This window comes from Toxorhynchites rutilus, chromosome 3 (assembly GCF_029784135.1).
Source record: "Toxorhynchites rutilus septentrionalis strain SRP chromosome 3, ASM2978413v1, whole genome shotgun sequence".
Lineage (NCBI taxonomy): Eukaryota > Metazoa > Arthropoda > Insecta > Diptera > Culicidae > Toxorhynchites > Toxorhynchites rutilus.
In genome coordinates this window covers 148673275-148817453 of record NC_073746.1, presented here as the reverse complement: position 1 = coordinate 148817453, position 144179 = coordinate 148673275, and the positions used below count along the sequence as shown (strand labels likewise).

The 144179-nt window shown below is 37.9% G+C and overlaps 5 protein-coding genes and 1 pseudogene across 6 annotated transcripts in view; 1 reads left to right on the top strand and 5 right to left on the bottom strand.

The window, feature by feature from the left end:
• Positions 1 to 3263, bottom strand: part of LOC129778459 (endothelin-converting enzyme homolog) — a 22924-nt gene extending 19661 nt beyond the window's left edge. The window contains exon 1 of the mRNA XM_055785356.1: positions 2922 to 3263. Coding sequence (XP_055641331.1) covers positions 2922 to 2990 — 69 coding nt within the window. The 5' untranslated portion in view covers positions 2991 to 3263. The remainder of the gene's footprint in view (positions 1 to 2921) is intronic.
• A 53973-nt stretch (positions 3264 to 57236) lies between these two features.
• LOC129773572 (uncharacterized protein K02A2.6-like) lies at positions 57237 to 58583 on the bottom strand. The gene has a single exon (XM_055777185.1). The coding sequence runs from the start codon at positions 58581 to 58583 to the stop codon at positions 57237 to 57239; it is 1347 nt and encodes a 448-aa protein (XP_055633160.1).
• A 35-nt stretch (positions 58584 to 58618) lies between these two features.
• LOC129773571 (uncharacterized) lies at positions 58619 to 60592 on the bottom strand. Its single transcript, XM_055777184.1, has one exon. It carries the CDS (start codon positions 60590 to 60592, stop codon positions 58619 to 58621), a length of 1974 nt encoding a protein of 657 aa, XP_055633159.1.
• Positions 60593 to 67119: 6527 nt separating this feature from the next.
• On the top strand, positions 67120 to 77228 carry LOC129775515 (wee1-like protein kinase). The gene is made up of 4 exons (XM_055780350.1): positions 67120 to 67501; positions 67563 to 69092; positions 69157 to 69299; positions 75713 to 77228. The coding sequence occupies exons 2-4, from the start codon at positions 67567 to 67569 to the stop codon at positions 75856 to 75858; spliced, it is 1815 nt and encodes a 604-aa protein (XP_055636325.1). The 5' UTR covers positions 67120 to 67501; positions 67563 to 67566; the 3' UTR covers positions 75859 to 77228.
• On the bottom strand, positions 76141 to 138290 carry LOC129775514 (cilia- and flagella-associated protein 251-like). 2 transcript variants are annotated; one of them, XM_055780348.1, is made up of 14 exons: positions 138220 to 138290; positions 98045 to 98177; positions 97834 to 97989; positions 97504 to 97771; positions 96887 to 97435; positions 96619 to 96820; positions 90959 to 91098; positions 90749 to 90900; positions 90555 to 90689; positions 90265 to 90501; positions 90001 to 90206; positions 89787 to 89946; positions 77634 to 77708; positions 76141 to 77574 (listed from the first exon to the last, which is right to left on the bottom strand). In XM_055780348.1, exons 2-14 carry the CDS (start codon positions 98114 to 98116, stop codon positions 77245 to 77247), a joined length of 2682 nt encoding a protein of 893 aa, XP_055636323.1. In that variant the 5' UTR covers positions 98117 to 98177; positions 138220 to 138290; the 3' UTR covers positions 76141 to 77244. The 2 variants fall into 2 exon arrangements, with proteins under 2 accessions (XP_055636323.1, XP_055636324.1); XM_055780349.1 differs by lacking the exon at positions 138220 to 138290 and having other exon boundaries at positions 98041 to 98152.
• LOC129780896 (U4 spliceosomal RNA) lies at positions 104140 to 104316 on the bottom strand (annotated as a pseudogene).
• Positions 138291 to 144179: the final 5889 nt, after the last annotated feature.

The window sequence follows — 144179 nt, the reverse complement described above, 5'->3', positions numbered from 1 at the left end:
AGCTCCTCAATTGACCGATACATAGTTCTTTGCTTTCAAAATAAAGTCCATAATTGTGGGTGCCAACCGATTTTTGTTTAGAACGAACTTTGTTTAGTTGGCATTGTAAAGCAAAAATATTAGCTTAATACTGGCTGACGAATGTTATCAAAAAGTATCTTACAAGCGACCCTTTGACATCCAATAGCTGAGGCCAAGTTATATGTGAGTCACTCAATGTTTGCCCCATAGTCCCAAAGAGTAGCCTGAATTCGTTATCCAAGCCTTGTCTATTACCTGCTCCAACAAATTGAGAAAATTAGAGCATCAAATCATGAGGGTTAGGAACAGCATAATCGGTTTCCTTGTAGGATCATTTAACACGTTCGTCGCCCAACGCGATATTTTTGATTTTCTTGCGGGACCCAATTTTCGGATAAATTATTAAATAAAGATCAAACTTAATTTGTAGACACCTTTTACATTATCTAGCAATATTTGTTATAATTTGAAGACGAATTGACACAATAACACATGCCAAAGCCATATTATATGGGTTTCGCAAAAAGCTGCAGTACAAACCATTCGTACTATAAATTAGTGAAAAGCATAGTATAAACATTATAATATTATGGTTTTGATTTCATTATTTTTCTACATATCCTATAGTTACATTGAGGTGCCTATTCTGTCAAATTCCATTTAAAAATCCTATCCAATTTGAACGAGTAAGGTGTCACCCAGATCTGGGTGACGGGGCAACGAAAGTGTTAAATGAGTCAATGTACGATTAGCGGATCGACTATTAGCTTTCGAAAAGCGAAAAGAATACCGTTTTGTCTCATACTCCGAATAGTCTCAAATTCCGAAAATATCATTTTTAAATGTAAATTTATTAAAATTTTATGTTATAAATAATTAAATAATGAAAACACAGACATTCTTTGATGTATAGGCTTCATTTCAACATCATTTACAAGCATCGATACAGCGTATAATTTATAATATTAGACATTTACGAAAAACTAACAGTCAAAAACAAAGATAAAATTTTTTCGTTAGCAAATTCCGTAAAAAATTAGCATCGTTCATTTTTCACTTTTTGTAGTTGTTGCAACTATTTTGTTTGCTGTTTTCATGTTAAGTGCTAGATAATGTAAGAACCTGCAATAACTGATTGAAAAAAAAAATATTTTACGCAGAAATCTTCATTAAAATTAATATTGATGTGGTGTTCGGAATATGAATCAAGTTTCTACGCATGATTCAAATTCCGAACACTTAATTTTCAAATGTAAATTTACTGAACTTTAATGTTATAAATAATTGAATGATCAAACCCTGATATTCTTTGGGTTATAGCCTTCATTTTAACATCATTTACAGGTATCGATACAGCAAATAATTTATAATATCAAGCATTAGCAAAAAAGTGCTATTCAACACAAATGATAAATTGTTTGCGTTAGCAAATTCTGTAAAAAACAAGCATCGTTAATTTTTCAGTTATTATAGTTTTTTTCATATGTTGTTTTCATGTTAAGTGCCATAAATGATAAGAATCTACAATAAATGGATGAAAAAAATTATATTTTATGCAGAAATCTTCATTAAAGTTAGTGTTCGGAATATGAATCAAATTTCTACGCATGATTCAAATTGCGAACAGTTCAATTTTAATAATCAAAACCCTGAATTCTTTGGGCTATATACTTCATTTTAACATCATTTACAGGTATCGATACCGATATAGCACCCTTTGTCCCGAAACCATTTAAACCATAAAAAACAAATACAATTTTTTGGGAGTATAGCATTTTTCCAAAACAGACTAGCTAATTGACTTTGATTTGATATATCGATCATATGAATCGGTCAATTAGTTCAAAAGTTATGATTTTTTTTTAAATTGCATTTTTGCTGTCCGGAAATGGTGTTCGGAATTTGAGACAAAAGTGATTAAACATATTTTTAGTTTTTCACCATGAATATGTATTTGTAAATCAATTTAAAAAGAAGGCTCTATTGTATCCAGAAATCAATTTAATTTCGCGAAAGAGTACCATTTTGAGTGATGAGACCCTGTTTAATGGCCATCAAAGCCATCAAGGCCATCAAAGGAGTTTAAACTCTTCAAATCGTTGAAGATTTCACTTAACATCTGCCTCCAACGAAAATCATCTCGTTGCGTTGCGTTCAACATTTTTATGAATTAAGGTATCTATAAGAAATTCAATATTTGAAATTGAATTAAAATGTGAATATTTGTTCATTATCAACATAATCAATTGTTATTGTGATACCAGCATCAATACAATATTAAAACTTTTCATTACACCGATGCGGCTAGTGCACTTTTTCGTGACATTACTATGATCAGAGACAGTTTTGATACTGACTATAAACATCACTGAAAATTTGAGTGAAGTCGTCTCAATCATTCTCGTTGTCGGCTGATTTCTAACACGAAACTTCAACGATTTGCTTGTGAGATCTCCATTAATTGAAAAACTGTTGAAAACACGGTATTGGTTGATTTAATTTCCGATTTCCTGTAAAAATCCTTTTTGGTGCAAAACTTTCGATGTGACTTTCCTGAACTAAGAAAGAGCAATGCATTCTCAATGCACAAGGAAAGAGATGCTTATCAATATATTATCAGCTTGCATTAAACAGATACTTTCACATTTTCAACATAAACGTACCACAAATTTAATGGTAAATTTACTTTTTTGTTACTTTTCTCATGTTATATATTATTCTTTTTTAGTTTTCGTTTGACTACCAACTACGAAATTTATTGGAAATATTAATCACATTAACCATATGTATAGGTATTTGAATGCTTTTAAACTCCAAATCTCATCAAATATTACCGAATTGTGCTCAACGATCGAAGGCCATATTCTACCTTTAATGATAATAATCATGTCAGTCTTTACCTGAACTGACATCATGAGCTGTCCGTTATTGGTCTCAGCTATTACTGGGTTCCTATCAACCAGTATCATACACAAAATTGTTTATCCTATGGAAAATCGATAACTTCACAGATCAACAACATACACTCTTCCCTCTTTTTTCTGCTATTCGTTCCACTCTTATCACCACTTATTCCTAGGAAAAATACATTACGCTACCATAACACTAGTTAACTTAACTAATTGAAACTATTTATTTCCGAATCAAATCAATCGGATTATTTCCGATATTTATTCACACAGTTTCGAGCACCAAAAATGTTGTTGCTTCTCTACACTTCCCATATGTGCATTATGATAAAAACACGGCCACCGCGGACATGCGCCGAACGCCACGATGCGGCGGCTGCGCACCTTTCATCTGTCACGATTGCCGGGAAACGCAGCATCTCGACAGCCGTTGTTTACTAACCACGTGTCCTTGCCGAAAGCACTGTTTTACGATAATTCATGTGTACTCTTCAAATAGATTCGAAACCGTTTAAAATATTAGGTACAGTGATACAAACTCGAATTCGTACACAACCATGCAGATCACCTTTCGCTCCTCTTGAAAGTCGAAAACAAGCTTTCGAAAAAATCTCACATGTCACATGAAAGTGAAACGGTGTGTTATCTGTTTTTTTAGGTTTTTATTTCTCGAAAAATGGCCATAGATTAGCGAGATGTCAATTCGATTTCGAGAGTGTGTTTAATTTCAACAAATTTTTATAAGGGGGTACCCAGAATCATTGATATTTTTTGCAAAAAATCATAACTCGAAATCCCGATGTCCAATTTAAAAACAATGCGCAGAAAAGTTGCTATGAAATGAATTAATTATTCAGGTTAAAAACAACATATTAAATACACTGTTGTTTTTTTTTTAATTTATTAAACCTAAATACTATGCGCTCCAAAAAGCTGGTAGATAGCAAACATTAAATCGCATAACTTGGCATATTCTAAGTCGCATATAAAGTGAGATCGAATTAGAATCATATATAATGCATACATTGTGAACATCTAAAATCGTATAAAATGTGAAAACCTCGATTTTATTTATCACCACAAATTAAGTCTCAATTCGGTGTAACAAGCATCAGTTTTATGAAATCGTACAATCGATCTTACGAAATCATATATGCATACCAGGCTGATGCAGTTTGTGAATCGCATGAACATATAAATTGAATCAATGTTGTAAAATACAAATAGACGACCAGGAATGATACAATAGACGAACAAGAATGACGTATCCGATTACATCTTATCCGTAATATATGTACAAGTTTTAACTGCTCTAGAATTATATTCCAGATAGCCGTGCGAGATAGCTGTTGCTTATCATCCAATCAACCGAGGTCTGAATCCCATCGGAGCAAATTATCTCAACCAACATCACCACTTATTTTAAACTAGCTGACCCGGAAAACTTCGTCCCGCCCACAATTGCTTTTCTGATTCAGATAATTTCGAGCACTCACATTCCCCAAAAATTATTTTTCTGTACGCGATCCATATTAGCGGCTTCTTTTTTGACATATACACTTGACGCAGACTGAGACACATCAATCCTGATACTGACTGTTCAAATCCGTTGCTCCGTACTTGAGTTAAATCGTGAGGAACGGACACCAAATCATTTTTATTTATATAGATATGCAAAATTTGCCGAAAAAATGACTTTCCAATTTTTCCAATTTCCGAATGGTTTTCATAATTTTTTTAGCATATAAACTTCTGCTTCTTTTTTGACATATACACTTGACGCAGACTGAGACACATCAATCCTGATACTGACTGTTCAAATCCGGTGCTCCGTACTTGAGTTAAATCGTGAAGAACGGACACCAAATCATTTTTATTTATATAGATATGCAAAATTTGCCGAAAAAATGACTTTCCAATTTTTCCAATTTCCGAATGGTTTTCATAATTTTTTTTAGCATATAAACCTGACGCAGACTGAGGCACTTCAATCCTGATACTGACTTTTCAAATCCGTTACTCCGTTATTGATTTAAATCATGAAGAACGGACACCAAATCAGCCATTCCATGCCAAACCCATATAATGGTTCTCAGATTTTCGTCAAAAGTGGTAGTTTTGTTCTTCATCGCAAATTATTAAACCCGTATTTTTTTTATTTTTTTTTTTTGGTTAGGGTGACCATTTCTATTCTAGAGTGATCCGAAAAATCCATTTTTTCGCACTTTTGCCAACAATAACTTTTTTCAACAATTCATAACTTTCGAACCACTGGGCCAATTTAGATGTTCGACATATCAAATTGAGGCCAATTAGCTGGTCTTTCTAGGAAAAATACTACAGTTACAGAAAATTTGAATTATGTTTTCGGTATTATTGATTGTATTTGTTTTTTATAGTTTTCATGGTCTCGGGACCAAAGGTGCTATATTTTTTAATATTTTTTCTGGAAAGCTGAGAATTTTTCACATAACATATGTCGAAACCAGCTAGACGTTTTTTTTCGTTTTTGAATTATGATCTTTCAAAGTTAACCGATGGCCCGAAAAATCACCCTAGAATAGAAATGGTTACCCTAACAAAAACATAAAAAAAAATACGGGTTTAATAATTTGCGATGAAGAACAAAACTATAACCACTACATCGGTTTGGCATGGAATGGCTGTATAGATATGCAAAATTTGCCGAAAAAATGACATTCCAATTTTCCAGCTTTCCGAATGGTTTTCATAATTTTTTTGGCATATAAACCTGACGCAGACTGAGACACATCAATCCTAATACTGACTATTCGAATCCGTTGCTCCGTTCTTGAATTAATCATTTTTATTTATATAGATAATCATATTCAAAGTCAATTTAATAATTCCTATTTCTATAAACATAAATGTTAAAATTATAAAAATAACCTCACAAACATTTTCCGCCATTCGTTTTTTTTTTCGTTTGCCTGTAGTAAATTGTACATACGTATCACAACAGTCGTACTAGATGCATGTGTAAGTCGTATATTCATCCAAATTAATTCGCGTGCAATTGTCATGTGTTTATATCACCTTGCATGTATATGCCAGTTAGGCGCATCATCTATCACCCAAAATATGGAATACATGAGGCTGTATATACGCTAGTTATACGATTTAATATTTGCTAGGAAGGCAGCTGCAATGAACAAGGGTACTTAACGTTAAATCCTGAAATTGATTAACACTTTCGGAATCAGATTGACATTTTTAACACTGTACGAATATAAGTTTACGCGAATTTTCATACAATCGCTAGTCTCTAATCATTTTTCGAGAAATAAAAACATTCTTTCTGAAAACAGATAGGATGAAATGGTAATGCGCATGAAAAATTAAAACAGAAATATTCATACAAATGTTAACACACGTTCCCTCTTCACCGATCGATAGTGTATTAAACTAAACATCAATTGAAAAACATACCTACAAATGTTTGTACAGTAATACTATCATCGGCACCTACTATACCTACTTATCCTACTTATAAATGAATATTTTCGATTCGAAAACCGTTCGTCGGATACTTAACGCGTAATTTAGTGCAGCGCTAAACAGTGTGATCAACGGCTGTGTAGAGCAGAATGAGAATGTATAGCAATAAGATCTCAAACCACATTCATATTCTGACCCAATTTTAATGCCAAACAAAAGCTTGAAAGCTTTTCTATGTCGCCACTTCCTGTGTGATTCTTGAAACCCAATTATAGACCGCGATTCATGCATATATTGAAATTAAACTGTTTTTGTTGGATATTGTGGAATGACAGGTGTTCGATTGCAGGAGTGGAATTTTAGCGATGTTTTTGTTTTTTAAATCCCTTTCAATGTTCCATGACGACATGGATAACAATATGTTTGCATCGTTTGAAATCTTATTATCATCGAGTTTCATTCGCATAGCAATACAAAAAGGTTTTCAGTTTTGATTATAAAAAGACGGATGGGTAATGTCGAGTATTTTCATTTGTTATGTGATTTGCGCATATTTTTTTATCTCTATGAAAATTAAGGTGGTTTTGTATAGAACATCATTTATCATTAGCGTTAGTACTGTTGGATCATAACTTTGGTGCTGTCGATGGTGTTTCGGTTTAATAACCTTTGCGCTGGTGTTAGTGCAGCTGTATTCGATTTTTCGATGGGTTCTAATGATTTTTTTTATTTGTACACAAATTTGCAATTACTGCTCAGTTCCTTTCGATTCATTTCGTTCTCCTTCTTCTTCTTTATTTCCTGTTTCTTTTTCTTCTTGATTTGAGTCTCAGTACTTTAAGGAAATTCTGATATTTCTTATTATGCACTGCTTTTCATAATGATAACCACCCATATCTTTGAAGATTCATGGATAGGCTGTCTTAATAGTTCAGGAATAAAAACGGGGTACGAAAGCCCAAAAAAATTGGGCTTGAGTCGTGACATCTCCGTTTTCCTGATACAGGGGAACTTTGGACGAATTTCATGTTAACTCGTCTTAGGATTTGGCAGCACCAGCTCAGATTGCAGTTAAACGTTGTAGTTGTAAATAACGTTGTGGTGATGAATAACGGGAAAGGTGATAATCAAAAGACGAACTACAAAGATTGAACACACGACACATACTGGTTACGGGTTCATTGTAGCCGTAATTTGTTCGAGATGGTGGAAGGTACAAGTAGTTACGGGTACGCTAATTGCGACGACTAATGTTAAAATTAATTAAGTATAGCAATTCGGGGAAATCGATATTTGATAAAATAATATCAGATACAAAAAGCGCTTTGGTAACATTCCTTCGAGAGCCCAATGAAACCACCTTTACCTTTAAAACCAAGACGTTGAAGCTTAGCTACAGCGATGTTGTGGTTGATTTTGTCGAATGCTGCGGAGAAATCGGTATATACCGCATCGATTTGCTGTCGCAGCTCAAGTGAACGAGCGATGTATGATGTGTACAGAAGAAGATTCGTGGAAGTCGACCGTTTAGACACGAAACCATGTTGTTCCTCGACGATGTAATTGTTGCAAGCATGGGTGATAAAATCCAATACGATGATTTCGAATAGCGAGGATTCATATTCAGATTACCTACGCTCCGATTCTATTCCGCCGATATTTTCGGCAGAATATTCTTTACTGACGGTTCATACACAAACGGGTCCACTGGCTTCGGCATCTTCGATGAAAATTCCAGTGCCTCTTCCAAACTCAGAAACCTTGTTCCGTGTATGTCGCTGAAATGGGTGCGATATACTATGCACTAGGGATCATTGAAACACTGCCCATCGACCATTATTTTATTTTTTCAGACAGTCTCAGCTCAATAGAGGCAATCCGCTCAATGAAAGTTGATAAACGCTCATCTTATTTCCTAACAAGAATAAGACATCTATTGAGTGTTTTGGTCGAAAAATTATTCAAGATTACCTTAGCATGGGTTCCCTCTCAGCGGACTCGCTAGCTAAGGTGGGCGCTTCAGAAGGCATACTTTTTGAAAGGCAAATTGCTTATAATGAATTTTTCCACATTTCTCGTCAGTACACGCTTGTAAGTTGGCAGCGCATGGTTCAAGGGATTGAATGTAGGTCGTGATTTCATTCGCGTGATCTCTCGGCTTATGTCCATTCACTACAACCTAAACGCGCATCTTTATCGCATTGGCCTCGCAGCAAGCAATCTATGTGATTGTGGCGATGGCTACCACGGCATCGAGCATATCGTCTGGTCGTGTATCCGGTTCCATGTTGCCCGCTTTCAGCTCTCCAGAGCATTGAGGGCACAGGGCAGACAATCGGATATCCCCGTCCGGGATATCTTAAGTAGCCGTGATCTTGATCTTCTGCTCCATCTATGCCTGTTCCTTAGAAACGCCGATGTCAACGTTTAATGGTGTTTCCTTCGTTGTGTTCCTGTTTCATATCCCTCCTATCCGATCTATAAACTTTTACTTAGTCGCGGCAATACATACACACACTCTTTACAGATACACGGGCCGAAGGTTGTGCGGTCCACTGATGATTCAACAAGAGCCAAAGGTTGTACCGCTCATGACAACTCTACACGAACTGATGATTGCGCCGGCTAGTGATCATTCTATCCTGGATTCCTCGAGTCGAGAAAGACGCACCACGCTAGATATGGGGTGCAGATTAGGGGACGTTGCTGAGTAACGGTCAGCTGCATCTCAATATGAAGTATCCCGTGTCGCACACGTAGACAGCATTGAAGACTGCCACATCCCAATTATGAGAACACTTGTAATACTAATCTCGAGCCAACCGCGAGTAATCGGTTACATATTACTAACATAGTTGTAAGCAAACATTGTCAAAATATTGAACTCCCGGCCCCGTTAGGCTGACGCCATATGAGCCTTAATAAGAATATATATTTTGGATAAAAAAAAAGAATACACTGAAAAAAAATTATTCTCGTACAGAATTTTGAAATATGTTTTTTTGAGGAAAACGAATAAATTTAAAAAATAAAAATATTGTCCATTTTTTTGATAAAACCTTGAATAATTTCCTATATTTCATTGTCTAATCAAAATTCTGTAGTTCTTATAGTTTTTTGAGTTGGAAATTTTTTGAAATTTAAAGTTTTTAAATCTGTTTTCGAAAAAAAAAACTTGAAAACTTTAAAATCTACAAAATGTTAGTTAGAGAATGAAATATAGGAAATAAAAATATCTTTCATTAAAAAATAAGTAAAAATTACAATGAAAAATAAATTATTTTAAAAAAATTGAAATCATTCAAAAAAAAATATTTTTTTTAATTCAAAACGAAACTTATATGAATAGTCCATACAACTATCAACAAGTCTTCCGTCCATCGGAGAAGGGGCACTATTACAGGGAAAAAGTTTTTAACGAGCAAGTGGTCATTTTATCTATTAACCCTCGATCAACAGTATGAAGGGAAACATCATAAGAAAGGTTGATTTCACCTTCTAGTTGGATTTTTTTTTTCATCATTATCTACTAACTCTACCCAAACAGCATCATAATAAAGTAGTGAAGATTGTGAAGAGAGGAGATATTGTAAACTAACTCCGTCCTTTTATGGGATATTGAAACAGTAGTCTCTCTTAATCCTAATACATTTCGCGACTGACTTGTCACGATCATTTAATTCTCGAGTTAATTCAATTTAATAAAGATGGAATTTTAAATCAGAACGAAGCAACAACATATTTGCGCACAGACCGTATCGGTGACTACTCAATTGAAGCTCTTACTGATCCCACTTTTTCGTGTATTCTTCAACTCATTATGTTGTACAATTGAGCTTCCTGAGGCGATCACATGAATTAACCACGATAGAATTACTTTAAGCATAGGGTACCGATTCTGTGCGGGGAATGTCAAAATGTCTACTGAAGCCTCTTCGTTTCGCAATCACTGAACAAATGCTTCCATAAAAGGTGCGGATGAGGAAGCCCCGGTGTTCACTCGACCAAATTGTTATAGTGATCGAAAATGGAATCTCAAAATGTCAATAGTGTTACAGTTAGTGGAAAAAATTAAGACATTTCCAGGGATAATTCATCGCATTTGACACTTTGCACCTCAATAGCCAAAAATACTTCTTTCCTTTCATGTTGAAGAATTCTAATTAAATCATCAATATTATCAACTTCAGTGACAAATATATCTTCTCCTTCAAAAATTCGAATAATTGTTTGAAAGGTCACCAATAAATATCTTGTCAGAGACACCCATAGTTTAAGGTATGGTTTCTCAAATAAATCGTAGTAAAATAGAACATAATTGTACAGATTTTTCCTTTGTACTTAAAATACGGTACAAATTGTTAAAAAGACGGGTCAATCAAAAGTACTGTCCCTTTTAAAACGGTACTTTTGGTACTATAATTTTCAGATTTTTTCTTCAATGGTATAAGTGTATAACAAATACAATCAATAATTACGCAAACAAAATTAAAATTTTTTTGCGAGTGTAATATTTTCCCAAAGAAGCTAGCTAATTGGTTTTAACCCATTAGTGCTCAGCGTATGAAATTTAATACGCAAAAATGCCCGTTTTTGAAAAACTGTTTTTGATGAAACTAGTTTTAAATGATACCACATGAAAATTTAAGAGTGTTTTTTTGTGTCAGTATCATTTTATCTGTCATTAGCTGACCCAGAAAACTTCGTCTAGCTCAAAAACTGTTAATTGATTGATCTTCTAATCTACCCTTTAAAATTATTTTTTACTATAAAATTTCAGTACTTCTACCAAAACTCGACATTATAATATCAGATTATTTTCAGACACAATTCTCGTGCAAGAATTTTCATCCACTTGCAAATAACATGTTTCTCCGTTGCATGGAATAAATGTTTGATACAGAAAATATGATATAATGAAGACAGCCCTAAATCGGACAATTCTTTTTTCGAGTTTTGCTCTTATCAACAAATTCGGCGATCGATTTTTATTTATATAAATAGAAGACGATATAGGAGTGCGTTTTATCACATTAAAATCCATTTCCACTTTCGAACGAAGATCATTTCGTTACCGAAAACATCAAACAGCCTCCTCTTAGATAGGGGGGTAGAGTGTCTAACCACCGTAAAAACATTTATTGCACCCTAAAACATCGACATGCCGAATTTGGTTTCATTTGCTTGATTAATTCTCGAGTTATGCAGAAATTTGTGTTTCATTCGTATGGCAACCCCCCTTAGAGTGGGGGGGTGGAGTGTTTAACCACCATATAATCATTTATTGCACCCTAAAGCCTTCACCTGCCAAATTTGGTTTCATTTGCTTGAATAATTCTCAAGAAATGCAAAAATTTGTGTATCATTTGTATGGAAGCCCCCCTTAGAGAAAGGGTGGAGTGTCTAACCACCGTAAAACATTTATTGCACCATAAAACCTCCACATGCCAAATTTCGTTTCATTTGCTTGAATAATTCTCCAGTAATGCAGAAATTTGTGTTTCATTTCTATGGCAGCCCTCCCTCCTTAGAGAGCGGGGAGGGGTCTCAAACTATCAAAAGAACCTTCCCCGACCCCATAAACCTCTACATACCAATTTTCATGTCGATCGGTTCAGTAGTTTCCGAGTCCATAAGAATCACACAGACAGACAGACAAACAGATAGAAATCCATTTTAATAGATATAGATTTTTGTTAATTTGTTGTGTATTGAAGCTTGCAAAGTTCGAGTTTAATGGAGTCGCAAAAGTAAACATAAATTTATCAAAGTTTTACCTCTTAAAGGATTCTAAATTGCTCAAATCTGTGACACAACACTACTAGACGAGTGTAAAAAATGATATCTAGCAAAAAAATCGAAGAAAATTATGAAACCGCAAAAAAATCTATGTTTAGTTTTGAGCGTGTGAAATTTTCATACGCTGTGCAACTACGGTAGGGGTAGTGGGGGCAAATTGGTCACCTGCTTGTTTGGTAGTATAACTTTTGACTGTAGATGCCGTGTTGATAGTCACCTTATGTTTGAAGAATTTAATGACTTTTGAGTCACCCTGTACTTCAGTAGAGCTGTTGCATGTCAAAATATAAATGAAAACAGAAATTACTCTCTCGATAGCCATTCGGCCATAGTTTTGTGCGCATGGTATCTAAGAAATTTCTCGTGAAATTTAGTTCACTCAATCTGATATGTTGGACAAATCATCAGTTTGGATGACTGTTCACATATTCTAGGAGAGGTGAACAGATATTTTGTTTAATCTCAGCGATTAATTAGCATAGATATTATTTTCATGTTTAGGGGCAAAGTGGTCATAGGTGAATAACAATTTACAATGTTATGTTTACTAAAGCTGATATACCTCATCACATTCTGCTCTTGAAGAAGATCCTTTTGTGCCTATGACCCTGGATAAATATGCCACTCCAACTAAACCAAGCCTCATTATGCGGAACGTTATGTGTTTCTTACTACGCTTTTGTATGCAAGAGAAAATTTAAATTGAGACTCTAGGTGAATAGGCCAAGCTTATTTCATGCATATACTTATTATAACAAATATGATTTGAACAAATTTGGACGAAAAAAACGCATAAATGTATCCCATTTAGTTTGATATGGGCGGGTGACCACTTCGCTCCCACTAGGTGACTACTTCGCCCCCACTAGGTGACCACTTTACCTCCAAGCAAAAAAAAAGTTCGATTTTTCATTTTTCATTTCAAAGCCGTTTGCTATCTTGAAGAACAATGAGTTGAACTATAATCTTCTTCGAGAAACGGGAATTAAATCGGTATGTGGGCGCTGGAAATGGGCATATTCCTTAGGGTGACCAATATGCCCCCCCCTTCCCCTATATTTTTGACATAGGACTACGTCTTTCATTTCTGTACCGGGTGTAAGTTCAAAGTTTCAAAAACAAGAGAGTGAGGCCGGACTGCAAGGTTTTGAACGTTAGTACCTCTTTACCGACTGAATGGAGTGGTTTAATAATCACTTCATCCGAAAGATAAAATGTCAACGAATTATAAGATTGTCACTCATTGGTTCAAAAAATCGTTTCAATAGCTTAAAAAATTGCTTTTGAAATCATAACAATCTAGCTCATTGATGTTGATTAGTTATCGCAATGTGTTCCCGAACACGGACGCAAAATCTAGGCACCTGGAGAAACCGTCATAGCGAATACATGGAAGCTGTGATTTGTTTTGTTCGCTTGCATTAGTGTTTGGGAAAACATAGCGGACACTCGCAAGGCGTGCGTACTTTCACTCGCATCAGTTTCTGTTCTGCTTTTTGTTTTCATGAAAAATTGTTTGCGTGTGAATGCGTCAGAGTGAAGGAATATTCGCACCAATTTATGCATTTGGCTTGGTGTTCCCGTGATGCACAATAGCATCAGTTTCAATTTATCATGACTGTTCCATGCTTTCGCATGGAACAGTCATGATAAATTGCCGCATCACGATAAAAACGAAATGAATTTTATGCAACGTTATATATACTTTATTTCGTTTTCACCGTGAAATGGCGCCCTCTGTTTCTATTCTGCGTACGGAGTGATCGTGAAAAATCTCGTGTTATTCTCACGAAAACAAAAATGAATCATGTATCAAGCATCTTCAGTTGCTTTTACAAGGCCATTCAAATTCCATCGGTTCGTTTCGGGACCACCAACAAGTTCGAAAGAGTTGAATTTTATGTTAATAACAATTCCATACTTATACTCAACACACACTAACAAGAAAATCTTTCACCAATATTTCAAAATATTCATTCATTCATGTATTAAGAATTGATTCAGATGCAATTTCAAATGAATGATTATCGAGTCAACGGTAGTCCTACGTCTACCTCGCGGTTATATCACAGATATAACCCACTTCTTGTTTTTTCTCAATAGGATATATCAGCCTCCCGATAATCCGGAGGAGCTATGCAATTATCTGATAGATTTGGACGAAGACGCTTTCGAAAATCTAGTGTCAACAAATGATATTGACTTAGTCATCGTGCCCCCAAGCGGTGGAGATAGCGATGTGGATACTGTGAGTGACTCGGAGGACGACCCTTCCGGTTTTGGCAAACAAGTGAATGTCGAGAGCAACATTGAACGAGGCCAATCACAAGAATGCTCCTCGGGCAGCAGCAAGAAGCGGAGAGACAGACACTGGGAAAAATTACCTTAAGTTCGGATGAGTGACATAAATCCAGCAAGGATCGAGTTCATGCAGATGAAGCCTAAACACTCGAAGTCATCGGAAGTTAGGTTTGACGGAATAATTCATTTCATTAATACGAATCCAACTGGTACCCAACGAAGGTGTGCGTATTGCGACCGATGTACGACGTATATTTGCTTGAAGTGTGATGTGGGTTTGCACCCTTCGGAGTGCTTTTTCCGGTACCATACTCAGTGATACTAAATCCGATACACTGCCGTTCTACGCATAACTGTACTATGTTCTATGCAATCCCTATGAACCGTGGGATAATTATGCGTAGAACGGCAGTACACGAAAGTGCTAATAAACCATGAAAATGGTTGTTGAAGTTGAATTTTCTGAAATAAAACCGTTTTTTTTCGATATTCAAATGATTTCCATTTGTTACTGTATCGGCTCAGCGTATGAAATTCCATACGTCAGATATCTCAACTTCCAAAGAACTCCAAACCAAAATATTGCGTTTCCCCCCCGTTTCGGGACAAACCTAGATGGACTAGAAAGTTTCACGCCATTTGGATCGAGTTCTTGTACACCTGGGCGGTAATGGGTAAATTTGATATATCGATCATTTGAATCGGTCAAGTAGTTCAAAAGTTATGAATTTTTGAAGAAAGTCCGTTTTGGAAACTAAAATAAACTAAACTTGACCAGTGAAAATGAAAAATGGCATCACGTACAGAAATTTTCGACAATTGGAATTTGCACCATTCCAATCGTGATGACTGCAAACACAAATTTGAATTTTATTGAAAAGTCTATCGATGTCCTAAGCAGATTGAATTTTTGGCCGGAAAGCAGTTCGGAAAAATAACGCATACGCTAATAACATGATCATCATACATAATGTGAAACTTCAAAATTTGTTTTAGTACGAAAAACTATTAAATCGGCACAGCTGATTATAGGCTACGTTAAATCTAGCAATTTTTTCCACCTCCATAACCCCCAATCATTGAACATATAATGAATGGCGCTGGAACCAAGCCTCTGCTTCGCATTGATGACCGGTTATGCGCGCAAAATGCTACGTAACATATCGAAGTTAATTTTTCAAGGCATTCGCATTCGTTTTGGTGATGCATCACGCATTCAACTACCGGTTCGAATGGCCATAATCCACACGGTTAAGCCCAAATCAGCCTTCGCAGCTACACTGGAATAAATCCGTTCTCATGAACAGCACCACTCCTTCAAATAATATATATGATGTATAATTATGCGACACTTGCTCACTACACGGACATGAATAATTTAATTTTAAAACCAAACCCAATAAACAACAATAATCCACATCCATCGTCAATTTTTCTGCGGAATCGAAGCGAGAACGGTCTGATTTTATCCAGTGCAATCGAAACGGGCATGGGAATTGTTTAATTGTGCTGTTATTTATTGTTTATACATATAATTTCCACCATGCACATTAGTTTCCGTAAATTAAATTATAAAGAGTAGGTTTGCAAATTAAAGGCTCTCATTGATTTCTCCTCCTCCCGTTTTTTTCGGGGTTTGCGGGTGCGCCTCGCATATGGCATATACGCTCTCACTCGCCGAAACAAAATAAACGCAGCATAAAATAATCCTCCGTTGGAATCCAAACGAGTGGGTTGAGTCGGGTTCATATTCCGCTAGCATGGCTGGGAAAATATAGCAGCGTGAAGATTTATGACGCACCGTAATGGGCTTTGATCTTATGAGGCTGCTAGAGGCAGGAGATTAAAAGGGATAATTCAATTTATACCATGAGGAATCGTGCAAATCACAGCCGTTTCACTAAGTTGCGGCCTGCGTTTTCATGAGATGATGTGCGAGTGCTCATTAGATGCCAGCGGAAGAATTCTAGGGGTTCTTCTGTTGTTGATAATACCGTAAATCGTAGTATATGCTAGCTTCGAATAGTGACCTAACGATGACTACAAATAACATCCTAAACTAGACACTAAACTAGTAATTTTCTGTTGTTTTTCTTGCTTTCGTATCCATAAGTCACGCTCCATAAAAGGGTTAGAGACAGTCCATTTGAATATGTTTCATTTTTTGTCGCAATATTAAATTTTGTGAATGCATTATCAATTCCATTTTTTTTAAATTTTTGTGCACGTACATATCCAAGCTGCAGCATCTCAGAGTTTTCCAATTTTCAAACAAAAACAAATGAAAAAAAAATATAGGGGGTTGTGTTCAAGACACGACCGCATTGTTGACGTAGAACTACGCTGTAGTTTAATTCAAGTCGATTATTTATAATTGCGGATATTATTTTATAATGTTACGAAAATTTTGAAATAACCATTCTATCAGTTTGGGGCCCTGAAATGTTTTTTTTTTTTGTTATAGATTCATCTGACCATAATTGTTTGATGATTCATTCTCGTGATCGAGATAAGCGCAGCTGTCATCCTTTATTTCCTTAGTGGAGGAGTTTTGCTACTGGCAAGCGAAACCATATCACATACAAAATTCCAGAACGACCGTTACTTTCTTGGTGACTAAATAAACGAAATAAACTCATTCTGTTAGTCTCAACAACCTCGAAATGAGTAGCACTGCTTTATTATGATCAAGATAAGCGCAAATGCAATCCTAGTTGAAAGCACTTTTGCGACAGGCACGCGAGTCCAAATAGATTAATATTAGGCTGTCAAAAAAGTCCTGCAGGGGGTCTTCGTAGCCACTTGGTTACGCGTTCGCTTACCAAGCGATCGATCGTGAGTTCAACTCAGGGCCCTCAATTGTGACCATCTTTGTGTTGTTATAGAATAGCTACGTCCACGTAACCATCATCAGCGATGGAAATCGATCCACGGTGGAACAAAGATCGATTCATCCATACAACTGCTCTGCTCTGCAAGAAACATCGGGCTGCTGTTCTATAAATAGCCCAACAATGATCAATATCAACTGTCTCCGCTGTCCGGTCTGCTGAACAATGGATGAACAGAAAGAATAACCTTACGCCTAAATGGCTACTACTGTGTAATTTATCATTATGTAATGGAACAGAAAACTTAACGCCTACATGGTTACTACTAATTACTGTGTAATTCACAATTTATAGAAACAATAACATATGTACATGTACACGATTAAACCCGGCTCTGTTACAGCTAAATGCTAATGAGCCTAATAAATAAATGGGATAAAAAAAAGTCCTGCAGTATTTTTTTTGAATTTTCATTTGTTCATAAAATTAGTTACAATCATCTGATTTAAGTCAAATATGCGCCGTTGTGTTCGATGACTTGTTCCCAACGAGATGCCAACTTCATAATACCCCTGTTATAGAAGCTCGCTTCCTTATTGGCAAAAAACTCGGATAGCCAATTTTCACAGGCCTCTTTTGTGGCTAACTTCTGACTACCTAGCTCGTTCGCCATGGACAAAACAAGGTGGTAGTCACTTGGTGCAAGGTCCGGACTATACGGCGGATGCAAAAGAACCTCCCATCCGAGCTCCCGGAGCTTCTGGCGCGTCACCAAAGAAGTGTGTGGCCTGGCGTTGTCCTGATGGAAGACAATGCGGTCTCTGTTTATCAAAGATGGCCTCTTCTTCATGAGTGCTACCTTCAAGCGGTCCAGTTGTTGGCAGTACAGGTCCGAATTGAGCGTTTGGCCATAGGGAAGCAGCTCATAATAGATTATTCCTTGACAATCCCACCAAACACACAGCAGAACCTTCCTGGCCGTTAATGAGGGCTTGGCCACCGTCTGAGCCGCTTGAGCGGGCTTCGACCACGACCGTTTGCGCTTCACGTTGTCATAAGTGACCCACTTTTCATCGCCAGTCACCATCAGCTTCAGAAACGGGTCGATTTTGTTGCGATTCAGCAGCGATTCACATGCGTCGATACGGTCAAAGATGTTTTTTTGCGTCAACGTGTGAGCTTCTTTGTGAATCCAAGCTTCTTCAAATGGTTAATAACGGTTTGATGACTTATCCCCAGCTCTTGGCCGATGCTACGGCTGCTACTATGCCGGTCTTTCTCGGCTAATTCAGCGATTTTGTCGCAATTTTCGACGACAGGCCTTCCGGAGCGTGGCGCATCTTCGACGACCTCTACACCAGAACAAAAACGTTGAAACCATCGTTGTGCGGTGGAAATGGAAACTGTATCGGGTCCATAAACTGCACAAATTTTATTGGCAGCTTGAGATGCATTTCTGCCTTTGTCATAGTAGTACTGTAAAATATGTCGGATTTTCTCTTTATTTTGCTCCATATTTGCGACACTATAACTCACGAACGACTTAACCAAACAAAACACTGCCAAGGACTATATTATAGCGCGCAAAAATACCTTTCCAACAAGCTATAGTATGACTCGATACAATGAATACAACTAGAACTACGCGCTTACGACACCTCGCGGAAATACCGCAGGACTTTTTTGACAGCCTAATATAACTTATTGAATAACTTGGTATTCCCCAAATAATGTTTTGATGCACAACATTGACACCTGGTTCACCATAGTGTCAGTTCAATGCATTGATGACAGAAAACAAACAATGTTAACAGTTTGGAAAAAGGCTGAATATTTGCCTCAGCAGAGATTCATTATCAATACCCTAGCATAAATATTTCCCTCCCGCTATCTTTCCTCCTTGTTTATATTTATCATTACGACTGCATAATTTGCAACACCAAACAATCATCAATTATAGTAGAAAAAAATAGGCGATTGTTACATCGTTACAGGGCCAATGCACACGCGAGCAGATACAAATGGGATTTCAGCGTAGCGAAGATGCATTATTTTTACATACGGGTTATGAAGCACGGAAGTATGTATACAAATATCCATATATCGATGGCTTTTTTTTTATCCCATTTATTTATTTATTAGGCTCATTAGCATTTTAGCTGTAACAGAGCCGGGTTTTAATCGTGTACATGTACATATGTTTATGTTTCTATAAACTGTAAATTACACAGTAGTTAGTAGTAGCCATTTAGGCGTTAAGTTTTCTGTTCCATTACATTATGGTAAATTACACAGTAGTAGCCATTTCGGCGTAAGGGAATTCTTTCTGTTCTTCCATTGTTCAGCAGACCGGACAGCGGAGACAGTTGATAGTGATCATTGTTGGGTTATTTATAGAACAGCAGCCCGATGTTTCTTGCAGAGCAGAGCAGTTGTATGGATGAATCGATCTATTTCCGACCGTGGATCGATCTCCATCGCTGATGATGTTTGCGTGGACGTAATTATTCTATAACAACACAAAGATGGTCAATTGAGGGTCCTGAGTTTGAACTCACGACCGATCGCTTAGTAAGCGAACGCGTAACCAAGTGGCTACGAAGACCCCCATATCGATGGCTTGAAGCAACTAAATATACACACACTTATCTCCGTTTTGCGCTCTTCTCAACAGAAGCGCTTTCTGTTGATATTGCCAGTCTAGATTAGCTTAGCTGTCATCCTTTGTGGAGAGAGTTTTCCTATCGTCATGCGAAACCAAATCACTGACAAAATTCCAGAACATTTATTTTCTTGGTGAGCTGACGACAGCCTAGCTTGATGATACCCCACACAATTGTGTAGCTCAAAACCTTAATGCAATGGCGTCAGTTTGATGCAATGATTGCAATGCCAGAGACATCAGCGAGTGAGTAATTTGGTCGTGTCCACAGCTAAATCCAAACGAAGACATGTGATGACGCAAAACAAGGAAGAACAAGCGATATTCATTGCTTTCAATACAGAACGATACTGAAAGTTTGCCTTCCTTCAAGCAAGGATAAAGGCTTGAGAAAGGCATTCGATCCCTCGCCGTCCAGCTCGCGCAGCAACGATGTTGTTCAGTCGATTTCCTCACGAAGAATAAAAGTTTGCCTCAGCGAGATCCACTGTTTATACTCTAGGCAAATATTACCCTTCGTTCTTCTTCTTTTCCTTTATTCACGGAGACTTTAGATCTTACGATTTCCCCTTCGTTTCTCGTCGATAAGTTGCTCGTTATGGACAGCTCTGTTCGGGAAAGCACACAAACGGACAGAACAAATGTATGAGGAAATGGGAATGCTTCCAATTTTCATTAATTTAAACCACATGCAGACTATGGGATTATAATGTATAGCAAATCTTAGGGAATTTCCGATTCGTTCGGTATGTAAATCACCAAAATCCGTTCGCGGCAAAAATAGTTATTTTTATTTCATAAAAACGTGACATATTTTCTGATATGACACCTTAATGAAAGACGTAGTTCTACGTCAAAAAAATTGCTAAATGAAATTGTTTTGGATGACTCTTACCGTCGTGTGCTCGTGATTTCATTGCTCTCAATTGTTTGTTCTGAAGCGATATAGAATTCGTACAATGGGCATAATCTAGGAAAAAACATTCGCTTAGAATAAATGACTTTGGAATGTCGATTAATTCATTCTCGATGTTCAGCACAAGTCCGACCGTCATGAGATTAGGATGTTGGTTCTCAAGAGGATCGGATACGCTGGAAGTCGCCAAAAAAAGTGACGGACCAGCTGGAAGTGTTGAAAGTCACTATAACACAGAAAACAAGCGTCAGTGCTCAGGGCACATACTATGAAGAGACAAAATTATTTTTAAGAAATCATGAAAAAATATCGACACCAAAAGTAATAAGAGGTCTAGTTTATTATATATTGAGACTCCTTTTTTGTAACCACACATCTTGTCCCGTATCAAATCGAAGCGCTTTGAGACATAATAAGCATAGACATTTTATGTTTTCGACTATCAGTGGTTGCTGATTTTTGAAAAAAAAATAAAATAATGTCACAAATATTAATATTTGAACACAAAAACATCCGTATACACAGAAAATTTTGTCGTTTATTTTTTCATTTGTGTTTTTTTTTCAAAATTTCGTTATTCCGTTTCGTTGTATAGAATCATAGTATCAATTTTGATTGCAACAAACGAACGCAAGTTAAATTTAATTTTGGTGATGATTTCTCACTAACAGCACACTATCAATAACACTAATAGAGTTATTCGTTGTTTCCGTTCCCGTTTGTTTGAATTAACAGGGTATTCTAGTTTTCATTTATTCAGCATTTTATACTTTTTTTTTCATGTTTCTGCAGTTGAGATCATCAATAATAAATTCTAGAAACGGCTTTTCGAAAATCATATTGTTTACCAAGTTATAGCCGTTTTTGTGATGGAGTATCTAATCTATAATGGCCTCGACACAAAATTTCAAACGCGTTTTCTCAAAACTAGTTTTCTCAAGCTGACGTACACGATATCTTAAGTTCTGTACAACTTTTTTTTAACGCCCTGACTTTACCAGCTTGTAACTATTCTAATTTTGAATATTTTGACGTAGAATTACGTCTTTCGGGAACATATTGGGGTACAAATTGAAAATCGAAAACCGAGCACATGTTGAAAATTGTCCAATTTCAAACGCGTATTGCTCAGTCGTTTCATGATGGATTGATGAAATTTTTGCGTCAATCGATTTCGGCAACCCTTAACAATTTTTTATATTGAATGAAATAATATATGTCATGAAACAAACTATCGAACAATTGAAAAATCACAACCCCTATCCTAACGGAGTACCCACATCTGATTGGTCGAAATTGACGACACATGCGGCGGTCCTCTAACAGACATGAAAACCAAACTACCTGGGGGAAATCGGCATTGCAAATACATAAAAGTAGAGGGAGCTTTTGTTCTCACCGAAATTGGTTTCTATTCTAAACCAAGATGCCTGGGGGAAATCAGCATTACAAATACATGAATATATGGGTAGCTTTTGTTATTTGCGAATACGTCGAAAGTTCATAAATAACTCTTTAGTAAAAAGTTCCGGGGACCCTGAAAAGGTTTAATGGATTGCGTGGTTTTGTAGAATCATTTCTAGAAGCAACGATTCGTTATTGCCTTTGCGAGAACAATACACTAAGCACTGAATATTTAATGAGAGGCATCTTCCGTGCATCGCCATTCAACAAGCATCAAACATGCGTCTAACAGATGCACACAGTTGCAGCGATAAACTTCAAGTGAAATAATCGTTAGCGTCTTGCATCTCAGAGGAGATAAGTATTGATACGTTAGCGACAGCTCACTTACTTCGCAAATATTCTCTTCTCGCTATCTCCCTTCGTTGTTTCTATTCTTCTTCTTCTTCTTCTTTTCCGTTATGTACGGAGACTTTAAATCCAACGATTCATTCGTCTCCGACTGTTTCTATTCTAGCGGCTGCATAAGTTGCTCGTTATTGACAGCTCTGTTCGGGAAAACACACAAATGGACAGAACAAATGTATGGGGAAATGGGAATGCTTCCATTTCTCATCAATTTAAACCATATACAGACTATGGGACTATAATGTATAGCATATCAAACAAATCTTAGAAAATTTCCGATTCGATTGGTATGCAAATCGTTAAAATACGTCCGCAGCAAAAATAGTTATTAACATTAACTTTATTCCATAAAAACGTGACCTGTTTTCTGATTTGGCACCCTTAATGTAAGACGTAGTCCTACGTCAAAAAAATTAACATATCATTCAAACTATCATAACAAGTACCTGAATTTTGAATTTAATTCAAGCAAATCTTTTATAGCATGCGATCAAGTCCCCCGAGTAGACCCCTTTCGAAGCTAGAAATAGTTATAGACGATTTAAGAGCAGGTGATAAGCGTTTCCAATATATAACACCTCTCACTAGCATTGAATGCCCACAGTAAACAGATAATTGCTGAGGAATTAAAAAACTCATGGTTCTCGTGTTTCTCATAAACAGAAGTTGTTCGAATAGATACTGTAGCATGCAACTTTTAACAATTTTGAAAAAGTTTATGCATGTAAAATACACATAAAATATGATGAAACTACATCCTAATAAAGTGCTATGTAAGTGTGAAACACTGGAATATCTCAATCAATAGTAGACATATCTTACACATAAATTCAAAGCAACTCTTAGTGTGTAGTGCGGCCGCAGAAGCATTAGTGTAAATGAAATCTCCGTACAAAAAATGAGGACGAATCAACGACGTAGGTCTTACCACAATGAGAATTGATGAAAACATCCCATGACAAATTAGATGTAAATATAACACCCAGATTATTGAGTTTATCGACATATTCGACAACTTGTCCATAAAAAATTATTGGAGGTAATGTAGGTGTAGTTTTTCAAACAAAACGGCCCTTTTCAGGGCCACCAAATCATTATCGAAGAGTTTAACTTTTCAAACATATCCAAAATGAACAGATAGCCTAACGGAATCCTATGTCAACTATGCGGTCGTGTCCCAGACACAACCCCTCTGTGACTTTTTTTGTTTAACTCTTGTTCTATTATTAAAAGTTAAAAAAAATACCACATCGGCAGAATAATATGTATTTATGCAGATTATTTAGAAATGTTAAAACTAAGAATCTGTAGATATAAATTACAGATTTTTGGGATTCCATACACTTTTGTTTTTAATATGGTTCCAATTTTATATAATAATTATTTTTATTCAATCAATTCCAATAATTGTTTTTTCCACCTCATTTATACCATGGAAAAAATCTCTTTTTTTACATTCATTAGAAGCGTAATGTATAATGAATTAAATAAAAAAATATAAAATTAAAATAATAATAAAGCACAGTGAATATGGAAATTTTATATAAATAAAGAGTGTGTCACATCAAATTGCATCACGGAAAAAATGCTGTAGAAATTCGCCCAGTAGACCGATCCTATTGAAAATTTTAGGCAGTAAAATAAAAACTATTAAACAACTTTTGGCATTTTCTTTTTATTCATACTTCGAGCCCAAGCCCGTATGCTCGCACCTTCCTCTTTACCCCATCCATAAGGTTCTGTACAACGTCAGGTTGTAGTTTTTTTTTTGAACATCCATTTTCTCTTGAAGTCCGCCTCCGATTTGACAACTTTTGGGTTCTTCCGGAGGGCCTGCTTCATGATCGCCCAATATTTCTCTATTGGGCGAAGCTCCGGCGCGTTGGGCGGGTTCATTTCCTTTGGCACGAAGGTGACCCCGTTGGCTTCGTACCACTCCAACACGTCCTTTGAATAGTGGCACGAAGCTAGATCCGGCCAGAAGATGGTCGGGCCCTCGTGCTGCTTCAATAGTGGTAGTAAGCGCTTCTGTAGGCACTCCTTAAGGTAAACCTGCCCGTTTACCGTGCCGGTCATCACGAAGGGGGCGCTCCGCTTTCCGCAAGAGCAGATCGCTTGCCACACCATGTACTTCTTGGCAAACTTGAATAGTTTCTGCTAGCGAATTTCCTCCGGAACGCTGAATTTGTCCTCTGCGGAGAAGAACAACAGGCCCGGCAGCTGACGAAAGTCCGCTTTGACGTAGGTTTCGTCGTCCATTACCAGGCAATGCGGCTTCGTCAGCATTTCGGTGTACAGCTTCCGGGCTCGCGTCTTCCCCACCATGTTTTGCCTTTCGTCGCGGTTAGGAGCCTTCTGAACCTTGTATGTACGCAGGCCCTCCCGCTACTTGGCCCGCTGGACGAATGAACTTGACAAATTCAGCTTATTGGCGACATCCCGGACCGAACTTCTCGGTCCGTCTAAACTGCTTAACTACGCGCTTGTGATCTTTTTCACTGACGGAGCATCCATTTTTGCCGTTCTTCACCTTCCGGTCGATGGCTAGGTTCTCGAAGTATCGTTTTAGTACTCTGCTGACCGTGGATTGGACGATTCCCAGCATCTTACCGATGTCCCGATGTGACAACTCCGGATTCTCGAAATGAGTGCACAGGATTAATTCACGACGCTCTTTTTCGTTCGACGACATTTTTCCAAATTTACGAAAAATTGACTGTGAAGCATGGCCAACGTGATCTATACACTCTTATCTGATTATAAGCGAAAGCTGAAGATATAAAAATTAAATTTCTACAGCGTTTTTTCCGTGATGCAATTTGATGTGACACACCCTTTATGCGCTCATGCACATACACACAAAATACTTACGATGCGATTGTTTGTGATATATACGTTTTCATTTGTTGGCAGTTATTCAGTATGCTACCATTACAAGCCTTACATTTTTTGTGTGCTTAGAAATATGTTATAGTAAGGGTATAATAATAAGGCAATACGAACAAGCATAAAAAATGCAAACGTTTATACTTTGAAGTGTTTTGTCTTGTGTTTTTACTACAATGTATATTATACTAGCGCTACGTGGATACCTTAAACATCGTTTCAAAACAATGCCAAACAATGATAATAAAGCCTAAGTTATGGCTAAAAATTAGACTTATAAATGAAATACAGATAGCCATACAGATTTTCTGGAAAAGAACTAAGATAAAAAGATTTTTTTAGGTCGAAAACACTGATTTTATTACGGCAACTCCGGAGGGGACGCGAGCCATAAAGTAAGTATAGTAGGAAAACGCAAGAGATAACAGCGTTCAAATATAACCTGACTACACTTCCCTGAGTATTTGCTAGCTGTTCGTATACCTAGTGTTACACTTGCTGACAACTATGGATCGAGTTCAGTTGTGGTAACAGAGTATGCATCATTTGTCTCGCGTAGTCCGTATGATTCTGCTGAGGAGGAGTTCGATATGCAGTAAATGATAGACAAAGAAGAATATAAACTTACAGTACCGAAAGCGATCATGACGTTTTGGTTAGCACGGTTGTGCTAACCGAAGCAGAGTTCTCGTTCTCGTTTGTGTCAAGATTCGTAGCAAGATCTTATTTGAACAAACGAAAGTGAGTTATTCAGTGAATCGTTCAATCGGCAAACACTGCGTCTGTCCGTCGACAGGAAACACAGAAGTGACAAAAAAGCAAAGGCCGCTGACCCAAAACTCATTCGTAAGTAGTAACTCTTTCCGGACGCAACCCGAAGTTTTCATCAAGAGACGCGGTGAAAATGGCAATGAATGGCGAGGAATCATACATTCTGTCAATTGTATACCAGGAATTTGTGTTCTTAAAGTTATTTATCATCTAAATTTATAGCATCACCTTCAAAAAAGGTCCCTTATGAAGCAATACACTTTTTCCATCGAACAATCCAGTCATCAAAACACTTTTTATAACTGACCCTTCAGTTCACGCAGCGAATTCGTTTTAATGTTTTCAATGTTGTCAAAACGGGTCCCACGAAGCGGTAATTTGAGTTTCGGAAATAGTAAAAAGTGACACCCATTTTCTCGTCGCCAGTAATTATGCGTTGGATGAACGTGGGATCAGAATTTGATCGTTCAAGCATGTCTTCAGCCACTTGATTGCAATGTAATTTTTGAAGAAAATCTCGGCAGTAGCGGCTCATGCCCAAAACATCGACCAAAATATGACTAATGGTCTCGTGAAAGATATTTAACTCACGGGCTAAATCTTTCAAATTTAAATGACGATTTCCTAGCAACATTCCTTCTATTTTGTCGATGCTTTCATCAGTTGAGTGAACAACCAGTCTACTAAGCGTCTTCTACAGTGTACACTTTGTACTTTGGCTCAGTCTATTCGACCGCTATTGCTTGTGAAGCCCGTAGCAGACTATTTTACGCCCGACAGTTAGATCGGCCGACTTAATCAGTATGGAGAGATATGCATATGCCCTCTTCACACCGATTCAGTTGGGTTGGTTTTTGCACAAACAGGCCAACTCGATCAAATTTTCCGCCAATAAAAAGTATTCAGTCTGCGGGGGATCTTAAACATACCAAAAATCGCCAAGCAAAAAAGGTAACTTATTCTTAATAACGCTGTAAACAAACTAAATTGCAGATCGCGCTCAAAATTGCCCACTAAAAGTAGTACCAACATTAAAAAAATTGAAAAATGTTCAGGGGGATTATTTCAAATTATAAAATATTGGTATATATTTTACGTTATATTTGACAAAATGTATTTTCACAATAACACTTAGGTTTAATAATGTTGGTTTGTCCGATTTAGGGTGTTTCCACGCAACTAGTAAATGCAAGTCGATTTTTCTTCAAGTAATCAATACGAGTTTAGGTCTGTTGAAAACCTGTCAAATTATCCAAATTTAATGTTTTTAACGATATCCAAAAAATGGTCATGGTTTGTTCGGTTTTAGAAAACACCATTTTTTACTGGAGAAATTCGAATCTTCAAGTAGATTCATTGCTTCATTGCTTGAGTTTACTGTCATCATATAAATCCATTCATAATTTAGGCCTTTCTATTGCCTTTTCTTGGTCATTTTAAAGGCGAGCAGCACTCAACACAGAGAAACTTTATTTCTGCTATGCGCGAAGGACAACAAAAACAAACTTCAGCACGCCAAGCGGCTGTCACAGTAATCACGTAGACAACCTAACATCAGTGCATCGTGCATCGAACAAAGCATGACTTGTAACTTTGTAAACCTTTTGAACATGTGAATCTGTAAGAATCTATATATACATATATATATATATATATATATATATATATATATATATATATATATATATATATATATATATATATATATATATATATATATATATATATATATATATATATATATATATATATATATATATATATATATCTATATATATAAAAATGGAGTGATGTCTGTCTGTCTGTCTGATTCTTATAGACTCGGAAACTACTGAACCGATCGACATGAAAATTGGTATGTAGGGGTTTTTGGGGCCGGGAAAGGTTCTCGTGATATTTTAAGACCCCTCCCCCTCTCTAAAGGGGGGCTGCCATACAAATGAAACACAAATTTCTGCATTACTCGGAAATTAACCAAGCAAACGAAACCAAAGTTGGCATGTTAAAGTTTTAGGGTGCGATAAATGTTTCTATGATGGTTAGACAGTCCTTCTCCCACTCAAAGGGGGGGGCTGCCATACAAATGAAACACAAATTTCTGCATTACTCGAGAATTAATCAAGCAAATGAAATCAAATTTGGCATGTGGAGGTTTTAGGATGCAATAAATGTTTCTATGGTGTTAAGATACTCCTTCCCTCTCTCTTAGAGGGGGCTGCCGTACAAATGAAACACAAATTTTTGCATTACCCGAGAATTAATCAAGCAAATTAAACCAAATTAGGCATATGGAAACTTTAGGGTGCAATGAATGTTTCTATGGTGGTTAGATACCCCTCCCCCCTCTCTTAGGGGTGGCTGCCATACAAATAAAACACTAATTTCTGCATTACTCGAGAATTAATCAAGTAAATGGGCGGGATGAAGTTTGCCGGGTTAGCTAGTATATATATAAATGGAGTGATGTCTGTCTGTCTGATTCTTATGGATTCGGAAACTACTGAACCGATCGACATGAAAATTGGTATGTAGGGGTTTTTGGGGTCGGGGAAGGTTCTTATGATGGTTTGAGAACCCTCCCCCCTCTCTAAGGTGGGTCTGTCATACAAATGAAACACAAATTTCTGCATTACTCGAGAATTAATCAAGCAAATGAAACCAAATTATGCATATGAAGGTTTTAAGGTGCAATAAATGTTTCTATGGTGGTTAGACACTCCACCCCCTCTCTAAAAGGGGGCTGCCATACAAATGAAACACAAATTTCTGCATTACTCGGAAATTAATCAAGAAAATAAATCCAAATTTGGCATGTGGAGGTTTTCGGGTGCAATAAATGTTTTCACGGAGGTTAAACACTCCACCCCCTCTTTAGGGGGAGCTGCCATACAAACGAAACATAAATTTCTGCATTACTCGAGAATTGATCAAGCAAATGGAACCAAATTTGGCATATGGAGATTTTAGGGAGCAATAAATGTTTTTATGATAGTTAGACACTCCTTTCTCCTCTCTAAAGAGGAAGAGGGGAGGGTGCTGAACAACTCGAGAACTAATCAAACAAATGGAATTGAACTTAGCATATACAGGTTTTGGGGATCGATAAACGTTTCTATGGTGGTTCGACACTCCTCCCTCCTCTCTATGGGGAGGCTACCATACAAATTAAACACAAATTTCTGCATAACTCGAAACAAATCAATCAAATGGAGCAAAATTAGGCATGTGAAGGTTTTTGAATATGAGAAATATTTCTATGATGGTATGACACCCCTCCCTCCTCTGAAATGGTGAGGGGTCCTGTAAAAATAATACACATATTTCAGCCAAACATATTCCAACCAAACATGACAATTGATTTTTTTTTAATGTGATAAAACGTACTCCTATATCTTCTTCTATCTATATAAATAAAAATGAACCACCGAATGTGTTAATTGTGTTGTATCCTATTTAGGGCTGTCTTTATTCTATCATATTTTCTGTATCAAAAATTTATACCATGTAACGGAGAAACATGCAAGTTATTAGAGAATCTTCGGGAATTATGTCTGAAAATAATCTGACGAGTCACGAGTTATGGTAGAAGTACTAGGAATTTTCAAGTACAAGGTAATTTTAATTTTCCAATCTACGGAAAATCAATCAATGAACAGTTCTGCGATTGGACCTATGAACGTGCGCTTAGTAAGAAAACGTGAATGTGATAACGAAAAATAAATTTTGGGTGGGACGAAGTTTGCCGGGTCAGCTAGTATCCTATAAAACTACTGTAAATCATGAAAAGACAATTTTATTTATATGTTTGGAAATATTCGACTACCTGATTTGACACAGATGCGCTGAATTCAAGCAATAAAAAATGGACAAACCAAGATCATATTTTTCGACTAAACAAACCAATAAACCATCTTAATCCATTTATTTATCATCACTGCAACTGCGACAACTGCAACTTTTATACTGAAGATAAATATTTCAGCTGAGAATTCTTCGTTGATATTAAAATCGTTAATTTTCTAACACCGTTTGCTGATCTTTGAAACATACATCTTATGAACAGTCGGTGTGTAACTACCCACATCGCATCTGAAAACGTTTTGCTCATTCAATCGACCAATTGTCAACATCCATAAATACAGATCGAATGAGAGTTGTTGAAAAATGTCTCACACAAACCAACTACCCATGCGTTTGACGGATGAATCATGCAAAACTTGAATAGAATTATGCTTCGGAGAAACTTCTCGGACAACAGCAATTGAGGATATTCTACTGCACGCGGACCCGCTACAGAATCGCACGGAAATGACTGTGTATGCTAGTGAGAGTGTGGCAGAGATAGAGGTGAAGAAACAGTTTGAGAAAAGTGGTGACTGCTCGAACAACATCCGAAGAAAAATTGGAGAGGCTACGGACAGCTGGAAAAGGGTAAGCGACCAAGAAGCAGCACCACTGATATCGAAGGCGCTACTCCATGAAGATAAACTGATTTCATGCAGCACACACACCCGTACCAGAACAGCGGCGCCACATTAGTTCTATTTCTATAATATTTTATTTCTTTTCGTCTGGGAATATTTGCCAAAAAAGCGGTATATTATTTATCATCTCGGATGTTCGAGAAGACCTATACCACTAGCCAGCATCCCGTCCGGCGAATCGAGACAGTATCATCATCAGCGAACGTTATGGCTCGTGGGAGGAGTGGCCGAAAAGGAATGCCCATGAAGATATTTGCTTATCCATCTCCTTCGTGCAGTTTCCTGGGAAATCAGAAGGAATGCATGTCACTTGTGGTGTGGTATGCGGCACCAACGTATCCCAGACAATCTTCCCTTCTCTCATCCAATGAAGTAGTTGACGATAGGAGTTCTATGACCTTGTGCTTTTCTTATTACATTACATTACGAGTGGATCCAAGTGAAGGAGAATTCTACGTTCCATACAACCGATTATCTATTTATTCGAACTAACGGAAACCAAAAATTGTATTATACTATACTTGCAACACTCACAGATTTCAGGAACACGGTCCAGCAAGTGATAACTATTGTATCTTCTTTTGGGACAAGTAAAGTATACATTTCTCTGCATAAAACAACACGCAAGATTTCTCTGTTTCTTATTTCGCTTGGGCGCGTTAAGAGCCTCACGCCAATTGAGAGGCACAATTTATTCGAAATGGTTTTTGGATGATTAAGAGGTGCTTTTTGGCACATGCTGTCGGCGACAAAATTGCAATTCTGCTGCCATAAGTTGCAGTGCAGCAAAGAGTGGCATCAGTTTGTGATTTGCACGATAACTCAGTCAGTTTACGATTGTGATAAATTAAGTTTTGGACATTTTGAGCGCTCACCAACATGAATGCCGCTTGCTGGACACTGGCCGAAAGGCGATGAACGATCTAATTACGCTTAATAGCCATTAAAAATGCCATTATTCACCGAAAATTAATAGCTCTGTGAGGACACAACGCCAGTGATGGGGAAGGATAAACCAAAGAATAAATCATCATGCTAAGTTCCGATCTGATTTCCGCGGAAACACTTTATGAATTCGCGCATTCAGAGGCGCCAGAATAAGTAGTTACGTCTCTAGTTTATTACTGTTCTTTCTATTGCATTCATTATCAGTGAGAGACGTGAGTGTTATTGCTATCATCTAAATAATTATCGGGTGAAGGAATGTGCACATTTAAACGAAAATGTAGCTTCCATGTAATAGTTCCTTAGTGGGCTTGCTTCGTGTACCCTAATACAGTGCTACACATTCGTTTAACCGCACCCTATTTTTCCACAATATTTTTAAAAATAAGTCAATTCTTTGTACAGTTTTGCTCTTAAAAGACAGTAACCTCAATATTGGTATCAAATGAAATGATTTGACTAATAGAATACTATACATCATCAAAATATTCCGAAGAAAGCTGGATAAGAAATAAAAATTTCAAAAAAGTTGAATATTGTAGTTGTAGTTGTATACTAATGATACAGATAATTTACTTAAAACTAGAAAATAAGATTAGTTAAAAAACTTTTTTAAGTTAAACGGTTTAATGCTAGAAAATAATTAGGCAGTAAGTAGCAGCAAGTAGTTATCACATCCGTTAATTCATTAATCTAGCGCAATGATGAGACTAAAATAGAATCGTGAGATATATGATGAAACAACTAACTGTGGATAATGGAAATCCAACGTTTATTTCTTACCTAATTATAATCGGAATATTTTCATGATGTACTGTATTCTATTAGTCAAATAATTTCATCTGTTATCGATATTGAGGGGATTGATTCCGTTCACATTGAAGCGGTTCTGAAAAAAACCTGTTCTGCTGTTCAAGCCCTTTCATTCGATACCCATATTGATGGGGTTTTGGGAAAACCCATATTGATGCGATTTTGAGGAAATATGAACATAATCCATTTTGTACCGGCCGCCATCTTGGACTTTCCAGATTATGGAACGCAGCTTTATAATGTCAGCATAAATAAAGATAATGATGTGTTCCAAATTTCAAATCAATCGGTCAACAGGAAGGGGGTTAAATTTATATTAATGTGGTACAGTGCTACAGACAAAGTTACAAAGTTACAAAGTCTTAAACATACAAACGGGTCAAGCTAGATAAAATCATTTAATAAATAAGTGCAAATCATAATTATATTAAACGTACTTTTCTTTCCTAATTTCGCTCATGTTAAGAAAAATTACATGTAAAGTTGTATTTTTTTTTTTTTTGAAAAACATTTTTCATAAATTGCTTCTTAAATGATTTCTTTCAGTAGTTAAAGGTACGGCATCACTGCCAATTTATTATGACGGATGAAAACTTAACGATTTCCAAGGCACCTAGAAGTATATCCTAAGGTGAGACCGTTTCATCACTAAGATGGTTAGGGGAGAGGTATATGAAAACAGTACGGAAGGAAACAGAAGGAGAATTGTTTGCTTGAAGCGTGAAAGAGACAGACTGATCGCAAGCGAGCATGGGCACAAGCGTTTTGTGTATTATTTACAAACAAAACACAGTAGACTTCCAAGATGGCTGAAAAGTGGTTTTAGCAAGTTGGCCAACCTTAGGATATACTTCTAGGCGCCTTGACGATTTCATCACGCTATTTAAAGATGACAGAAAAATCTTAACGATACCTGTCAATTCCAAGTTGCGTACCTCAGGTTGCTTCGTGTGCGGATGCAAGTTGAGTTCAAGTTTGACAGCTTAGAAAAAAAACAAGTTGAGGTTCATTTTCAGTTGATCAGTGTGTAGATGGCCTAACAGTCCGGACCATCCAAATGGACATCTTTCTTGGTTGCTTCGTGTCTTATTCGACCTTTAAGACGCAAAGTAACTTTGGTGTTCCCATTTGTTGGTCGTTATATCCCATATTTCTGGCACTATTTAAAGAAATTCCGTATCACTTTCTCAGATAGACCAATTTTTGTTACGTTTGAGCGATTAGAAAACCTTTGTTCACTGAATATCTTTATTATTTTCCACCCCTCTTCCGTCAATAGAATACCTTTCGCCATTCCTTTGATTTCTACGTAAATCACTAATATGACCAACTTCTTACGTTGCACATGTAATAATTATCTTGTAAATTGAACATTCCCAAGTATTTTTTCAAAAAACACAGATAAAGGCTTGGTGATTATGCGAAAACTCGACTTTTATGCCCTGCGGCTAAACGTATGTCTCTGGAAAAAACGACGTTTGAATGTTTATATCCACCGATGCCGCCTTGTGTGTGTGTGTGATTGTGACGGACGTCCTTTGAATAAAATTGACTTAAATATACTATTACTACAGCAAATAAGTATCCCGATAAAAAGAACATTCCTAGTTATTTTGTAAATGTTTCAAGTTTTTTTTCATGTGCGGCTAAACGAATGTCTATCACGGTATGAAAGTTAATTGCATTTGGCTAGTTAACACTAGATTGCTCAAGCAAGTCATTTTGACTACTTTTCAATTTCAATTAGAAAAGATGTTATGTATATAATGGCACAGTTTCTTTTTACAAAACATATCACAGTGTTTTTTGATAACTAACCCGGCAAACTTCGTCCCGTCCATTTACTTGATTAATTCTCGAGTAATACAGAAATTTGTGTTTTATTTGTATGCCAGCCACCCCTAAGAGAGGGGGGAGGGGTATCTAACCACCATAGAAACATTCATTGCACCCTAAAGTTTCCATATGCCTAATTTGGTTTAATTTGCTTGATTAATTCTCGGGTAATGCAAAAATTTGTGTTTCATTTGTACGGCAGCCCCCTCTAAGAGAGGGGGAAGGAGTATCTTAACACCATAGAAACATTTATTGTATCCTAAAACCTCCACATGCCAAATTTGGTTTCATTTGCTTGATTAATTCTCGAGTAATGCAGAAATTTGTGTTTCATTTGTATGGCAGCCCCCCCTTTGAGTGGGGGAAGGACTGTCTAACCATCATAGAAACATTTATCGCACCCTAAAACTTTCACATGCCAACTTTGGTTTCGTTTGATTGATTAATTTCTGAGTAATGCAAAAAATTGTGTTTCATTTGTATGGCAGCCCCCTCTAAGAGAGGGGGAAGGAGTATCTTATCACCATAGAAACATTTATTGCATCCTAAAACCTTCACATGCCAAATTTGATTTCATTTGCTTGATTAATTCTCGAGTAATGCAGAAATTTGTGTTTCATTTGTATGGCAGACCCCCCCCCCCCTTTGAGTGGGGGAAGGACTGTCTAACCATCATAGAAACATTTATTGCACCCTAAAACTTTCACATGCCAACTTTGGTTTCGTTTGATTGATTAATTTCCGAGTAATGCAAAAAAATGTGTTTCATTTGTATGGCAGCCCCCTCTAAGAGAGGGGGAAGGAGTATCGTATCACCATAGAAACATTTATTGCATCCTAAAACCTTCACATGCCAAATTTGGTTTCATTTGCTTGATTAATTCTCGAGTAATGCAGAAATTTGTGTTTCATTTGTATGGCAGCCCCCCCTTTGAGTGGGGAAGGACTGTCTAACCATCATAGAAACATTTATTGCACCCTAAAACTTTCACATGCCAACTTTGGTTTCGTTTGCTTGGTTAATTTCCGAGTAATGCAGAAATTTTTGTTTCATTTGTATGGCAGCCCCCCCCTTAGAGAGGGGGGAGGGGTCACAAAATATCACGAAAACCTTCCCCGGCCCCAAAAACCCCTACATACCAATTTTCATGTCGATCGGATCAGTAGTTTCCGAGTCTATAAGAATCAGACAGACAGACAGACATCACTCCATTTTTATATATATAGATATATATATATATATATATATATATATATATATATATATATATATATATATATATATATATATATATATATATATATATATATATATATATATATATATATATATATATATATATATATATATATATATATATATATATATATATATATATATATATATATATATATATATATATATATATATATATATATATATATTTCTGTCTGTCTGTCTGTCTGTCTGATTCTTATAGACTCGGAAACTACACCGATCGACATGAAAATTGGTATGTAGGGGTTTTTGGGGTCGGGGAAGGTTCTTATGATATTTCCAGACCTCTCTTGGTATACAAAAGAAACACAAATTTCTTCATTACTCGAGAGTTAAACAAGCAAACGAAACCAAATTTGGCATGTGGAGGTTTTAGGGTGCAATAAATGTTTTTAAGGTGGTTAGACACTCCACACCCTTCTTTTAGGGGTCTGCCATATAAATGAAACACAAATTTCTGTATTACTCGAGAATTGATCAAGCAAATGGAACGAAATTTGGCATGTGGAAGTTTTAGGGTGTAATAAATGTTTCTATGGTGGTTAGACACTCCACCCCCCTTCTAGGGCGGCGGGTGTTCTGCCATACAAATGAAACACAAATTTCTGCATAACTCGAGAATGCATCAAGCAAATGAAACCAAATTTGGCATGTGGAGGTTTTAGGGTGCAATAAATGTTTCTATGGTGGTTTGACACTCCTTTCTCCTCTCTAAAGGGGGGGCTCCCATACAAGTGAAACACAAATTTCTGCATAACTCGAGAACTAATCAAGCAAATGGAACCAAATTTGGCATATGAAGGTTTTAGGGTGCAATAAATGTTTATATGGTGGTTAGACACTCCACCCCCTCTCAAAGGGGTAGCTGCCACAAAAATGAAAAAAAAATCTGCATAATTCGAAAACTAATCAAGCAAATGGAGCCAAATTTGTCATGCGAATGTTTTAGGGGACACGAAACGTTTCCATGGTGAACAGACACTCTCTCTGAGGAGGGGGCTGCCATACAAATGAAACTCAAATTTCTACATAACTCGAGAATTAATCAAGCAAATGGAACCAAATTTTGCATGTGGAGGTTTTGAAACCAAATTTGGCAAGCGGATGGTTCAGGGTGCAATAAATGTTTTTACGGTAGTTAGACACTCCACCTACCTCTCTAAGGGGGAGCTGCCATACAAAATAGAACGGGGTCGATTAGAAGATCAATCAATGAACAGTTCTGCGATTGGATCCATGAACTTGCTCATAGTATGGAAACATGAATGTTTGAAAGTATTGATAACAAAAAAACAAATTTTGGGCGAGACGAAGTTTGCCGGGTCAGCTAGTGTTGAATAAAAATGAGTTATTGGAAAAGTAAATGAATATAAGTGAAGAATGCTTCCATGAACTGTAGAATCAGATGCAATAAATTCTGAACTATCGTGTGGTTATGAGGCAGATTGTATTCAAAGTGAAACATTTGACACTGAATACAACGATGAGAAGTCGATCACCAATTATTATGGGAGATGGTCTCATCTCTTTGATAATAGATAACAATATTATCAAGCATATAAAAAAACGCACGAATATAGACTGCTGAATCTTGAGGAATGATTGAACAACAGAATTATCTGAAATAAATGCATTTATTGGGATTTTATATGCTTGTGGAGCTCTGAGAATATGTAGAATAGTCCAGCTTGCTATCAACCAGGGCAAAATATTACAGATGACGAGCAATTATTTTCGACAAAAACCAAATGGAGATTTTCACAGTATATGCCTAATAAACTCAATAAACTTGGCATACAATTGGAATGAATGTTTTTTTCTTATTTGGGGAAATCAATCCTTTTCAGTGAACACGTTGTTCTGAAACTTGTCATGCCTTTTACAAGTAATATCACGACCAATTTTCCCTAGATGTCACTCGCGACAAAATTATCGACAAAAAAAAACAATTCTGGTTGGAACCATTAGAGGATACAAAAGGAAACTATCCAAATAAGCTTATCAAACGGAAGATAACATGCCTCGTTTTTCAACTCTGTTATGGAAATCATAGAATATTGTTTTTACAATATATAAAAGCTAAAAAAAGATTCTAAGCATGAATATGTGAAAATTTATATAAGTAATGAAAAACACATGAAAAGATTTCCACCTTCATTTTCGAAAAAAATACATAAATAGTGCAAAAAAGATTTTTTAAAGTGAAATAATTTATTTATTGGTCATATTCACTAATAACTTGTTATGTAACTGTAAATGATATACAAAATATTGAAAATTAATTTAAAATAAATGTCTTTACACATCAGATATTTTTTCACAAAGCAGTCATTTTGACTGCTTTTGGGAAATATAGGTATATACTAAGTATATACTTGGTAACGTTAGATGTCTGCTACAAGCAGCTGAGAGACGAAGGCATCAAAAATGTAGGATACGTTAATTATAAATATTGGAATTCTTTGCCGGTTTCAATAGCCTAACTATACCTAACTGCCACGATTTGAAGTGTTTCTTCATTCAATCGTTTATACAGCACAGATTAAAACAAGTTAACAAAGCTTCATTTAAATCAGTGCTGGCCATACTGCGGCCCGACGTTTGATTTTGAAACAAAAATATTTCATATGGGCGAGAATGAGAATATGGTTGAAAATTCTTCCATAAAATTGAATAAAAATAACTTCGTGAGTAATTTTTGTCAACCATGTGTATCCAAGCTGATCATTTTCTGTTTTCTTTTCCGCTTATCATCCTGTTTTCTCTTCCGTCATTCAACCTTCTGACAATTGTTCTTGATAGTACTCAAAGGACTTTCTTACATTTTTTTTTGGACTGTCGCCTATAATTAGCACACAGTTGCCATTTGCCAGTATACCTTCTATACCATTGCATATGTTACATTTACACAGTAGCCATTCAGGCGTAAGAGTATTCCCTCTGTTCTTCCATTATCCAGTTAGACCACCGGACAGCGGAGACAGTTGATTGATCATTGTTGAGTTTTTCATAGAACAGCAGCCCGATGTGTCTTGCAGAGCAGAGCAGTTGTATGGATGAAGCGATCTTATTTCGACCGTGGATCGATCTCCATCGCTGATGATTGTTGCGTGGACGTAGTTATTCTGTAACAACACAAAGATGGTCAATGAGGGTCCGGTTAGACGTTGTCCCACGTCAAATACTGGCTGGAGAACATATGTGTAGATCCAATACGCCACAGTTACTTCAATCATTAAGAACATCATTACTCATTTTGAATTAATATTTTTGAACATGTGGTTGCAGGAGCCGAAACAAACAAGAGAGTGCGCTCAATGGATTCTCATGTGTGTCGTTTAATGAATTGACGCAGTCGCGTCAAAGATGGAATCCACCAAGCAAGAAATTCGCCATATTTTACGTTTTACTACCTGCGAGGTAAAACTGCAACGAAGGCGGCCGAAAAAATTCGTGTAGTTTATGGACCCGATACTGTAACGATTCGCACAGCACATCGTTGGTTTGATTGATTTCGTTCTGGTGTAGTGACTGTCGAAGATACACTCCGTACTGGTAGGCCAATCATCTTGGAAACCGATAAAATCGTTGAAATCATCCAAGTAGACAGGTATGTGAGCACTCGCTCGATTGGCCAGGAACTGGGTATAGACCATAAATCCGTTTGGAACCATTTGCAGAAGATTGGATTCCAAAAAAAGCTGGATGTATCGGTGCCACACGAGTTGACGCAAAAAAATCTTTTAGACGAATCTTTTAGCGAAAAAAGTCGTGGTCGAAGCGCGGTGAGCCGGCCCAAACCATCACCAAGCCCGGATTGACGGCCAGGAAGGTTTTTTTGTGTACTTGGTGGGATTGGAAGGGAATCATCCACTATGAGCTGCTCAACTATGGCCAGACCCTCAACTCGGTTCTCTACTGTGAGCAGCCTGACCGTTTGAAGCAGGCGATTGACCAGAAGCGGCCAGAAATGATCAATAGGAATGGTGTTGTTTTCCACCAGCACAACGCTCGGCCTCACACATCTTTGATGACCCGCCAGAAGCTACGGAAGTCGGATAGGATGTCCTATTGCACCCACCGTATAGTCCGGACCTGGCTCCAAGTGATTATCATCTCTTCCGGTCCATACAAAACGTTCTTCGTGATACTAATTTCGATCAGAAATACGACATTTCTTTTTCCCCAACCCTGTATTCCGTCCAACATTTTTCTGGATGTATTCGGTTGAATAACAGAAGCGAGGTTTACCTTATACGCACATTTTAAGTTTGGTTAGTCGAAAAAATACGCTCTGACCAAAAAAATTGAGTTATTTCCTCGGAAATCCCAAATCCATCTACTGACTATTCTCCTACATTCTGAAATCCGATCGAATCAGAATTACCCGAACGATTCGCAACTCAAGTTCAATCGAGTTGTGCAGATGTGGCAGTCTTGCCATTCAATTTGACATTGAGTTATTTCTGTGAAACGAAAAGGCAATGAATGACTTTTCTGGTGAAATGAACACGCTTTTAGCACAAAAATTATGAATGAAAAAAAAACTCTACGGAGAAAATGAAAATAGTCTCTAATATGTGTTCTGTGTAACAGGATAACACATTCATAACACATTGAACGGAAATTGTCTCTGATAATGATATTAATTTATGGGTAGAATATTGGCAGAAATTCGAAAAGGGTTTATAGAAGAAACGTAAAGTTAGGACTATCTTCTGAGTATTTAAAAAACATCGAGTAAGGATTTTCATTCAATTTTTAACAATTTAAAATTGCCTTCATGTCTGCTAATCTGATAGAGAGTAAATTGCTCCACGAATACGGATTAATGAATTTGATGTTTATTTTGCGCCAAGAATGTCACATTTCATAGCAGGAATGAATTGAGGTCGATCGAATTTCAGAATGCAAAAGACTTATCGTGAGATCCGATCGAGGTTCACAAGGTTTGATACCACAAACATGGTTCATTGCCCACGTGATGATCGTCAAAAGCGCTCCATTTCTCTGTATGTCATAGATCTCATTTCCACATCCAGGGCTCTGCATAGTCATAGTCAACTGAGGATAGTCAGCTAACTATCTGACTGACTATACCCGTATTCAGTTAGTAATAACTTTTGGCTTCTTCACGCAGTCTCTCCGCCAAAACGACTTAACAGTCAGTCGGGCGTTTAATCGCTATCTCCCTCTAGTGACTCGACTATATCATTTCATTCTTCCCAGTCAAATTTGTCCTCATCGCATTTTGCAGTGACTTCCCCCAAAACGAATTCGTTCCTCTCTTTCTCTCTCCAATGTACGTGTGCATGCATCGATGTTTGAGTTCAACGTGGCACCGTGGTGGCTACAGGTGAGCTAGATTCTTTTGTATCATACACGAAAATTACTCACACGTATAGAATAGCGTCAGTGTGTGTACGCTGTTTTGCACGCTAATACTAACGCGAGGACCTTTATAGCATACTTGATAAATGTCTAAGTTCGTTGGTTTGAGTTCACGATGGGTGGACAATAAACCGTCCATTGATGGGGTAACTTCTTTTTTGCATCAGAAATCATGTTTTCGTTCCTCTTTATATGGACGTAAAAATAATATTGCGTACGCGGGTATGAATTAGTGTCGGGAGGAAATGGAAGTGTGGATTGAAGTCAGAGGCAGATTTGTATTCATTAGTCGAGTCAGTTAAAATAACCACTGACTGGACTAATTCACCAGTCATCCTCGCTAGTCAACGCTAGTCAATTCATTTTCTAGTTAAGTCACTTTTTGTTGCCTGCCGTTGGCGACTGCCGAAGCAATTCTAGTCGAAGCGAAGCTACTGAGAGTAGAGTCGGTCCTCATTTTTTACCTTCGAAGATTTCGGGCCCTGTCCACATCACACTCGGTTTCGGGAAGTCCATTTTCCCATGGTCCAATGCAATACATGGTCAAACCTTCACGTATCTGCTCGATATCCACGTAGAATCTATCCTTCATCGATCACAATCGAATAATTTTATAGGTCGTTAAAACATTTAAACACACTAACAATACATTAGCTATTTTTTTTATTGAACAGCCAAAATATTTACTGGAAATATTTTATATCAGAACAACGTTTGCCGGGTCAGCTAGAAATGTATATTTTATGTTACATTGCCATTTTAGACCAACAAAATTTTCCCAGAACTTTTTTGACAGTTGGGGAAAAAGTAATCCATTATTTTTTGGTGAAATTCGAAACATTTTTTAATATTCTTCGGATTGTCCGATTTGGGTATAATCTGCACCGCTTTGGTGTAAAATTGGTTGCCATTCCAAAGGTAACTTCATAATACCTCTCTCATAGAAATATTGGTCCTTATCGAAGAAAAACTCAAGCGATAGATTTTTACAATCTTCTCTTAATCCCAATTCATTATCACGCAGGAAGTTTTGCAATGCGAGAAAAAGGTAGTAATCGCTTGGTGTCAGGTCCGGACTATATGGTGGATGCATTAAAGCATCCCAATCAAGCTCCCGGAGATGTGTGGCCTAGCGTTGCTCTGAACACCTCCTCTGTTGGCCAATTCTGGACGTTTCTGATCAATCGCTAGTTCCAAACGGTCCATTTATTGACTGTAGAGATCTTAATTTAGTATATTGCACTTTAAACAAAATTTTAAAAAGTTAAAAAATAATAATAAAAAATTTAATAGAAATTAAAATTAAAAAAAATACTGTTACAGTATGGACACCATTAAAACCATTCACAATACCAGCGGTGTGGCTTGCATTTTCGCTTTTATAAAAGAAAAAGTGGAAAATGTACCGAATTTTCTCTTTGTTGACTTCCATTGATAGCACCCTGTAACTTACTACTGAATTGAACAAGCAAAAAAACAACAAAAGAATATTTTTTAAGTGTGAAATGTCACCTTTACTACGAGCCTAAACTTGGAATTCCATGATCGATATTACGTGAGATATTGATCACAAAAGCCAGCAACCGAGAAAATAATGGATTACTTTTTCCCCAACCTAATACCTATATACCAGTTGATATACATTGAGCATTTGTTATACTCAAGCGGCCCATCCATACTCAATATTATTGTGCTATATAGCAGATTGTGCAATAGGTTTGAACGTGTGTTTCTGATACTGAAAGGTTGTACAATATATTGTATGAAATCGAAAAATTTAGATATTTATTATTCAATTTGGGAATATGTCGTTTATTTTTACAGGCTCAGTTACTTAAGTTTAAAGGAGCCGAATTCTTAAATATAATTTTAAAACTATATATATATATAAACAATTTTCTTACATCTATGGTTAATAAGGTGGAAAACCAATTACTCGCGGTGTACTCGAGTTTAGAAGGGTGACATATTTTTAGGAGAAGGATGGGATATAAGAAAATTGTAACAATGTTGATGAGCACTCAATTCTTAAATCTATTCGTATATCTATAGTTTATTTACATTTCAACTTATTCTACTATTTATAGCAAGGGGACGAATTACCCGCAAAGGAAGGAAAGGAGGGTCTAACCGGTCTAACCGAGCCAACACATCTCTCACCGGCACATTGGGCTGTCTTCCTCGGGCCCGAAGGGAGTTTTCTAAATTCGATCTGGCGACCAGATACACCAAACCAAACAATGTGCTCGATGTCGTGATAATCTTGGCCACAAACGCAGAGATTGCTGCTGGCAAGATTGAAATGAAAGAGTAGTGCATCTAACGAACAGTGATTGGACATGAGTCGGGAGAAGGTGCGAATAAAGTCCCGACTCAAGTCCAGACTTTTGAACCACGGTTTGAGGCTAACCTTAGGGATAATCGAGTGAAACCACCGGCCCAATTCATCTTCATTCCACTTGCGTTGCCAGTTAGCGATGGTATTTTTGCGAACTAAAGAATAAAATTCATTGAAGGCGATTTGACGCTGATATACATCGCCTTCAATTGCACCTACCTTTGCCAATGAGTCAGCCCTCTCATTACCCGGAATTGAGCAATGTGAAGGGACCCAGACAAAGGTAATGACATAACAGCGTCTGGATAAAGCACTCAAAATTTCTCGTATTCTCTCAAGGAAGTACGGCGAGTGCTTTTCCGGCCTCACTGAACGGATAGCTTCGACAGAGCTAAGACTATCCGTTACAATGTAATAGTGTTCAACAGGTCGTGAGGCGACGCTGTCCAGCGCCCAGTATATCGCTGCCAATTCAGCAATATATACCGAGCAAGGATTCTGAAGACTGTGTGAGGTGCTAAAAAATACGTTGAACGCTCCAAATCCTGTGGACTCATTCATAGAGGACCCATCAGTAAAGTATATATTATCACAATTGATACGCCCATACTTTGCATTGAAGATTGTAGGAACGAACCCCAATCTAAGATAATCTGGATTTTCATGGATTTTCTCCTTCATGAACAGATCGAAATGTACAGAGGAATTGATGTAGTCAGGAAAACAAACACGGTTGGGAATATACGAAGAAGGAACAACCTGCATAGAGGTGAATTCATGATATGAACTCATGAATCCAGAATGAAAATTTAGCTCGATCAATTGCTCAAAATTTCCGATCACCAATGGATTCATAACCTTACACCGGATGAGGAACCGAAAAGATAATAAATTGAAGCGATCTTTTAGTGGGAGTACGCCTGCCAAAACCTCGAGACTCATGGTATGCGTTGAGGGCATACATCCCAACGCAATACGGAGACAAAGATACTGAATTCGCTCGAGTTTAATGAGGTGTGTTTTGGCAGCTGATTGAAAACAGAAACTGCCATACTCCATCACTGAGAGAATAGTTGTTCGATACAACATAATAAGATCTTCGGGATGGGCTCCCCACCAGGTGCCGGTAATTGTACGGAGAAAGTTTATTCTTTGTTGATATTTTTTACTCAGATACCTAATATGGGCCCCCCAAGTACATTTGGAGTCGAACCAGACCCCAAGATACATGATAGCAAGTACTCGGTTTACCCAAAAGTTGAAGCTTTGGTTTTGCTGGTCTATGCTTCCTAGAAAAAACCACCATCTCTGTTTTCTCCGTGGAGAATTCGATCCCTAGCCCAATGGCCCAGGTTGAAAAATTGTTCAAAGTATCTTGTAAGGGTCCTTGCAGGTCGGATTCGTTTGATCCTACGACAGACACCACTCCATCATCTGCAAGTTGTCTTTGGCTGCAATTTTGTGTAAGGCAATTGTCAATGTCGTTTACGTAGAAGTTCTACAAAAGGGGGCTTAAACATGAGCCCTGGGGGAGGCCCATGTAAGAGACCCGACTTACAGCCGAATCTCCGTGAGAAAAGTTCAAATGTTTCTCACAAAGCAAGTTATATAACATATTATTCAATAGAGACGGCATACCTGCCTCTCATGCTAACAAACTAAAATAAACATTCAGGTGAGACGCGATAGATTATTTTCGAAATTTGGAGATTGTAATTTGGAAACGTAGAGTTCATGCTCTGAATAGGATGCATGATCTTGAAGGATGTTTATTACAAATGTATATTTGTAATAAACATCCGTCAAGCTGTAGCACGTTTTGACTTCTCATAGTGAAGCATGTGATATTCCGTAAAACACCGACATATCTTTCCTGTAAATACGCCTAACAATAACTCACATACTATCTTTTTACCGTATCAATCTGAACTCTCTTTTGTTTACCATCCCTCATCAGAGCTACACTCTAATTCAGGATACCACAAAGCACTCGAAACTTTTTCGGCATTATATTCTTCTCAGAATTGTCTTTATTTACTCGAGTGAAATGGCAGGTCAAGGGCTCTCCAGTGTCACCACTCGGTTGTGTAGTGTATATACCATGCGGTTCACTTTCTGAGCAAGCTAATCTGTAGAGAAGAAAAGCAAAGAAATATCTGAATGTATTGACATCACCACCCGCTACCGCGACTACACCAAACAACTGTCCGCAAGAGATAAAAGTAAAGCACAATTCTGCCGGTCTCGCCGCAATTTTCTCACCAGACGCCAGACACCAAGTCACATAAATTTATCACGCGACATCATCTCGATATCAAATAAACGATCAACCAACAACCACTTGGCGAAATCTCCATAGGAACGCATGCTGAACGGTGCCGCCACCCTCATCCTTGTCGTCGGTGGATGCATAAGGAAAATAGTGTACAATAAAAATCACACGAATTTGCTGATCTCGATTGGCGACATCTAGTCTACCTACATTAGCCGCATAATCGCATCATTCTTTATGTTTGTTTTCATCGTTTTATCACTCTGTGTGTTCAAACGGCTCTAATTGAAGTTAACCAGGATACGAGGTTTCTCCGGGCGCATCTGGGCTCGATTTCGGTATTCTTTATCGAAATAGTGCTGTCTTGTTCTGATATTGATGGTTCCCCTGAGCTTACCTGGAGTATTTGATGGCTGGGATTTTTTAAATAAATCCATTTTTCAATGGTCATTCACAATCCGATGGAGGAATGTTTTCTGCTGTCTTTCGTTCAACTTATGCTCATTTTCTAATCTTCTGGAATGGGAAGTATATGCTTTAACGTGTAAGTCGTGCAATCATATTCACGCCTGTAGTAGATGGCAGAGACTTTTATGCTGTTCCAGTCTCAAACCCCTCCTTCCTCTTATTTTGATAACAGAACGGTACACTGTGATTCACAACTGTAAATTGGTTGAAAAATATTTAGAAAATGTGTGAACAAAATCTTAAAAAAGTGTTTCATTGGTTCAGTCAAAGTGGACCATGTACGTATAGGAAGCCAAATAACTACCTGTTTTTAGGCAGTTTTTTTTCAATTATAATACGTCACAGTATTGTTCGAGAGTACCTTATATTCCTAGCAACAATACTGAACAGAAGAATTCAAGTTCGTTTTTCTTGAAATTTTACCATTTACAAGTATCGATACAGTCTATAATTTATGATACTAAGCATTTGCAAAAAAGTGACTGTCAAAACCATTGAAGAGGTTACGCGTTCGCTTACTTAGCGATCGATCGTAAGTTCACAACTCAGGATCCACAATTAACCATCTTTGTGTTGTTATAGAATAACTACGTCCACGTAACAATCATCAGCGATGGAAATCGATCCACGGTCGAATGCAGATCGATTCATCCACACAACTGCTCTGCTTTGCAAGAAACATCGGACTGTTGTGCTATAAATAGCAACACTATAAGAGAGGTATTGTTGTCAAGGGCAAAAATAATTAAAATTCTAAAAAGAACGAACTACATTTTTCCGTCAATTGTTTAATTAACCATTGCATCTCTGAAAGAACATCTCAGCCATTCACTGAGCAACGCATTTTTAATGTCCCCTCTATTTGACATAACGTTTTTCCGAACGAAATAAAAACAAACGAAGTCAGTGTCACGTAAATGTTTACTCCTGCGATTTGAAAATATTCGATAAAAAGTGGAAGGAAGAGATGCCAGATGATTTAAAAAAAAAAGTCTGTGAAAACATGTGAATGTCTGTTAAAAATGTGGAAAAGTCTGTAAAAATGTGCAGATCTATAGAATTGTCTTTTAACGTTAGTTTTCACAAATTCATTAATACAGGGTTTTCCATTTCGGGCTTCCGAAAGTATACAGCCCTGCGCTGACAACTGTTTGACATAGCTGTCAACCAAAGCGTCATATCGTTAGTTGAATGTCTGCCATTTTACAATATGGATCGTTTTAGCATCGCACAACGTGTTAATTTTGTTAAATTATACTATAAAAATGATGAAAAACCCGGCAAATGTTTTTCGAGCATTACGGACGGATTTAGGTCGTCATGGACGGCCTACAGAGCACACAATCGCAAATGTAGTGCGAAAATTCGAACAAACTGGATCCGTAGCGGATATTGTGAAACCTGTGCATCATCGTAATGTGCGTTCGGTCGGAAATATTGCTGCTGTTGCTGCCAGTGTGGAGGATGACCCGAATGTTTCGATTCCACGGCGTGCTCAGCAATTGGGCTTGTCAAACACATCATTGTGGCGAATTTTGCATTTGGACTTGCACCTACATCCATATAAAGTCCAACTGGAACAAAAATTAGAGCGTGGTGACCATGGAATGCGTCGGGCATACGTCGATTGGGTGAACGAACAACAGCAGCAAAATGCTGAATTTTCGCATCAAATTTTCTTCAGCGATGAGGCACATTTTGAGCTCGGTGGCTATGTGAACACCCAAAATTTCCGTATATGGGGCTCAGAAAATCCACACGTGATTGTTGAGAGGTCATTGCATCCGCCAAAAGTCACTGTTTGGTGCGCATTATGGTCTGGTGGAGTTTCAGCAGGACGGCGCCACGTGCCACACAACACGACCGAACATGGCGATATTGCGAACGAAATTTGAGGGACGCATAATTTCGCGTTTTGGTGATGTCAATTGGCCGTCCAGATCATGCGATTTGAACCCGCTAGACTTTTTTTGTGGGGTTATGCGAAAGACCGTGTCTATGCCAACTCTCCGCAAACTCTTGAACATTTGAAAGACAACATTCGTGAAGTTATGACCGAGATACCGCCCCATATGTGCCGAAAAGTCATCGAAAATTACCTGTTCCGGATCAAGGTGGGCAAGGAACCCCTAGGTGGACATTTGAACGATGTTGTATTTCACACATAATGGCATAAACCAAACTTTAATTTGAAATAAAAGTTTCATCGAAATTCGAATTCTAAGTGTGTTTTATTTCAATTTACTTTCGGAATTTAAAGTTGGAAAACCCTGTATACATCGCGATGCACGTAATACTTATGACAGACATACAACTGTACTAGCGTTGTACTTCGAAAATTGTATGTCTGTCATCATGTACAGCGCTAGGACCATGCAAGCAACTCTGTACAATCGTTGTACCTGTACCGACATATTTTACCGCTGTACATGGCTGTACAGTTGTACTGTGCGCAGCGCCATAGACGGTTAGTGGTGGGTAGCATGAACAATCCGAATCAAAGCACTTGGTAAATACTCTTTTCATTGACTTTCTCTTGAGTTAATAACTCAGATTGGAAACTTGTTTGATGTGTTTGATAGTTCAGACGCTAAATAAAAACCTTTTTCATTGAAATATGAGGTAAAAATTGGTCAAAATTCTGATTGTCAGTTTGACGAGCGGTACAATGTACAACCAAAGTATGTCTGTCATGCTACAATGGTACCTGTACAACGCTGTACACGTACAACGCTAGTATAGTTGTATGTCTGTCCCCGGTATAAGATTGTATTTTGTATATATATATATATATATATATATATATATATATATATATATATATATATATAGCCATTTCATGCCAAACCAATATAGTGGTTCTCAGATCTTCGTCAAAAGTGGTAATTTTGTTCCTCATCGTAAAACATTAGACTCGTATTTTTTATTTTTTCATTAGGGTGCCCATTTCCATTTTAGGGTGATCCAAAAAATCATTTATTTCCACTTTTTCCCAAAATGACTTTTTTGAATCACTTATCCGATTTTGATGATCGACATATCAAATTGAAGTCAATGAACTTTAATTGAGAAATATTGAACTTTCACATAATATGAACCCTATTTTCGTAATTATTGATTGTAGTCGTTTTTTAATGTTTTCATGGCTTTGGACTATGGGGTGCCATATTTTTAAAAACGAAAAAATAGCATCTCTGATATCGAGATATGTTGTAAAAAAAATATAGCGTCCTCTAGTCCAAAGTAATAAAAAAAATAAAAAACGACTACAATCAATAATTACTAAAATATAATTATTTTTTCGCAAGTTAAATATTTTTTGATAAAAGGTTAGGTCATTAGTTTCAATTCTATATGTTGATCATCTAAATCGGTTCAGTGATTCAAAAGTTATTAATTTTCATTTGTCATTTTTGGGAAAAAGTGGATAAAATTGATTTTTCGGACCACTTAATAACTTTTGCGTTGAAAGAGTGTTTCAATGCTTCAACGATCTACACATACATACATACACATACATACGCGTTGTTAATTTTTATAAAAAACAGTATTTCTTCGTTGATATATTGGACATCCACCAAGGCTTGCGGTCTTGTCGTTGATGAAATTTATAAGAAAATGCAGTGTATATTTTCCATCCGCCATGCAAGGCTATACAAGTTTTAGATCACCACACGGCCATGCACCATGTCTGTGGTAACAATATCGAACAGTAACCCATATTTCATCATAAGCAGACCCGAAAGCGAATGTAAGTTGTTGAAAATAGAATGAAAATTTTTATTCGAGCCTACTTAGAAGACATAGTCCTGACCCTAACTTAACTATTTTTCAATAAATCTCCTTGCATTTCAGCAAAACAATCCTATCTAGAACAGAAAATAATTATCAGAGACAATTTTCATTCAAGATTTTTCTTTACCTGCAGAGAATGCAATTTTACCGTATCCTCTCTTTCGTCTGCAATGTCAGGGCAAAAGTACTTATGTGTATGAGCAGCGTTGCCAATGTTCCAGTTTAAATTGGATTCTTCCCGATTTTCCTCGATCCAGGCAAACAGTTAAACCCTGAAAACTTCCAGTTTTTTATATATTGTCCAGTTTTACCCAGTTTTTTATGTGTTCCTCAGTCTTACTAATTTTATGTAAAATAAATTCACAATGCATATATATTATCCCTCCTATTCCTTGATCAATTTTATTTTTGACATTTTTCGTTCGATCGATTCAAGATGTATTCACCTTGGATCGATCTTTCTCTTCTTACGATCTTAGATAACCGAGAGAACTCTTCTTAAACCAGTATTACCGACGATATGTTCCGTTATCAATCGCACGTACTCTGTATCGTACTTCGATAGCGAAGGAGGAGAGTTATCTTTCTTTACGTAATAGCGATGGATAACAGCTATTATAACCGTCCTCCTTAGGGGCTTTGGACCCGTTGCTCTGGTTCTCAATAGTTTTAAGTTCTTTTTCGGACATGGTACTATAAAGATCCCTCATTCGCAGGCGGAGTTTCTCTATTCTAAATTCTTCGTAAAGGCGAAAAAGATACCGAATATGGTCAAAAGAAACACCACACCTCAATGAATCACATTGTCGATCAATAAATACGAGATTTTTCAAGTTTTATCGAAATAAAACCGTATTTTCTAGAAGTTCTAGAAGAAAAGATCCTCAAATATATTCCACTGTAATGTTCGAGTGGTGGAGAACGTTATTTTGATCTGCTCGAATGGTTAATTAATGTTTTTATCGCTATTTTATGAATTACATATGAATACTGCACGATGCATCGAAGTAAATTTTATTCTAGAACATTGGAATAAGTTAAAATAAATCATTTATCATTTTAGATGAACTTTTTAAAATAAAATGATTTTACAGGATCCAGTTTTCTTCCAGTTTTTTTAAGAGCAGTCTTCCAGTTTTTTGAAAAATATTATTGGCAACCCTGTGTATGAGTTCCAAACTTCATACACACCAGATGGGCCAACCAGAAAGACTGCCGGGCCGCAGGTTGAGTATCGCTGGTCTAACGTCATGTGTATTGATATGAACTAAATATAATAACTTTTCTGTATTAAAACTATGGAAAAATGTCATATGGTGAGTCAAATTTCTTTGATGTGATGAATAGAGCCTCCTATTTTTCAAAAACCTGTGAAATATTGTTATATCCAAAAAGTATACAACAAAAATAAAAAGTGTTTTACAGATATGTCTGTAAATTTACAAACATATTTGTAAATCTGGCATCTCTGGTGGTCTGAGAATTTATTGCAAGAAATCGCTTGAAAACATGCATGAATTTGCTTGAAAATGAAGTAGATTGAGTCCGCACCAGGTAAGAATCTTCTATGCAGAAATATTCATTAAAACTTGTATTGAAATAGTGTTCAGACTTTGAGTCAGTGACGAAAATGGTATTCGGAATTTGAAACAATTGTGTTGTGTTCAATTACATTTGTCTCAAATTCCCGTTTTCAGTTTTTCACCATGTATTTGTATATCAATTTTATTGTACTTAACAGAAAAAAGCTCTATTGCATCCAAAAATCAAATAATTTTGCGAAACAGTACCATTTCGAGTAATTAGACACTGTTTAATGGTCCACAAAGTTTAAGTGTTTAGAATTTGAGACAAAACGGTAATATATTTTTGAACATAAATGTGATTTTTATGTTTATTTAATGTGTCCACGTGAACATTATGTATACTTTACCTCTTTACCATGGACATGCGTGGAAATTTTCTCTGCCTCTAAAGGTGTCGTACACTGTTTGTCCGGAGGTCAAATATTTGACACTTTTGACAGATAAAGTTTGGTTTGAAATTGGTACAAACACTATTTGCCATTCTTTGATTATCATTATTGAAATTCGACTAAAATATTTATACCGACAGGTACGATTAACCATGTACCGACGAGTTTGACGAACAACGCGAAAAAATATTTTAGGCATCCAATAATTGAATTTTTGCTCATTTTATTTTGTGTCGAATACGTTGTGTTGTGTTGTGTCGTCGATCTGTACACGTTGATCATATTGTATCTGTTAAAAAGAGTCAAATATTTGGCTTCGGTCAAACAGTGTATGAGCACCCTAACTGTCATTTTGAAAAAATATTCGTACACTGGAGAAAAGTATTAGTAAACGCAGCTACCAAATCTTTAGTAACCGAAACATTGGTAAAATTAGATATTACCAAATCCTTGTAAAACTAATGTCAAATGCAATGTACATCCCTACCAACGATTCGTACATTTTACTTCATAGCATGATTAACCTCGAGCATTTTTATGCTTAGCAACTGTGTGTGTGCATTCGCCATTTCTCTTGTGGAAGCGATGCAATTCGAAGGTGAGCAGTTTATTTTACTTATAATTATACTTGTATATTTATCTTAAGCTATTTTTGCTGGAAGAAATGCAGGGCTACACATAATACCCCAGCAAACATTAAATCGTATAATTTTGCACGTGCCAAGTCTTACAAGAAATCCGAATAAATCATAATCGCATATAATATCAATAAAAGTATGTATCGTGTATATTTGAAATCGCATAAAATGTAAAAACTCGATTTTATATACCATTATCAAATTAAGTCGCAATTCGGTATAATTAAACATCAATTTTATGATGTACTTTGTCGTAAAATATATTTAATCCGCATCATATGCGTATATTACGCTGGTGCGGTTTGTGTGTCGTATAAGCTTAAATTATACGCGATTCAGTACTGTAGTAAATCGTGTTGCATGCTGAAGAAAATCATGAAACAGTAAATCATGTTAGATCCTAATAAAGAACATATTACATCATATTGAAATGTCAATGATGCACTCGAAAGTTTTAACCGCTGTTGAATTAAATTTCAGATAGCCGCGCGAGATATCTGGTGGATGATAATCCAGACGACCGGAGTTCGAACCCACATTGGAGCAGTTTTCACCAAACATCAGTCTGTGCCAATTTAAACATTCATATTCCACTCAAACACAAGTCAATCAAACAATTATTATTTCTACAAACATAAAAACATGGCGATTCGTGCGGCTATAATAAACATTAAACGAAAATATTTTGCGCCATTTGTTTTTTTTTTCTATGTCTGTAATAAATCATATATGAGTATGGCAAAAGTCGTATTTGGTGCTTTGACAATTCATGAATATATTCATATTAGATCGCAATTCAATTTCAACATAATCGCTATTATAGCTAGTCAAAGTTGCATATTCATCCAAACAAATTCGGTAAGCATTTGCCATGTATGTATATGGCCTCCACTTTTGCATGCATATGCCAGTTAGGCGCATTATATGCCAACCATATTTTAGGGCATATGATGTTATATAAACGTTTGTTATGCGATTTAATGTTTGCTGGGACAGCACTCAAAAGGAACGAAACGAAATCAAATCTACCTTTTTTGACGTAGGACTACGTCTTTCATTTCTATACCGGGGTGTAAAACCAAAGTTTCGAAAACGAAAGCGTTACGCCGGAGACTGAGATTTTGAGCGTTAATAGCTCTTAAACAACTGAACGAAATGGTATGATAAACACTTCATTCGATAGGTAAAATGTCTACGCGTTATATTCTTGTTGCTTTTTCATCCAAAAACTTGTTTCAATAGCCTCAAAATTACTTTCAAAACAGGCTATTGAAATCACCAATCGGTATATAAGCGAGCGCCGCTCGTAAACCCACTCAGTTATAATTGAACAGCGATTGGAGCATGTTGTCGCTGTTGTGGTGAAGCTAACTTCGTTTATCATGAAAGCGCTGATGAACGGTGTCACCAAAAGCCTGTTTGTGCACCTTAGGCCAGAAGGGAATCCATCAGGAGGAGAGTGATGCCACGGTTTCACTTCGAACATCGGAGCAGCCGCCACACACAATATGGGAACCCTCGTTGCTATCATCGTTGCTGAAAAATAATCTACCAGTTCCCCTGGGAATTGAAAAATACATTCATGTGAAAGAGTTTATTTTAATGTTTTCTATCCATGTAACACTGCGACCAAATATTTTTTCAATCAAGTGCTATTAACAGGTGGTTATCGAGTTAGCATTAACCACTGGTGGGCTTCGAGTATCGAGGAAAATCTGGAAAGAACTAATCGTTGCTGAAAAATAATCTGCCAGTTCCTTGGGAATTGAAAAATACATTCATGCGAAAGAGTTTATTTTCATGTTTTCTAACCATATAACACAGCGACCAAATACATTTGATTTTGTTATTTTTCAATCAAGTGTAATTAGCAGGAAAACTTCTGAACATTATAATTTTTTTTTTTTTTCTGTATTATAGTGACTTTCAACGCTTCTGGCTGGTTCGTCACTTGCTGAACATTATTCTTCCCCATCAGTAGCATACTTTCGTATCCAATAACTGATCAGCATCGAAAAACGGTTCCCCGGGAAGACATCGAAGCAGCCGCCACACACACACACACAAACACGCGCGGAATTCTTTTCGTTTGGATGCCATTCAGTATCGAGAAAATTCCGGAAGGATCTAATCGTTGCTGAAAAATAATCTGCCAGTTCCCCTTGGAATTGAAAATTACATTCAAGCGAAGGAGTTTATTTTAATGTTTTCTATCCATATAATACTGCGACATTTGGTTTTGTGATTTGTCAATCAAGTGCAGTTAGCAGGCACGTTGCGTTACGTCAATTATACTCTCATGGAATCTTATGGAAACATTCACATACAACGGCAACGTAACGACCCGTCAGCATACGTTCAACAAAAACGACCGGCAGGATTTGTAGAAAAGAATAATTGACAGAGACAAACTGTTCCTTTGGTTTTTGTCTGGGCTTTGTGTCTCGCTTTTTGTTTTGATTTTGGTTGCACTTTTGATGCCAACATATCTTCCAGTTTCAAATTTTTCAGTCAAAATCATTCGCGACTAGCTGAGGAAAACAGTCAATTATTATTGTTGAATAATGGCCGGGAATACAGGTTTTAAGCGTTTGAATAATATAATTCAATGATTTTCATTGATTTTTCCAAAATTTAGAACTGATTCCAGGCATACTGATTCGGAAGAGGGCGTTGCAATTCAAAACTGTTGTAGGTGTCGACACTATGAATAACATTAATTAAATTAATCGTTTGACATTTAACGCGACGGTGCTGCTGCAGCATAGACTGCATATGTGAATTGACGGGAACGTTGACGGAACGTGGACGTTCTTTTTCGTAACGTTCTATGTGAATCGCACATCACACATGCAGTCTATGCTTGCAACAGCACCGTCACGTCAAGTGTCAAACTAATGATTTATTTTATGTTATTCATGGTGTCGCCACCTACAACAGTTTTAAATTGCAATGCCCTCTTTCGAATCAACATACCTAGAACCAGCACTAAATTTATAAAAATTCAATGAAAATCTTTGAATTCTATTATTTAAATGGTTCAACCCCGTAGTCCCGAGCCTTATTCAACAAAAATAATATATAGGCTATTTTTCTCAGCTAGTCGCGAATGATTTTGATTCCGAAATTTGGAACTAAGGGATATGTTGGCATAAAGAATACAACCAAAATCAAAACAAAAGCCGAGACACAAAGCCCAGACGAAACCCCAACGAACCGTCCGTCTCCGTCAAATATTGTTTTCTACAAATCCTGCCGGTCGTATTCGATGAACGGTCGCTGACGGGTTGTTATGCCGCCGGTGAATGTGAATGGTTTCATGAGAATTGCATGTTAGAATAACTGACGTAACGTGACGTGACAGGACGTGAAAGTGACGTGGATGTTGTATGTGAATCGCACTTAATTCTTGTTCTAAGAAAACTCCAGACGACATCGGCAAAAAAATACCAGCGCAGATATCAATTACAAAATTGCCAATCATCCAGCAAGAAAATCCAGTATAAACCAGAGCCCAAAGAAGTACCCAATTCCGAAACAATTACATTTTGTATGTTGAAGATGTATTTGGTGGAAATAAATTAACAAAACATAACTTTTTTCATCGTAATTATTTCAAACACCGAAAATACAATAATAATACGAATGCAACCCGATTTCCATAAATTGTGCGTAGGCCCGAAATCCCGAAAGCAGGATCGAGGTTGAGGCGAGATTCGGGTACATGTTTGGCGTCCGGTGATAGCATGACCTCGTTGTCCTATTTATTCCGTGTGGCAATATCAACAATCAGTTGCATAGTATTCGAAACATGTTCCGTTCTATGAAACATTTTATCAACAATAGTGTTCGACAAACCCAGAGAAGAAACTTGGAGAAAATCTCGGAACAATTTGAGACTCGCTGGAATTTACCACACTGTATTGGTGCTCTAGATGGAAAACATTGCATGGTACAGGTATGATTGAATTGGAATAACACTTTTACCTTCGATCCAATAACCTTTTTTTTCAATTACAGGCTTTTGCGAACTCTGGATCAGAATATTTCAATCACAAAGGACATCACAGTCTAATACTTTTGGCCTTAGTCTCTGCAGATTATAAATTTGTAATAGTGGACATTGGAGCAGCTGGTAGACATAATGACGCAGGAGTGTTCAATTCATCTCTGCTTGGACAGGCTTTGAGGGAAGATACATTGAAAATCCCACCTTCTTCTGTATTACCTGGTACAAATGAAATGTTTCCATACACTATGGTTGGTGATGCAGCATTTCAATTGAAAACAAATCTTATGAGACCATACGGAGGAGAATTCTCACCTGCAGACAAAATAATTTTCAACTATCGTTTATCCAGAGCCAGGAATGTGGTGGAGAACGCTTTTGGAATTCTCGCTTCTCGATGGAGAATTTATAGAAAGCAGCAGCTCGAAAAGATTTAGCGATTTAGTGTGTGTTACTTTAAATGAAATACCGAATTTAATCTCGACTATAAAATAGCTTCCGTTTATTTCGCTTCTCTCGTATCTATCTCGTTTTTCCCGATCCTGTCTTTCTTCCCCTCTTTTCTTCTATGCAAGGGATCCGTCACTGCCGTTACACTGTAATTCGATAATAAACATAACACTTTCCCCTTTCTACAAATAGATCCTTCACTCCGTATTATGAATCTCATCCAGCACATAGTCGTCGAACCGAAGTGGCTTTCTGATCTGCCGTTTCATCTTCGTTGAGGACAGATCAGGCTCTGGAACCGATGGTGTACGTTTGCCACTTTCCGATCCAGGCGATTCTCGCTGCTGGTTCAAAGGTGTACTCCACTCTAAAGTTTCTTCAACATCGTCTTCCTCCGCATGATCAGTTTCGGTGCATTCCTGAGTTTGCAGCTTCTTCAGGTGAGACGAATTACGTCGGTATCTCTGCCCTGCAGGTGTCTCGACAACAATGGAATTTCCCTGCTTCTGTACCACACGTGCTGGCTCTGAATGGAAAGTTGGCGTCAACTTATTGGCAGGGTTCAGGTTCTTCATAAGCACACGATCATCAATACGTAAATTTGACTCCTTTGTTCTTTTCACCGCATCATAGTGCACTTTGGACTTGAATTTGTACCTTCTGTCATTATCTCTTACTTCGTCATTTAAGCCTTGACTTGATTGAGAGAGTTGTGGGATCCAGTCGCGGAATTTTCGTCCAAATAGAATCTCGGCTGGAGAATACCCTGTCGCCGGATGAGGTGTCAATGCATACACGTAGTTGTATTCTTCCAAGTCTTTCTTCCAGTCTGATTGGTTGAGTTCCGCTATCCGTAGAATTTTGAGAATGCTTCGATTCTGACGCTCGACCTCACCGTTGGCTTGTGGCCAATATGGCGTGGTGTGACGCAGCGTTAATCCAAACTCCCCACAAAAGTCTTCCATTTCTTTGCTGGTAAAATTCCTTGCATTATCTGCCAACAGTATTTTAGGAACTCCTAGTCTCATAAACAGAGGACGCAATCTGGCAATAATGTCCGATGTTGTGGTTTGTCGCATCACTTCGATAACTTTATAACGGCTGTAAGGGTCGATGATCACCAACAGCGATTCTCCTGAAGGCAGAGGTCCAAGAATATCCAGATGCAAATCTTCCCATGGCTTTTGTGGTAGTTCTCTAATCGCCATTGGTTCCGGGGGTGCCGCTTTCCCAACTACTTGGCAGTCCAAACTGGTACGTACCGCTTTCTCCACGTCTCTATCCATTGTTGGCCACCAAACTTTGGACCGCAAACGTTGCTTTGACCGTTCAATTCCTGGATGGCCGATGTGGGCCAGGCGAAGCACCCGTTTTTGTAAACTATTTGGTACTATCAAACGCTCTCCTCTCAGTAGCAGTTCACGGCAACAGTACAACTCGTCTTTAAAAGGAGTAAACTTTTTAATTGCATCATTCCAACGACCTGTCTGCAGAGTCTCTTTTACTTCCGCGAGGATTGGGTCGCTGACGGTATGCTTCGACATTTCTTCGATGGTCAATGCATTAGGTTTCGCACTCTCTATAATTGCCAAAAGTGATGCTTCTCCAAAGCGACTTTCAGCCTGATTCCGTCCGCCGAAAGAATATGTCCCATAAAAACTACCTCTGATCTTCCTAGCTCGCATTTCTTGTGATTGATAGTAAGTCCAAACTCCTTCAAACGATTCATTACGTCACGCAGAGTGTCGTCATGTTGTTGTTTCGTAGGGCCAAACACGACTATATCGTCGATGAACACTCGAACGCACTTTATTCCTTTCAAAACACGCTCGATAATACTTTGAAATACTTCAGATGCGCAATTCATCCCGAAGGTCAACCTTTTGTAACGATAGTATCCCTGGTGAGTAGCAAACGTAGTGATGAATCTGCATTCCTTCGCCAAAACTACTTGATGGAAGGCCTTGGTTAAATCTATTTTAGAAAACCATTTGCAATTATGCAAATGAGGTACAATGTCATCAAAGGTAGGAAGTGGGTAGTGCTGTGGAACGATAGCTTTATTAGCGGCTCTCATGTCCACGCACAACCGAACACTCACTGGATCACCAGCCTTTGGACTAATAACTAGGCGAGATATCCATGGGGAATCTCTCGGAGCTGTTTCGATTATATCCTGTTCGAGCAGATGATCTATCTCACTTTGTACTTTTTCCTGCAACGGAATTGGAACATGACATTTCGTATGTTGAACTGGCTTCACTTTATCGTCAATTTGAAGCGAAACTTCAAAGCCTGCTACTTTTCCTATTTTGTTATTCTCATTCACAATCCACACGTTTGTATCGATTTTGAGAATCTGCAATTGGGTGGCTGTATCACGACTCAGCAGACTTGCCCCTTTGTTCTTCACAACGAATACTTCAGCAACCACATTGTTATACTTGGTTGCGATGTTAGCCGTAAATTCACCGATGACTTGCAAGTTGTTGTTTCCGTACGCCTTCAGGGTTCGCGTGGAGTCTTTGGATTGAGAAAGAACGTTTATTTTGAGTTTCTTCAAATAAGACCAAGTGTTGCTATCAATCACATTCACTCCGGCTCCAGAATCAACGATCCAATTGATTTTTACACCCCCCACACTGCAAACTACTTTATCACCTTGCGTGTCATCCGTACTAGCAGCAAAAACATATTTAACATCATCTTGCGGATCTACAATTCCACTGCCACTATCATCCGAATCACAAATGCTCTCACTTCCACCTGAAGCTTCTTCTCCAACTTGACGAACACGCCGATGTTTTCTCTTGTTACGATCATTCACTGCCTCACGTTCCTTCGTCTTACAGCATCGCCGGAAATGCCCAATCAGACCACACTTTTCACACTTTTTATCTTTTGCAGGACAACAATCATCGTTGGCAAAATGTCCTATTCGTCCACAACGGAAACACTCGTTTTTGTAAGTTGTAAGTTTGTTAATATCTACTGATTGCTGCAACTGCAACTGGCAACTGACTTTCTCAATCGTCTCTAGAGAACGCCCTTCTTTGATGATCTCCTCCAACGTCATTCCTGGTTTCGTTAATATTTTTGCACGAAGTTCATTCGATGATCCTTTTTCGAAAATTTGTTCTTTTATATTCTCATCGAGCCAATCTCCATATTCGCATAGGTTACCTTGCTCCCTTAAACGCAGTACGAATTTCGAAATCTTTTCATCAGATTCTTGCTGCAAATTCCGGAATATGTGACGTTCCTGAGGCAAGCACTTCATGGGCAAAAAGTGCTTATCCAACACATTAACAGCCTCCTTGTACGCGTCTGATCCAACCGGTACTTCCTGCTCTTCGTTTCCCACCAAACTGTCGTAAATGTCCTGCACACCTTTACCAGCATAATGCAGGAGATATGCCTTTTTTCTTGAGGTAAGCGCCACATTATTCACGTCTAAAATTATTTCAAATGCTCGCTTCCACTTTTTCCACCTCGAACTAACGTTGGTCGTGTCGTCCGGATCAAACGGTGGTACTCCTGCTCCAGGATTCATCATTAATTCTTTCCGACTTCAACTTATCACCAGTACTGTACGATACAGTGCGTACTAAAGTACAAGAACAAAATGGCGTCTTCACTGCTTGTAGTATTTTCTCAAAAACTTCTTCGTTCTTCCTAACAACCGCGCACCGTTAAGCTTCGATTTTCGACTACGAATTTAATCCACGAACAAACGCTTTCGCATTCGCGAAATCCGTTCCTCGTCGCCAATGTTACTTTAAATGAAATACCGAATTTAATCTCGACTATAAAATAGCTTCCGTTTATTTCGCTTCTCTCGTATCTATCTCGTTTTTCCCGATCCTGTCTTTCTTCCCCTCTTTTCTTCTATGCAAGGGATCCGTCATTGCCGTTACACTGTAATTCGATAATAAACATAACAGTGTGCTTGCACAATTACCTTATAATAAATGAAATGCGCAAACGACCTTCACAACGCAAATACATTGCGCCCAATACAGCAGATGTTTATGATTGCACTGGAGTGTATATTTCAGGACAGTGGAGGGAGGATGCAACATAAACTGATGCCATTCGAAGACTTCCTTCATCTATGAGGATATGTGCTCGTAACTTTTCTACTGAGGCTAATGCTGTTCGTGAAAGATTTACTGACTATTTCCTTGGACCAGGTTCAGTAAAGTGGCAATGGAGGAAGATACCAGTGTCTAATAGTAGTGCATAACGAGGAATGAATGAAAAATAAACATGTTTTTTTTATTATATTTCTCTCTTTTTAATAATCTAACGATTATCACTAATAAAAATATTGTTAAACAAGTCTCTGATGTCAGCATAATGATGAGAAGTGCCAAAAATCTAAAATGATTCGTAATTTTATCATAATTACTAAAGATCATTTCTATAGCTTCAGTATATCTCAGCATTATGCTGAAAACTTTCCATTAATCCATGGCATCTTTTTAATACCAATGTTATTATTACAATATTACTCTTAAGTGCGATTCACATACAACATCCACGTCAAGTTCACGTTCCATCACATCGCGTTGCGTCAATTATTCTCCCACGCAATTCTTATGGAAACATTCACAAACACTTTTCTATTTCTATTCTATTTCTATTATCAATCAACACTGACCTAACGAAACAGATCAAAACAACATGAACAAGGTGGTACTAGATTAGTGGAACAAATCGTTCATATCGTAAAAAATGTGATTTCAGATGGTTCGTAATTAGAAAGCTAGCAAATTCAATCGGATATAATCAAAAAAATGTAAACATAATTTTGATAATGCAGCAAAACGTTTACAATAGGTGTTCGCCTCAATTCTCACTTATAGAAGTGTCTCATCTGTATAGAACAGAACAATCATTTCATGTCTTGTCTTGTTCGTACTGTCTGATGCATGTAGTGGCTCCTGTCAAAGCTACGCGATTTTCGCAGCCAAAGCTTGGAAAGTTCTATCTTTTTTCGCACTGCCATGGGTGTGCTCGCGGTTCGTTCTGATTGATTGGCGAATAATATTTTTTTTCGTGAGAGAAAATCGCGCTCATTGTGAAGGATTGTAAATCCGGCGAATCGAATCGGTATTATTTACAAGACAATTTGTAATATATACTAATTATTTCTCTCAGTGTAGATGCTCTTCACAACTGGCATCCCTGGAGACCGCGGTGAGAAAGAGTGAGAAATGCACCGCCATTTGTATACCAACGCGAGCAAGCCCTTCATGTTTTGACGCGTAGTGCAGAAGTAACTGGGTAAAGAAAGAAAACTCCGCTGTTGATTCTTTGAAAAGCAGTTAAAGCAGTTCTATATGTGTGAAATCTACTTTATAAAACAATTTTTCCTGCACGGTACCGACTGGCGGATATTTTGATCATTTTGTGCGGTATCTTCCGGATTGTCCTGATACAATAACGAGGAGTAACCAGAACCACAATCAGATGAGCTGAGGTCGCTCGTTAGCGATGATGCCTAGAGCCTGTTTTAGTAAACAAGCATGAAACATTTATTTTTCAAAATAAAAATCCAAACGAAAAAGGTCTCTCGGAAAAAGCGTAATGATCGGGGAGTCAAAGATAAAAAATCTCGGAAGAAGGAGACAAACAGGGACGCTGCCCAACGCTATCGTCGAAGGAAGAAGGCCGAAATCGAAAGGATTCTTAACGAGGAAAGTAAGCTGAAGGATAGGAATGAAAAGTTGAAGCAGAAATCAGCCAGCATTAGCCGCGAGATTCGAACTCTCAAGTGCCACCTGCGCGAGGTTTGTAAATCAAAAGGGTTGATTTGATCAAACCGGTGATATGTGCACCGCCGCTTCCGTTTTGGTCACGTTACGGTGATTTTGGTCGAACGGCAAAAGTTCCATCATTGGAGCTTGAAGTTTGTGAATAGTTCATTCCATTGCAGGGAATAAAAAAAATACGAACACGATACTTTCAAGAAGTTACTAGTATTTCATTAACTTTTTTATTGTTATGAAAATGGATTTTTCTCAAAAATTAATATGCTGAAAGCAAATAACATGGCAACATCATAGGCGATAAAGGAAATATATGTAGATAAATTAAAACGGAGCTAGACCTTATTTCTATTTAATTGTTTTTTTTTTTTAAAAAGACTTTAAACTAGAGAGATCAACCTCATTTAAAGGAAGGGCTACAAGTATGTGGAATAAAGGAACGAAAATAAGACAAACTCTTTTATGATCCGAAATATTCTTGGTACTTTGCATGTTGTGAAGAATCGCGAAAATGACGATACTGAGTACACCCATACCTCTCTTTACGGCCTAGATACGTTCCACGAAATTTGGCCGCAAAGCTAAAAGCCGTAAAAAGAATCAATTATTCTAATACAAATTCATGCAAATTGAATCAGATCGGTTCCAAATTTGTAACATGATTTATCATTCAAAATGCATTTTATCTTTAATTTTATTATTAATGTTATTAAAAATTAAATTCATTTAAATTTATTTCATTCAAATCAAAAATGCATAAAAACATAACAATGATTTTGTTGATTAGGTTATTGTCCCGCGAATATTCTTTCACTTCTGTGCAAAAGGAATTTTTAAACCAATCCTCAAACGTTTTTTGCCGTTATAACGGGACATTTTAGGGCGTAAATCGATAACGTGCCGTAATTGAAGAGGGCCGTTATAGCGAAATGCCGTATAGCGAGGTATGGGTGTATAAATATGTAAAAAAAATCAAATCAGAATATCAACAATCGTGAATGCTTTACATTGTTTTCTTATCTTATGGTCAATAAAATAAATTCAAAGACGATTACTCGCTATTGACCCTAGATTAGGTTTACAATAAATCTGTTCGTTTTTCGTCATTTTCGATAGGAGATTGCACAGTTTTGCACCTATCGGACACAGATACTATCTATTAAGATGCAACTCTCTAATATGTACCATACATCGCCCGTGATGCATCGCTCTCGACCCGAGAGCCCCTGGGTGGAATGGCTACTAGCTGCCGTAACATTCGGCTCTTTCTGTTCTTTACAGATTACATAAATATATTTTAATTATAAAAAACGAAATTAAACCCAACGTGTGTGTTCTACGCGATTCGAAACACTACCGTCAATTCAAATTTGTAGTTATCTCAATACCCACCAGGCGTCGCTACATGCACTTTTTTCAATGCCATCTATCTTGAAAAAATGTTCACACAACAAAATTGCTCGAAAACGGAAGTCGAATGCAGTGTTTGTCAGTTGCTTTTCGCCCGTAAATTACCGACAGGGTTGCCATGTGTAGTATGATTGCCATCCATCCAAAATTGGAATTGTAAAAAATATTTTCACTTTTTGCACTGTTTTGAATGATTATGAGAATATAATTCTCAATTGATTCCTTATCTATATAAATAAAAATGGAACGCCAAATGTGTTTCTAGGCGTGAAACCCGAGGAAGGAATCGTCTGATTTGAGCCCTCTTTATTTCATTGTATTCATCTCTACCCGTAGATCAATGTTATGGAAAGAAAAATCGGAAAGGAAAGAATGAAGGAAAGTCGAAAAATTCAGATAATTGAATTCCCATCTGTTTTACAATTACATCGTGATAAAGGCTGTCAGTCCATTCGATGTTCGCGCTATCGAAATTGATCTTTGTTCGAAAGTGGAAATTGATTTTAGAGTAACACACTTTTACATCTTCTATATATATAAAAAATGGAACGCCAAATGTGTTGGTAAGCGCAAAGCCCGATAATGGAATGGTTAAACCGTCTTCATTTTATTGTATTCGTATTGTATTGTATATTTTAAACTCTGAGGGAAAGTGCAAAAGCCAAAGCCTATATTCTCTACTCCGTCATCGTTGTTGGTCCAATCGCGTTTCGTGTTGGTGGAGTTGAGCTTGACAAAAGATTCTCGGAAAAACGCACATTGAAAATAAAAATCATGTATGAAAATTCACTTTTCTGTATCAAACATGTATTCCATGTAACGGAAAAACATGTTATTCACGAGTGAATCAAGAATTGTGAGAACATCGAACATATGAGTAATCGACAAATACTTTTGATGGTACAGATTCTTGAAAGAAAAAGTATAGATGAAAAATACTTTTATCCCTTCCAGTAGAGATGAATACATGCAACACTGTTCACAACTGGAGGTAGTGTGATTTAGCACCAGCGAGTATTTTGTGGTACCAATACTACTCAATATAAGAAGTGTAAATAGAGAAAAATGTGAAAAGAACCGATCAGCGTAAAAATCTATATATAGGGAATCTATAATAGGATAGCACGTACTTTTGTTTATAATTTGTGGCCTAGAATAAGTCATTTTTTCACAATATGTGATCATAAATTATGTATCCGATCTTGTAGCGATATTCTGTAAAGTATTCTATATGTAAAAATTCCGATCATCACAATGGATCACATTACCAAAAACTCCAGTAAATGTACAGCTACATTTGTAAAATGTGTATTTCCCATTTGGGCAGTTTAATGTGATTTGCTTCCGCATAAGAAAATCAAGAAAGTGTATCTAGCAGCTTTTAATTGAATTATACGTTGATATATTACTATTTATTTATATCATTTTTGTAATAAAAAGAATCAAACAGAAATAATGAAATGATTAGACATTAGCGATGAGAGTGGTACAGTGTCGACGTCTGGTGGCGACTTTCAATGCGGGGCCATAATTTGGGCCCCGAACTCGATGTTTACTCGTCTTTGGGAAAAAAAAATACTTCGGTGTTGCAGACAATTTGAATTTCATTTTCGATATTGTTGATTGTATTTGTTTTTGTGATTTTCATGGTCTCGTGATCAGGGGTGCTATATATATATATATATATATATATATATATATATATATATATATATATATATATATATATATATATATATATATATATATATATATATATATATATATATATATATATATATATATATATATATATATATATATATATATATATATATATATATATATATATATATATATATATATATCTCTCAAAATCAGAGATGTATTCCTTTTTGGTTTTAAAGTTATGATTTTCCAAATTTAACCGATGGTTCAAGATCAAAAAATCAAAATCATTTTTCACCTTAATTTTTTTTCGAAAATTTCTAACTTACCGATTCAGCATACTAAATTAAAGCACTTTAGCTAGTTTTCTTTTAAAAATAAAACGAAATCGAACACATCTTTGATTTTTGGATAGCATAACAAATCCTCAGCTTTCAAGAAAAATTATAAAAAAATATAGCGCCCTTGGTCCCGGAACCATGTAAACTATAAAATACAGATATAATCATTAATCACGAAGACAACATTCTTTCTCATCGCAAAAGTAATATTTTTCCAAAGAAGTCTACCTCATTGGATTCAATTTTATATATCGATCATCTAAATCGGTCTAGCAGTTCAAAAGTTGAAAGTGAATTTTTGAGATTGGGAAAAAGAGCAAAAATAGTATTCCGAATTATCGGTTAGCTTTGATAAACCATAACTCAAAAAAGAAAAGGAATACATCTCTGATTTTGAGATATTTTATGTAAGCAATCCTCAGCTTTTAGAAGAGATATAAAAAAATATAGCGCCCTTGGGCCCGAGTCTATGAAAACCATAGAAAACAAGTACAATCAATAATAACGGAAATAAAATAGAAATTTTTTGCAACTGAAGTATTTTTCCTAAGCGATTCGATTTAATATGTCGATCATTAGTATCGGTCTAGTAGTTCAAAAGTCATGATTTTTTTTGAAAAAAGTAATTTTAGGAAAAAAGTGAAAAAAAAGTAAAATGAGATGGACACGCAATGAAGAACAAATCTACCACTTTTCACGAAATTTTGAGAACTACTATATCGGTTTGGCATGGAATGTCTGTATGTAAACGTCGATTATCCAACCGCTAACGATCATTTTGAAAAACTTTGATAAATAAAATGAACAGCTGGCACCACTGGAGACTGTGGCGAGAAAGGGCGAAAAATGCAACGCCATTTGTATACCAACACGAGCAAGCTGCTCAGGTTATGACGCGTAGTGCATAAGTAGTTGGGAAGAGAAAGAAAACATCGTACAAACGGAATTTTCACTGCCGACTGTTGGGCCTAAAAATTGGCTGTTGGATTTTTGAAAAATTGTTTTAGTAGTTCTAAGTGCGTTAAACTGACTGTATTTAGCGAAAAGTTGAAGTGAGACAAGTGTTTCGCTGGGGTAAAGGGGAATTGGTGCGAAATCTGGTGTATTTTGAACATAAAACGACTTATAAATTAGAGTCGGTGGTTGTTTTGGCAGTATTCGCTTACTGTTTTTCAGTGGCGGAAGGCGCTGCTCTGTGAAGCGATTTTCATCGGTGGATATGTTTGTTTTGCTGACACTATCAGAATTCTCGAAATAAAGTGTTGGAATTGCAACGGCTCTGCCCGAATTGTAAGTTTTGTTTGTTTTGTGTGTGTGGAAGATTCTTGCTAAAACTGATATCTACCTGCAGTTTAATGGATAATTACACCGAAAGTAGTGGGGTTGATTCATCGCCAGACATGAATTCCAGTCTCGAATTACCATCGCCGGATCGTTCGATCGTGATGCCCCGAAAGTTAACCTTTGGATTATCTCCGGAAAACGGAGACTACCGACGACCAGCTTTAACAGTAAGCCCACGGAAGCAACCATCTGTTTCCCCTCCGTACAGGAAGGTCCGAGCATTACGGCTCTTCGATTCGCCGGCCACTCCGAAGACGATAATTCAGAAGTCGACAAGTAAATTCATGAAAACACTTGTAAATGCGTCCATCAAGGAACCTGATGTTTTGGCGAAACCAATTGAGAGTAATGGACTGATGTGCGAGAAACCCCGAGCTGTACCATTGCATCGGAACTACGAAAATGTACTTCCACCAGCTAATGTGAATCCATTCACACCTCCGGGAATGTTCATGCGAACGAAGAAACGAACGCGCTCTGGTTTGGATGGTCATGACACTCTGTTGAATACCAGTGTCCCAACTGTTTTCCCATGTAATAAGATTAATCAGCCCTCGACAAGACAGAGCTTCGGTTACTTCCAAACACAAAAGAATTTCAATGATTCACTCAAATCGTCCGCCCTGCTCGAGGAAGAACTGGGTGAGGAACGCCAAGCGCCCAAACGACTTGCCCTGCAAGACTCAAACATTTCCCGATATGAAAAAGAATTTATCGAATTGATGTTACTCGGGGAAGGAGAATTCGGATTGGTATATCAGTGTCTCAATCGATTGGACGGATGTATATATGCGATAAAAAGAAGTATTAAACCGGTTGCTGGAAGTTCATTCGAGAAAACAGCGCTAAACGAAGTCTATGCTCATGCCGTTCTCGGAAAGCATGATAACGTTGTTCGCTACTATTCTGCCTGGGCCGAAAACAATCACATGCTAATCCAGAACGAGTTTTGCAACGGTGGAAGCGTCCAGACTCTTATCCAGGAACGAACGCTAAAGGAATCGGAACTTCGATTGCTTCTGTTGCACGTCGCTGAGGGCCTCAAGTATATCCACTCAAATGACCTCGTACACATGGATCTTAAAGCCGGTAATATCTTCCTCACCAAAGTGCCACAGAGGCCAACCTGCGCGAGCTCAGCCGTCCCGGCTGACACAGCTGATGATGGTTTCGAGGATATCTACGAAGATCTCGAGAGTGAGTACCTGATCACGTACAAGATTGGTGATCTGGGCCACGTTACTTCAGTGAACGATCCCCAGGTAGAGGAGGGAGACTGTCGGTACCTACCGAACGAAATCCTGCAGGAAGATTTCTCCAATCTTCCCAAAGCGGATATCTTCTCCCTGGGAATCACATTGTATGAAGCCGCCGGTGGAGGTGCTCTCCCCAAAAATGGCCCCAAATGGCACCAGCTGCGAAGTGGGGCATTCCCGGATCTGCCCGGAATCAGTCGAGAATTTAACGAGCTGATCAAGCTGATGATGCATCCGGATCCCGAGAAGCGACCATCCTCGACCACTATCTTTAACCATCCGTAAGTGATTCTTTGCATAGTCCAGTGACCATGATAATAATTGGTTTGTCTTTTCCTTCCTCAGAGTACTCTCACCAATCGATTCGAAGAGCAAAGCGCAGCTCTGTTTGGAGCTCAGCTTGGAACGGCAGAAGAACGAGGTGCTGATGCGGAAGCTGAAGGAGCAGAGTAAAATGCTGAAATCCTACGAGCAAGCGCAAACGCCACGTAAGTGTTGAAATTTATCACGAATAGAAGTACAGTTGACATTAGATAAAACGAAGCCTATTGATACGTTTATGTTCATGAACCGATCAAGCAGGAAAAAGAATTGTTCAATTTAATCAATGTTTTTGTTCATCGACGCGCATATCGCGAAATAAATATCAATCGTTGGCGTTGGGCTTATTTTGAGATTGAACGTGTAAGAAGATCAACCTGTGGATGAGCTTTCTAAAACGACAATCCGTAGTGGAGTGATGACTTTTTTTTTGTAAATATGTAGAAGAATATTACATATATTAAGATTACAGTCGAATAAGTATGCCCTATCTACAGCTGTAATTTTCGCCCATCATTGAGGTCTTGTCTGGAAAAGTCTTTCTTTTCTGTGAGATAATGTAGTCAGAATTGGAGAACATAATGATAATAGGAGGATATCAGGAAGAGTCAGGCTAATATGACGCGTGAGGTAGCATTTATCTGCAGATTTTGATCCTCATTTCGAGCCGCAAATTTGATACAAAGCCATCTGGGCTTGAATCACAGTATTCCCGAAGGTCCCGGATCCTCTCATGTTATCGACTCGGGTATAAAAGAAAAGCTAAGGAATGAGGTGACATTTAGATTTTTACGTCACTCGTGGCGCAGAACAAGAAGGAATATATTTTCAAGCTTTTCATGATAAAACGTGACTTGATGTTTCCACATCCAAAAAACACTTTTTTGGCGTGTAGCGTGCCTTAGCGGAAGTATACGGGAATAAAACACGTTGCACGCACGCATCTTTCGTTACTCACCGAATTCTATTCGGCTATTGAGAGGAAAGCGGAAGCAGTTGTTCTAACCGTTCGAAGGCTTTCAACAGTCCAGTTGGGAGATGCGAAAAACTTTTTATAACCCTCCTGTAACGATTGCGTTGAAAAAATGGACTTTTTCGGCTGGTGATAAAAAAACTATAACAGATAATGGAGTTTGATGTATAAGGCAATTATATATGCTTACTCGCAAAAATTCTACGCCCTTGCGAGCGGCCTTCTGGTGGTTAACCGGAATATTCGCCATGGTGGACGAAAACATGCGTGTAGGCATTTATTCGTTTTATTTATCAATTCCTTCTCAGTTTTCGCGACAAAATTGTTGGAGCAAACCTTGCGCTCAAAGGTTTGTCCAGAAAATCTCGATGCGGGTTCGCCGACTTGGGCCGACACATCGATATTCCATTCCCCCGCTCCATCTGATCTAACGATCGCTTCGAGTAGTGGGCCGACGCCAGATCCGACCAGAACACAGCGTCTTCGCCCTTATGGTATTTCTTGATGAATTTCCCCGTTCATGGCCAGTCCGGAGCTAAAGCAGAGTGGCTTTGACATCCCCTTCTCGCTTATTGTCAGCCACAGCAGCACCTGGCTGGTGTGTGAAATAAACTTCACTTCGGAGCTCACTTTCTTCGTTGGGGGAAGTAAAATACAAAGTGCCCTGCCTGTTGTTGCCATCCAGGGTTCGATAGGTCTCGTCGTCCATCCCCACCGCCACGTAGCGGTTCGCCGAGAAAATCGACTTGATCATCTTATTCAGCCGTTGCCGCTGCGTCATTGCCTGCAGCTCCGAGACCAGTGGACGAGATTTCCGCTTCCTGACATGTATGCCCATGTTCATCAGGTACTTTTTCACTGTTTGGCCGGTTGCACCGACCCCCCGGCCAAGCGCACGCAGCGATGTAGCCACTTTTCCCTCGACCTTTGGAGCTTCTTGTCGCTCAGGGTCGTCGGTCCGTCCAGGTCCGTCCGAAAGCGGAGTTTCTTTCGATGCTCTGATTGTTGTCCCATAGGGCCAAGATGTTGTAGATGCCGGAACGGGCGTATCCGGCGTCCACAAGAAGCCATAAGAAGCGCACAATTCTGAACGGAGTAGCTACACTGTTTTCGCCATTCCGATAGAATTCGACTGATAGTGCCGTCAATTTTTTTCTGCTGATTCATGGATTACTATGATTGATGCTGCATGGGTAGTTTCGTCAGTGCTTGTGGAGGTAAACACATGAAAAATCGGCAATTTTTGTCCATTTTTTTAATGCAAACGTTAAGAATGGGGGTGTTTATAAATTATGCTCTGCTTTTAAGGAAGGAGTGGGCACTCCCACAGTTCTTTATTGAGACTAGTTGTGCCCAGTGTTGCTTACGTACAGATTTTTCGTTATTTTTCGTACAGATTCTGTACGGTACAGAGTACAGATTTTCGTCAAAAAGTACAGATTGGTACAGGTTTTTTCCATTTGTGAAATTTCTTTCATTTGAACAAAGCAACATTAAGGTACATGACGACTTTTACGCAGCAGTATCGCTTGGTGTTGCTGATCCTAAAAGCATTTACTATGCAATGATTGATCAGTTTCATAAGGACGGAATTCCCTACAAGGATCGTCTGAAAAGATTCGCGTCGAACAGTGCGCGATATGTTTTGCCCCAGATCAACCGATTCAATCGTTTGTTCCAGGCTGAACAACCTGAGTTCACGAGCTACATGAAGAGCTGAAAGATTTTCATTTGATCATTCTCACTAATATTTGCGAGGAATCTCACATTGTGTCAATGTCCAATGCTATTAAATATGACGATCATTTGAAAAGCGACAAGAATTTTAGGTTGGATATTTGTCGCAGTTTTTTTTTTCGTGGAGCTGATCAAACAAATGAGAAAAAGATTCGATGATTCGAAACCCATGTCGTTCCAAGAGGTTTGAAGTGGAAACTGGAGTGGGATAGCTCGATCGGAATACTTGTAAATTTATCTTCTCAACAGATAATTATAACAAGATTTTTCTGTGTTGTGGCAGATCTCAATGCAGATTCAGGTTGACACGTTACACCCTAGGTTGAATGTAGGGCCTGAAGTATCGGCTGGAATTAGGCTTAGGTTTGCTAAGCTGTCTGGTCTCGAAAATGATCGCATTAGTAGGTCGTTGTCGGGTATCTAGTAAAGCGGGAATTCCTTTGTAAATTCAAGGCTAATGCTGACATAGGTATTGGGTTCAATTCCTGATCGGTCAAGGATTTTTTCGGGTTGGAAACTTTCTTGACATGCCTTGGGATAAGTAATGGGCCTGAAGTATCGGCTAGAATTAGGCTTGGGTATACTCAGCTGCTCGAACTCGGAAACGATAGTACCGTGGCCGGAGATCTGATAAAGCGGAAATTCCCTTGTAAATTCTTGGCTAATACTGACATAGGTATTGGGTTCAATTCCCGATCGGTCTAGGGTCTTCCCGGGTTGGAAATTCTCTCGACATGCCAAATACGTTTAGATAATGGCATAAATGGTTTTTCCGTTTAGTAATCTATGTCTGCGAGATAACCAGTCCGTATTTTTGTTCAATTTAATTTGCTCACTGGTTAGTTGATGAAAAAAATATAAATACCGTTATATAATTATTATCAATAAGATAACTCGTCTAGCTCAAACCTTTGCAGGGGAATGAGGTGGACCATCATCATGAAAAAAAGCCTACGGTAAAGTGACCAGATGGTCAGAGGTCTAACGCGGGACACAAAAAACAAAACATTATGTTTATACGTTATGTGAACAAAATCCATAGTTTAAAGAGTCTCATTTATTCGTGAAACTCTCAACATGTGTCCTAGTAATTAAACCTGACCTTTAATCACTCAATTGTGATTTTTCGGTGATTTAGATTTTGTTTACGCCTGAAAATCTCTCATTCGGTCAGAGCATTTAAGTCTGGCAAGCACGATTCAAATTCTACAATTTTCTTCCAATTATCGAATGGAATGCTCGAAAATTCCAATCCATTTTTCATCGATTTTAGTGTTAACGTCCCTTGAGCAGTCTGTCAAATAAATATTTTTTTGGTGGTTCATCCATTTAATAAAATCAACATGATCAAATTGTGATATTGAAATACATTGATATCGCGGGACATTTTCGTTTCTTTTGCCAAATGCGGGACGTAATCTTACGCGGGACGTCAGGTCAGTTTAGTCTACGGTAATGTTAAATATCAGAAACTTTTCCAATTTAACTAGCATTAACGTTGTATTAGAAGCGTTTCCAAGATGCTACAATGGGAATGTACAAGATGTGGAGAATTCGGTAGCCTAACGATAAAATTACTTCGTAAGGAATTCACATTTTCAGAAAACGAGTATGTGCAGGATTGGTGAGCAAACATTGGATGCCTAAGAAGAATTGACGGTTCGATCGCCTTTTCGGCGCTTCGATTCCTTGATGATAACGTTCTTACTATGCCTCATTCCTCGGCAACTGTCGAGTTATTGCCAGTGAAGTAATTCTTAGAATAGTTTTTTTTGCATCTGCTAAAGAAAGGGTTATGAGGCATGTGAATATTATATATGCATTAAATGAAATAAATTTTATTCGCAGGCAAACTTCCATTTATTGGACAATTTATATCATAAACTCTGTTACTTGAATTGGATTATTGGCCATCATCATCCCAGGTTTCCGTGTTATATAATCTACATCCAAAATACAGGCTTTCGATCGTAACTTTTCCATCTGGTTATGCCGAATTGGCAGGGAGACTTGACCTGGTACCGATTTCAGAAGCCAAAAAGTACCACTGTTGGCGACGCGTATGTGATTTTTATCCACCACCAGTTAGATAACTGATTGTACTGCGAAAACTTGAAACGGATTTTTTACCATTAAAGGTTTTCCGGCGTAGTTTTTCACAGTTTTCGCGATGATAGTGATAAATTATTTGGCTTTCGTACTGAAGCAGTCTCTTTGATAAATTCGTATTCGGAAGGTCGTCAACAAGCAGTATTTCATGAAGGAAAGCTTTCTTGTTTCTTGTCTATTACGTCCGGTGTACCACAAGGGTCAGTACTGGGGCCTATTCTTTTTTCGCTTTATGTGAATGATTTACCTTCAATATTGAAATACTGCTACATACACATGTTTGCTGATGATGTGCAACTATATTTTGATTGCACCAAATTCAATATCGAACAAATAAATGTTATACTCAACGAGAAACTACAGAATATAGCATACTGGTCTGAAGCAAATGTAATGCAGATCAATGCCTCCAAAACCAATGCTCTGTTCATATCACGCTGCAGATCACCTGCTTTGCCAGAATTATTTTTGGAACAAGAGAGAACCAGAGAACCTAGCAAACCTATCTGCAGGTCTGCTTCTACTTTCACAGCTGAACCCCCTTTCCTTTTCTATTTTTGTATACTGTTCCATAGGGCTCTTGCTACACATACATGCAGAGCATCTGTTGGGCAATCATCATTTGTTTACATTCGTAGCTTCTATGCAGATTCATTATCAATCGACGTTCTTGTAGATGATTAAAATATAGTTGCGATCTTTCTATAAGCGCGAAACATTTCATAGAGCTAACATGAACTTTGTAAGACAGTTAGGCAAGCTATTTACCGATCAAGAGATTTTGTGTGACGCATATTGCTTAACTTAGTAGCACCTATTTCGCGATGTTCATTGAGCGACATTCCCACTAGATTTGAATCGAAAAAAATAACAGGAGAGGATTATCAGCATGTCCGGACTTATATTCAAGACACAGAGGAACTAGCTCTCGTTCGAATGCTTCCTTGTATTTACCATGAATTAGCCAATTAAAGATTTTCTTCGTTTCTGATCAATTTTCTTATAACCATATTTCACTTCTCCGCAGAGCATTCAGGTACCCGGAAATAATATTTGAGGGTTGGTTGATCTTTCTGGATAAATATGTTCTTAATTTTTGGCGAAATCAACCACCGATTAAGGATATCTGCACACGAATATTCATTATAGTTTACTTCATCATGTAAAGAGACATATATTCGAATGTTATTAATATAGTGTAGCGCGTAATTTATATAACTATTTCGCTAAAATAATTATTTAAGCAAAGCTCAATCTTGTCGATCCATATAAATCCTATGCAGCGATCTCTTTTGCCTGCCCAACAGATCGCTAATACATATGCACGCTGCATTGACTCTTGCTTTGTATTCTGCTCTTCTCCGAACAGCATGTTTATATTTCATGGTCATGTCCGGGTCCCAATCGAATCAGAAAACGTTCTGATTAAATTGAGTAGAGCATGCTTCTTACGGCATCGGTAAACAATGAATAAAACTGTATGTATATTGCAGTGCCGCCCGTGGTGATAATTGGAAGCGTGGATTTATGGGGTTTCTTAATCGAACGAATATTTGCAACCCCGATTTGAGGTGGTTCGTAGAACTTACATTTTCTGAAATTTTGATAGACGATGTAGGCACCCTCAAGGACTCAAAAACTATCAAAAAGTTAATTTTGTCAAAAATGGTATTTATGGGGTTTCTCAAACAAACGATTCAATGGTTAGCCACCATAGTCTCACAACAATAATATAAAACAAAATTGTTATTTATATTGCAGTATCCCGCAAGTGCCGAGGCAGTAGCACCCGCGAGCTAGCGGTATCCGATCGTAAACTGCGCTCCTATTCGCGTAAGAAGCGTACCACCAATCTCATCACAACGCGGCGAGGAATCAGGGATAATAGTAAGGGCAGAGAATACTAATCATATACTACTAGCCAGCCAGCCATCATAGCCAGAGATGAAACATCAACAAAATCCAACCGAATATTGATCAGTTGCAGTCTGTCAGTCACCCAATCGAAACTCTAGAGAGCAGAAAACAGAGTCAAACTTTGAAAGAAGTCATCTGAAGTTATTCTTCGATACAAGAAAAAAAAATAACAGGATAATATATACAGAGAAATGAAAAAAAAAACATCGTATCGATATCACAGCGCAAATATGTTACGGGACATAAAGTTTCTTTTTCATAAATTCTTTATATTATTTTTTTTCGCTTTTTTCCAAAACGCTTTTTTTTTCGGAACGCCCTTAAATTAAGTCTTTTTTTACATTTTCGACAAGCTTTGTTTTCTAAATTTTTGATACCGCTTCATTTTTTCCTACATTTTTGGAATTGTCACTGCTATTAGAATTACCAATGTTACGAATGTTACATTTTTGAGAACGTTGAACTAAATATAACGTAAATTGTAAGTGTTCGATTTGTTGAGCGATACGAAAAAAAAAATATTTTAAAAAAAGTTGAACGAAAAAAACCTTGCTGTGACTACTCGTTGATGAAAAACGTGCCTTTTGAAAAGATTATCACTGTTACATACACACACACTACATTTGCGGTAGACGGAGAAGGAAACTCAGAAACAAAAAGATGTTGTGATACATCCATCGAATCGCGTAGAGCAGATGAAAAGAGCTGATCATATTTTTATTTATAAGTCAGAATTCCAGACAAAGAAGAAAGAAAAGTAGAAGCGAGACGCATTTTCCAGCGAAGGGAAGTAAACAAAAACAAGAATTTAACAAGGACGGAGATCCATCTAAATCGAATAAAACGGAGAAAATTTGTGATTTTATACTGTAAGAGCAACTCTAAGCCTAAGCCTAAGTCGAACCAAGTCCCCTCCTCCCAAACCCCCAGAAGATGAAAAGCGATCTGTTATTGACCAAAATAATTTTTTTAGCATTATATGTATACGTACGATTCTTATTTTCCGACAGGTTCTGTAGCTTGTACATAGGTTCATTAAGTTTTCTTCCATTTTCGCACCCCATAGACAGGGAATAGTTCGGGGGTTGTTATGCGGTCCGTTTGTGTGGGAATTCGCCAGCACACCTGCACAAAGCTATTCCTTCGCCAATGCCATAGAAGCAGATTTTGTTTTCCAGCACGGCCGGAGAAGAATCGCTTCATCTGCGCGTTAGTCTTTCCGCTTTCATTATTTTAGCTTGTAAGGAAAGAAATGTTCCAAAAACTATATTTTTCATAAGTGATTATTTCCTATAACGGAAGATTGTAAACCCTCGATCGGATACAGAAGTTTTTATAATAAAGAGTTATTCAAACAATACTTTGTCATCTTTCTATTAGCATAATTTCTCCACGAACTCTTCCAAAGGAACCTGGAGCGTTCCATTCTCGTCCGGATCGGCGTTAGTGTACTCGGGGAACAAAGCACTGCAGTAGAAACTCAACGTTTTGGAATCTATCTTCTCTCCGAGGGTAGAGAGCATTTCGTTGAAAGTCTTCAAATCAACGGTTTCGTAGATACCGCCGGTGATGTAGGTTAATGCCGAGCGAATTTCCTCACAGCTGGGACTGATGGGGGTTTTGTGGTTCAGGAACAGTTTCACGACTTCTTCAAACGTCAGGTATGAAGCTTCAAGCTGATCGATTTCTCTAACCAAGTTGTCTTCCTGAAGCGATTGCATTGGATCATTACTAGTTTAGATGCATCATCATTCATGTAATTTACCTCAAACTGAGTCATATGGAAACCAATACTTCGCATATAGTTGGGTACGTCTCTTGCATCCATTGCATCTCTTATCTGTGGGTTTGGGGAAGAAATTTCGATGTACAGGACGGACTCGATTATTTATGATTCGATTATATACCATTTTAAACTAGTTTATATACTATACAGTCTGGAAAAAAAAATCTTTTTATATTTCAAGAGAGAATATTTAAACGTTAAGGGAACTTTTAATAGGCTATCGTAAGTACAGTGAAGTAAAAATCGCTACCGTCGTGCGGGGCTACTTTGGACAATTTAGGTTTTCACAAATTTCTTATAAAATTACATTTTTTCAAAATGTATTATCTGTGATAATTCATTCATACAATACCTTTCTACCATTTCACGTTGACAGTTTTTTTTTAAACGCAACTACTCCTTTCCAGAAAATTAATAAATGAGTACTAACGAATTAGCAATTTTATTGTTCGCACGGGCACTCAGTTATCCTTTATATTGTTGTTTGCAGTGTTTTGTTAAAATTGCTCTCTAAATTATAAAAAATATAGGAAGTTGTGTTCAAGACACGACCGCATTTTTGGCGTAGAACTACGCTGGGGTTTAATTCAAGTCGCTTGTTTATAACTGCGGATATTATTTTATAATGCTACGAAAATTTTGAAATAACCAGTTTGGTCGCCTTGAAATGTTTTTTTTATTGTAGAATCATTTGACAATAATTGTTTGATGATTCATTCTTGTGCTCGCAGAATAATACATGCTCGAGATAAGCGCAGCTGTCATCCTTAGTGGAGAAAGTTTTACTACTGGCAAGCGATAACAAATTACATACGAAATTCCAGAACGACATTTACTTTCTTGGTGACTAAATAAACGAAATAAACTCTATCTGTTAATCTCAACAACCTCGGAAAGTGCAGCACTGCTTCATTATGATCAAGATTAGCACAAATATAATCATAGTTGAAAGCAGTTTTGTGACTGGCACGCGAGCTCAAATAAATTAATAACTTGATATAACTTATTGAATAGCTTGGTATTCCCAAAATATTTTTTTGGTGCACTACCTTAACGCCTGCTTCACCATGGCGTCAGTTCAATGCATCGATGACAAGAAAACAAACAATGTTAACTGCTTGGAAAAAGGCCGAATATTTGCCTCAGCAGAGATTCATTACTAATACCCTAGCGTAAATATTTCCCTCCCGCTATCTCCCCTCCATGTTTCCATAATTTGTAACACCAAACGCACGCACGTACGCACAAAAATATCCATATATCGATGGCCTGAAGCAACTAAATATACACACGCTTATCTCCGTTTTGCGCTCTTCTCAATAGAAGCCCTTTCTGTTAATATAACCAGTCTTGATTAGCTTAGCTGTCATCCTTTGTGGAGAGAATTTTCCTACCGTCATGCAAAACCAAATCACTGACAAAATTTCAGAACATTTATTTTCTTGGTGAGCTGACAATAGCCTAGCTTGATGATTCCCCACACAATTGTGTAGCTCAGAACCTTAATGTAATGGCGTCAGTTTGATGCGATGATTGCAATTCACGTTGACGGCGGAATGGTGTCGACATCTGGATACGACATTAGTTTGTATGAGGCCAACTCTTCTCTATCAGATTAGTCGGCAGTTAAGGCAGTTTAAAATTACTTAAATTTGTATGAATTTTTTTTCTTGGCGTAATTTACCTAGTACAAGTACGTTGTTCTGACTTTAATTTAAACTATTTCTTATGAATTTTCAGATATTCTCACCAAAACTTAACTATAAAACTATAAAATTATCTTTAGACACAATTTTTGTACGATATTTTTTCACTACTTGCAAGCAAACGTGATTTTCATTTACATAGAGTACCAGTTTGATTTAGGAAAAATAATTTTTCATTCATAATTTTTATTTTAAAAGTGTGTTCATAAAATGATGATGATGGTCCCGCCTCCTTCCCCTACAGAGGTTTGAGCAAGACGAGTTATCTAAAAGATAATTTTTTTTTTTCAACATTGAAATCAGTTTAGCAAACATGAAAAACGAACTGATTTTATTTACAGATATAAGTTCAAAAAATTGCAATGTCCAAAAAAGCCAATACTCAGTCATGTCCGCCACAGAGCCGATACGGTCCCGACGAGGCCCTTGCAGCCAAGTGGTCCACCAGAGCACAAGTCCAACCGCCAGCCTTGTTTTAGATTGACTTTGAATACCCTCATTCAGAGAAATCGAGAAAATTTCCTTTACGAAAAATTCCTAGACCGGCACTTAAAAAAAACTTTCAATTTAATATCCTTTATATCTGTGTCTCGCGCGCGACGCTCAAACTTTTGTAGACTACTTTTATTTTTTATTTTTTAAACTAATACAACTATAAGAACGACAAAATAAAAATAAAAATAGTCCATCATCACCAAGATCATGACAGACATAATAGAGATCAATACAAATTTAAAAAGATGATTTAAAAAAAATTAAATAATCTACATAATATAATCCGTTCAAAAACTTCGTCAGATTCATTGAAAATATTGAAAACAAACTGCAAAAAAATTGTCCACATTAAATTATCCGTTCGTATAAAACTTCGTCAGTAAAGATCTTCGTCATAAAAATAAACAAAAACTCGTTCAGCTGTTAAGAGAACACAGCTTTTACATGTGAAATACAGTGCCTCTTAAATTCTGTAAGTGTTGTTGCGCATTTAATATGTCTTGGCATCGAGTTGAACACATTTATTCCTTTGAAGTACAACGAATTTTGTGAAGCACATGACAAGAAATTAGGTGTTCTTATTTCATTCGCGTTTCTAGTGTTATAACTATGAAAGTCAATTCCTCTTTCAACTCGATCACACAAATATCGAGGCAGCAAACCTTTAACTACTTTGAAAATGAACACCATAGTTAAATAAACAATCCTTTGCTTCACGGATAACCATTGCAGAGCGTCCAACATTAAAGATGAGGAAGTGAATCTGTTACATTTTAGTATCAACCGCATTATTTTGTTTTGCAAGCGCTGTAATCTCGATATTTGTGTGTCATTGGCTAAAAATAAAATGGAAGAGCAAAAGTCTAAATGAGGAGAGATGATTGATTTGTATAGCTGTATTTTGCTGCAAATAGTTAAATCGTTTTTCAATCGACATAAGATTCCATACTTCTTGGCAATTTTCTTGATGACATTGTCAATGTGAGTGTTGAACTTGAGTTTGTCATCAATAATCACGCCAAGATATTTAATGTCCCGAACTCGATCAATAGTCTCATTATCAATAACGATGGAGACGTTTTCATTTAAACGATTTCGCGAGATTACCATATATTTAGTTTTACTTATGTTCAATTTCAATTGCTTATACTTCAACCATCTACTTAAAGAATGTAAATCTCCATTCAAATGTAAAACGACCTGATCTAAATCATTAGCTGCAATGAATAACACAGTATCATCTGCAAAAAGATTGATATCACAAAATCGTAAAACTCTTCCCATGTCATTGATATACATAATAAATAAAAGGGGCCCTAATACACTTCCCTGAGGTACTCCAAGATTATTCCCTAGGGGATTCGAAATTGTATCATTAAAAATAGTCCGTTGAGTTCTGTCATTTAAATAGCTTTCGAACCATTTATATGCAGTACTCGTAAATCCAAAGCGCTTAATCGTGTTCAACAACAAGGGCCTAGAAATTGTTTCGAAAGCGCGTTTTAGATCCAAAAAAACAGCAATGATATTCTCTTTGCACTCTAGTTTCTCTTTCCATTTTGCTAATACCAAGTTCAATGCGGTTTCACAGGAATGACCTTCCCGATATCCCGATTGTTCTGGTATTAGCAAAGCATTGCAATTTAAATATTCCAGCAGCTGGCCTTTAACGACTACTTCTAATATTTTCTCTAGCGTGTGCAACATATTGATGGGACGAAACTCTTCGGCTTTAATCGTTCCAGCAACCTTTTGAATTGGAACTATTAAAGATTCCTTCCACACCTTAGGCACATGCCCAGTTAGCAAAGATTTATTAATAAGGTCCAGCAAGATGTGATCGATGACATGAAAGCAATCTTGAATAACTCTAGCATTGACATTATCCACTCCAGCCGTTTTTCCTAAAGAAAAGCAAATAGTTCTAAGTTCATTTAATGTAATTGGGTGAAAACTTTCAAATCTACAACTACTGTTAACCGGCTGTTTTATTTCATCAGGTTCATCAACCAATTCAATGGACTGATTGATCAATGAAACACTATTGACAAAATAATCGTTAAACTTAGATGCTATAGCCTGTTCAGACTGTTCAAGTGTGCCATTAAAAGTTATGGAACGCGGTTTGCTATTACTAGGTTTTAATAAAGATTTCAAAATTTTCCATAACTCCTTGCTGTTGCTTTGATGCAGATCAATCTTCCTCTGAATATATTCACAACGAGTTTTCTTAATCGACTGTGAATATATATTGCGCGCGTTTGTGTACATATTCCAATGATTTCCATCATTTGTTCTACAAAATTTCTTGTACCATCTGTCTCTCTCACGTTTAAGGCGTAAAAGATCCAAATTGTACCAGCTGTTCGAGTTTTTCATAGGAACAAATTTATGCGTAACAAGCCGATTTGTACACTCTTTCAAGGTATTAGTTAGAACAGCTGATGATTCATCTAAATTACCGACCTCGAATGGAAAATCCAGGCTTCTCACTACGAGATTCGAAACAGCATGCTTCGAATATTTCCTCCAGCACTTTAATTTCACAACATCTTCATTTACCACGAGATTATCTACAATATTGATAATTAAAGTCTCATGATCGGTTATTTTCAAATTGGTATCCGTGACTGTGTAAATAGTATCAAAATTGGAATAAACATGATCAATTAAAGTTTTACTGTGCCTGGAAATGCGCGTAAATTCATGTACTGTTTGTTTCAAATTGAAGAAATCGGATACACGCTTCAAATGGTTCGAATTGTAGTCATCACGCCAATTAATATTGAAATCACCAGCTAATATATTCAATTTGCTAGAGTCAAGGAACATTTCAAGCCAGTTTTCTAAAATTTCAACAAAACGCAAGTCGCTTGAGCTGGGACTATGATACAAAACACCAAAATTACCCATCTTCATGCCATGTTCAACTGTAATGCCCAAGAACCAGTTACCATCAAACACTTCGTTGAGGCGAAGATTGAATTGAACTGATTCTCTGACATAAATAGCAACACCGCCAGTGTGCCTAGAATGTGATAAACACGCAGCAACATTATATCCCGGAATACTATACTGATCAAATGATTCTATTTCAACAATGTGTGTTTCAGACAAAAGGACTAGAAATGGACGCTTTTCCTCAACAATCTGACGTAACGCTACGTAGTTTGTTGACAGTCCCGCAATATTCAAATACAAAATATAATATTGGTTCACAATTCTTCTGGAACCTGGTTGCTATTTATTGAAATGCAAGCTGCTTTTTTTCAAATCAAAAAGTCTCTGATATACTAAACATTCAGAGCTAAATGCGGCATGATTGACGTCCAAATTCAATTTCCGTTCTGTATTCATTTTCAAACAATTAACACATTTCAACACAGTTGACTTGCATTCAGATGTCTTGTGTTTCTGACTACACCTTGAGCACGTTTCAAAATTTTATTTGCAATCCGTGCTCTTGTGTCCAAATTCTCCACATTTGAAGCATCTTAATACATTAATCGCAGGAACTACGGAGCACCGATCGAACCCCACATTTACTTTTTTCGCGTTCAATAAACAGTTATATGTGTCAACATCTACTTCAATTACAGCAGTAAACTTATTGTAGGTGAAGCGTGGATTTTCGTACACATTTAAAACCTTTACATCTTTTATTTCGATGCCTTCATTCTGACTTCGGAGGTAATCAATGAAAACATCGGAGGAATGCTGATCGCTCATGCCCACGATTTTTAATCTGGGCACCGATATGGGAACAACAGCACTATACTTATCACCCAAATTGCATTCGATGTCATCTTTCACATTATCTATATTAGCTCCAGTTGCACACTCAACAATGATGGAGCCATTTCTTCCATTTCTGAAATTACTAATTTTGTGTGTTCTTGGATCTAATTTTGTCTTCAAATGCTTCCGAGTATCCTCGCAAGCTTGTTTGGACTCTTTAGGCTTGATTACAATAACCGGATGAGTCTTACGATTACTTTGCATGATACTAGTACTATTACTATATCCCATTATCTTATTGTTGTTAGAAGTGTTCGCACTTTTAACAACATCCGCAAAACTAATTTTATTTTGATGTACATTATCATCATCATTATTTTGAAATTTTCGTTTCTTACGTTTCGGAATATTTTGGTGCGATTCAGAATGAACTGTACCAGGTTCAATGAGCAAGTCATTCTTTGCAGCTAAATTATTTTGCGCGTTAATTGTTAAAATAGAACTAGTCATAGATTCCAATTTCTCACAAATCAATTTTTCAAGAGACCCATTTACATCTTGTCTCAATTCTTCCATACCGCACTTTAACGCGCTGTCTATCTGAGCAGCGATCTGATCTCGTATGCCCGTAAGCGAGTCAGAGAGTGAAGATAATTTCATCACCTCTTTTTCTATCTTACGCACATCCGAAATTACATCGCTCTGCTCACCACAACCCTGGTCCGATAGACAATCATTGCATTTGAACAATACATTTACATTCTCCGTGATAAGCTTTGCCGTTGCTTTAGTAAGAGAAGTACAGCGGTAGTGGAACACACCGCTACACTTCCCGATACAGCAAACCGGCAAATCGCTTATTACAATCCCCAATTTACACAGAGAACATTCCATTGCCAATTCCAATACAGATTAAAGCGGGACGCTTTAAGTGTTGTGTAATACAACACAACGAACACCATACAGAAAAGAGAAATAAAAACAATACCGCCACAGCTGCTATATGAGAAAAAAAATTTCTTGTGCAAACCCATATTGTCATGCCTACTCCCCCATTCCGTAATACGAATTTCAATGCCGTCAACGCGGATGCCAGCGACATCAGCGAGTGAGTAATTTGTTCGCGTCCACAGCTCAATTCGAAACGAAGACATGTGATGACGCAAAACAAGGAAAAACAAGCGATATTTATTGCTTTGCATACAGAACGATACTGAAAGTTTGCCTTCCTTCCTTGCTTGAGACTTTGAACTTCTTCAGTTTATTCGTCTCTAACCTTCAAATAGGCGCTTGGAATTTACTTTATCCATCATATTACTCCTTTACCCCCATTGTCTTGAAAAAGGCATTCGATCCCTCTCCGTCCAGCTCTCCCAGCAACGATGTTGTTCAGTCGATTTCCTCACGAAGAATGAAAGTTTGCCTTAGCGAAATCCACTGTTTATACTATAGGCAAATATTCCTCTTTGTTCATCTTCTTTTCCTTTGTTCACGGAGACTTTACATCTTACGATTTCCCCTTCGTTGCTCGTCGATAAGTTGCTCGTTATTGACAGCTCTGTTCGGGAAAGTACACAAATGGACAGAACAAATGTATGAGGAAATGGGAATGCTTCCGATTTTCATCAATTTTAACCATATACAGACTATGGGATTGTTATGTATAGCATATCAAACAAATCTTAGGGAATTTCCGATTAGTTTGGTGTGTAAATCGCCAAAATCCGTTCGCGGCAAAAATAGTTAATTACCTTATTTCATAAAAACGTGACCTGTTTTCTGATTTGGCACCCTTAATGAAAGACGTAGTTCTACGTCAAAAACCTCGAAACGTCGAGCGGTAGTGATTTGAAGCTCCAGAAAAATTGTTTCCGTATACATTGTTCTTACAATTTTAAATACTGGTAAGTGTGTAAACCTATCAGAGATCTATTCGTTTGTCAAAAAATTGAGAGCGATAAATTTTCCACCGTTAGCCATATTGTAAGGTTATGTTTGTTTACTTTTTTGTAGGTAAAAGAATGGTGAGGAACTATCGGAAGGATAATAATGCTCGGAAATATACTGTAGTTTCTACTGCAGATTCAATGCAGTGCCTTGAAAAAGTCAAATCCGGAGAAATGTCCCACGCAGAAGCCGCTAGGCAACTCCATTGCAGCCGACAAACAATATACAACAAGCTATGCGAATCGCACCAGAAACAACCCGGACATAAGAAAGTTTTTACTGAGGCGGAAGAATTATCGTTTTCAGACCATCTCAGCTGCTTGTCCGAGTGGGGCTTCCCCGTTGGAACCGATTATCTGCGGGAAATAGTTCGAATTTATTTGACGAAGCAGGAAAGAAAAGTGCCAACTTTTGTAAATAACAAACCTTCACGGGACTGGGTGGCACGATTCCTACGCGATCACCAGCAACTAAGCAAACGTTTTGCACAAAATATAAAGTTAGAACGCGCAGGAATAACACGAGAAACAATCGCAGAGTACATGGCCCATGGAGATTCCTTTATCTCTGGAAGGTGTTCCGGCTTCCAATATTTTTAATTACGACGAGACGAATTTGTCAGATGATCCGGGTAAGAAGCTTGCTATCTGCAAGCGTGGCTTAAAGTATTTTGAAAACGTGAGGAACTTCAGTAAATCTGCTACTTCCGTTATGTTTTGCGGAAGTGCAACTGGAGAACTGTTGCCACCATACGTGGTGTTCAAGGCAGAACATTTATAGGATTCTTGGACACTTAATGGCCCTCGAGGAACACGCTACAATCGAAGTGCTTCTGGCTGGTTCGACGAAAGAATTTTCGAGGACTGGTTCAAGACTCTTTTTCTTCCAGCTATAAGGCATTTGAACGGACCAATTGCGCTGAACGGAGACAACCTCTCATCTCATTTGAATCCAACAGTTATTGAAATTTGCCGTCAAAAATATATTAAATTTATCTGCTTGCCACCTAATGCAACTCATCTGACACAACCGCTCGATGTAGGTTTTTTCTCTCCAATGAAGCGTGAATGGCGGAAAATTTTAGGACGGTGGCGTGCCTCTTGTGAGGGTTCTAAGAACGCAACTATTCCCAAAGGTCGCCTCGGAAGCCTTATCAGTGAACTTTTGAAGGCACTAGCACGTATTCGTATTCTAATATCAGGCTTCCGGAAATGCGGTATCGTACCATGAAATCCCCACGAGCTCATTAACCAGCTGCCATCTGATAGCTTAAAGCCCGAGTTGATTGGAGACTCATTTAAACAATTTCTAAAGGAACATCGTAACGACGTAATCGGCTGTCCAGTTGGGCCTCAACCGAAGAAAAAACTAAAGGTTTCTCCTGGAAAAAGTGTTTCTCTTGATGAAATTCCAAAACGTGATTCGAAACCCATATCTAAGACACCCGGTAAAAGGGGACGAAATAGAGGCGAATGAACTGCAAAGTTTAAAGCCTCTTAAAAACAAAGAAAGAAAGAAAGAAAGGGGACGAAAGCCCAAAATCACCTCGTTGTAAAATACATTGATGTAATAAATTTATTTTGAAAAATTCGTTCAAATCCACATATGTATAGCCATCTATAACTACTTGTTCCAAAAAATGTTAATTCAGCATTATCCTATGTAATTGATGATGATTTTAAATTTTCAAATGACTATGTCAAAAGTAGCCCCCAACGTGTGCAACGGAGCTATTTTTGATCGCTCAATGAACAAAAGTTTTATTTCTCAATTAATTCAGATCATATTTTGCACAAATGTCATCTATACATCCAGGTTAAATATATGTCAAGATTGTTAAAATCCACCCACAATAATCGGAGTTAAAAAATTTTTAAATGATGAAAATTTAAAAAAGTGTCAAAAGAAGCCCCACACGACGGTATAGTGGTGCCGTATTGGACTCACCAAAATGGAAAAAAAATGGAATGGAATATGAATTTTTGAAAGTTATTGAAATTTCAATACTTTGTTAAATCGTAACCATTTAAGAAAAGTAACATAAAAATGATATCTTCATGCGATTCCACATGAAAAATTATATATAACGTTTTATCCTAGGACCAACCATTCTCGAGATAGAAGCAATATCTTACAATGAAAATAATTTAAGTAAAATTTAGAAATCTCAGTTGTATAGGTCGGACTCGATTATATGTGATTCGATTATATACAATTTTGAACTCGATTATATACAGTTTAAAAATTTATGTTTTTTTTACATTTCAAATATGACTTATTTTAAGCAAAAATGTAACCTTTCAACGTAAAGTGAAATTTAGGTGGCTATTATATTTACAATGGGGTAAAATCGTGATTTTTGAAGATTTTGCTCAAATTTTCACAAGGAATGGTTTATATCGATATTGCGAAATTAAGAAAGATAGAAGTATGGTGTCAAAGAACAAATTGTAGAGTGGTTAGAGAGCTTTAATTTAATTGATAGAAATAATCAAGTTTAATATGATTTTTTAGAATAAAATCATAATAACACAATTACCAACTTTTATGTTTTCACTTCTGAAACAATATTTGAATCCACTAATTTAGATGTTCCACTACTATACCCTGTTCTAAATTATCTCATGTTTCAAACGAAAGCAACAGGATTGTTTTCCGTAGCGTACTTTTAATGTAGAGCCAGTTTGAGGCAACAGAGTCCGAAACAGAAAAATAGTTCTATAACTCTCATTGTTGAAGTTCGAAAATATGCGTAGAATGATTTTTTTTTCATAAAATATCGTCTATCACCTCCAGAGAGATTTTTTATGAAATAATTTTTTTCATGTGACAAAGGAGATTTTTTGACTTTAAAGGGATGAATCAAAAATATATGGTTTAGGGTGGCAATGAAAATCGTCATCTCGATTTTTCATACGGGACTTCCTGCGAAATGTTCATTTGTACGATAAAATACCCTATGCAAAATATTAGTTCAATCGAACTTCATTTTCGAGTGTCGCAGCAGGGTTGCCAAGAGATGCAGCTTACAAGCAGTATGAGTGATTTGGAGAATTTAAATGAGCAGTATCCTCTGCATAGAACTATATACACACTACAACATGGCGCAGCTTGGCCGAAACCACCCCAAATGAGTTATTTGAACTGGTTGAGAACAAAGGATGACCTACGAATTAGAAACATATAAAACATACAAACATATAATTCATTTGAAATTGACGTTAATTTTGTAAAGGAGTGAGTGTTTTTCCATCTGGTTCAATAGTTATGAAAAACTGGAATTTTAGTTTTTCGAATGTTTCGCGCCTGGACACAACAGTAAAGTTCAAATGGCCAGTCTTATAAATGAAGATAGTTATTGTGTCCTACACTATATATTTCAATTCAACCGATTTCTTACATATCTCTGGAAATTCAGAAAAAATGAGTGATTCTATAGTTGTGAAACGCAGTGTATGCTTCCCTTTGTAAGAATAACATCAATAAAAATTTTGAGCTAGGTAATTCAACGAGTTCGAAATTCTCATTCTCTTTATCTAGAAGACAAGAAAGAAGCTTTTGCGTTAAATGGGTTAATTAAAGAGTAAGTTAATGAAACGGCTACGGGAAGCAGAAGCGAAATTTATGGAGCTGAAACGAAGAAAACACACAGAGGAGAGCCGAAAGATTGCAAGAAAAAGCATTTCGTTAAAATCGTAACCTATTCGTGAAATTGATCCGAATCAAGCAGAAAATGACTTATTCTGTGCCAGTGTTTTAGATCCCTTCAAGATAACTTTTAACTACATTATTGAATTCATTTTTTTATTCGTTTACGACACTTCTCGGTCGTCGTTTATCTCAATTAAAAATCACAAACAAATCATTTATTGGAAGATATTGTCAGACGGATCGAAATTGCACTAAACTTCAATTTCATTTTTCTCGAAATCATGAAAATGTTACATAGTCCGGTCTGTCTGAACACCGACCACATGATAATCGAGGATTAGAAATTATAATGAGTATTGATAATTTAACCATGTTACAGTCGCTATAAATCAATTTTTGCATTTTTGGAAAAAGGGGAAAATAGATTTTTCGTATCACCCTAAAATAGAAATAGGCATCCTGCTGAAAAAAAAAAAAAAAATACGGGTCTAGTATTTTGCAATAAGGAACAAAAATCCAATTTTCACGAAAATTTAAGAACCATTACATCGGTTTGGCATGAAATGGTTGAGACTTCAAAAAAAATTTTGCCTACCGTTATCTCCGTATACGCTTCGTTGTTTTTTGGCGATATCTGGTTGTAGAAGAAAAGGCTAAGCATCTCTTTGACATAACACCCGCTTTTACCACCTGGCAGCAACGAGCAGTATGGATCCAACCCCGATCCACAATGTTTTTGATTCTCGATCAATGGTCTGCGTAAAGCAACATTAACGTTCATGCTGTATGGGTATATGGGTCATACTCACATTGTATTAATTCGCCACATGCTAACACCATGATCACCTTCGCCGCAACAAAATACGAAGTGATCCTTCATGTTTCGTAGAGCTTTGAGCTTCTTTGGATGTGCGAACATTCCCAAATATTTGAATGGATTTCCATCGATTGGTAGCAGATGAACATAGACATGGTTATCAGTCATAAATGTCATAAAGTGATCTCCGGGCAAAAGCTACAGATAGTTACACTATTATTTTGAGATGACGACTCTAGCATAGCATTACACATACATGAAGCTGCCGGATCGGTCCGTCGTGGAAGGGTGCAGAAAAGGTGTGCTTAATCTGAAAAGTTTCCAGATCAAACATTTTGAATTTGAACTGATCATTGGCCACCAGCAAACAATTCCCGGGAAGCTGCAGAAGCGCCGTGGTATGAGCAGATTGTTCAACCCTGAATCTTTCGCCAACTACAAGGCTTGCCATGGATGAAATATCTCCTTTATCAATGATGTATGTAACTATGTGCTAAAATAGCAATTTCAGATTTGATTCAATTACACTTGGTGCCCATAGCTTACTCTATCATCTGTTATGGTGAGAAATTTTGATGTCGAGAGAAATATTACATCTCTAACTTTTTGAGACATACATTTTCCTATTAGCTTCCAACTATCATTTTCTCGTACTAATAAACCTACGGAGCATTCATCATCCTGCAAGTAATGTATAGTTCCATTAGAGACTCAAAAAGTGTGAACGAAGAAAGTTTTACGGTGAACACAATGAATTTTGAATCGGGGGAGAAAAGAATGAGATGAATTTTCTCATCCGTATACTGCAGCGGACTTTCCTCGCTTATGATCATCGTTGCAGGATTGATCACCCATATATAACCATTTTCGGCGCCTCCAACGAGAAATGTCCCTGAAAAGACATGAAAAAATGTGTTTTTTGCTGCCATAATCGCAACGACATTTCGTACCACAGGATGAATAGGTAAGAGCTGTGATTCGTCCACGGTGTGTTCTTTGAATCGGTACGGTAATACTCATCACGGCATGCTTTTCTTCTAGGTCATAGATGGTGAGTCTCCCATTTCCATCACAGCAGCACAGTTGAGCTCTAAAAATAGAGGAAAGTTTCCATAATCAACATTTAAAGTATGTTCCAGTTAGTATTTGGCCACTTCTTCCTAGTTACTCTAGTTACTTTTTCAGGAGTCGTGCCAAGAAACTAATGACAATGTTTTAACCTCTTGGCGTATTATTAAATACGTCACACATCAAGTGATTTCACTACTCTGCTGTGCGTTCTAGCGCCCTATGTTATGCAAGTACACCACGAGTGAGACTCGATGTTGTACGCGAAGGGGTTAATTTGGAAAGATTGTTTGTGTAGTGGTAAGAATTTAATCAGGATACACGCATTGAAAAATGTTCGAATATGTACCGCGACAGACGTGAAAAAAATCAGCACACTCATGTTGAAAACCCAATCAGGAAGAAGAATCGATCGTAAATATCATGCTTAAATGTTGCCGGAAAACATTGATAAAGGATAACGCAAAGCAAATTAAATGTAGAAGTGGAAAATATTGGAAATTTATTGTGTAAATCAACATTTCGCACGAAGTTCCATATGAAAAATCGAGATGACCATTTTCATTGGCACCCTAAACCGTACTTTTTGCCTCGTATTCTGGAAAAAAAGACTAAGTACCAGAGTGTCGATGTAGACAAAAATTTTTTTCGAGGTGACAGTGGATCTCGATGTTTTAAATTTGTGAATTTTGTTCATATAAACTCGTTTTTCTGTAGTTTTTTTTTTTCACAAAATTGAACTCGGAGACAAAGTGAACTAAAATTATGTTCTGAATTCCTCCCAAACTGCACGCTTTTTACTAATACTCACGCGAGGGCTTTCATGGTAACTGTCTAAGATCGTTGGTTTGAGTTCACGGTGGGTAAACAATGAATCGTCATTAAACACGTTAAGCCCCGCGTCGGTCCCTGGGGACCTGGGGTCGTCTTTTTTGCGCCGATCAGACCGGACCGACAGTAGACTTTTGGTTCGGAGAGGGTCGGCATTAGGAACGGCAACAACAAAGTTAACAAATGATGCTTAGAAAAGTCCCCTATCGATTCGCTGGGACCGACACGGACCAGACGAAAAGTTCACTGTCGGTTCCATATTTCGGTCGGGGCTTAACGTGTTAATGCTTTTGATGTAGAACTACGTCTTTGACTCTACGAAGCTACGACTCTACGGAAAATGTAACGTTTATTGAGAGTTTCCAAATGCATATTACGCAGAATCGTTCTTACGATATATGTTATAATAATGGGTGTTAAATAAAAAATGAGAATTTTTTCAATCACATATAGAAAAAAAATATTTTTTTTTCATCGATTTCAATATTTTTTATTAATAACATAATGTATTTTCTTCAAAAAAATGTCAGTGAATGTTTGAGTAAGGGCCGTGGTCTACTGTTCGACGCAACTTTGTCGCGATGCTCTGACAAGAACGTTGTACGGCACTTGCGTCCATTTTCCGGATACAATTCCGGATTCTTGTAGTCAGTTGCTTCGTGTCCTTGGCTCTCCAATTGTTTTTTATACACTAGGGCACTGAGTGAGCCAAAGAAATTCTCTATTGGGCGGCACTGGGGCAAGTTTGTTGGGTTACGATCTTTCGGCACGAACGGTATCTTTTTCTCCTCAAGATACGCCAGCGTCTTCTTGGCGTAATGGGAAGACGCCTTGTCCGGCCAGAAGACGTACTTCTCATCCGCGTGATGCTTGTTCAGGAACGGCAGCAGGATTTTATCGAGGCACTCTTCTCGATAGATTTGTTGGTTGATTGCCAGACCACTCGGCTTAAACCAAGGCTTTGAAAAGCCTCGGTCGGAAATGGCGATGTACAACATAACCTTTTTTTTCAAACTTGTGCTTGAACTTGTATTTCACTACAGGCGGTGTGGATGACTTGTCGCTGGAGTAGTAATTATCATTTCCTGGAATATGCGTTTTGGACAGCGGAAAATAGCTTTCGTCGTCCAGAACGAAAGACGTCCCGCGGTATTTTTTGGTCATCCACCGACACTGTGATTTAACCGTCTCAATCTGCTCCTCCGTGTACTCCGGCGATCTCGTCTTCTTCCTGCAGACGATTCCTTCCATCTTGAGGGTCCGATGGATCAATACGTGGGAGCAGCCATATTTCCGACCGACGTCACGCAGGCTGGTTGCGTCCTTGTTGTCAAACAGCTTCTTCAACGATGTCTTATACTGCTTCGTCATTATCGTCACCGGACGACCACTTCCGACCTTCCGCTCTACGTTCAGGGAACCCAGGATACGATATACCGTACTGACAGGTACATTTTCTTCCTTAAAATGTGCCACCGTGAACTTTTTTCCTTGCTGTAAATGCGTTTCGTAGAACCGTACAATGCGTTCGCGGAGCACGTGCTGTTTCGACGCCATCTTTACTTTGACTAAATTCAAACTAGCAAAACCAAACACGCTTACTGTTTCTAGGGAGCCCAAAGAGCAATTTTCTTGGAGAAAGAAAATTTTACGCTCTTTATTTGAGCTACTGAAAGGTATTGAAAAAATTCTCATTTTTTATTTAACACCCGTTATATACCATTAGACGGCAAATTTATCCACCAATTTCTTCGCATGAGACATCAACAGTGGAAATAATAAAACAACTGAGCAATTTAACAATTAAAAAAGATATGATTTGCGATCGGATGCGAAGGTAATAACGTATTGGGTTGGGAAAAAAGAAATGTCGTATATTGTCAACATATGGCAACACTTAAACATATCTTGTGTTGTACTTATCGCATCGGGTCATACTATACGGCTATTTAAAGACGACAATCTGTGCTACAAGTGGTGTCGTTTTGACAGTGTTGTGATTGTCCTTTTCAGTCGCAAGTTATAGCGCGTCAAAGATGGAGTCCACCAAACAAGAAATTCGCCATATTTTACGTTTTTACTACCTGCGGGGTAAAACTGCAACGAAGGCGACCGAAAAAAATCGTGCAGTTTATGGACCCGATACTGTAACGATTCGCACAGCACATCGTTGGTTTGATCGATTTCGTTCTGGTGTAGTGGCTGTCGAAGATACACCCCGTACTGGTTGGCCAACCGTCGTGGAAACCGATAAAATCGTTGAAATCATCCAAGTAGACCGGCATGTGAGCTCGATTGGCCAGGAACTGAGTATAGACCATAAAACCGTTTGGAACCATTTGCAGAAGATTGAATTCCAAAAAAAGCTGGATGTATGGGTGCCACACGAGTTGACGCAAAAAAATCTTTTAGACCGAATCAACGCCTGCGATGCTGAAACGGAACGAACTCAACCCATTTTTGAAGAAGACGGTGACTGGTGATGAAAAGTGGATCACGTACAACAACCTAAAGCGAATAAAGTCGTGGTCGAAGCGCGGTGAGCTGGCCCAAACCAACGCCAAGCCCGGATTGACTGCCAGGAAGGTTTTGCTGTGTGTTTGGTGGGATTGGAAGGGTATCATCCACTATGAGCTGCTCAACTATGGCTAGACCCTCAACTCGGTTCTCTACTGTGAGCAGCAAAACGCTCTTGGTGATACTAAGTTGGCCTCAAAAGAGGCTTGCGAAAACTGGCTGTCTGAGTTTTTTGCAAATAAGGAGGGGGATTTTATAAGGGTGGGGGGGATAATGAAGTTGCCTTTTAAATGGCAACAAGTTTGCGAACAAAACGGTGCATATTTGACTTAAATTGGATAATTTTAAGTATGTTAAATAAAGCGTCAAATTTCGATCAGAAATACGACATTTCTTTTTCCCCAACCCTATATTATGCTTTCTTTCTTTTAACTTCGTTCCCATGCATGTTGTATGCAACACAAAATTGTGTGCAATAATTCGTTCTATGAACCAAATTAGTACGACCTTTTTCGAATGTAAACATGTTGAAGTAATCAGATGCAAAATTCATTTAAGCAACGAGGAAAGTGTCACCTGTCCAGTGATCGTTCGTTAATTTGGCCGGAAAAGCAATACAATTGTCGAATTTTACTCACTTACTGGGCTGAAAAACAGCAAAAGCAACACTTAAAATTGAAGATGACATTTATTATTGATACATAACTGCTTTGCAGCCTAGTTAACGTACGCCCTGTTATAGATAAGTCCAATTCAAGATAGACCAGTTAGCGAATGACTTCTGTTGATGACGGGGTGACGAACATATTAGGCGAATGTCTTCCGGGTTACGGCAACACGGGCAATTGTACAGCGAAAAATGATATCAATACTAGTAGGAAGGCAGCGATTATCAAACGAGGATTTATTGAGATGGGCATTACATCACATCACAAAAATGAAGCGAAATGAAATATCAATAATCTTCATGACTCATATTCGTAATTCTCAATGACTCTTTTCCTTTTATGATAGATTGAGCAGTAGAACCAATATGACTTAATTGTGATAGTCTGCAAATAAACATTATTTCACCGAAAAACTACTGCTCCCGATGCCTTAGAATAAGACTAATAATAAGAATAAGACAATAAGAGTAAGACTAATAATAATAATAAGACAAAGAAAGGAAATCTCTATGGTATCCATTAAAAATAAAACATCTTCATGGTTTAATGTGCATTTTATCTCAAAATATCACGAAATCGCAGGTATTTTCAACTTGTTTTTTTGTTTCTTCCCCATAAACTTCATTTTCAATGTAATCAATGACGATATATTTTTTGTTAACCGATCCACATATACTTCATCTACCATTCCACCCAGTTATGTGTCACACTGATATTCATTAATCATTTTCAGTTAGACAGTTGAACTTCCTGCCAGAAGCTAATTTTCTTTTTTTTTTGTTCGTTACAAACCGAACGGATATGAGTACATATAACAAACGGCTCTTTTCAGGGCTACTATTTGGAGTTTCAAAAGAATTAAACTAACAGATTTCTGAGCAATCAAAAGAATAACATTTCAAAAATACCACTGTTCTGAACAATCACAGTTCTACGTCAAACTTCCGTTCATGCCCCTAGGCTCGGACCTTTCTACTGTTTTTTGCATCAGAAATCAAGTTTTCGTTTCACTTTGTATGGACGGTAAAATAAGATTGCGTACGCGGGTGACGAGATACGTGTCAGGAGGAGTAGTAGTGTGGATTGAAGTAAAGATGAATGAAGAGACAGATTTGTATTCGTTAGTCACGTCAATTAGAATAACCATTTGCTAGAATAGTTCATCGGTCATCATCGCTCTTAATGCTTGTCAATTCAAGGCATTTTGACTGCGAATGCCGAAGTAGTCCTATTCGAAGCGAAACTACTGAAAGGGGAGTCGATTTCCATTTTTCACCTTTGAAGATTTCGGGTCCTGAAACTCCTTGTGGACCCCATACTAGCGAAAAATTTGAAAATTTATGATTATATATATTGCAATTTATTAGTGTCCAATTCGAATGGTGCAAAAATTTCGTAAATTTATCGAGAAATAACTTAGCGAAAAACGCTCGAAATTGGACATTGACCGATATTTATTTTTTTACCCTCAATATGTTTTTTGAACGAAGTATTTCTATGTCAAAAGGTCCCATGTGTCAACTTACTGTTTTGGGTTCACGTCGAAAGCAGTGATAATACTCCCGGACTGATAATACACATCCTGGATTTTATTTTGTACGATGTCCACGTCATAAATGCGTCCTGATTTGGTAGCCATGATGAAATTTCTTATTATTACTGGATTTCCCTCGAGTGATACATCTCTCGGTACAGATTCAATGTTAAGAAATTCCTCATCGTTATCCTCTGGAATGAAATTCAGTTAGTATTTGAGCAAACAATACTACATGTACTTGGACTCCAAGAACCCACCGTGATCTGGTTCATTGTTCTCGTCATATTTCCCCTGGGCAGCATCGAAGGATGCGTATTTTATTCTGCATCTCCGAGGAGCAATATTGAACGAAATTGTTCTGACTGGTTCCGGATCCTCCTGTTTAAACCAGTACAAAATTCGCATCTGGTTGTCGTAGAATCGAACCTCACCATCATCATCACCGGTGATCAACTTCTGATCGCATGAACGAATCACATTTATCGAAGCATATTTCAGATGAAGGTACTTGAGAAACTGCTTCTTGACTGGGCCATCAATTTTATCGTCATCGTTCCAAACAATTGCCATTCCCGCTCCGGTTACCGAAACCGCTCTCGGAGTGTCGTCCACAAAAACGGAGTCGTTATAATCCTGGAAACCGTGTTTCTTCGGGATTTCGATCCCTAGCTTTTGATTTTTCGCATCGAAGGTGCCAAAAATTATAGCGTTTTCCAATGTGATCACAAAATAGTGTCGCTTGTCTAGATCCGGACAGAAACGAATATTTTTGGTTTTTCCAAACCGAGTTGGGAGTTCAATTGAATCTGATTTAGGGATTATGTCGGATAGAGAGAAATTTATTGCGCCGATGTTAGTTTAAATAAGTCTTTACCATCGGTAGTTTCATTGCCTACTGTCCACTGCCATATTTTAAGTTGATGCTGTGACCCACTGCAAGCTGCGATCAAGTATCTTCCATCGTGGCTTAATCCTACTGCATCCATCTGATTTGATTTGAAAGGCTCGTAGATTGTACGGATTGCCACGGGTGAGGCACCAGGGCTTGCATCTCTATCCCAAACATTTATGCAGTGTATGCTGTCAGAGGAGGCCACGAAACGACCGGTGCCATCAGATGCAAGCATGTTTATATTGGTTCGCTACAATGAAAGTATCGTGCAAGATCTAACGAAGTAACTATTAATGTTTCATCGATATTTACATGACCAACTATTGTGAACGTAGTCTCGATCTGGTTCTCGAATTTATAGAAAATAATCGCGTTCGCCGAAGCCATCACCATTTCCTTGGCGTTTTTCTTTGTGGTGAGATTGATCAGCGAAATTCGCGGGTTAAACCCAAAAATCCATTCTAGTACCTTAAAACAATACGTTACGGTGCAATATAATCTTTAAACGTAATACTCTACTCACAAATGGTTGGCAACGGTGCTGGAGATCTTGGGGTTGATCGTTTTCCTGCGTGTATCGCACTATTTCACTCATTTTTACGCGTAATATCTACCAATTCTTCTGGTCAGTGTTTAAGCATTTCAAAAGTGCGAGACTTGGAAATATAACGACCGACGGTTACTATGTGTATTGCCACGATACGGTTCCCGCGCATGCTCTTTGAATTGTCGGCTTCAGTCTTTTATTCTGGGTAACATTCCACTCATGTTTGAATCGATCATAAACCAAATATCGATAAGTCATGAAAATTCGTGTTTTCACGATACTTTCAATGTAGATGTGAGAATTTATCATCGTATTTACTCTGATGGGCACAAGAAAAAATCCACTCCCTTTGGAAATCGAAGTGTTTCAATATTAAAAGATTTTTCGAACTTTTCGGTATTCCAGTCAAAGTAGCTAATTAGTAGACCATTTTGCCTTTTCAGTATCGGTGATTTAAAAAATGATTGTTGTTCCTGAATTGGTACTTTTAGGGTATGACATAAAAAATTCCACCTGAAGCTTTATTTAAAAAAAATAATAAAAACGAGTAAAAAAATAATGAATAGTTAATATGATCCCCTTTTGAATTCGATAGCCAATTGAAATACTCGGAGTCGCCATTTCTAGTTAAACAGCTCGAACTTGGACCCGTCCGACCAAATAACGAACTTCTAGAACTCCAGCGGCTTGTTGACATGGTCCCTCCCAAACTGAAGTCGTTTTATGTTGGTGTTGCTGATCATTGGTCGCTTTTTGGCGAAGTAGCTCTTCAAGTCTCGTTCCACCAAACGTCGTCGATCCAGCCTTACTTTAATCGCCCCAATGGTCGTACGTGTTTTTTTCTTTACATCTCGGATGATTAGCGTGTCCGTTCCTTCCCGGTCGATCGGCCACGCTGCTGAGCATCTGAAACGTCCGAACGGCCAGCTGGACCGCACCACGGCCTACCCCATACTTCTGTTTCGTTGAGACTCCTTACGCTGTAAATCACGCCCACCAAAATTTCGGATCTGTGTCGAGATTTGTTTTCTACTCATTTTCCGGAAGCTTCCTCTGCGTCAAAAACAGGTCACAACGCACGAAAAGCATAAAGCATGAAAAAACAGCTACCGTCGATGGGGGTAAACATGGGTTATGGAGGTGAAATTGGGTCAAAAATGGAGAAAGTTACTATTAGTGATATCTTGACAAATATTGCGAATATTTTCTTTTTCTTTTTTTTTTTAAAGCTGTGAGCCGTTTAATAGGAGACATATTTCCGCAACTTCCAATGCATAATATTGGGTTGGGGAAAAAGAAATGTCGTTTTGACAGTGTTGTGATTGTCCTTTTCAGTCTCAAGTTATAGCGCGTCGAAGATGGAGTCCACTAAGCAAGAAATTCGCCATATTTTACGTTTTACTACCTGCGAGGTAAAACTGCAACGAAGGCGGCCGAAAAAAATCGTGTAGTTTATGGACCCGATACTGTAACGATTCGCACAGCACAGCGTTGGTTTGATCGATTTCGTTCTGGTGTAGTGGCTGTCGAAGATAAACCCCGTACTGGTTGGCCAACCGTCGTGGAAACCGATAAAATCGTTGAAATCATCCAAGTAGACCGGCATGTGAGCACTCGCTCGATTGGCCAGCGCGGTGAGCCGGCCCAAACCATCGCCAAACCCGGATTGACGGCCAGGAAGGTTTTGCTCTGTGTGTTTGGTGGGACTGGAAGGGAATCATTCACTATGAGCTGCTCAACTATGACCAGACCCTCAACTCGGTTCTCTACTGTGAGCAGCTTGACCGTTTGAAGCAGGCGATTGACCAGAAGCGGCCAGAAATGATCAATAGGAATGGTGTTGTTTTCCACCAGGACAACGCTCGGCCTCACACATCATTGTTGACCCGCCAGAAGCTACGGGAGCTCGGATGGGATGTCCTATTGCACCCACCGTATAGTCCGGACCTGGCTCCAAGTGATTATCATCTCTTTCGGTCCATGCAAAACGCTCTTGGTGATACTAAGTTGGCCTCAAAAGAGGCCCGTTTTTTTATTGTTTACATCAGGGTGGCCATTTCCATTTTATGGTGGTCCGGAAAATGAAATTTTCCTCTCTTTTTTTCTCCAAAAATGATCTTTTTCGAAAATTCATAACTTTTGAACTATTAGAGCGATTTCGATGATCGATTTATCAAATTAAAGCCAATGAGCTAGTTTACATATTACGCTTGAAAAAAAAACAGTTTTTGTATTCGTAATTATCGATTGTTATTGTTTTTATAGCTTACATGGTTTCGGAACTAAGGTCACCATATTTTTTTATATTTTTTCTTGAAAGCATAACATATCCGAATATCAGAGAGGTGTTTTTTCTTTTCCGAGTGATTTTGTAAAGTTTGCATGTTTTCAGTTTTTGTTCAATATTCCTCTGCGACTGGTAACATCTATGCGACTAGAATCCGATTTTTATGCATATATCGTATTTCATGTGGCTTCAAATTGGTATATCGATCATTTGAATCGGCCCGGTAGTTTAAAAGTTATGAATTTAGAAAACGTCATTTTTTGGAAAAATGGGAGAAAATTTATTCTTTGGGCAACCCTAAAATGTAAATGATCACCCTAATGATGAAAAAATACTGGTCCAATGTTTTGCGATAAAGAACAAAACTACAACTTTTCACGAAAATCTGAGAACCACTACATCGGTTTGACATGGAATGGCTGTATATAAATATTTCCATCGCACTTCGAGGTGGATTGACACTATTTTCGTAGCTTAAATAATTATTCAAGACACTTACATGTTGTTAAATTATCTTGAAATTATTGAGAAATTGATTTCGAAACACAATTTTAATTAGTAATATTCACAACTATGACCCATGTACCCCCTCTTAGGGGTGAGATTGGGTTTCATTAATTTAATTGTAGTTCAGTGAAAATTAATATTATTTAACAATTCTTTGAACTCTCACGAGTGTTCATCATTAGTGAACATTTCTACGTAATCAGAATTGAGTTTCACTCTGATTTACGATTCAACAAGAAGCAAAATATTCTACTAATAAGTTACTTTTACGTAGTACAGGTCGGACTCGATTTTCCGGAGTATTGATTTTTATTCACACCGGATAATCGAATCTTAAAAAAATATCTTGGTAAACGTAAACTAATTATGATTTGCATTGATTTATCTGTTTATTGCAGTGTCGTATTTAGAAATTGTCAGACCCCCGTGGTGGTGGGGTAATGTTTTGGAAATCGAAAAAAAATAATCGCTTCAATACAAAACATTCAAACAATAAATTAACCCTCCTGTACTCGCGTGCAAAATCATAACACGTATACTCGCGCACGGTGTCACAGACCGAAAATTGAACTTCTCTGTAATGTTGCCATTGTGTATTTTTCAGGCTTTATTGGCATTTGTTTGAAGAAGAGAACATGATTGAATAAAAAACTCCGAAAAATATGTTTTCTTCGTCTTTATTATGTTTTAAAAGCCATCTAATTCAGCCTCCTCAAAATAGAGTAATTTTGATACTCCAACACAAATAACGAAATTCGAACTTTTCAGTGTTATTAATTAAAAGTAAGCAACTGAATATAATTCATGGAAGTATAAAGAGCTATAAAATAACATAAAATCGTATTAATTGATTGTGGTTTCATTGGAGTAAGAATCAGAACATAGCATAACTGCATGCTCGAAACAAACATATTTTCTACATTTCATGCAGTTGTTGCGTATTTTTCGGATCTTTTATTGAAGAGAAGAATGTATAACGACCTTCTAGATAATTACCATACGATAAAGGTTCTGGAATATAAATATTTCTAATGTTCTTTGTCTCTGTTTTCTTGGTAAACTAAGAATGAATACCTTTTTTAGATGGGGCATAAAAAGATGATATAAAAGGAATTCAAGTAACTTCCTTTTGCTTTTTCTTGTTTTTATGTCGATATTATCTATTATAAAAAATATCCCCGAAACTAACTGTTGAAAATTACCATAAGCTACCGATTAGTTTATAGTTTACTGTTTGCAATTCTTCCACTAGTGAAATTCTTTCACAAGTGTGTATATGAATGACCATTATATTTAGAGAATAACTATACGAAAGTTAAACATTTATATTTTGATTTTGAACGTATGAATCTAACGACGAATATATCGACGAATAGTTAATATATGGATCCGTTCAATTCAGTTTCAAAAGGGACTGAAATCAAATAAGAATAGTCCTCTAATAATCTTATCCATTATATTCAATAAATATTCCACGCCATTAACATTAGTTCATACATTTCATTCAATAATATTCTAGAATATGAAAAAAGGCACTTGTCCAAAAAAGTTACTCCTATACTCGCGTCGGTGTGTCAGACCGAAAGTGTTAAAAAAGTGGCACACATCCCCTTTGTACCAACACGTGCGATACGCCAAACGATGATGAACGACGAATAACGAAGCTAGAGAGAATCGCAAAGTCGTAGTGTTGATATTTTCTGAGACATGAACGAATTATTGATTTCTCGGTCTGACAGACCAATGCGCGAGTATAGGAGTGTTAAATAATTGATTCATTTGTATAACACAGTGACGTTGTCGGAAATGTAATGGGAGGAAAAACAGTTTCTTATATTAACTTATATTCTTTAAACGAGTAGAATGAGGTAGAATCCGGAGCCTCATTCTAACATGGACACGAGGTGCGTAAAATATCATTAAAGCCATTATTTTTCGCAAGTTTAATATTCCTTCAAAAAAGACTAGATCATTGACTTCAATCGGTCAGTCGGTTCAAGTAGTTAAACTCATCCTAGCTACATCCATGTTTGTTTAAATTATCAATGTATTCATTTACTGAGATAACCTAATCTAAGCAATCTAAGAAGGTCTTCATAGCCTAATTGGTTGCGTGTCCGCTTCTAAGCGAACGATCATGAGCCCATAACTCAGGGCCCTCAATTGACCATCTTTGTGTGTTATTCTAGCTACTACGTCCTCGCAACAATCATCATGTGGCGGTAATCTCAGTCCCTTACCGCTCAAATTACGGTCTGCTGCATCGGTAATTGGTGCTATTTATAACACAACAATGGAAGCCTCATATCAACAGTCCCGCTGTGTCTGCCCAACTGTGAACATTCGAACAATATGAATATTCTTACGCCGAAAAAGGCGACATGTGTATCGATAGAATAGGAATACTCTTACGCCTAAATGGCTACTGTTTAAGAGATAAAAATGTGTACCGAAGAGATAGAAATACTCTTAAGCCTAAGAATGTTAACTGTGCAATATACAATATATAATACAATATACAACAAAAATTATCATTAGATAAAAATATACACGAATAAATTCGCCTCTGTTACTAAACAGAGGCGAATTTATTCTAAATGAGGCTCATAAAATAAAAAGATTGGATAAAAAAATGTATTTATTTGAATTTAGAACTTTAAAAAAAATCGAAACTAATTGTATGGACCCTCCGCCCCTACCTCTATCTAGCCACGTTAAATTTTTTTCAAATGATCAAATTTATAAAGTGTATTACAAATTATTCAAAACTTCTGATCTAAAAATATAAAAAAATCAAAAATAAAATACTACGGGTAATCGAGTCTCCGGATAATCGAATCTAATCTGTATTGACTGGAATACCGAAAAGTTTGAAAAAACTTTTTATATTGGAATACTCTGATGTCAAATGTGGATGGATATTTCTCTTGCGCCCATTAGTGTAATCATTCAGTTGATTCAGTGTAACTCGGTCAGTTTTGTTCGTTGACATAGACGTTTTAAATCATGCCAGATCTACAGAATCTGATCTACTTTGAGCTATCCAAAATCCATCATCCCTATAGGAGAGTACCGAATATTCGAATGTTTCGTAAGGCCAAAAATGTGTTACGAAAAATCCAATAGTGCGTTTCGCCGATGAGACGATGGAAAGCATTTGTAGAGGAACGTGTGTGTTCCTCCCGACGTTCGTATAACCGATCTAACAAACTCCCATTATGCCATCTTTCCCGAACAATACACATCTTCTTAGCCGCCCCCATTACACTTTGCAACGTTTCAGCAAAATTGAACAATTCAAAAATAAAAAACTATGGATGGAAAAACCTATGATATACTCGCAAGGTTAACGTAGGACTGCCGTTGGCTTAGTAATCATTTGTGTTTTTTCAATTAGCAATAATCGCACCTCGGATGTTCCTCATTAGGTACGATATCGCTGCTGCGCAGAGCTATCTTTTGTATGTATTGATTAAACTAGTGAATGAATGAAACAATTTACGAATTCAATTGCAAACAAATCCCAATTGAGGTCGATTCATGCATTATGGTAGTGGTCATTGCAGCAAATAGCTATCAACATTTTGCCTAATCATCAAACGGTATGCGTAGAAGTTGTACCCGCTTTTGTAGACCGTGTTGGCAAAACGAATTTCGCTGTGTAAAAATGTATGGGAGTATAAAAGTACTGCCAAGAACTGCAATGCCGATTTTCCCAACTTATTGGTTTCGGAATCTGTGTTAGGAAAACACATTCCGATTTGCAAAAATTCAAGCGAGTACAAAAGTACTCTTAGCTTGCATCTCATTTGCAATGCCAATTTCACACGCTCCGTGGTTTTGAAATCCGTGTTAGGGATATATTCCGATTTGCAGAAACGCAAACGAGTAAAAAGTACCCACAACTTGCATCTATTTTGCAGTGCCAGTTTCCCCAGGCTCCATGGTTTTGAAGTTTGTGTTAGCGAAACATCCATTAATTCCAGCAATGGTACCTCAATCGTTACGCAATCATAACTGAGTGGATTTCTGAGCGACACTCGCTTTTATACCGATTTGGTGTGATTCCAATAGCCTGTTCTGAAGGCAATTTTAAGGTAATTAAAACAAGATTTTGGATCAAAAAGTAACAAGCATAGAACGCGTTTTTTTATCTTTCGAATGAAGTGTATATCATACCATTTCGTTCAGTTGTTTAGGAGCTGTTGACGCTCAAAATCTCGTTCTCCGGCTTAACGCTTTCGTTTTCGAAACTTTGAACTTACACCCCAGTATAGAAATGAAAGACGTAGTCCTACGTCAAAAAAAAAATGAAAAGACGTTACCGTTCGGATGGAACTATATTACTCAACAGGTCACGTTTGCTTTCCAGGCTCGCCATGGTCGTCACACGACTCACATGTTTAGCTACGTTTCTCCTAGATTACAGCATCAAACGCAGCAGTGGGCGATGGCGGGAGGATAAGTTGAGTAAGGAATGTGTACTCGACCAACGTATAATATTTTCAGACACAATATGTACCGGAAATAGCACACATCCTTCGAGTTCTCTCCATTGTACCTTACCTTGGATATTTGAATTACCCAAAGCTCTGTAGTTGTACAATCATTGAGTAAAGTGTATTAATTACAGTATTAAATTGTATCAATAAGCTCCAGTGTAATCGATGTATGCCAGTATATAACCGATATTGAAGAGCTTCCCAGCAATACACTAATCAATCAAACACCATTATGCCTTCATCGTCACAAATCCATTCTAACGCCAATGTATCTGAACAGAGCTGTGAAGTTATTAATAATGCCTAGAACACGGACGTTAGTCATGTGAGGGTCAACAAACGCTATTCTGCTCGCCGCAGGCTGCCAAAATCGCCGTCACCTTTTCGCTCTCCTTTCTGTTAATGTTTTTGTTGTTGCTTGAACTTGATTATGCAAGGATCGATACCGAGAGGAGGGAACAAAACATCCACAGAAACGACGGAATGTACATAAAAGCAAGAAAAAACGAAACAAATCGGTAGAATATAACGCGGTCATTGAATTCTGTTGTTTATCACATCGAGACGGTGACGATCGTCGATGGTGGATGGTGTTGGTAAATTATCTCAATCATTCGAAAGGTGATCTGAATGTCCAGTGTATCAGTATAGGGTTTGGCGAATACGAATAATTGAATTCATTCATGGAAATGTGAGATATTTCTATGATTCAACGATGTGACCCTAGTATGTCCTTGATCTTCAGCTTGATAGGTTAAATTATTATGGGACAAATTAATTTTCATATTGTTATAACTGTATTCAAATTGTTTTGGATTCTCCGTAGAGTGGCGCCAGTTCGTGGTTCATTCTCCTTCTCCATACTCTGTTATCCGCCGTGTATTGTTCTGAGTACTTGACGTTCGAAAGCAACCCTCTTCATGCATCGTGCTTTGTGCCCGTAGAGAATCAGGGTTATGCACATGGCACACTTCGTACGGGGTCGAAGCATTCCGTTACGATCTCCTTCTTCTGCTAGCGTGCATTTAGTCTTAGACGCGTTGATCTCAAGCCCAAATTAGCTCTGCTTCGTGTTTCAGTTGGGTATACAAGTCTACTACCTTCGAATGTGTTCTTCCGATTATGTCCACGTCGTTGGCGAAACAGATAAACTTACTAGACTTGTTGAAAATCGTGCCCCGCATGTTGAAGCTCGCTCTCTGCATAATACATTCTAGCGCTATCATTCATCTTCGTTCTGGTAAAAAGATATTAACGCTCAGAACCTTGGGCCTCCTGTGTATCGTTCTCGTTTTCGAGACTTTGAACTTACCCCCCAGTACAGAAATGAAAGACGAAGTCCTACGTCAAAATTTACAGTAGTGAAGTGCTCTATTCATACAGGGTAATAAATGTGCAAGAGTAGAGTGAAAGTTGGAAATATTCTCTTCTCATAATTTCCTTCGTGATGTACAGTGTCGGACAAAACTTTAACCCATTTTAGGCCAAGCGTTTGAAAAATCGAACAGCGCCTTTATTAATTTTTCATGTCTTTGGAATGGAACCATATGGTAATGTTTATGCACCAAAAGATAGCTTAATGTATTAGTTACCACTTATATCGATTTCATTCAATTTTGAGTAACTTGATTGGATATTAAATTCGATTTAAAGCAAATATGTTTGGAAGGTGTTTTCAATTTCAATTAAAAAACCCAATAAAATACAAAAATATGTGAACTTTTCTACAGTATTGTTTCGACAAAAGGACATACATTGTGATATAGAGCGAAAATCATTCGCTTGAGCCTCCTACAGGAAAATAACAACCGGGGAAATTGAGTGTTCGAAAAATCGAACGTTGGCCATAACGAACACTTTTTCTGCTGAATCAACACCAACACATCTAACCTCCGCTGCGCATTTTGATTTGTTTACTTTAGAAGATGAAAGGTTTTTCATTTATTATTGCTTTTTCAATTGTGAATTTTTATTTTTTATTTTATTTGTCAATTCATCAACGGGCTGTAAGGGCCCCAATGATGTGCTTAAGGATATATAAAATTCTAAATCTACATTTAAATCTAAACATGAATCAAATGACATCGTATTACAATTAATTACATCAAATTACAGTCATCACATATTAAAGATACACTTAAAAACAATAATCACGGGACTGTTTGTTCTGTGAAAAAAGAGCTAAATCTCCGACGAAGAAGCGTTCGGGATAAATGGTAATCGAACAGCATGGCTACCCTGTTGAAGACTAGACCATTTAATCCACCGAACATGCCGTAGTTTGTACGTAGGGCGGGCAATCGTAACATCAAGTTATTTCGAAGAGCCCGAGGTCGAACGTTGAAATTAATTTTTTCCAGAAGACCGGGACAATCGATGCGTTCTTGTAAGGTATCAGCTATCATCAAAGCCCTGGCTGTGTCTCGACGAACCGACAAAGTTTCCAAGCTGATCAGCTGACATCGGCTCTGGTAACTCGGTAATCGGAGGGGGTCAGTCCACGGCAATCTATGCAGAGCATATCTTATAAATCTTCGTTGAACTGATTCGATCCTTTCGACACCGTTGTTGTAGTGTGGAGTCCAAACAGCTGCACCATACTCTAAGATGGAGCGAGTGAGGGAGCAGTAGAGGGATTTCAGACAGTAGATGTCGGTAAAATTTTTAGCAATCCTGAAGATGAACCCCAGAGTTCTGGATGCTTTATTCACCATGTATGTGATGTGCGGTTTGAAAGAGAGTTGCACGTCTAAAATGACACCCAGGTCCTTGACTTCACTGACACGCTCAATTTCCGTGCCGAACAGGACATAGTTGTGCAATATGGTCTGTCTCGTGCGCGAAAACGAGATGACAGAACATTTAGCGGGGTTAACCTCCATTCGGTTAAGAATACACCAATCGGCGAAAGCATCCATCTGTCGTTGAAGGAAGCGACAATCTTCAATCGAGCTGATCTGAAGGTAAATTTTTAAATCGTCAGCATATGATAGCCGTGGACTTTCAATTACCAGATTTACGTCATTAAAGTATATCAGAAATATCAAGGGGCCCAGATGGCTACCTTGTGGTATACCAGACGTAGCAGCGGAAAAAGGGGATTGGCAATCACCTATAACGACGGCTAGTCGACGGCCAGTGAGGTATGATTGAAACCATTGTAGAAGGTTGCCGTTAATCCCAAGCCTGTCCAGTTTGGCGACAGCTATACAGTGGTTTAATCTATCGAAGGCTGCAGTCAGATCAGTATAAATAGCGTCCGTTTGGGCATGCTTCAACATGCTGTCGGTGATGTAAGAAGTGAGGCACAGTAAATTTGTGGTGGTGGAGCGGCCCGTCGTGAATCCGTGTTGGTCAGTACTTATGTACGGTTTGCTGAGAGCGTCTAGCTGTTCCAAAATAACGAGCTCAAATAGTTTTGCCAAAGCGCAAAGCGAAGTGATGTCGCGATAATTGTTAATATCTCGTCTATTTCCCTTTTTATGGACTGGGAACATATGCGATAGTTTCCAACAGATCGGAAAAACACCGGTGGCAACAGAGAGTTGAAATATGTGGAGCAGCGGGATCAATAGGTCATTCATGTGCGTTTTGAGAAAATCTGAAGGAATACCGTCGGGTCCCGGGTTGAACGACGTTTTGAGCTTTGAGAATGACCTTGAAATCATCTCCGTATTGATGTCGAACCTACTCAGAGGTTGGTTAGAACGGGGGAGGTAGCTAGCAGCATGCCTGATATAGTCGTCGGTTAATGTTTCATCGGTGAAAACACTGGCGAATTTTTCTGAGAATAGGTTGCAGATATCCTGCTGAGTAGAGGCCGCATTTCCGTTGAACGTCATAGACGAAGGCAGGCCAGCTTCATGGCGCTGCTCGTTGACAAAATTCCAAAATTGTTTTGGGCGGGATTTGAGTTTCCTCTGTATTCTACGCTGACAATTCAGGAAAGATTGTTTCGCGACACGTTTGTATTCGTAATTGATTCTCGCATACTGGCATTGAAGAGTTTGTGTGCGGTATCTAGTGAACTTTCTTAATGCGGCCCTCTTTATGGATTTCATTCGTCGAAGTTCTCGTGTTTGCCATGGTTTTCGGGACGTATGGAGGCACTTCTTCTTTGGCACATGTCTATCGATGACATATGCCAGGACGTTGGAGAATGTTACAGCTGCAGACTCGACGTTAGCGGTATCTAATATGTCGCCCCAATTGAAGCTAGAGAACAACTGGCTGATACTACGATGGTCAGCATTACGGAAGTCGTTAGAAACGACTACAGGTGAAATATTGATATCCTGTAACAGTTTTGTGCCAACGGCAACCAGCAAGGGTGGGTGGTGAGGGGTAAGTTTCACGAGAGGAGCGGGAGCCTCGCATAAGAATGGGGCTGTATCCTGCGCACTCACAAAGCAAAGATCCAGACTACGGCCGTTCTCGTTAGTGACGTGATTAATTTGCGAGAGAGTGGCTAAGCTATAAGTATCAAGCATAAAAGACGCGTTGGAATGGAGGGCTGAGTGACCCAGATCCGGATAAAGGAAACCGTTGCGTGATTTCTTCCACGAGATTCCTGGGATATTATAATCACCCATCAAGATGATTTCATCTGTTGCTTTAGCGACTTCCAGAACGGAGAAAATTGACTGGCAATGGATCTCGATAAGTTCACGTTCTCGTGTTCGGTCAGGAGGGATATACAATGCGCATAGATATAAAGTGCGGTCGCCAAGTGTGATCGCCGTCCATACCTGCTCTAGACAAGACCATTTTTGGTTTTCTACAGCCCTCGTCTCAAGTCTGGAGTTCACGGCTACTAAAACGCCTCCGCCTCTAGCCTCACGACTATTATCAGCGTTCCTATCGCAACGAAAAACTTCGTAGTCGCAGCCGAACACTTGGTGAGAGAGTATACGTGAGTCCAACCAAGTCTCCGTGAGAACTACTATGTCGTAGCATTGGTCTGATACAGCTACCCGGAAATCGTCGACCTTGTTGTTGATACCGCCAACGTTTTGGTAATATACACTAATTTCCTGATGACGGTTGGAGGAAAGAGCGTTGAAATGCGAGGTTGTGGTAGCTGGAACAACAGTGGCATCGAGGTTCGGCTCGGCATCAACCACACCATTGATGTATGCAGCACTATCAATGGGACCAATATCAGGAAGCGGAGAAACGGTACTGCAATCGTACTTGCCTGAAGTAGCTAGTTGGAAGACTCCCTCACCAGCTCCGGACACAGGAACGGAATGTCTTGAGTGGCAGGAGCAGTCAGCGGAGAGACGACAGCGGTGCTCGACTGTGCCGGGCGGTTTGGGAGCTTCCATCATGCTATTTTGCGCGCATTCCGTTGGGAGTAACCATAGACGGCTGGAAACAGTCAGCGGTGACGGTGACGATGTATCCTCTGATTCGGCGAATGATGACCGACAAACAGTAGAAACGACGGGAGCATCAGAGTTAGGTGCGGTATCAGCCGCACCTCGACGGTGCCAACACTATGCAACACTAGGCAACACTATTAGTGGGACGGATTTCAGAAAGCGAAGGAACGGTACTGTAATCGTACTTGCCTGAGGTAGCAAGTTGGAAGACTCCCTCACCAGCTCCGAACACAGGAACGGAATGTCTTGAGTGGCAGGAGCAGTCAGCGGAGAGACGACAGCGGTGCTCGACTGTGCCGGGTGGTTTGGGAGCTTCCATCATGCTGTTCTGTGTGCATTCCGTTGGGAGTAACCGTGGTTGGTCGAATGGGCAATGGCTGTATGACATTGTCATACTTATTGAAGAAATGCAACTGAAAACGTACCGAGAATTAGGAACGAAATTAGATCCAGAGGAACTGTACTTGCCTGTGCAAACTGGTTGGAAGACCCCTTTTCCAAGCCCAAACGCAGGTCCGGGACGACTGCTGACCGACGGCGAGAAGGGCACGACTGGGATGGGAGGAGAGGGGCCTTCCGAATGACTCAAACTATTGCGTCCCGGGCTGCAGTGAACTAACTCAAATTCATGATAGTCGCGGTTGGAGAAGAAACCGTTTCTGGTGGCATCAATGGCGTTGTAGACTTCTTGTACTTCGTTGGAACTCCAAATTTTTGTGAACCGTAGTTTTCGAATTCACGAAATAGCAATCCTTCGGGCCATGTAGATGGGTCAAGTGCCTTTTCCCTGAACGAGTGGTCCAGTCCAATTTTAAAGGACAAAAAAGTGAGGGAATCCAACTCTCTGCCTTTTGGAATGAGCTTTACCACTGAAATATTATCCTCGGTCCCGAGATTAGCCTTAACCATAGCCGATACCGATTCCACGGTGACGTCTGGACGAATTTTTGATACGTGTAACCAAAATTTATGATCAGCATCATTATTGCAAATTGGCACAGAAGCAACATTTGCCATCGGCTTTTTGCTTCCTATTTGGAAACTCTCAGAAGCTCGGATTGTGAAATCGATCTCACGAGGGCGTTTCAATGCTCTGCGCTGCTCAAGTGCTGGCCAGTGCGTGCTTGTAGCGGGCGAAAACTGGGCAACGGGCTTAGAATGCAGTTGTTTTATTTCCGACCGCAGCTCAGTAATCGCAGTCGTGAGCGTGTGTATTGGAGAATGTTTGCAAATATCGATTAATTTAGCAAATATTATTGAAAATCTGTATGATTTTTTTGTCCGTAATAACTTTAGGTGATAGCGGCCCGTAGAATTTGTTTTATGGAAAATAGCTGGATGGAATGATCAGTACGTGTAACGCGGATTCTAATGTGATTGTTTGTGTGAATATTATTCTGCCAGACCTCCCAACCCTCTATGTCATTTGTTCCGTTCCCACGGAAGAAAAATCGCTTCCCGGAAACTACCAACGAAGCATAGAAAAAACAACAACGCAATTCGCGCTCGCTATAAATGCGAGGAGCGCTGCCCGAGAATCATCTGAACCAAAGATGTAAAGCCCAGACTGTGTCACTTGAATTGTAAAATATGTATTCAAATAGCAAAACATCTGAATAAAAATGCATTTAAGTTGTAAAAAAAAACCGAGAATCATCAGTGTTTTACCGACCTCCTAGATTACAGCATCAAGCGACGACAACATCAGGAGGAAAGCACAAGCAGCAACTGAAAAAAACCAGCAGCAGCAGAAGAACAAAAAGCAGCAGCAGCAGAACCACACATAGAAGAAGTGTAGAAGGAGAAAGAAATATTTCAAAGAGTTATAAAGTTTTCGCCATCTTTTCCTCTACATTTCAAATTATGAAAGAGTTTAGAGATCAACCTTTTTTAAGGCTTTCCGATCACACTCGAACACGAACACGAACCCGGATTCGAACACCAACAGCCGACGAGTGATCCACCCGTTCAAACGGCAGGTTCCGAGCTTGGAGGATCCCAAAAAGTACAGTCCATTGTTTTTTCGCAGTACTCTGGTACTTTGCAGGTTTTGGAAAGTGTTCCATTTTTTCGGGAAATGGACAATTGTGGAGACTAATTTTTAAGCATTGACATTTCTCCACAGTTAACAATAACAATAACAGCATATGCTTTCGTTGGAAAGAAAAAGCCTGCCAGTAATTAGTTAAAATTACATGAAATAAGAAATGCCACATCTCACCTTAGGTGGATTCGTTTGGGTTTATACTTAGAGACCTCCATTCTCCTGTTCTTGTTCTTCCCGGAATCCAAAATTGATGCATTCATGAGTACCGTATATTTGCTAATTGAAGTGACTTTTAGTTCGCAGTATGTTTGTACTTGCAAAAAAAAGTGCGGGTTTCGGCCAATGTTCGATTTTTCGAACAGTCATTTCCCGAAAAATGGAAGATAGGAAAAAAATAATTCTTGAACATTGGAGCTCCTTTAGCGTCAATAATCGAAATTACACCAATGGCTTTCGTCATAAAAATAATTTTTACAGCTTGGTCGTTAATGGGTTAAGACCATTGCCCAAGCAAAAAAAGAAAGTGACAAAACTTTGAGTAAAAATAATCCAATCCAGTACTTCAATTCATTTATAATAATTTATTTGCATTGTTCGAAGAAATTTATAACATCTGTAGTTAAAACAATAATCATTCATTAAAAATACATTTTAAGCATAATTAACAACTGAAGTTCGACGCGACAAAATTTAGAACCAGTTCTTCGTTTCGACTGTTTTGAGTGTTTTTTTTTGTTTTGTTGTTTTCGACCGATTTTTGAAGAAAAGGTTTTGAAGGGAACATTATGGTGTAGGGGTGTTTCTCCTGGTACGAGGTTGGCCCGCTATGCTGGGTGGATAAGATCATGGATCAGTACCTCTACGCCCAAATCCTAAGGGATGTTATGCTGCCACAGAACGAGTGGGAGACGCTCCTGAAATGGCAGTTCATGCAGAATAACGGTCCGAAGCACACCACCAAGACCGTCAAAAAGTGGTTCCAGGATAACAAAGTCGACGTCATGGAGTGGCCAGCGCATTCACCGGATGTGAACCCTATAGAGAACCTATGGGAGATCATGAAAAGGTCGGTGTACACGGAGAAGTTCAAAAATAAGCACCAATTGTGGGATAGGATCCAAGCTTGTTGGTACGCCATCCCGGTCACCACGTGCCAGTAGCTGGTGGAATCCATGCCGCACCTTGCGAATTACTTAGGTGTCGTGCACAAATTACGTAACGCGAGAAACGGGGGAGGGGTTTCGATTTTTTTCATTCCATCTATTTATTTTATTAGTCTCATTTAGTAATTCAGCTGTAACAGAGTCGAATTTATTTGTGTACATTTCTATCTTAAGATAACTTTTTTGTATATTACACAGTAGCCGTTTCGGCGTAAGAATATTCCTATTGTTCGAATGATCACAACGGGACTGTTGATATGATTGATTCCATTGCTTTCATTGTTGTGTTATTAATAGTGCTAATTACCGGTGCAGCAGACCGAAAATATGAGCGGTAAGGGACTGGGGTTACCGTCACATGATCATTGTTGCGTGGACGTAGGAGCTAGAATAACACACAAAGATGGTCAGTTGAGCGGCCTTGAGTCATGAGCAACGGAGGGGTTCTTCGATGTTGCGCTACTTACTGTGTGTTTGGCAGCTCGCACACCGGAACAATAAACAACTAGCAAGCTGCAATACGCAATATGCAACAGGCAACATATTTTGTTGTGTTTCGCATACCAAAACAACAAAAACGCCTGACATTATGCAAACAATCTGCTTAATGAAAGAAACTTGTCAAATTATTGCCGATAAGTTGCTTTTCAACCAGCACTTTGTGTTGCTCTACAAAGGCTACAGCGATATCGTATTACGTCGGTGTGCGAGATCAACAAAAATCAAATGGAAAAATCCATTGGCGACAATATTGCTTATTGCATGTTGACAGTTGCCAATTGCTTATTGCTCCGGTGTGCGAGACGCCATAGAGATACGAATTGCATTGCGTAAGGGAGAAAGAGGGGCCCAAAATCCGATTTTTTAGCGTTACGTAATTTGTGCACCACGATTGACACAAAAGGACAAAAGAAATGTATGGAAAAATGGGAATGCTTCCATTTTTTATTATTTCAAATCGAGTACGAGTTAGGGAATCGCAATGTATGGCATTTTAAATAAATCTTAAAGAACTTTCGATTCGATTGATATGTGAAATATCAGAATTCAAAGTGGAAGTTACAATCTGATCTAGGAAGGACTTGAAATCTTTACCACAAGTTTTGACAAGTATAAGATGCGATTCAGCATCAGTCTTCTTTAATTCTTTTGTGATCGGGATTATTTTGACTTGAAAAAGCAGTGATGTATATTTTTTTTTTATCCCATCCGTTTATTAGGCTCATTTAGCAGTTCAGCTGTCAAAGAGCCGAATTTATTCGAGTGAGTGATGTATAATGATGTTTCTAATTGAAGCAGAGCATGTGTGGATGGAGGAAACTATTACAAATGATTGTATGGCACAAAGATTGTCAACTGAGGGCCCTGATTATGACTATCATCGAAAAAAAAATCCGCCCTACGAAACATATTGAGCAAATGTCTACCAAAAGCTTAGGAAGACTAGCTGTGTAATTTGGGATGTAACAGTAGTGATCTTCTTATGGTTTTACATTGGAATCAATATTGCCACATTGAAATCTTTTTGATGTAGAACTACGGCTTTCATTAAGGGTGCCAAATCAGAAAACAAGTCACGTTTTTATGAAATAAAGTTGGCGTTAATAACTATTTTTACCGCGAACGGATCTTGGCGATTTGCATAACAAACGAATCGGAAATTCCCTAAAATTTGTTTGATATGTTGTACATTACGATCCCCTGGTGTGTAAATGGTAAGAAATCATGAATACTATAAGGGTTTCCATTTTCCCATACATTTGTTCTGCTGATTTTTTGATTTCTACCCGTCAATAACTAGCAACTTATGGACGAGCAATCAAGGTGAAGCCGTAAGATTTAAAGTCTCCGTGAACAAAGGAAAAGAAAAAGAATAAAAAGAAATATATTTGCCTAGAGTATAAACAGTGGATCTCGCTGAGGCAAACTTTCATTTTTTCATTCAAATCATTCTTCGTGAGGACACCGATTGGACAACATCGTTGCTGGGCTAGCTGGACAGCGAGGGATCGAGTGCCTTTCTCAAGGCAATGAGGGTGGAGGTGTAGTGCAGGTGTAGAGTAAAGTTTTCCAAGGGCCTTTTTCAAGGCTAGAGAGAATGAACTAAAAAGTTTAAAATCTCTATGATTCAAAACAGTTAACATTGTTTGTTTTCCGTCACCATAAAGGCCTCGATGATGCCTTTGAGATTGTATCAATGTATTGAACTGACGCTATGGCGAAGCAGGCGTTGAGGCTGTGCACCAAAAAATTATTTGGAGAACACCAAGGATCTTGAATGTCGTACTGGAATGTTATAAGTTACTTGGGTTCGAGTGTCAGTCGCAAAACTGCCTTCAACTAGGATTGCATTTGCGCTAATCTTGATCATAATGAAGTATTGCTACTCTTTTCGAGGTTGTTGAGATTAACAGAAGGAGTTTATTCGTTTATTTAGTCACCAAGAGAGTAAATGTTGTTCTGCAATTTTGTATGTGATTTGGTTTCACTTGCTAGTAACAAAACATTCTCCACTAAGGATGACAGCTGCGATTATCTTGAGCATGAGAAAGCAATGCCACTTTTTCCGAGGCCAATAATATTAACAGAAGCGTTTTATTCAGAATACTGCGAAATGATGAGAAGTGTTTGTATTCTTAGTAGCTTCAAGCCACCAATGTATGGCTCTGTATATATGATTTGGCGTACGCTTGTTTGGCGCTTGGTTTACGTTGTACGAACGATGCTTAAAGGTACGATTCCACTGAGGCAATACTAAATAACATGTAGCATGATATTTGATACTTGCAAGTATTGTCATTGTTGTTGTTTCCATGCGGTGCCAAAGATATATTGATGTAATTATGAAATGTGGAATAATGGTGCTGGTGCAACAAGTATACAATCGACGGTAGCCGAGTCTATGTCAATTGCAAAAAAGGCCACCAGAATAGAGTCCGAAGTTATAAACAAGCGACGGAATAATAACCGAAGTCATAAACAAGCGACTTATATAAAATAACAACGTAGTTCGACGTCAACAATGCGGTCGTATCTTGAACACAACCTCCTATATTTTTTTTTCCAAAAATTTGTACCATCGAAAATATTCGTTGTAGAGGAGAAACTAATTTATTAGCACGTAAAAAAGATTCATTTCATTACTACAAATACCACATTTACATTTGCAAGTCATTCGTGTGTTTGATGATGCTTATACATAATTTTTCTGAATCTAGATTGCATACTAAAATTTATTAAAATTTTCGAGCTGCCGCCACGATGTTTGATCAAATATTTTGATCTAAAAATAGCGATCATCGTATTGTTGCTGAGCCGATTTCGAAGCTTATTTTTGCTCCTTTTATATTCAGAAAAAAATCGCTCGACAGTTGCCGAGAAGTGAGGCAAGTTTCTGGGATTTAACATTACCGCAGGCTTGAGCGTCGAATCATCAAAATCGAATCTTTCTTCATTTGCTTGATCAGGTCTACGAAAAAACTGCGAAAAATATCCTTTGAAATGATCTGCCTTTCGATGTCCATTGTTCTGATAATTTCTTCTGCTGCTATTCCAACCTAAAAATTGTTGTCGCTTTTCAAATGATATTCATATTTGAAAGCATTTGACATTGAAACAACGTTAGATTCCACGCAGATATTAGTGAGAATGATCAAATAAAAACCTTTCAGCTCTTCATGTAGGTTTTTTTGGCCTGGTACAAACGATTCAATCTGTTTATCTGGGGCAAAACATATGTCGCACCGTTCGACGCGAATCCTTTCAGACGATCCTTTTAAGGAAACGATTCAATCTGTTTATCTGGGGCAAAACATACGTCGCACCGTCCGACGCGAAATTCAGACGATCCTTGTAAGGAATTCCGCCCTTATGAAACTGATCAATCATTGCATTGTAAATGCTTTTATGATCAACAGCACCAATCTGTATTTTTGACCGTACAGAATCTGTACCAAAAGTAACGAAAAAATCTGTACCATCTCAGATAAATCTGCACGTGTGGCAACACTGATTCGAATATTTGTTCTAGATATACATTCTTCGAAATACAGTGGAATCCCGATTATCCGCGGAATAGTCTGGCAAGGTCACCACGAATAATGAAATCGCGGAAAACACAATAAAGGAGGTGCAAATACGAAAAAGAAAATATTTCAGCATGAAAACTATTTTTTATCAATACAAAACATCGTTTAACTATCCATCAATCGTTTAACTAATCCAAAAAGTGGTGTACACCAGTGGTCAGATAATGTGGAAGCCATGACCGAAACAAAAGAGCATAAGCTTACCTCTCACTGACAAATCCCAGGAAGGCCTTTATATTTACTATGGAACTCGCTGTCGCGAATGATTGGGGTTCTACTGTACTTCGCATTCGTAATAGAGTTCATTTGATGAATCAGGATTCTAATTGACTTTATTTTTATAGCGGAATGAACGAACCGAACGGAATCAAAAATAAAATAAACAGGACATTATTGTATTGATCATTCCATACAGCCTTCACTGTCATTTGTCAGATAAATTCCATTTTTGAGGCAATTGTTTTTCAGAAACAATGTGCCGGAAAATGGATGAATACCATGAAGGGAGTAAAATGGAAAGCAAAGTTCAGTTCCATACAACCAATAAAAAAAAATTTCAAAAAAATGAGTACCATTCTGGCGACATGTTCAATGTTCGTCGACAGTTCAGTGAGCAGTCCCCAGAAGGAAATCTTCCTTTCCTTCACTCATTGAGGTTGCCAGTCATCACGTTTACCGACAATGTGTGTCGTTGTGCTGTGCGGAGTTACACAAGCGGCTGTACTGATATAATGACATCAGAGCTAGAAATAGAGCAACGTGAAGTTCCATTGAACTGTTTCACTGATGAGTTTTCTTCAGTAATGCTGCAACAGTAGATGATGATAACTATTGAATTTCTAGTTACAAATAAAGAATCTCTCTATTTCCAATGAATGGAAATGAGAAATATGTCACAATGTAGTGTTCGATTTTTGAAATAAACCATTTGAGTATTTAAGTGAGTGCATTATTGGACAATACATAAATATTTTCTAGCATTAAACATTTATTATTGATTCTTGAAATGGTGTCTGTCTAATCCAGTTTCAGTTTTCAGAATAATAGCTGAAGTTAAAGAAACGTCACGGGAAATTGCTCGTGACGCGTGACCGTTGGAAGTTCACGTTGCTCTGTCACTATGATTCCACTGTGTTCTACCTATAGCTGTTTTAAGTACCGACGCTTGTATAACTTCACATGCAACAACGGTACACATTGCTGGCAAACGTGATGACTGTCGAACTCGTCGCGGGTGGACAAAACAATCAGTTTAGTTTATGAAGTAACTTAATTCCCGTTACACGTGCATTTGCATGTGCAGATAAATTGGTGTAATGGTGCTGTTAATAAATCCCACCTTATTGTGAGTAAGGAAGATGGCTTCCAATTTACATTCTAATTCGAGCCACCATTTAAAGGCACACCAACTAAATCTGGCTACTTTGTTTCCATGTTAAACTTGGTAAACATGGATGAAATCAAGTACACATTGTTCTCGACGGCAGAAATTTGAAAGTTTTATTCTATCTTTGAGGTAATAACCCCTGGCAACGTGTTCATTCAATTCTACAACTGAGTTGTTAGAGCAACCTTGCCTTGCATTGAGCGTATCAAAAACGTAAATGATGACCATGTTCGCCAATCGAATCACGAACTTAGGTTCATCTGTTCGGGATAAGTAAATTTGAAAACCTGCAATGTTACGAAATATACAAAACAATAAAACAAGGATAATATAACTACTAGACTACATAGGTTTAAATCAAATGCATGGATAAAAAATGGCGACTATTGTAGTGTAGTTTGCTAAATTTGAACAGATGCATTCGAAATATCCCAACGAATGTATGACAGCATCATCATTACGTTACTGACGGTGAAAGCCAAAAGGAAAATTTACTGCTGGGCTACCGAGGAAAGTTGAGGAAAATGCAACCATCGTTGGCGAGAAAGTTGATTCGATTCCAACAAACCTCACAGAAAATAAATAAATTCAAACCTTCTCCGTTGCGAACCGCCCCGGCAATAGAGAGGTATCTTCGCTGCACCGGAGGAGAGCTGCTTGCATTTCACTTTAGCTGATTGGAAAGTGGAACAATTTGCTGGCTGAAGAATAGGTATCTCTACTGGCAAATGAAAGAAACAAAAAAAAGCACGCAACTCAGCAACACTAACCCATTTCGCCGCTACCTACTCGCGACCCACTGCCACACTCTGGACCAGCATACCCGGCGCCTCTGTTCGCTGCTGCATGCTTTTTTTTCATTGGTCCGTACCGCTTCGGTATGTGGCGCACTCTCTTAAGCAGTGCGGAAAGTCGCATAAGTGGCTTATCTACTGTTGAGTAATGTTGCCTAATAGTGTTATATGATGACTGATGTGTCTTGTTTTGGATTTGACGATTGGCCCTACAATTCGTAGTTGAAAATGGTGATTGAACGGAAGTAGCAAATTCACATAAAGAATGATTTGCAGAAAAAAGTAGAAATGCATATTCATATAACAATTACGGGATAATCATCCGTCACCATAACAAAACAGACTGACAGAAGACATAAGGGACATAAGTAATCGGAAAAATAGATATAAAAAATACAATAGAAAAGATGAGCCACAAAGTCAGACGAATGTTTTTACATTCGTTCACTTTTACAGGCTCAGTTACATTAGTTTCACATTTCACATTCACATTCGATAACATTCTTCAATTTTTTCTATTAACAATAGAATGAAGTCTAAATTATTGCTGAAGACCGATTATTGGCGGACCACTCGAGATTAATAGGATGGCATATCTTTTTACGTAAGACTACGTCTTCTTTTAAGGACGCCAAATAAAGAATATTTCATGAAATAATGTTAACAATTATAACTCTTTTTGCTGTGAACGAGTTTTGGTTGATTTGAATACTAATCAAAACGGATTTTGATATACACAATTTTTTTCGGTAGTTTAGTGGAGGCATCCCTATTTTGCCATACATTTATTCTGCGCTTTTCTGGGCGCTTTTCTGCCGTCAATATTGAGCACCAGACGTATTGGCGAGGCACAATTTTAGCCAAGCATTGTACATCATCATACATTCTGTCAAATATATACCGGGAATTTGTAATTTCAAATCTTCCCGCTGTACATTTTCAATTTTTTTAAGTTGGTAACACTGTCAGTGGTCTTAATGTCAATTTGAAGCGCGATCTGTTACTTAGTTTGGTTACAGCGTCATCAAGAACATGTTTTTGATATGGATTGGATTTTTGTTGATTGGATCCTTTCCGATGGCCAAATGGTCAATAAAGAGTTTTACCTTGGTGTTATGAGGCGTTTGAGAGAGAAAAATCGTCGCAAACGGCCAGATTTGTGGCAGGATAACACTTGGATTTGGCACCACGATAATGTACCAGTATCATATCGACTATTGTGAACAAATTTTGACCAACAATGGCACAAATGGGGGGTCTCCGTAGCCACATTGGTTGCGCGTAGTAAGCGATCGATCGTGAGTTCAAAACTCAGGGCCCGCATTGACCATCTTTGTGTTGTTACAGAATAACTACGTCCACGCAACAATCATCAGCGATGGGGATCGATCCACGGTCGAAATAAGATCGATTCATCCATACAACTGCTCTGCTCTGCAAGAAACATCGGGCTGCTGTTCTATTAATAACCCAACAATGATTAATCAACTGTCTCCGCTATCCGGTGGTCTAACTAACTCTTACGTCAAAATGGCTACTGTGTAATTTGCTTATCATAGATACGATAAACATGTCACAACACGATAAGAAATCGGCTCTGTTACAGCTAAAATGCTAACGAGCCTAAAATAAAACAAATGGGATTAAAAAAATGGCACGAATGTGAATGTGCACGAAAAAACAAATTGCCACAAATTGTGTAAGGTACAACGGGGCAAGTTGAAACGATTTTTTGAATTCCAACGATTTTTGAATTTCAACAAACTTAAAGGTTTTCTTAAAAATCGCTCAATCATCAAATTGAAATATGTTTGCAGCATATATAAGGTATGACAGATGGCTTTCCATGAAAAATAGAGATTCACACTGGATGTTTCGAACAATATCAATTTTAAAAATGTTTCGTTTTCATATGCATTGTTTCAACTTGTCCCGTAGAGCGGGGTAAGTTGATACGCGAACTATCATGAGTTTAATGTGCGGCTTTGCTCCTCGAACTATCTACAACTGATTTCTGAAATAATAAATTGAATAAATTATATATAAACAATTGGAAAAGGGGGGTTTGCACACTTGAGATGTGGGGGAGTAGTCTGATATACGCAAAATGGACACTACATACTAGGAAGTAAAATAAAATATATAATATATATATATATATATATATACATATATATATATATATATATATATATATATATATATATATATATATATATATATATATATATATATATATATATATATATATATATATATATATATATATATATATAAAAATGGAGTGATGTCTGTCTGTCTGTCTGATTCTTATAGACTCGGAAACTACTGAACCGATCGACATGAAAATTGGTATGTAGGGGTTTTTGGGGCCGGGGAAGGTTTTCGTGATATTTTGAGACCCCTCCCCCCTCTCTAAGGGGGGGCTGCCATACAAATGAAACACAAATTTCTGCATTACTCGGAAATTAACCAAGCAAACGAAACCAAAGTTGGCATGTGAAAGTTTTAGGGTGCAATAAATGTTTCTATGATGGTTAGACAGTCCTTCCCCTGCTCAAAGGGGGGGCTGCCATACAAATGAAACACAAATTTCTGCATTACTCGAGAATTAATCAAGCAAATGAAACCAAATTTGGCATGTGGAGGTTTTAGGATGCAATAAATGTTTCTATGGTGTTAAGATACTCCTTCCCCCTCTCTTAGAGGGGGCTGCCGTACAAATGAAACACAAATTTTTGCATTACCCGAGAATTAATCAAGCAAATTAAACCAAATTAGGCATATGAAAACTTTAGGGTGCAATGAATGTTTCTATGGTGGTTAGATACCCCTCCCCCTCTCTTAGGGGTGGCTGCCATACAAATAAAACACAAACTTCTGCATTACTCGATAATTAATCAAGTAAATGGGCGGGACGAAGTTTGCCGGGTTAGCTAGTATATATATAGGTTTCCATAGTATACAGGGTTTTCCATTTCGGGCTTCCGAAAGTATACGGCCCTGCGCTGACAACCGTTTGACATAGCTGTCAACCAAAGCGTCATATCGTTAGTTGAATGTCTGCCATTTTACAATATGGATCGTTTTAGCATCGCACAACGTGTTAATTTTGTTAAATTATACTATGAAAATGATGAAAACCCGGCAAATGTTTTTCGAGCATTACGGACGGATTTTGGTCGTCATGGACGGCCTACGGAGCACACAATCGCAAATGTAGTGCGTAAATTCGAACAAACTGGATCCGTAGCGGATATTGTAAAACCTGTGCATCATCGTAATGTGCGTTCGGTCGGAAATATTGCTGCTGTTGCTGCCAGTGTGGAGGATGACCCGAATGTTTCGATTCCATGGCGTGCTCAGCAATTGGGCTTGTCAAACACATCATTGTGGCGAATTTTGCATTTGGACTTGCACCTACATCCATATAAAGTCAAACTGGTACAAAAATTAGAGCGTGGTGACCATGGAATGCGTCGGGCATACGTCGATTGGGCGAACGAACAACAGCAGCAAAATGCTGAATATTCGCATCAAATTTTCTTCAGCGATGAGGCACATTTCGAGCTCGGTGGCTATGTGAACACCCACAATTTTCGTATATGGGGCTCAGAAAATCCACACGTGATTGTTGAGAGGCCATTGCATCCGCCAAAAGTCACTGTTTGGTGCGCATTATGGTCTGGTGGAGTCATCGGGCCGTATTTCTTTGAAAATGAGGACGCCGAGACGGTAACTGTGAATGGTGAGCGCTATGGCCGCATGTTAACCGATTTTTTCTGCCACAAATTGAAGATATGGATACAGATGACATGTGGTTTCAGCAGGACGGCGCCACGTGCCACACAACACGACCGAACATGGCCATATTGCGAACGAAATTTGAGGGACGCATAATTTCGCGTTTTGGTGATGTCAATTGGCCGTCCAGATCATGCGATTTGAACCCGCTAGACTTTTTTTGTGGCCGTGTCTATGCCAACTCTCCGCAAACTCTTGAACATTTGAAAGACAACATTCGTGAAGTTATGACCGAGATACCGCCTCATATGTGCCGAAAAGTCATCGAAAATTACCTGTTCCGGATCAAGGTGTGCGAGGAACCCCTAGGTGGACATTTGAATGATGTTGTATTTCACACATAATGGCATAAACCAAACTTTAATTTGAAATAAAAGTTTCATCGAAATTCGAATTCTAAGTGTGTTTTATTTCAATTTACTTTCGGAATTTAAAGTTGGAGAACCCTGTATAAGAGCATTCAAATATTCATAAATAAAGTAACGCACTCAGGAAGAGAGGAGGGAATGCTTTATGGAAACTTGTTTAGAAATAAATCTAAATAAGTCTAAACATGTTTATGCAAATGACCATCTGTTACATGTTATGTAGAGACGAGGTAGTCTAAAATAGTAAAAAAAAATGCGTTACACAATATTTGAACAACCCCTAGTAGCAAAATTAACAAACTTGACTTGTCTCACGTCTGTGTATTCATAAATTAGGTACAAAATACTGTGGAACGAAATATGAATAATTTGAAAAATTGTCGATTTTCACTGCTTCTCAAATTACCCCAGGTTGGGGTGAGTTGAAATGCTCAGAGCTATACGGAGAAAATATTTTTCGGTTTAGTTTTTAAAACCACAGCACTTGATTATCCCTATTTGATTACCTGACGTGCAATCAGTGTTTTTGGACCGATCGAGTCAGCGCGCAAAAATGTTTGTTTTGATTTCACGAACGAGGAAATATGAACAAAGGCGCGGATTAAGTTGAGGCATAATGTAATAAGGTAATGTTTACTGAAAAAATATATCACGTATATAAAATTTAGAAAAATATTGGAAGCATACCCATATTCCCATACATTTGTTCTGGGCATTTCTGTGCCTACCTACCCATGCTTTCCATACCGAGGATCGAGTGTAGATATAAGATATAATTTTTATCTTCCACTGCGAACAAAGTATGTGTAAATCGCTCGCTCAAAATGCAAATGTAGCTTTCGTTCGTACGGACATTGCACAATGGTCCAGGAAGTGCATTTAAGTAGAAATTAGCATTTAGAGCTCGACAGTTATTCTCTAGACAAAAACTGTCTTCGACAAAGTTGTTACATATGACAAAGGGCTCAATTTGATGTTATCGAAAATAGGGTGACCAAAATTTACGGTAAAATAAAAAATCTCACTTTCTCGTCTTTATAGATAGAGGTAAACATAGTTCGAAAATGTTATATGTTATAGCCCCAGTTATTAAAGAAAACTTTTTACAGCAAGGTTTTTTTCTATCCCTTGAAATAACCGATAAAGGGCTTTATTTTCTAAGTTGCGTTAGGGTCGCCATGAAGAAAACGGTTTTTTACTAGAACTTTTATATTTCAAATTTTAAATGCAAACTGTATTCAGAGATCTTTTAGAGCTTATTAAGACAAATGTTTTGCGATGCAGAACTATCTCAATTCTACTCAAATATTTATTTCCAAAAAAACACGCTCTCTTCATTCGCCTGTCATTCTTTTTGGGGCATACATAAAAAAAGTTTGTTGACGGCATTTGAAAGAACATACTTCACTCTACATAATTGGGATTTGGGTTGGATTTCCAAAACTATGTTATTTTTTGTGTTTAGACAAGAAAAGTAGAATTGAGATGATGACAAGTTCTGCGTCGCAAAATATTCGTCTTAGTAAGCTCTTAAAGTGTTCTGAAGACAGTTTGCATTTAAAATTTTAAAAATAAAAATTGGAGCATAAAAAACGTTTTTTTATAGTGACCCTAACGCAACTTTATCAAGAGATAGAAAAAAAATTTGTTCTACAAATTTGCTTAAAATAACTGGGGATAAAACATTGTCGGAACATATTTATCTTTATCTATAAAGATAAGGAAGTTAGATTTTTTAATTCATCGAAAATTTTGGTAACCCTATTTTCGATAACATCAAAATGAGCGCTTTGTCATATGTAACAACTTTGTTGAAGACAGTTTTTGTCTAGAGAATAACTGCTGAGCTCTAAATGCTAATTTCTACTTAAATGCACTTCCTGGACCATTGTGCAATGTCCGTACGAAAGAAAGCTGCATTTGCATTTTGAGCGAGCGATTTACACATATTTTGTTCGCAGTGGCAGATAAAAAATATATCTTATATCTACACTCGATCCTCGGTATGGAAAGCATGGGTAGGTAGGCACAGAAATGCATAGAACAAATGTATGGGAATATGGGTATGCTTCCAATATTTTTTTTTTAAATTTGAACCAGGGGGTTTCAAACAGTGCTCCACGGATCACTAGGTACTCCGCGAAGCTCCCACATGAAAACCTATATTGAAGTTTTTTTTTATTGAATTTCACTAGGCAATAGCATATACTTTGTTCACTCTGAATCACATGTCATGTAACTGCGATGCGCAACCGAAATAGAGCTGTTCCCAGCTGTGAACGCAAACAGCATTTTTTTTGTTCTCGTAGCTAGCCAGAAGAGTATCATCGAAGAAATAGCTTGGATACAACAGCCAATCATCAACATCCGATTGAGAAAAAAATTATGGACGTCAAAAACTGTTTCGTAAAACTATGGATGGGTTATACCTATGATATAACCGCAAGGTTGACGTAGTACTGCCGTTGGTTTAGTCATCAATTGTATTTCTTCAATTAGCAATAATCCCAACTCGAATGTTCCTCATTGGGTATCGATATATCGATATCGCCGCTGCGCAGAGCTATCTTTTGTGTGTATTGACTAAATTATTGATTAAACTAGTGAATGAATGGAACTATTTACGAATTCAATTGCAAACAAACCCCAATTTAAGTCAATTCATGCATTATGGTAGTAGTTATCGCAGAAAATGGATATCAACATTTTGCCTAATCATCAAACGGTATGCGTACAAGTTCAGTGAGCTGGCGACATGAAGAGATATCTTCCAATGCAATCTTGAATAATCGAGCCAAAACGTTGCATTTTTACCCGCTTTCGTAGACCGTGTTAGCAAAACGAATTCCGGAGTGTAAAAATGCATGGGGGTATAAAAGTAATGCCGACTTGAACGTATCTGCAATGCCGATTTTTTCAACTTCTTGGTTTTGGAATCTGTATTGCGGAAACATTCCGATTTGTAGAAACGAAAACGAGTACAAACGTATCCGCAGCTTGCATCTTTTTTGCAATGCCGATTTCCTCAGGCTCCATGATTTTGAAATCTGTGTTAGGGAAACATCCCAATTTTCAAAAACGCAAGCGAGTAAAAGGTACCCGCAGCTCGCATCTATTTTGCAATGCCGATTTCCCCTGGCAAGTCTGTGTTAGGGAAACCATCCATTCCAGCGATCGTAACTCAATCGTTGCGCAATCACAACTGAGTGGATTTCCGAGCGGCCCTCGCTTATATACCGATTGGTGTGATTTCAATAGCCTGTTTTGAAAGCAATTCTAGGGCTATTGAAATAAGTATTTGGTTCAAAAAAAACAAGCATATAATGCGTAGACATTTTATCTTCCGAATGAAGTGTTTATCATACCTTACGTTCAGTTGTTTAGGAGCTAGTAACGCTCAAAATCTCGTTTTCCGGCGTAACACTTCCGTTTTCGAAACTTTGAACTTACATCCCAATATAGAAATGAAAGACGTAGTCCTACGTCAAAAACGTGAAATGGCACTCTTGCTGAAAAACATAGTCCTACGTCAAAACTAGTTGATTAAAGTAAAATACAGGAGACTAAATTTCCAAAAACTGTGAAGTCTTCTAAGATACTGCGTTGGAGTACATTAAAAATGGAAGACCAGTCTAGGAGAAACATAACAGTATTACATTAAGATTACAGGAGTTATAATTAATGACATAAAAAGGTGGAACAAATAATCCGAACCATTTGCAAATAGTTGTGCCTAAATATTTTCAGAAATGGAAACCAAATTTCTAGAATATTAGAAATTTGTGAAGCTTGCTGCATTACTTACTATACGTACATGTGCCCCGTTTTCACTATTTGGTCAGCCTAGTTATAGTCGATTCTGAACATAAAACTTAGAGGTGTAAAAAATATGATTATATTTATTATTCAAATACGCTGTTTTATGATACAAAAAAGGCTTGAGTGTTACTTAATGGCTTCTTGCGATTAGCGCAACCATTGCGCGGAGTGCACATTGAAAAGAAAGGCCAAAACTAGTTTTGTTTTCCATTTTGTAGCGGCTACCCAGCCGGCATAGTGTCGTGATCGTGGCCGTAACCTTAGCACAATGCGCGCCGGCGATTTGACTTTGCTACTGGTTTGGAGGTTTCCCATGTTTCTGTTTTCATTTTTTTTTCGGTGCTTACACATATTGTGGTTTCGCGGCTCTCTTCGGCTGTCTGTTTTCGCTGCTGCTGCATCGCTTGGTGTGGTACACGTAACCATCACCTTAACATTGAGGTAAAAGTAGACCTTTCTCTCAATGATTTTTGCAATTTTTGTTTGTTAGTTGTTTTTTTTTTTGCTTCTGTTCGTTGAACAGTACGGTGCCGATGAGTAGTACAATGATGGATGGTAATAAATTGCGGGGAAATTGTTTTGTTATTTCGAGGCGTTCCGATGTGGAACATTTTGTTGAGATGGGGTTTGCTAATTGCTACCCAGTTATTCAACAGATAACATAATAGTGGTATCGTACGGCCAGCGTTGGTTAATATCCAGTGCATCTTGCTACTGTTATTACTATTTCGTGTTTATGTAAAAGTACTGAGATTGGTTGATGCAGATTTTGCAATATATTTTTCGCTGGAAACAGTGGGCTATAACGGGTTCGAAATTCGGCATTTCTGCAATATTTAGTTTTGAATAGATCAAGTTTCTTTTAGAAACACAAATATGTTTGTTGGGCTACATTCAAGTTTCTCCAGAATATAAAGATCGTGTAACGTATTGAAGTAGATATTCATTAGGTTATGTTACGAGTAAATCATTATTTTTTCAGTAGTTTGGTAGTTTCCATACAGAATTGCCATATATTCCAGAAACTATAAAAGATAGAAAATTGATGTCTTCGACAAAAGCACATATTTTAATAGGATCTAAAACTTTATCGAATAATCTATATCGCTGTCTTAACTTTAAACAAAATTAGGATAAGTTGTAATTTTTTCAACAAAAAATTGAAAGAGTTGTTGTTAGAAAAACTTTCCCTTTCCCTGTAAAAGTGCCTACCCTCCGATGTGTGGATGACTTATGGGGAATTGTAATGGCTATTCATATTTTTTTTGAGAATTAGAAAAAAAAATTGTTTGAGATAAACGAAATTCTATTTTCTAAAATATTTTTTTGCGTAGATTTTAAAAAATAATTGTTTGGTATTTCTTTAGGAAAATTGAACAAAAATCCCATATTTTAACCATTCATTCAAATTTTGTAGGGATCATAGTTTTTGAGTTAAATATTTTGGTTAAAATTGAGAAAAAAGTTGGACTTTTGCAAAAAGTACTCTAATTTTTTTTTGAAGATTTCAAGCATGCAAAGTTGGTTGAACGATCAATGTATTTATGCCCAAAACGTTTCACTGATATCTGAGATGGTGCTGTCAACTTCTAAGCCGAGTTGGCATGAAATTCATCGTATATAACACTTTTTTTCTATTCTATATAATTGAAGAACTCGATTATATATTAGGTTGGGGAAAAAGTACCCCATTATTTTTGGGTGAAATTCAAAACTATTTTTAGTATGCTTTGGATTGTACGATTTGGGTCAAATATGCACCGTTTTCTTGTAAAATTTGCATTGCCACTCTAAAGGTAGCTCCATAATGCCTGTATCATAGATAACTTGGTCCTTTTTGACGAAAAACTCTAGCGATAGATTTTTACAATCTTCTCTTGATCCCAATTTTTTATCACTCTGGGAATTTTGCAATGCGAAAAAGGATGGTAATCGCTTGGTGCCAGTTTCGAACTATATGATGGATGCATCAAAACATCCCTATCGAGCTCTTGGATTTGTGTAGCTTTTCACTGTCCTGATGGAACACAGCACCTCTTCTGTTGGCCAATTCTGGACGTTTATGGTCAATCGCCAGCTTCAAACTGTCCATTTGTTGACATTAAAGATCTGAATTCAGTGTATTGCACTAAAATTTTTTTTTAAAAAAATGTTATAAAATTTAAGAATTTTAAGAAATAAATTAAATTGTACGTATTTTCCTATTGTAGTATTGGCTCCATTAACACCATTCACACTTTCAGCGACCTAGATTGCATTTTCGCATTTTTAAACGAAAAAGTGTAAAATGTATTTAATTTTCTCTATGTTATCTTCCATTGTTAACACCCTGTAACTCACTACTGAATGGAACAAACAAAAAATGGCAAAAGATTTTTTTAGTGTGGAATGTCACATTTACAATGAGACTAAACTTGAAATCACGCGGATTTTCCAATTGACACGGTTTTTTAAAGTAAATTTTCCAATTAACGTGGTTTTTTACGCGGATTATTAAAACTAATAAAATATTAGCAATTTCAAAGAGCATATCACAGTAATTAGTGCTTGTGATGGAACATAGTGGTTATGACAAAAAGTAGTAGTAGTAGTCACGACTCTTACGTGAATTTGAGGAGATCTGGTCTTTTTACGCAACTACGCGTGTCTCCGCCCAGATAGTTTCTGAGCAGAGTTCCGTAGTGATGAAGAGTAGAGATCCTGTCTACAGCGCCAAAAAATGTCTCCGCTCAGAGAGGTATCTGAGCAGAGTTCCAGTATGATGAGTAGAGTAGAGATGAGAGTAGACTGGCTACCCGATGATAAAATGAAAAGATGAGATCCAATATAGTCAAAAGCTTGACCTATACTGATAGGAAAGTTTATTGCAACTGAACTCTGTTCTTAACATTTCATGCCCTATTTATATCATTGGTTCCATAGTTCTCTGAATGGCGTATTTGTTGTTTGGGTTGCGTCTGGAATATTCGCTATAAACAATTCCTCATTGCATAGCGGGTCCGTTTCCATGCGTTCCTGTCTTTTGACAATACGCTGGTTATTGTTTATGATTGTTTATACGTTGTTTTGTCATGTTGTTTTTTTTGTGTATTATGTGTGGTGAAACAAATAATGTTGTAAAAGGTTTTGTGTCTGGTGAAAAAGGTAAGTCGCGTAAAGTATTATTTTGTATACAATGCACTTTTTGATCCATTTTTCAGGTGTGGATCCAGGATATGCGTTGCTGCTGCGGTTGCTGTTGATTATGTGTAGTGTTTTGAGTGCTCTAGTGATTTTGTAATAATATTTTGATTTGTGAATAAAGTGTTTTGTATGAATGGATTTTCTGTTTCTTTTGTGTATTCTCCGTCTGGGCCGCAACAACGCGTTTCTTACGAGGTACGTAACTCCTGCGAAAAAAAAACCTGGATGTAGGGGAAAAGGGGGCAATTTGGACCACCTAAGCAAATCGCCTAATATTTCCAAACAAATATGGTATTTAGACCATATATAAAAATGTCACATTGTATACTGAGCTACACTTGTTTTCTCTCAATCAATAATATTTAATCATTATATCAAGCTTCAAACTACCAAATATATCATAAAACAAAAGAGATGATTTTTAGACATTAAAATTTGATGCGGGGTGATTTGGTCCAGTTTGTGTTTCATCGAAAAAAAACATACTTATGTTTATGTAAAGTATTTTGGGATAATGTTACAATCAATAACAGTATTTTGGGATTGATATCAGGTGTCTTGGCCAGACCCCAGACCAAAAAAATTGGATTGACACCATCTCTAATTCTGCATGAATCTTTCCACTGTTGTTCGAGCATTTTCAAACACTTGTTGGTAAAAAAAAAAATTCGTTCTTGATGGCCTGAGTTGCTTTTTCAAGCTCCTCCTTCTTCCAAAGTTGTCTGCCCATCCTCTTTTTGTAATTCCGTGACATCTGGAATCAATCAGATCAAAGAAAAGCCTCAAACCTGTAGAACCAATTCACCCCACAGAAACGTGTCCATGTCATCCCACGCAACATGCAAAAATTAAAATGCAATTAATTTCATTTATTGTTATCAAACTTACATTTTCGCTGCATCAAATTGTTCCTCTTCTGTAGACGAACAGAACTTTACACACAATACACGAAAAGTTTGTTTAATCAGCGGGAAAAAACTTAAAACCACGATCGGAAAACTCACATTTTTTGAAAATCAAAGTGCTTGTTGTGTTCATGCTACCGTTTCCTGCCACCTGTCGAATTTTACCAAAGTTTTTTTACGGTAGTTACATACGGGTCAAAAATAAAAGAAAATGACATTATAAAAAATCCAAGGGTTTTTGCCCGATACAAATGGTCTGCGAGGAATGGTCTGCCATACAAACAAAACACAAATATTTGCATAACTCGAGAATGATTAACGGGTGTTAAATAAAAAATGAGATTTTTTTCAATACCTTTCAGTAACTCAAATAAAGAGCGTAATATTTTCTTTCTCCAAGAAAATTGCTCTTTGGGCTCCCTAGAAACAGAAGGCGTGTTTGGTTTTGCTAGTTTGAATTTAGTCAAAGCAAAGATGGCGTCGAAACAGTACGTGCTCCGCGAACGCATTGTACGGTTATACGAAACGCATTTCCAGCATGGAAAAAAGTTCACGGTGGCACATTTTAAGGAAGAAAATGTACCTGTCAGTACGGTAGCGGAAGGTCGGAAGTGGTCGTCCGGTGACGATAATGACGAAGCAGAGGAAGACATCGTTAAAGAAGCTGTTTGACAATAAGCAAGCAACCAGCCTGCGTGACGCCGGTCGGAAATATGACTGGTCCCACGTATTGATCCATCGGACCCTCAAGATGGTAGGAATAGTCTGCAGGAAGAAGACGAGGTCGCCGGAGTACACGGATGAGCAGATTGAGACGGTTAAATCACAGTGTCGGTGGATGACCAAAAAATACCGCGGGACGTCTTTCGTTTTGGACGACGAAAGCTATTTTCCGCTGTCCAAAACGCATATTCCAGGAAATGATAATTACTATTCCAGCGACAAGTCATCCACACCGCCTGAAGTGAAACACAAGTTCAAGCACAAGTTTGAAAAAAAGGTTATGTTGTACATCGCCATTTTCGACCGGGGCATTTCAAAGCCTTGGTTTAAGCCGAGCGGTCTGGCAATCAACCAACAAATCTATCGAGAAGAGTGCCTCGATAAAATCCTGCTGCCGTTCCTGAACGAGCATCACGCGGATGTGAAGTACGTCTTCTGGCCGGACAAGGCGTCTTCCCATTACGCCAAGAAGACGCTGGCGTATCTTGAGAAGAAAAAGATACCGTTTGTGCCGAAAGATCGTAACCCAACAAACTTGCTCCCAGTGCCGCCCAATAGAGTGGATTATCTGATCCATTCGAGTCCCACAGGGGGCTTCGACAAGGTATTGGTCTCTCTTGCCTACTGTTCAACATCGCGCTAGAGGGTGTTATGAGACGAGCGGCGTTTAACTTGCGTGGTACGATTTTCAATAGACCAGTCAATTCATCTGCTTCGCTGATGACGTAGACATTGTCGGCAGAACATTTGAGACGGTAGCTGAACATTACACCAGACTTAAGCACGAAGCAGAGAGAATTGGACTGAAAATCAATGCGTCTAAAGCCAAATACATGCTGGCTTTCGGATCCGAGCACGACAGGACCCGATCAGGTAGTAGTGTAATAATCGACGGCGATGAGTTCGAGGTAGTGGACCAATTTGTCTACCCTGGCTCAATGGTAACGTCTGATACCAGCCGCGAGATCCGGAGACGCATCATCAATGGGAGTCGTGCCTACTATAGTCTCCACCAGTTTTTCATGTTTCACAAAAAAACACTGTGTCCGGAATAAACATGTCCACGCTGTTCACAGTTTTGTGTTTGAGTACAAACATGATTTTTTCGTACTTATGTTAGAAAATGTGACATGTTTGTATTCGTGGTATGTTTGGACATACGATGTTTAATCCCAATGATTCACATGATTTTCGAACATGGTGTACAGTTTCTCTTGCATTTTCACCCCAAGCACCGGCAGTGCGTAGAGTAGAAGAAGCGAATCGGACACCACACCACCACCATTCAATGCGTGGTGTGTTGGTATGTTGACGTGGAAAAAATGCTTTCCTATCATGACAATGGTTGATTCGTTTAAAATATTGGGCAAATAAAATAAACCTCTTTATCTGTTCTGAACAAAATAAACGTCGATTAATATCAGAGTTTTTTACAATTAATATCATTATTTAGTGCACGCATTTATATTCATGTAACATTCGCTATTATTAGCTATTTGAACAAGTACTAAAATTGAATTATTCAGCAGTGACATGTTAGGCGTGACGCTAACCACTCGACCACGGGAGCAACAATTTTGGCTGGATCTTTGAATACAAATGGCCAATACTGCTTGTTCGCGACGATCGCGACCCGAGCTATAAAACGAGCGGAGAAGAGGAGAAGAAAGGATGATGCAATCGCATGCACACATAGCATATGTAGTGCAGTGTAAGTGTAGCTTTTAGTTTTTTCCTTCATTCAGTTTGTGATAACATCGAGAAATTAATGGTGTGTTTTAGCCGCTGAAATTTCTCTGCTGGTTCTGCTGTGTGCCGCTGACGGTTGCATCTAAAACTAATTTTTGGGTATTTATTTTTTTGGTCAGCATTTGTACGACGTCGCCCGCTATGCAGTCGGCTCCCCAGACTTTAATTGCCAACATGCACGCAAAAAAAAAACAGAAAGCTTCTTTCTATTCAGAGAATGTTTTCTTTGAACGAAACCAAGGATTATTTAATCAGGCTTGCAAAATGTGCATGAACGATCTATAAACTTTTACTTAGTCGCGGCAATACATACACACACTCTTTACAGATACACGGGCCGAAGGTTGTGCAGTCCACTGATGATTCAACAAGAGCCAAAGGTTGTCGAGTCGAAAAAGACGCACCACGCTAGATATGGGGTGCAGACTAGGGGGTCGTTGCTGATTAACGGTCAGCTGCATCCCAATAGGAAGTATCCCATGTCGGGCACACGTACAGAGCACTGAAGACTGCAACATTCCAATTATGAGAACACTTGTAATACTAACCTCGAGCCAACCGCGAGTAATCGGTTACATATTACTAACATAGTTGTAAGCAAACATTGTCAAAATATTGAACTCCCGGCCCCGTTAGGCTGACGCCATATGAGCCTTAATAAAAATATATATTTTGGTGCATGAACTTATAGCCTCTTAGTTCGTGCAATTTTTGAAATGCGAACTAAATGTCAAGTTCATTTCTGTGAAAAAGTATTCTACGAAGAAATGTTTTGGGATGAATAATTTCTTTCCGTGTATGAAAAGAAACGAAACGAAAGCAATGAATACTGCGACATCGACATGATGTTCTTGAATTATAAACATCGTGTTTGTTTTCACATGTCTATGTTTGTGTATCATTGTTCGTGTTGGGGATAGATACTCAACACTAGCGAGAATCATGTTCGAATTCAAACAAAAACATGGAATTTTCACATCGCGTGGACATGTGTAAGTGTTTTTCGGAAGACTGGTCTCCACAAGCAGTTAAGGTCAAACAGACTTAGCAGTCGTGCGAAATGTTCCCTGTACAAAACTCTCATAAGACCGGTTGTCCTCTACGGGCAGGAGACGTGGACAACACTCGAAGAGGACCTGCGAGCACTCGGAGTCTTTGAACGGCGGGTGTTATGAACCATCTTCGGCGGTGTACAGGAGGACGGCGTATGGAGGCGAAGGATGAACCACGAGCTCACGCGACTCACCGGCGAACCCAGTATCCAGAAAGTGATCAAAGCTGGAAGGATACGCTGGGCAGGACATGTTGCAAGAATGTCGGACAACTATCCTGCAAAAATGGTGTTCATCGGGAATCCGGCTGATACGAGACGACGAGGAGCACAACGAGCAAGGTGGTTAGACCAAGTGGAGCATGACATGGTGAGCACGGGGTGCCCGCGGAATTGGAGAGAGATAGCCACGAACCGAGGAAAAAAATATGAATCAGGCCATGTTGTAAAGACGTTAAGCCGAAATAAATAAATAAATAAATTACTTCCAACTATACAAATAAAAATGAATCGCCAAATGTGTTGATAAGGGCGAAACTCGAGAAAGGAATAGTCCAATTTGAGCTGTCTTCATTTTATTACATTTTCTGTATCAACCATATATTCCATGTAACGGAGAAACATGTTGTTTGCAAGTAATTGAAGAATCTTGAACGAGAATTGTGTCTGAAAATATCATTATATCATAATGACGAGTTTTGGTAGAAGTACTAGGAAATTTATAGTAATATAAAATTGTAGAGGGTTCTACGATTGAATCCACAAACGTTCGCTTAGTAAGGAAACGTGAATGTTTGAAAGTGTTCATATCCTTTTTTGGAGGGACGAAGTTTGCCGGGTCAGCTAGTATTATATAAAAACGTACTGAGCTTTCCAGTAGTATTAAAAAAATCCTGAGAAGTCGAGGTTCTATATCACAAAATTACAAAAAAAACCATTGTTATAACTAATCATAACGAAAAGTTGTAATAACTCAAATACATATTAGGTTGGGGAAAAAGTAATCCATTATTTTTGGGTGAAATTCAAAATATGTTGTAATACGCACCGTTTCGTTGTAAAATTTGTTGTCATTCTAAAGGTAGCTTCATAATGTCTCACTCATAGAAGAGTTGGTCTTTATTGGCAAAAACCTCTAGCAATAGATTTTTACAATCTTCTCTTGATCCCAATTTCTTATCACTCTGGAAGTTTTGCAATGCGAGTAAAAGGCGCCAGGTTCGGACTATATGGTGAATGTATCCCAATCAAGCTCTCGGAGTTATGTGGCGTTGTGTTGTCTTGATGGAACAAAACACCTTTTCTGTTGGCCGATTCTGGATGTTTACAGTCAATCGCTGGCTTCAAACGGTCCATTTGTTTACAGTAGAGATTTGTATTTAGTTTACTGCACTAAAACAAAGTTAAAAAAAATTGCACGTATTTTACTATTGCAGTATCGGCGCCATTAACGCCATTCACAATTTCAACGGTCTAGCTTGCATTTTCACCTTTATAAGAGAAAAAGTGTAAAATGCACCGAAATTTCTCTTTGTTGACTTCCGTTGTCAACACCCTGTAACTCATAACTGAAAAAGTTTTTTTTAGTGTGGAATGTCACCTTTACAACGACCCTAAACGAGCCGAGCCTGAAATTGTATGATCAATATTACGCGAGATGTTGATCATTAAAGCCAGCTACCGAGGAAATAATGGATTACTTTTTTCCCAACCTGACATTTACAATAAAACTAATATGAATGTTATACAACCAACCGTTATTTTTATGTGAAACAAAAGCGGTCTCAAAAAAAGTTTACGTTCTAATAACTATAATTCCCATCCACACAACGCCCGTGGGCTCTAATCTGCATGCAAAATCTGCTTCCATTGATTTGATGAGGGGCAACGACAAAAAATGCTACCGAAGAGAAAGTGACTAAGTGCAGGAAATATTTAATCGCGCGCACCACAAAGTCGGAGCAGTACAGAGAGCAGAGCCAACGGAAATGTAGGTGGCTGTGGCATTCACATTGAAACTAGAAACCACGAACTGCTCAATGTGTGGCTAAAAGTGGGCCAGAGCAATGAAAATGGAAATAAAGCGAGTTTTCGTGTACAAAACGAAAGGGTGCCGAATTTGGGTCAACCGTACCTCTGCAAAACTCTGCAGCGGATGCAAACACAAAACAACATCAGAACGCAGCCAGCGATCGCACGATCGTAGCGTCCAGCAGTCGAGCACCTATACTCTCGCACTCGCACTGTGAGCAACCACGAGATCGATCGTTGCCTTTTTCAGTTTGGTTATGTGGTGTGGTTTTATAACAACTACAGAGCGGCGGCGGGACCCGTCTTATAGCACGAAGCAAATGTCAGCAGCCATCTTTTATAAGTTCGAGGTTACGTACACGGAAAATGAACGATCGTTGACTCCGTCGCTGGATGGCTGGGCCGGTTTTACACTGGAGAGATACTTATTTCATTCCATACGCGCGCGCGCACTACTAAAACGCTATAACGAGCGGATATTCGACGAGAGTGCCGCTCGTTTTGCGATGGCAACGACGATGGCGATCATCACCCCTCAACATCAAGTTTCGTGCGCTGGAGAACGATGAATATGCAGGAAGCGCTCACTGCCGTTGTGAATAAACGTGCTTTGGAGCGCCAACGAACTCAAACTTAAACTTGGATCGCTAAGTTCAAGTTCAAAAACAACCGGACGAGTGACTGCGTTCGCGCGCTGCACGCAGCGTTCGGGTTATTAGCGACCGTTGGCACGTTGTTTTTGTCGATTAGATCAGGCTGCACTATAATTTTAGATTTTAATATTTTCTTTGGTAGTGGTTGTCTATGAGATGACTTGATTGATCATAAGCACATACTTTCGTATATTTGGTCTGGGGAATAATATCAACGCTTGAGTTCTATAGTGGTTTGATCGTCCTCGGATTGGTTGGTAAAATGGAAACTAAGCTTATGGCTCCCCTAGCTCAATCATGTCTGATCATTTGAAGAGCCAGGACATACTTTTCGTGTCAAGCATTTTTTCGTCTCTCGTTCTCCACCTTGCTTGTGACCAGTATTGCCACACGTACAGATTTATCTGGAATGGTACAGATTTTTTCATTATTCTTGGTACAGATTCTGTACGGTACAGAGTACAGATTTTCGTCAAAAAGTACAGATTGGTACAGATTTTTCCCACGTGTGAATTTTTTTACATTTGAACAAAGCAACATAAAGGTATAAGACGACTTTTACGCCGCACTATCGCTTGGTGCTGCTGGTCATAAAAAACATTTACAATGCAATAATTGCTAATAATGTGAAATTTCAGGAACTTTTCCAATTTGACAAGCATTATCGTTGTGTTAGAGGCATTTCTAGGATCCCACAATGAGAATTTACAAGATCTGGAGAAGGAATTCCGTATCTTAAAGGTAAAATTACTCCGTAAGGGAACCATAGTTTCAGAAAACGAGCATTCGCAGGATTGGTGGCCTTGTTTGTAAAGTTCTCACTCACTAAATATAATCAGACTAAAAATAGTCTTCGAAATCGGCTTAGCAACGATATGATAAACACTATTTTGAGATCAAAAGATTTGACTAATACCGTGGCGGCAGCTCAAAAATTTAAAAAAATTACATTATGCAATCTAGATTAAGAAAAACTATGTATAAGCATTATCAAACACACGAATGACTTAGTAAATAAATGAGTTTTATTTTCGAGCCGATATTTTTTTTTTCTTTACGACGAATATTTTTGATGGTACAGATTTTTTGGTAGAAAAAGTACAGATGAGATAGACTTTCAACCCCTCTGGTATTTTAATATGGCAACACTGCTTGTGACTCGCTTCTGGGCCGATTCTAAGATGTCTGCGGGCACTCTACCCGACTTGTCTTCCCTACATTCTGTTTTATCCAAGGTACTGGAAGAGATTTCGTGGTATCCTGAATGTCTGGAAGTTTTACAGGGAAATATCTACCAACTAAGAGGACATTATTTTAAAGAATTCCCATATGTTGCAAGTAGTGATTTACATTAGATGCAACAAATAAACTCTTAGATAATGAATCGTATAAACATAATTTTACTAATAGATTCAGAATTTAGTTTCATGATATGGTATTAATGCAAATTCCGAATTTGTCCAATAGAATGTTGCCGGACCGTATCAATAGCCATGGGTTTTTTTTTTTTTTTTTTTTTTTTTAATTATACATATTTATTTCCAGTTATTTCCTAATTACAATATCCATAACTACTTACTACACTATTTACAAACAAATATTGGTAAGTAACATACATAACATTCCTAGCTGTTCTCTTTCTTCATTCACACGTTTTACCAAAACGCATTGAGAGCCGAACTAAAGTGTCTTCCGAATACTTTTCTGTTGTTCCAACGTATGTTACGTAAACGTCGGTGAAAATCAAACAAACTCCCGTTTTTGAAATGTCTTACATTATAATTAATTGCCTCTCCTACTAGAAAAAGAGCTGCTTTTTTTCTATTATCTTTCCCTGATATGTCATCTGACAATACCTGCTCGGGTGTTCTATAGTTTAGTTTGAGTTTGATTTTAACTATTTCTTCAATCCATTTCCATATTTTTCTTGCATCCGTGCATTTTTTTATCCTATGTATGTTATTATCAAGTTCACCACACTTTTCACATACATAACTTTCTAGACCATTAATTCTATGGTTGTACATTTTTACATCGTTAGGAATTATATCGTTAAAGACTTCATACAGTACAGATTTGGTTGCTGTTGATAAATACTCTTTACTAATGTTCTCCCAGATTTGATTCCATCTTCTATGTGGATGCTTTTCTTGAATCTTATTGATTCCATCTGTTTTACTCAAAAACAAATAGTAAAATTTGCGGCATGAATCAAAAAAAGGGTCATTTTTCAGCTCGTTCGCTTTTTTAATTAGCTGATTTGTGTTTGGAGTTATATTTTTCAGCGTGCGAGTTTGCATCAGAAAATGTTCACCAGCAACATGTCTGTTCAGATTAATCAAACAATTCACAAATAATGCTTTGGTTTTACTCTCTACGTCTACTAGGTTAAGTCCTCCTCTTTCAGGACATTTATAAAGTTGGTTTCTGGCTACTTTATATATAGGGTTCCTAGCCCAAAGGAATCTTCCTGTTATTAATCTAATTTTAGCCAGATGTTTATTTTCCATAGGCAAAATTTGAGAAATGTACCACAGTTTTGACAGGGTAAATACATTCAATATCCATGTTCTTTGCACTAAGTTAAGGTTCCTTGCAGAGTTTGTGAAAATTGTCGCCTGTATTTTCCTTATCAAATCGTCATAGTTACTGTTAATCATTGATTTATAATTAGATTCAACTAGCATTCCTAAGATTTTAAGGTTTTTTTTCTCTTTTAATCGAGCGGGACCCATTTTGCATTCATTGAATCGAATAAATCCCGATTTTTTTAAATTCATCCTAATTTTTGCGAATTGAGAAAACTCTTCAATTGAACTAAGAGCTAAATCGAGCTCCTGTTCATTCCTGATCACCAATATCAGGTCGTCCGCGTATCCGAATAACTTGTAAAAATTATCCATGATAAGAATACCATTCAAGTTTATGTACAAAGTTCTTATCAAAGGTTCAAGATACAACGAAAATAAAATCATTGACATAGGACATCCTTGTCTTACCGACCGATTAATATAAACTTCTTCTGATAAAAATCCATTGATCAAAATTCTTGACGATGCATTTTTGTACACCATTTTCAGCAAGTTTATTATTTTTACTGGAATTTTAAACTTATTCAAAATGTTCCACAAACACACGTGGCTCACTGAATCAAAGGCCTTTTCCAAATCAATAGCCATAAGAACAAATTTATATTTCTTCGATTGTTGCGCTTTGACTATTAGATTTCTAATTGCATCTAGATTGTTAACGCATGATTGGTTCTGTTTTCCTACGGTTTGTCCTACATCAAGTAACGAATCCATCACCTTCGCAAATCTGTTTGCTATTATTTTCATCAGGATTTTATAGTCCGTATTCAATAAGCTTATTGGTCTGAAATTGTCTAGGTTTTTTGTATCTCCTTTCTTGTGAATGAGAGTTATTATTCCCGATGAAAAATTTTCCATTGGCTTTAAGCTGCCGGCCAAAAGACCATTGAACAACTTCAGTAAATCTCCTTTGAGAATCTCAAAATGGGTCGCATAAAACTCGTAACTTACTCCATCCGGACCAGGGGATTTTTTCTTGGTTGCATTTCTAATTATCATCTTAAGCTCATCCTCTTCAATAATATCAACCAAAGCATTTTGGCTGTCTTCATTCAAAAACTTTTGCACAGACTTCAACGCTAGGAAATCATCATAGTTAAGGCTTCGATCATCACTATTAGCGAAATTTTTCTTGAAAAATTCGGATGCTGTTTTTGTTGGTGTCAAAAGGTCGTTATCCTTAGCATTGAAGGATACTGAATTTTGAAACTTGGCGCTTTTCGAAACTTGAAAAATGCTGACTTTTTCTTCTTCCAGAAGTGACGCTTCATTACAGCGATTTGCATAATATTTGAGTCGGCTTTGCTCAACTTCCATCATTCTAGACTTGATAATTCCTAGCTCAACATCTACGTTCTCCCCTGATTGTTGTTTTTCAATGCAGTGAAATAACTTTGCATTTAAACTTCGTTTAAGTGTTGAGATCTTGTTGTTGAAGTTGATTGATTTCGTTTTATAAAATTGTCTGACCTTCGCTTTAAAATCAATGCTCCACCATTCTGAAAATTTATTTTGATACTTTTTCCGAAGTTTCAGTTTTTCATATTCTGTTTTGAAATCATTTGTTATGTTATCATCATTCAAAAAAGCAGAATTGATTTTCCAATAACCACGCCCGAATGGCGTGGGAGATTGACTACGTTCAATGCTAAATTGGAATCTTATCGCGTGGTGATCAGAAAAGGGTACTGGTATGGTTTCAAATTTCGATACCTGATTTATAAATTCTATACTAGAGTAGAAACGGTCTAGACGCGAGGCTGATTCATTCCTAACGAAAGTGAACTTTCTGTTGTTAGGCCCATTGCACTCCAATTCAATATCTTTCAAAGCGAACAATCCTACTAATGACCGTAGTCCTTGACATATATTGTATGCTCGATTCTTTGTGTCTTTCTCGTCTACAACACAATTGAAATCTCCTCCCAACACGTGAAATTTTGCTGTCGTTTTATTAAAATGTACAGCAATTTTGTTACGGAAAAGATCATCTCGCTCTGCGCGATATTGACTGCCCGAATGTCCATAAACATTTATAAAATTAACATCCCCGATTTCTATTGATACAATTCTTCCGGTGGGATCAAAAAGTGGCGCTGAAGCCCCTATCGCCTTTCGCACTAGTATGGCAGTGCCTTTGTTATATTCGCTGATATTAACGTATGCCACATATTGTGGCAAAAACGAAAAATTCTCAAATTGTACCTCCTGAATAAACAAAACGTCAAGATCTGATGCGATAACAAAATCTTTTAGAAGGTGTTTTTTCGAAAGAATCTCTATCGCGTTTATGTTAATAGAAGCTACTTTCCTGATGTAGTTCATGGCTGGATTAGACAATGATCTCACTCTTACCGCTTTCCTCCACGTTTTCCACTCGTATTCTTGTGAGTGACTGCACTCCCACCTTTTCCGCTACTATCCTTCTTAGTCACCTCTTTCACCTTCGTAAGGGTTTGGATAATATCCAGTATGCTTTCCTCATCGCCAGATGCAGTGCTGTTGTTCTTTGTACGTTTTTGCAAACTCTTTGTCTTACCCTGTTTTACCTGTTCATCATTTGAATCGTCCGATGCTGATCGTGATGCTACCAATGCTCGTTTTGTTCCGATGGTAGACTCGTTCTTACTGTCGTCGATTACCATTATGTCGCTTTGCTCACCTTCATCATTTGCAGTGATGTTTTCTCCAAAACACACAGATCCTTCGCTGAAAACCGATTGGTTGGTTCCAACCGACGAAATCACCGGTTTCTGAAGTTCCTTAATATTTTCAATCTTCCTAGCCTGCTCAAGTCGTTGCGCCAAAATACCTGCACCGGATGCAACCTTTGCATATAGTAGTGGTCCTTGTTCTGTAGAATCTCCTTCATGTGTCACCGAACTGATTTCCGCTCTGTCTACGTGGTTGCCTTCCTGAAGCTGAGGGCAGTTGACTTTCAGGTGGTCATCTGCCTTACAGTGGAAGCACCGATTCTTGAATCCTTCATAGTAAATTCGTGCCTTGCTGTTCCGGATGTAAAGGGATGCAGGAATCTGCTTCTGGATATCCATGTACACTCCGCGAATTCCTGAG

What these genes read in the sequence shown, in the direction of transcription:
- LOC129773572 (XM_055777185.1), bottom strand. Translation starts at nt 58,583, where the DNA reads ATGTCGAAGCATACCGTCAGCGACCCAATCCTCGCGGAAGTAAAAGAG.
- LOC129775515 (XM_055780350.1), top strand. Translation starts at nt 67,567, where the DNA reads ATGGATAATTACACCGAAAGTAGTGGGGTTGATTCATCGCCAGACATG. An exon ending in ACCACTATCTTTAACCATCC is followed by an intron (nt 69,093 to 69,156) that starts GTAAGTGATTCT and finishes TTCCTTCCTCAG; the next exon opens with AGTACTCTCACCAATCGATT. An exon ending in CGAGCAAGCGCAAACGCCAC is followed by an intron (nt 69,300 to 75,712) that starts GTAAGTGTTGAA and finishes TTTATATTGCAG; the next exon opens with TATCCCGCAAGTGCCGAGGC.
- LOC129773571 (XM_055777184.1), bottom strand. Translation starts at nt 60,592, where the DNA reads ATGAATCCTGGAGCAGGAGTACCACCGTTTGATCCGGACGACACGACC.
- LOC129775514 (XM_055780348.1), bottom strand. Translation starts at nt 98,116, where the DNA reads ATGAGTGAAATAGTGCGATACACGCAGGAAAACGATCAACCCCAAGAT. An exon ending in GACCGATCCGGCAGCTTCAT is followed by an intron (nt 90,207 to 90,264) that starts GTATGTGTAATG and finishes AACTATCTGTAG; the next exon opens with CTTTTGCCCGGAGATCACTT. An exon ending in ATGTGGCGAATTAATACAAT is followed by an intron (nt 89,947 to 90,000) that starts GTGAGTATGACC and finishes TGCTTTACGCAG; the next exon opens with ACCATTGATCGAGAATCAAA.